We start from the raw sequence: 144,179 nt of genomic DNA, 5'->3' as shown, positions 1-144,179 counted from the left end.
TAAAGACACATGTTGGAATTGACATTCAAATTCAAGTTACATTATCATATCACTGATAAAAATAAAAAAACATTAATGGACCCAATATGGATCCCTGTGGGACGCCTCATCTATTTTTTACACTTTCAATGATGCAATTATTTACTACGACAAACTGTCTCCTGTCTGTTGAATATGCTTTAATCCAATAATATTCGTTACCCTTAATTCCATAATACTTCAGTTTTCCAAGAATGAAATTGTGTGGTATAACATAGAACGCTTTACGTAAATCGAGGAAAATACCTCCAAACATTCGCCCTGATCCATTTTATTTAAAAAAAAAGAGTCTGTAATTTCAGTTAGACATGTAGTATGCAAAGATCTAAAACTTGACTGAGAATTCGTTAGCAGATTGTTGTCATTCAAGTATACATAAAGTTCATTGTGGATTGCTCTTTCTTATATTTTAGAAAAGATCGGTAGAACAGATATCGGTCTAAAATTATAGATATCATTATGATCCTCCTTTATTGGAGTAATTCTTGCCGTCTTTAAATCTCTTGGATGTTCGCAATGTCCTATTATATAAATATACCAATGGTTCTACTAAAAAAGGAGCAGCCGAAAATAATTTCAAAGCTAATAGCAGTCTATATTTAATTTATATACCGGTCAACTCTATTCATGATTTAATCCACTGAATTATGGCATTAAAAATCAAAATCAGTATGAGGAATTTCAATTTAAAATGGCATTAATTAGTATAGGAACATGTGGTAGATTATACAAACAGGAGTGTGTCATGAAAATGCCCGAAACCCAACTATTGCCACCCATCTTTCAGGTCTTCGTAAATTGGTATTAAAACTTTAACTGGTAGCTCTTCTGTGCACATTGTTTTCATTCATTAACCAAGCTATCATTTGCAACGCATAGGTCATACCCGTATAATTTATGTTTGTAATGAATATAGCTGTATACATATCCGTGGCATAATTTATACGTGCACTTAATATACTTAACAAAGAGAGTATAACCGTTTTTGTGGGGGGCGGGGGTGTTCTCTCTCTCTTACAGATTTATAATTTCAGGGTTTATTCATACGTGGCTCCAATAATAATTCCGTTGTATTTGGCTGTCGCAATACTCATATTACCTTCTGCCCATATTACATTATTATAGACCTACATGTTCATGAACTAGAATATGGGCCTTCTGTATATTTTGGAATAATTTGATTTGATTTTAATTTTATTTTATTTCCACATTCCAATAACAAAAGTATAAACAAGTATGATATTTTTTGCAACATATCATAACAACAGGTGGAACGCCTTTGGCAGTCTCGCCTGCCTTACGCAATTCGATATAGCAGCAGTGCTGCCTTTGAAAACAGCTAATTATTCACAGAAGAAAATACTAATATGATAATAAAATATTATGTCCATTGACCATATGTGACCTTTGACCTTGGTCATGTGACCTGAAACTCGGGCAGGATATTCAGTAATACTTGATCACCCTTGTGTCCAAGTTTCATGAACTAGGTCCATGTACTATCTCAAATATGATGACATTTCAAGAACTTAACCTTGGTTAAGATTTCAATGTTGACGACGCCGCCGTCAGAAAAGCAGCACCTATAGTCTCGCTCTGCTATGCAGGCGAGACAATAAAAACATAATGATTAACATATACATACATTACTTTATTCAAATCTAAGATATTATCATATTTGAAATTTACTCTTATTATCAAATTATTAAAACATATATGAGCAGAAAATATATAACGACATAATACATTTTGAAACCTCAAGTTTTAATTTAAATGAGTTTACGTTTGGGCTCTACTGACATAATTTGTGAGAATGTCATTAATCAGAAGACAAAAAAATATCACTTGGTTCAAGCACATTTTATTTAAAATCATGCACCGTATACTATTAGCCGCTCAAAAACGCCATTGCTCTCATGCAATGTCCAGCTTTTCCCTGCATCCTTTTTTTTTGGGGGTGGGGCCTTTGCTTAATAGAAAATTCTCCCCTTAAAAATCGAACAAATTTCTGGAGCCCCATTAGTCTCGAAATCCTTGACCCACCCCTATTTATAACAAGTGAATATCTGCCACTCGATGCACATCACTACTAGGCGTTGTGTATTAAAGGGATAGTCCAGGCTGGAGATATTTATATCTCGATAAATATAGTAAAATTCACAGAGCTAAATGCTGAAAAGTTGATAAAAATCGGATAACAAATAACGAAGTTATTGAATTTTAAAGATGTGCATTATTCCGGTGAAACAGTTCTAGGCATGTCTTTATGAATATTCATTAGGTGGGCTGATGATGTCATATCCCACTTGTTCTTTTGTATTTTATTATATGAAATTAGGTTTATTCTAAATTGTTCTACCAGGAGCTAAAACAATTGGATTGATAACTGATTAAGTGCATTATTTTTTATTGCCGCAACTTATTTCATCATAATGGAGACACATCATTTAGTCATGTATGAAAAAAATGAAACATTTATGATTTCATGTATAACATAAAGAAAGGAAAGTGAGGATGTGACATCATCAGCCCACCTAATGAATATTCGATCATGACGATGTGCATATAACTGATTTCCCAACATATTGATAAACTTTAAAATTCAATAACTTCTTTTTTTTGTTATCCGATTTTGATGAAATTTTCAGCATTTTGCTGTGTGAATTAGATACAAATTTTTTCAGCCCGGACCATCCCTTTAACCCACCTGCACTGTATGTATGTTACATACTGATTGTATAAGACCAGCAGTTCTACAGCCTCTGGTCATGTCTTTCAGATGGTGACATTAAACTTTAGTTTAATAATATCATAATCATTCTGATTGATACAAGTCCATTTAAGAATAATCCGACGTTTAAAAAAGTATACCCTGTAGTCAGTCAATACTTTCATGGCTCTTACTAATATCTGAAGACAAATAAAATTGTTCATTGTTCATTAAGAGACTTTGACCTTCATTTGGTAAACAAGAGCTTTCTTTATCCTTTGTCAAAATCATAGTTGAGGGATCCCAAACAATCAACCTGACTTGTATTATAGGACGAACTTGTGAAGGTGAATTGTAGGACACAAATGTTCACTTTATTGTTGACTTTAAAATCAAATTCCACGTTTAATACACAACCCCTATCCTGTTGATTTCTGATTATTTCACAATTTGATGGAGGTATTGTTGGCGAGTACAGAGATTAGACTCCATTCTTGGATAATAAAAAAATAATAATTGTTTACCCAGGGTAAAAAAATAACCTTCAACTAAAAGCTGATTTTAAAGCAGGGCCTGTATAACATAATATATTGTTATTATCCTTTTCCATTCTCAAAAGTTAATTGAGCGCCTGGCAAGAAGGCAGAAGGTCCCATCACTTTGCCGGTCGAGGATTGAACCAACGACCTCCCGTTCTACAGTGCACAGAGCCACCATGCCACGTTATCAATTATTATAGTGCAATAAAGTAAAATAAAATGACGATCCTATTTTCTTTCTCATATTTTTGGGAAAATTCATCCATATAAGTCATAGTTTATTTTGTCTTGTACCGTCATGTACCATAATTCTCGAATTTTCTTCATATAGTTTTATGTGTTTCTCAACCATAACGATCAGTTAACAGTTCTGTGTGCCGTTTCATAAAGCTGTTCGTAAGTGAAGAGCGACTTTGAGAACAACTGGTGAACCTTTCTTACGCGCTAAACCATTGTCAATGAACATTCAACTTTATACAATTTTCAACAAGAAAGGATCACCAGTCGTTCTTAAAGTCGCTCTTAAAACCCCCGTCACACTAGAGGTGGAATGAGCCGGAATGCCGTCGGAATGAAAATTCTTGGTACATTCCTGGATATTCGAAGCGCATATTAAAAATTCTGACTGCATTCTGAGTGCATTCCAGACATTCGGGTCCATTCTTGTGACCGGCCCAAATGTTTTGCTCATGTTCAAAACTTTCGAAGTGCATTCGAAGTGGAGAAATATCGAACGACATTCGAAGTGCATTCTGACTGCTCTCTGACTGCATTCTAAATATTCTTGCTGCATTCTAACAGCATTCTTAATTATTCTTCCTGTGTTCCGACTGTATTCGAGCTGCATTCGACAGTCAATACACCCGGAATGTGCAAGAATGATTCGAGGCGGGATCAAAGGACGTTCTAAGTATTCGAACGACATTTTTGCAAAAGTAGTGAAAATTTCAAATTCCCTCCCGAAAGTGGCACGAATTTTGAAAGTTCTTCATTCCGGCTGGTTCTGCTCGATTCCTGCTGATTCCGAATAAGTGTGACGGGGGTATATAACAGCTTTATGAAACACCCACCAGGGCCTTCATTCATCCTCACATTTTCACAATCGTTTTCTTCCAACGTTTTAATAGTTTCCACTCGAGTATTTACGTTTTATCAACCTTTTTTTCTACATTGTCTTATATTATGTTGTTCTTTCCTTTTTCTTCTTGTCGTACTATTTCGTTTTCATTACATTTTTTCTACCCATTTTGCTTCATCTATCCTTTATACATGTATATCAGCTAATATTCAAAGGTCTCTCCATTTCTATCTAGTATCAAGAAAATAAAATTTTGTCTCCAAAGTGATATTATCTTGCAATAGAGTCATTCATTTTGTACAATAATCTTCTACTTTCTAAAAGATATTATAGAGTTTCCCTTTATTAATGTATACAGTATGTTCTGATCTTCACTTTCTTCATTTCAATCTTATCTTTATGGGTAGAATTACTAGAAACATAATTGGAGTCAATTGCAAAGTTGTAATTTAACAACATTCACAAATAGAAATTGATTGTAAGAGATATTATTAATTTCAAACCAAAGAATATTGCTTGCAATCGCCTCATTAGCCCTATCATCCTCTCCTTTCTTATTCATCTGTTATCATGTTTATTCAGTCACATAATTATTATCTTCCCTTTTCCTTATTTTTTCCTTCTTTTCCACCCATTAATATTTTAGCCCCCTGTCTCTTTCTCTCTGCATTACACACACACAAACACACACACACCCTCACACCTTCTATTCCTCCACTTACGTATCTCAACATGGTCTAACCAGACATGGAAGGTGGTTAAGGGAGGAGGAAGGCACCACTGGCGATAAATAAATTGAGCAGAGTGAGAGAAGCAGCACAATTATTTCTTGTTCTTTCTTCATTCTTCTACGTCAAACATAATTTATCTTGCATAAGGTCTGAATATGGCCTATAAGAAGAAGTACATCGAGATTCTCATAGCTCTCTTGAAAAAAAAAAATGAGTGAGACTGCACTTTTGTTAAATATGAGATTTGATAGAAAATGTGTATTTTCAAGCAGGCCCTGTAACATTGAATTGCATGTACAATCAATTTATTATTCTCTTAAAATTTAAATGGAAGTCCACCGCACCCGAACAAAAAAGTTGGTTGGAAGAAAAAGAGAAATGTCCAAGAAATTAACGCTGAAAAACTCATCAAAATCAAAATGCACATCCTGGAGAGTATGCAGGTGAGGGAAATTTGTTCCCTGAACATGATGAATTGCCATTACGCCATTACGTATGGTGAAATGTTTCCTCTGCAAAAAATATATTATTCATACTATGAAATACCAAAGAAATAGTAAGTGAATATCACTGAATTGTGCATATAACTGTTTTGTAAAAAATAAACGAAATAATTTTATTTCTTTTTCCACTTACATGCAATTTTGATCAACTCTTACTATTTTGATTTTCAAATTTTAGTCTAATTTTTCTAATATGAATTCATAACGTTTTCAATCTTGAGTTCCAACTGCAGTCCATAAATTTTGAGTGAAGAAGAATGGTAACTATAGCGATAGTGCAGTTCGTTCGTGTCGTTAGGTCTATTTACATCATTCCATCCAAGGGTTTCTCAAGAACATGAGTTACAAAAGACGGGATAATTATTTTCAATGTGTGGAATAAAACAAAATCACAAGTACCTCACTTGAAAGGGTAGTGATGGGGCTTCCTTGGTCAAACTCTCGTTTGTCAAGTGAAATATTCGTCTTCCGACATTTATTCTTCTCAAGAACTGTCAACATACATTCGATTCAATTAAATTCATTTATTTCCATATTTATATTAAACAATATAAAAATATAATAATAATAGTAATAATTATACAATATCAAATGTAATATCAAAGATATGGGTACATTTGCTTATCTTAATAGGGGTGTAACTTATTTGCTTCTTTTATCATATTCATTTAATAACCCATGACAGATATTCTCTCATCAAATCTGTACCAGAGCCGTTGACGTTTGGTCAACTGAGGAATCGATTTCGTGTGAGTATTATGATGATGGTTTCAAATCTTTCTTTGTCGTCGAGGTAACTGCAAAATTGAATAATTGATCAATGCTTCAAAAATAACAGTTGCCCCTTTTCAGCCATTTGCTAACTTTTTGGTTGAATCAGTATGCTTTCATACTGTGCACCTTCGCGAGAAAATTTCTCTCTGTGATATTGTGTGTAGGACCTCTTGCTCAAGTACAAGCAAGGTACAAGGGCGGAAGGGGCCACCGCCCTCACGATTAACAAAGTAGATACGTTATATAAAAAAGGAAAGAGAGTGAAAAAAAAAGACCCCAGGGAATGGAAGAAAACAGATTGACTGCTATAAAAAATACGAATCTGGATCGTGCAATCCTCTAAAACCCTAACTGTTTAATTGAAAAGAAATGACACAAACTTTAAGAACTGCCCCCCCCCCCTAACAAATTGCATTGGCGCCACCACTGTTCATTCGGCCCAATAACTCTGTCAAGCTAATACTAAGTTTGTATAATGGTTGTATCTTTCAGAGTAATGTTTCGTTGGGGCCGATATAAAAAAAAAATCCGGGAGCGAAGCGAGATAGCATTTCCTTGGCGATGCGAAGGTTGGCTGCGCGGACTCCAACAGCGTCGTCACCGAACGAGCGCCCCCCCCCCCCCCCACCCAACCAACCAGCCAGAGAGCAGAGTGAACGCCATCTCCTCTCCACAGGAAACATTCCTCCACAAATACTGCAGATTCAGATATAGCAAAGAGGTGTAGGCGTACATGTATGTTTATAAAATGCGGTTGAGAAGGTTTATGAAAGCCTATAAGACTATGCACCTGAAGAACGATGTATGTCCACAATCAGGCAAACCGCGCATTGGGTCTCCTTGTGTAATTTCACCTTCTAAGGTACACGCCTATATTATACGAGTTATCAAAAGAATTAATATTGAATTGAAATTAGTGAAAAGATGAAACATGGAGCTACTATATGAGGAGTTTAGCCTTGAAACATGACCTTGACTCGTTAAAGTCTGGAAGATGCAGGAATCTTTAAAGATTGGGATTTAGTTAAAGGGGAGGAGTCATAATTAAATTCTATTAAAAAAAAAATCAAATATGGGCGAGGGGGGAGAGGCGGAGCACGGCCTAGATTAGTATTTGTTCCTCGAATGTTCGGATAATGATAACAACTGTTACATTACAATGATGATGATGATGATGATGATGATGATGATGACGATATGATGATGATGATGGTGATGATAATGATGATGATGATTATAATGATAATAATAATAATAATAACAACAACAACAACAATAATAATAATAATTAATAATAATAATAATAATAATAATAATAACGATAATAGTAATAACAATAATAATAATAATAACGATAATAATAATAACAATAATAATAATAATAATAATTATTATTATTATCATTCTTATTATTATTATTATTATCATAATTATGATTATAATGATATTCATTTATCAAAATTTCAAAACAAACAGTCCTTATATACAAAATGCAAGATATGTAATGAAATAATAATTGATCATCTTTACACAATTGACAGCCTGTAATAAAATTTAAAAAAATTATACTTGATACTTGATGGAGTAATCCCTTTTGCATCTCATACAGGAAGCTATACTGGAATGAAATTTTAAAAAAAATACGTATTTCTATACTTAAATATTAAGAAGCATCACAGGAAGATGCACTTTGTAGAAGACAAATATAAAGAGAAAAGGTAGACGAAACAGAGAGAGGGGTGGACAGAGGGACTCGAGCGAGAGTGAACCAGATTAAGGAGGAACAAAAAGACAGTAGGAAGACATTATAGACGGAAGTATGTAATACAACATATAAGTGTAACTGCAATTTTTCTTAGGAAAAAAAATCTCATTAATGGGCGATGTGGTAATTATCAATGTTCGTCAAAGAAATAGTAGTGAGTATAAAAGACGATTTAAGAAAAATGTTCAAATGCATATTTTTTTTAAATACACAGTAGATCTATAATTAATATAGATTTGTGTATCCATAATGTTCTAGTATAATTATGTTGACCTGCTGTATCAATTCCCCGTTCCATCCATGGAACCATTCCCTGTCCTACCATTCATTATTTTCCCAAATATCAATGATTAAAAGAGCAACTGTAAAATAAATGAAGAAAAATAGAGAGAGAGAGAGAGATAGAGAAAGAGAGAGTTTATATTCACAAGGACAATAGGAGCAGATGACCAGTAGAACAAGACAAAATAATAAGACAAATAGACACAAGCAAAATTAAATGACTACGGAAATAAATCGGAATGGAAATAAAATATGGAGTTGATGGGGGGGGGGTCATGGAAAGAGAGGAGGGGGAAAGTAATGTTGTATATAAGCATTAATTTGCCTATTCAGTGATAGTGACATTAGAGTTGGCCACATTAGCTTACAGGGTGGGGCTCTGCCCCCTATAAATGATTACATGACTAGGGATAAAAGTGGAGAAGAGTAAAGAAAAAGGGGGGCAGAAAACGAAAGAAAAGGGAGGGAAGGGTTAAATTAATCATTTTCCTAATATTGTGTCAAAATCTATCACAAAATCAGATTTTGTTTTCGAAAGGGTAAGTAGGTAACATTTTTCGCTTGCTCGCGACTTCTTAACATTTTGCCACAAAGGGCTACGTCATATTGTTCCCCCTAAAAATCATTGGCTCATAGCACGTACCTGACTGGATTGTTCCGAGGTTATCATAATTAGATGCAACACCGTTTGCTATTCAAGTTCATTCATACAATAACATAAAGTCGTGTTGAAAAAAAATCAATTTTAGCCAACTGTTCAAAATTCACACATACAACATCGATCCCTCGAATCTCGCAACAATGATGAATTAAGCGCCGCTCTAACCCCCATGCAGGTTTCAACCCGTTTAAATGCTTCAACGTTGCGTTAAAGGACAAGTCCACCCCAACAAAAAGTTTATTTGAATCAGAAGAGAAAAATCCAACAAGCATGACACAGAAAATTTATTCAAAATCGGATGTAAAATAAGAAAGTTATGACATTTTTAATTTTCGCTTAATTTCACAAAACAGTTATATGCACATCCTGGTCGGTATGCAAATGAGCAGGCTGATGACGCCATCCACTCATTATTTCTTTTGTATTTTCTTATATGAAATATGAAATATTATCATTTTTCCTCATTGTCAAGTGAAACAACGATTAATTCCTTCTTGAACATGTGGAATTGGCATTGTGTAATACTATATGGTTCAGTCAAATTGGTCCTTGTTGTCAAATCTGTAAAAATTGAAGTATTGTATAATTCAAACAATAAAACACGCGTACAAAAAATTGTGAATGGGGGAAATCATTGACTGTCTCGTTTGCATAATAATGATGGCACTGCATGAGTTGTGCATTATATCACTGTCTTGTGAAAAATAAGCGAAACTTTAAAATGTCATAATTTTCTTATTTTACATCCGATTTTGATGAAATATTCAGCGTTATGCTGGTTTGCTTTTTTTTTCTTTTCATTAAAATCAACATTTTCTGGGGTGGACTTGACCTTTAAGTAGGCTAATGCTTCATTTGAGTAATGTTACTCTAATTCTTCCAAGATATAGGCCTACTGAAAGCTTAGATTGTCACTTAATTGTTTTAACAAATACATATACCTTCACATGTCACACTTGAAAAAAATTATAATAGTTCGATGCCCCATCACGCATGGCCATTAAGCCTTGATGGTAGTTGTGATTGTGATAAACGATTTGACCTAGCATGACACCGTCATATATCGGCCGATTATGATAACTAGTTTTGCTTCCAGTCTTCTCGTGTTTAATATCCACGGTGACAAGCAATCGTGTGATTAACTCAATGCAAGAAGTCTTTGAAAAGCCTACATAAAGTAGACTAAATCTGCAGAATTTCTACATCAACTTTGCCAGAGAAAATTCTATAATTTCAGAGAAACGCGACAAAAGAAAATAATGTTGCTATCGTTCGAGGAAAAATTATGGATAAAGTGTCATCAACACCAAGGTGAGAAAGCAAGGAAAATGAATGTAAAATTGTATTATTGTGTATGGCTTGCCATTCGAGTTCCAGAAACATGATTACATGGGGGAGGGGGCGGGCTTAATACGAAATATAATTTCAATTTCTTTCCAGGATCAGGATTAGTTGTCTACAAAATTTTGAATAAAAATATATTATGTTGGGTATAAAATTGAGATGGAATAAGAGAAATGTATGATTTATTTGAGTTACTGAATGAGAGAGGGGAGTGAGGGAATGAAGGAAAGATAGAGGAAGGGAGACTGAGAGGGGAGAAAATGAAAGAGGAAGAAGGGGAGAGATGAGAGGATGGTAGAAACAGAGAGAGAGGGAGAGAGGGGTGGCAATGGCAAAGAGAAAGGGAGATGAAGGGGGAGATAGACCAAAGAGAAAGAGTGGGGTTTTTTTTAATTGGCGTACAGATGGGGGCTTCAGGCTATGGACACTCCCTCAACAAAATTACGACCAAAGGAGAAAAAAGCAGGAAGGGAAAGGACAAAGTTTGAAGTGTTATATTATTTACTGAATATTATACCAGAGTCTATCAGAAAATTGGTTTTAGTACTAAGAGTAAGATGGCAAAGAAAAATCCTCGCTCGCTACGCTCACTCACAGATTAAAAAAAAATTGCTGCATACGCCATCATAGGCCCCTAAGATTTTTGGCTCACCATGCATTTTTTTCCTTTTTTGATAAAACAACAATAAATACATTGTATGTCAGTATCAGAAGTATAGCTATTTCCCTCATGAATTTCTGCTTTAGACCTTGAATATATTGTCATTGTCTATCACCAGCGCATTGTGTTAAATGGCGACATTACCGAATTGAAAACAACATGTAATCGACATAAAAAGCCATTCTGTTAATAGTTACCTTGTTAGCACGTACTTGCTGAAATACATATATTATGGAGTATGGTATATCATCAATCCTTAATACCTTCCAGGAAATTTTCTAGTACTATATAAGTATACCTACACAGCTTCGATAGTGTTTTCACGAAGTATGATTGCATTTCTTACAACCCTAATCAAATCTGTACAAATAATATTTTGTAAACAAGAATTTGAACTCTTTGAACGTTAGCTGGTATATCGAAATTAATCATCTGACATAGCATACAAGAGCATATCCTGTTGCCATGTGTTACTCGACGATAACCCAATAGATAAATGGCATCAAAATTAATCTCTAAACCACACAAATTCAGATTCATTCAACAAAGGGCCAAATCCTCTCAAGTAGAAGGTTGAAACGAATAACAAACAAAAAAAAAAGGAATTAAATTTCATTAAAATTCTATGTGAAATAAGATATTATGATTTTTCAAGGGATGACACTAATGATCTTTTGTATTCTTTCACCATGAAATATCAAATGCATATGTTTCAATTTCAATAAAATTATTTTAAATGATTAAGAATCCATTGATAAAATCATGATTTCACATTACATAATTATATCAATAGCCTATTATTTGTAGTAAAACTATGTTTTACATAATACGAGGGGAAATGAAATATCACTTTTATATGATGATAACATAGTGAGTGTGCTACGTCACATTTTCCACATTTTTAATATGCCCATTCTGCTTCTTGTGTTTTTTAAGGAAATTTTGATTTCATACTTATTTGACTTTTAATTTCAACTGTATCATGATTATGATCGTCACATTGCAATTTTTTTTCAATAAGACGCAAGTGGTATTAGGACAAATATTCGGTGCTTTATAAGGCATTGACAACATATTTCTTTGAACAAGTAGCTGCACTTAATAGATGGGACTATGATGGGACATCTTTGAATTATTATAACAAATTTTAATGTTTTATCATTAAATAATGAGCGTTTATACTGTCATAGTGTTGTTTTTTATTGATTGCTGAAATGTAATTTGAACAAGAACTGTGACTCTAACTATAACAAGTTCTTCAGGAAGCCAAAGTCAAACCAACATATATTCAAATATTCTTAGTTGTTACAGACTTGCAAAAACAGAAAAACAATGTAAATCCAGTTTCCCTTAACTTCCGGCTAGGTTATGACTTGGGCGGAAGTTGTCATGTGGCCGCGTGTGTAAGGTTTTGTCAAGAGCTAAAAGACGTCTTTTAGCTTCATGATTCAATTATCGATATCATTATTTGAATATAGGCCTATATATCTTATCCACTATCAATAGGCATGGCCATGAGCGGAAATCCCAGAGGGACAGGGGGGACGTGTCCCCTCTACTCAAAACAGTAGGGGGGGACACAATATCAAATGTCCCCCCTACTATTTGTGGTCTTTTATGATGGTAAGAAATACATTATTCAAAATCGAAATAAAACATGTATCTTAGGACGAGACAACCTTACTTTGGGGATGATAACCTTTTTTTTTCTTCTTTTTTTTTTTTTGCTTGTCAAATTTTCCATTTTCCAGCCCCTTGTCCCCCTACCTTTTGGGAGAGATTTCCGCCCCTGGGCATGGCTGTTATGATTATGAACATTATCCAAAGACATGGAATGAATAAATGCAGACTGTATTCTTGAAGTTCTGACAACTAGAATTAAGGCTCCCAGATCCATTATAGTTCAGGGGTGGTATTCTGAAAACGTTCTTATCTTTGTTCTTATCTTTTATCTTATCTCAATGAGATAAGAAGACGCTAAAATCATTGCAAATCGGTATTCTGAAAATCTTCTTAACGCGTTCTTATCTCTGTAAGGACTGCCTCCTTCTTATCTTCAACACGCCCATTTTTAAGATATTACCAATCAAAATGCGCTTTATATTGGCAGTTTAACCAATAGAAGCGTCCCTTATGTCAAGAAAATATCATGGGCGCTGCGCGTACACTGTTTCTGGCGCATTGCGCGAAATAGGTATTTTATACTCAATGACTGATTATTATTTTGAGACACGTGCACAAAATAAAGAAAGAAAGAAAGTAAAGAAAAAGAAGTAAAGAAAGCAGTTACGAATAAAGAATAAAACAGGAAGAAGGAAGAGGAAAGAAACTTAAATAAAAAAATGAAAAAGGACAAAATAAAAAGATTAAAAAGGATAAAATGAAGGACTAAAGAACCAAATAAAGTTAGAAGAACGAATGTAAGAAAGTAAAAAAGAAAAAAAAGAAAAGGAAGGAATAAAAAAAATGTAAAAAAGTGAAGGAAGAGAGAAAAAAGGAAAATGAAGCAAAGAAATAAAGAAAGAGAGAGACAAAGAAAGAGATAAGTGAGAGAAGATAAAAGATGAAAGGAAAATTAAAAACTAAAGAAAGATAAAAAGAAAAGTAAATTCAAAGAAGGAAAGAAAAAGAAAGGGAAAATAAAAAGGCAGGAAAAATGAAGAATGAATGAAAAATAGAAAACAAAGAAAGATTAATGGAAAGAATAAAGAAAAATATTTTTTTAATTAATAGAAGAAAGAGAAAATAAAAAACGAGCGGAATAAGAATGAGCGAGAAAAAAATAAAATAGAATAAAGAAAGAAAGAAAGAAAGAAGAAAATAGGCCTAAATAAGGCACACATTTAGTGTCATAAAGCAGAAATAAAAAAGAATCAAAGAAAGAGCAAACGAACGAGTGAAAAAAGAACCAAAAAATAAAATGAAAGACATTATAAAAGAAAGAAAAAAAAATGAGGGGAAAAAATAAAAAATTAAGGGAAGAAGAAAAGAAAGAAAAAAAGGAACAAATAAAATGAATAAATATAAAAGAAAAAGAATATATAAAGACGAAAGAGTGAGTGAAAGAAAGAAAAAGAAAGAAGAAATAAGAAGATTACAAAAAATAAAGTGAAGGAAGAAAAGAAAAGAAAAAAAGAAAGAAAGAGAGAAAAGGGGAAAGAAAAAAAAACTTAATAAAGAAAAAAAGGAAAAAAATCGAAAAGGGAAAATATGAAAGGAAGAAATATAAAAAATAAATAAAATAAGGCAAAAGAAAAATAAAGAAGAAGTTAAAAGATTCAAAAGAATAAAACAAAAGATAAATGAAGAATGAAAGAAAGGAAGACAGACAGACAGATAGAAAGGAAGAAAAAGATAAAATAAATAAATTAAATAAAGAAAGGCAGAACGAAAGAAAGAAAGAAAAAAGGGAAAGACAAAGGAGACGGGCAAAATAAAGGGTGAATGAAAGAAAGGGTGGGAGGAATACTTGTTACTACGAGTGGCCATCGATTTTTAGCAAGAAAGAACGCGGACATCGTAAGATGTGATAACCCTCTAGCTATCTTAAATATTATCATAAATATCGTAAAAAGATAAGAAAGATAAAAGATAAGAACGTTTTCAGAATACCACTTATCTTTATTTTGTTCTTATCTTTTAGCGCGCTTTTGTATCATATGCGCGAATTATAAATTTACGCGCTCGATCAGCATCGATGGAAAGCAAGATAAGAAAAAGATAAGAACAAAAGATAAGAAAAAGATAAGAACGTTTTCAGAATACCAATTTGAGAACGTGACGTAGATAAGAACAAAATTAAGATAAGAACGTTTTCAGAATACCGCCCCAGGTCATGTTTCAGTAATTTCTTTTTCAGATATAAAATATTGATTGTATATATAGGCCCAGCCTCTAGTGATACTTTTTTTCTGAATATGTATTTTCTAACTTTTATGGGTCATTAACGCATGCTATTCATTCACATGGGTACAATCATCTCCTTCTTCTTCTATCTTTTCTTCTTCTTCTTCTATCTTTTCTTCTTCTTCTTCTATCTTTTCTTCTTCTTCTTCTATCTTTTCTTCTTCTCCTTCTATCTTTTCTTCTTCTTCTTCTGTCTTTTCTTCTTCTTCTTCTTCTATCTTTTCTTCTTCTTCTTCTATCTTTTCTTCTTCTTCTTCTATCTTTTCTTCTTCTTCTTCGATCTTTTCTTCTTCTTCTTCTATCTTTTCTTCTTCTTCTTCTATCTTTTCTTCTTCTTCTTCTATTTTTTTCTTCTTCTTCTTCTATCTTTTCTTCTTCTTCTTCTTCTATCTTTTCTTCTTCTTCTTCTATCTTTCTTCTTCTTCTTCTATCTTTTCTTCTTCTTCTTCTATCTTTTCTTCTTCTTCTTCTATCTTTTCTTCTTCTTCTTCTATATTTTCTTCTTCTTCTTCTGTCTTTTCTTCTTCTTCTTCTTCTATCTTTTCTTCTTCTTCTTCTATCTTTTCTTCTTCTTCTTCTATCTTTTCTTCTTCTTCTTCTATCTTTTCTTCTTCTTCTTCGATCTTTTCTTCTTCTTCTTCTATCTTTCTTCTTCTTCTTCTATATTTTCTTCTTCTTCTTCTATCTTTTCTTCTTCTTCTTCTATCTTTTCTTCTTCTTCTTCGATCTTTTCTTCTTCTTCTTCTATCTTTTCTTCTTCTTCTTCTATCTTTTCTTCTTCTTCTTCTATTTTTTTCTTCTTCTTCTTCTATCTTTTCTTCTTCTTCTTCTTCTATCTTTTCTCCTTCTTCTTCTATCTTTTCTTCTTCTTCTTCTTCTATCTTTTCTTCTTCTTCTTCTCCTTCTTCTTCTTCATGTTAACCTTCTTCTTTTGCTCGAACTCCCATTATAATTGTATTCCTCTAAGGCTCTATTTCATTTTCATTGCACAAAATCGGACCTATTATGCTACCCACACACACACCTTGGGGACCTATAATATATCTACTTTTTACCTGTTGTTTTTCATTATTATTATTCACTTTATTCTTTGAAAAAAAGGAAATAATACTATTTTACACATTTTTTAAAATATATTTTATTATTATTAATACTACCAATACAGATGAACCAACAACATCCAGTTCACGCCGAGGTCACGGAGGCATAGGCCTAATTTTCTGACCAGGTACAATTCCCTTCTAACTTTATACTTCTGGCCCAGAGTGCCACAAACACTAGTTATGTAGTCACTAATAGTAATATGATATCATTTTTATATACCATCAAATGACTGGAGAATCATGATCCACCAATGAGTGAACCCCCCCCCCCCACCAGAGTCCAACGCCTGTAGTCCCTAGATCCCTGACCCCTCCGTCCACCCCCCCCCCCCCCATTCATATTCACAGTCACAACCAATCTACATAATTATGCAAGCAGTGATTTAATTGACTCACTTTTAATCCGCCCGTGCACTAAAATGAATGCCATTATGTCTTTACTTATGGCCCCTCCCCTCTGAAAAAAAAAGACCTGATATGCCTGGCTCTGGTTTGTTTTCCACAATCACAAGGTTAACTAGGGACTCTCTGGGTTAACTAAATATTTATATGTACTGTTCACTGTGTCAATGCAGAATGCGGGTATCTCAGCCATACACCATATACTGTACACCCAAAATCCAGGAGATATAGCAGGCATACATGGATCGTATACCCACGAATTTGTCGCCTCATCATACACCGGGTTCGTACTGCCCGCCGCATGCGACTGCGAGCAATCCATATGACATTCATGTAATGGTAGATTATAACACAGAGGGAAAGGGATTCAGGATTCTACCGAACACACACAAATCTCACCTCATTGACGTTCCACATGCTAGATACGGTGGGTACTTCTTCGAAAGGTATGACCAAAAAACGATGTAAAGTCCAGGCCAGACAACACATCCCGCCAAAAGAAGAGTCCATAAAGATGGATAATACAATGACTCGTCCATATTCACAACCGGTTCCTCCATCTTTACAACATGGATATGCTGGCGATAAATTGAAGTAAATTGGAGAGACTGAGGTAGTAGAGACGTGTAGGATCACGGCTTCCTGCTACTCGCTATAGGGTACACGATGGATGCCTCTATGTCACTCAGTTTTGGGCATAAGTGACCGTACGAGCTCAATTTGCTATAATCCCCCGACCGCAAACCTAATATATTCTCTGGACATGATAAACCAATGGATCAATGTCAATGAAAATAGATATTTCCTCACAAGATCCGATGTTCTTGGTCACGTTTTATCTAAATGAGATAAAGAAAAGTTTGATTGTGTGCATATAATCAATTGTACTTTGATTTCCCGCACACTCTAGCGAAGATTACAGAGAGTGGGGGAAAACGTATTTGTCTTGATAATGAGACATGTCCTTCCTTCTTTTCTTCCTTTATTCCTTTCCCGGTCTGTCCGTGGCAAATTAATTAGTTTGTATCTCTTCAAGATCGCTTTCACACCAACTCTCCGCGTCTCTATTCAAGGCTTCCGTATTTACCCTCCCATTATTTTAAGAATGATGGTCAAAGTTGACTCACCAGTCTATTCAGCTTCTAGGTGTATATCTACCTTTCCCAATCCTTTCATTGGCAGATTGGAGCCAAAGTTTTCCAGTCTCATGTGAGCTATATACTGTATACTAGACATGCTCGTCTATGGTCTCACATCGCAGACAATGTGACTTTATTTGTGTGTTTGATTGCTTGTCTATTTATTAGTATGGTATGATAACACGCATAAAATGGACCCGCATAAAACCTCGGAAGTCGTTTGTGTATGTGTTGCAATTTATTTACCTGTTATAATAAACAGAAACGAGATAAAAATAATTAACCCAAGTAAAAAAAAGAGGGGCAAAATCAAGGGGAGGAGGTAGGCAAATGAGGGAGATAAAGGAGAAGGGTTCGTTTACCCCCCCCCCTATTTCAACATGTGTGTCTGACATCTGACTCAAGCAATAACTTAAAGGTCAAGTCCACCCAAGCAAAATGTTTATTTGAATAAATAGAGAAAAATCAAACTAACATAACACTTAAAATTTCATCAAAATCGGATGTTAAATAAGAAAGTTATGGCATTTTAAAGTTTCGCTTATTTTTCACATAACAGTGATATGCACAACTAATTGACATGCAAATGACAGGCAAATCGATGATGTCCATCACTCACTTGTGGAGGTGCCGTGGCCGAGTGGTCTAAGGCGCCTGGCTATGCATGAAAAAGTCCGGGGTTCGATCCCCGGCCGCGGCAGCTATGCCCGTGAGCAAGGTATTAAATCTACAATGCTCTTTTTATCCTGCTTTCAAATAAATGGAAATGCTATATGCAATAATGGTAACTAGGTGTGAACTTGTAAAAAAAGTAATTAAAAAACTCACTATTTCTTTTGTCTTTTATTGTTTGAATTATACAATATTTCATTTTTTACAGATTTGACCATATGGACTGACTTGACTGAACCATATAGTATAAAACAATGCTCATTCCATAAGTTCAGGGTGAAATTAATCACCGTTTCACTTGACAATGAGGAGAAAATTAGAATATTTCATATAATAAAATACAAAATAAATAGTGAGTGGATGACGTCACCAGTCTCCTCATTTGCATACCAACCAGGATGTGCATATAACTGTTTTGTGAAATTAAGCGAAACTTTAAAATGTCATATAACTTTCTTATATTTTACAACCGATTTTGATGAAATTTTCAGTGTTACGCTTGATGGATTTTTCTCTTTTTATTCAAATCAATTTTTTGTTGGGGTGGACTTGTCCTTTAACAAATTCTCCAGATTTATGTAAAACATAGGGCCTAACAATCATTTTGTGTACTGAACAAATCGAGAAAACACTTCAGCGAATATATCAACACGGGCCTAACCAATATATTAATAATACTATTACCATTTTCATTCAGTCTAAAAGGGATTGCAACTTTGTAAAGGAAAAAAAATCTCATCTTTTGTCTTAAAGGGGTACCCGAGACTCAAAATTAAACATTATGACAAGCACAAGAACATGTGAAACATATATTTTATCAGAATCGGAAGAAAAATAATGAATAGCATTGATATTTTGGTTATACATGCACTGTCATTATATTAATAGGCAACGATCCGATGATTTTACCTCTTATTTTCATTTTCTATTCTACTACATGAAATATTACAATCATTCTTATTTTTTTGGTGCAAGGATTGATTTAAAAGATAACTCCGGATTCAAGATCTATGATTTCTATACTTTATCGACCCTTTTTACAGGTATATGCATTCTTTTTTTACGCATTAGTAGAATTACCAAAATATATAAAATAATAAATTTATAACAACTTTACAAAACTGCAGAAAACTGATAATATGATATGGCCATTTATGTCTATTGCGGCGACCCGGGGGCGGAAGGGTGTGTCCCTCTCAAATTATCGAAATTTGTTCTGCAGCCTATGCGAGTTGTTTGTCTCGTCCCCCATATCACAGCCCATGTTTATCGCTTCAAGCAAGCTAAAGGCCGCAATAATGCGAACCTTTAAATCCTTCATTATTTTCATCAAATCTTCTGTGCATATTCTCCGTTTAATTTACATGTATTTATTTCTTTAGCCGGACAACCCGTTCTACAAACGTTATCGAACCTTTTCTCTGAATATACGTTTATCATTTTGATCTTTATGAATAAACATGTATGAAGGAAAATGAATTGAAATTAAACGAAACCATGGAAACGAAGAGTTAAATACTAAAGCTTCAGAAAATAACCACCATTCTCCGTATTTTATCTTTCCATGAAATAATTGCATGTATGTCAAGAAATTAAATGAATTCAAATTCACATATCAATTCAGTTTTTCACATATCATACAGTAAATAAGCACTTAACGAAATAAGTAAAATTAATCAGGAATTCAATTTTAATATTTGGAAACAGGCCTATTATAATGTCCCTTCATTATTATTTTATGCTTATATATTAATATTATTATTTCAATGATTCTCAATCAAATCTACAATAAGCTAAAATTCCTTGCATCTAATTTCAATGGTCGAGAACAAATCTCTCGGTGAAATTTGCTGTCTTAAGGCTTCTTGGGGGCATTGGGGTTTTACCGAACACGCGACCCCTCCCCAAAGTTTTGGAAATTTAATTATACATGTGGTTCCGATTATTTCCATGTTATTGAGTATGATGACTAGACTACCCGTATGATGCAAGCAATAATGAGTTTACGGGATATATTACTGGTATAAATGACCTGAAGAGTATGTTTTATAGGTTTATGCGATGCAGATCATTTATGACGTCAGCAAGAAGCAATCTTTGTCAACATGTAAGTCTATATACGCTTATTCTCATGATGCTTTTTAATTTTCACTTTGCCTTTTCTCCTTCATCCTTTTCTGTTTAAATGTTCTTATTCTTCTCCACGTCCCCCTTCTTCATGATTATTATTCTGCTTTCTATTATTTCTTCTTCTACTAATATAAACTTCTTCTCATTTTTCTTGCTCGTCAACATCGTTTTTTTTTTTGGCCTTTTTTCTTCCTCCCTTCGTTCTTTCTTTCTTTCTTTTTTCTTGTTCTTTTTCTCTTTCCTCCTCCTCCTTATTCTTCTTCTTCTCCTCCTCCTTCTTTTATTCTTCTTATTATCATTATTATTATCATTATTATTTTTATTATTATCATTATTATCCTTACTATATCATTCTTCTTCTTCTTCTTTCTCTTCGTCTATTTCTTCAACCTGTTCTTATTTTATTTTGTTTTATTTCTGAAATATTGTTTGCTCTTCTTAATATTGCTTATTATTGTTCTTCCTTCTCCTTCTCTTCTTTCTTTTCCTTTCCATATACCAATAATATTATGTTTCTTTTTCTGCCAGAACTCACCATCTCTGTTTCTTTTTTTATAATGACTACACCCAATGCACTATTCATCACTCTAATGCGTTTCATTGAATTAGCATAAAGTACCCTCTGCTCTTTATAAGGGCAACAAGGTTGTCATGGAAACAAAAGGACCCTCGAGTAAAACTGAAGACATGTAAAGGTCTGATATCAAAAGCAAAAATCGAAAATTATGTCATTAATTACGTATGGATGGTTTCTTTGCAAGCGTCTAGTATAGCATTTATGTTTAGTATGTTGCTTGCATATTGTGTATTTTTCGGCCAATCATTTTATATTTTATATATATATATATATATATATTATTTGTCTATGTCAAACAAACATGTCATTGTATTAAAAACAAATCTTAGTTCCAAGCAGAATTGCTGTAGCACGACATAAAATAAATACCTTGGAATATCTCAATGCAAATGTTTAGTTACAATACGCAGGTATGATGATTGAAAGGAGGGATACGGCAAATGGATTGTCTATCGTAATAAGATATGAAATGCTCCAGTCTGGCAGTTTTGCCCATGTATTAATTGTTGATAATCATTGCCGACTTGTGCAACAAAACACGCATTAAAGTCGCTGGCGCCCTCTTGAGAGTGAACACTTTATAAAGGGATGGTCCGGGCTGAAAATATTTATATCTGAATAAATAGAGTAAATTCACACAGCAAAATGCTGAAAATTTCATCAAAATCAGATAACAAATAAAGTTAATATTGAATTTTAAAGTTTATCAATATTTTGTGAAAAAAGTTATATCCACATTGTCATGAATATTCATTAAGTGGGCTGATGATGTCACATCTCCACTTTCCTTTTTCTTATGTTATTACATGAAATCATAAATGTTTCATTTTTTCATACATGTGTAAATGATGTGTCTCCATTATGATGAAATAAGATGCGGAAATAGATAACTAATGCACTTAATCAGTTATCAATCCAATTGTTTTAGTTCTTGGTAGAAAAAATTTGAATAAACCTAATTCCCCATAATAAAGTACAAAAGAAAAAGTGGGGATAAAATTATGACATCATCAGCCCACCTAATGAATATTCATAAAGACATGCCTAGAACTTTTTCACCGGAATAATGCCAATCTTTAAAATTCAATAACTTTGTTATTGGTTATCCGATTTTGATCAAATTTTCAGCATTTTGCTCTGTGAATTTTACTCTATTTATTGAGATATAAATATTTCCAGCCTGGACCATCCCTTTAAGGCAAGCATGAAAGTTGACAGCAGCTGCATAAAATTGATAAAAACTTTTTTTCTTGCAGAATTTAATTTTGCAAGTAGGCACAAAATCAGATTTTGCAGGACCAAATTGAAAAGTGTCAATTGAATCTCAGTTTACAAGACATTTAAGCAGATTAATTTCCATTTTACTTACTGTTTTTCTTACCTGTTCATTTTCCCTTGTTGTGCTCTCTTTCTTTTGCTTTTTCTCCTCATTTTTTTTACCTTTCTTTTTTGGCGTCCGTCCGGGACACATGCCCATTCTACACCCCTGAGATACGCTACTGATCCCGTTTTTATTTCCCCCAGTCATCCACTTGAAGATGCAAATGTAAGAACCCGTATGGAAACCTGTATATATCAGATACACATGATTCCACAAATTAAAACTTGGATAATTTGTAACAATTACAGTTGAATGATGATAATTGATCATTGCGTCACGTAATCAAATGTCCAAAATTCAGTGTCGATCTTTGTTTGTTGTTAATTCTCTTATTGATGTACGGAACCTTGGTGTTCAATTTAAATCTGAAATGTCAATGGCTTCCCATGTGAATTTGACATGTAGAATTTTGTATTTCCAAATTCGTTATATTAATAGTGTTAGAAAATCCATGTCCACAAATGTAACTTCATCTGTTATACATTCATACATTATTTCTCGTTTAGACTATTGCAATGTGTTGTTGTTCACAGCGGCGTAACAGGGGTCGGTGGCCAGGGGGGGCAAGAGCCAAAAATTTCCCGGTCATATCATGGTATGAACAGGCGTAATGGTGTAATGAGGCGACTATTTTGAGAAGGCCAGATATTGCGTATCGGGCAGAATTTATCTTTAAAAAAAGTTGCGAGCGAGCGAGCAAAAATTTTGACCTTTTTAATACAAAAATCAAATTTTGTGATAGATTTTGACATGATATCCAAAAAATAATATATTTCACTCTTCTCTCTTTAGCTTCCTTTTTGTGGTCTGTACGCCACTGTGAACAGGATTCTTTGTGGCAGTAGCGTGAAGAGTACAAAAAAAAAACAGGGGCGCAGTATAGCACATGTGCTAAAAAGCTGCTTTATATAAGTGCCGAGTGAGCGAAGCGAGCGATAAAAAAATCACCTTTTCATGAGAATCTAACTTTGAGCTATTTTTTGACATAATATTCAGTAAATAAAATCATATCCTACACTTTTCCTTTGCTTTTCTTTCCTCCTTTTTTGTTCTTGTTTGTAGAACTTTTTGGGGCCATGGCCAAACCCTTCCATACGCAGTGCTGTGCGGTTGGGGTCCGGAGCGGAGCCCCCGGAACTTCTTGATATCAAAGCCATTTAAACCTCGCAGATTGCCGCTATTTTAATCAAATCGCGGGCATATACAGAATATAGCGTTTTAATACACAACACATTTATTCAACCCAGTTGCGTTATGAACCAAATAATTTGAGGGGGCAAAACATAGCAATGTGGGAAAAATTTGTAATTCTAATTATGTGATAGATTTTTCCATTATATTCAGCAAATAACACATTTCATTGTTTCCATTCATTTCATTATAAGTTGTCTCCTATAAAAGTTCTTTTATTTTCTCTCGGGTGTGGAACCAAGACCCCCCGCCTGTATGCCAGTGATTGAACGTGATTGAACGGGGGGCGTTATAGAGTCATTTGAAGGTAAATGAAGAGCCCCTACTGCGTGGGGTCTGGGGCAAAGCCCCGGTAGCTTATTTGCATAAAATCTAGCAAGCTTATAGCACAATGTTGTATGCAGTCCTTCTTTCTTCCCGCTCTTTAATTTCAATCATCGGCAGCCCGGTCGTGTTATTATTTTTTTTCTTGTCCCTTTTCTTTGTTTTCCAATTTAGCTTTTGACTAATTACTCTCTACCTTCGTTTCCCGCTATTGTTTGCCATTTTGTCATCTTTTAATTTATTTCCCACCGTGCTATTGCATTACATAGGCCTATTTCGGAATGATTTGTTCTTTCTCAAATGTTCTTCTTTCGTACATTTGTTTTTTCTTCGTTTTCTTTTCACTTTCCCTTTCCCTTTCCTTTTCCTCCTTTCCTTTTCCCCTTTCCTTCCCCTTTCCCTTTCTTTCTCCCTCCTTTTTTTTCTTTTTCCCGTTTTTCTTTTCTTTTCTCGGTGAAATCCGCCAGGGGGGGCAACTTGCCCCCCCCTGCCACCCCGCCTGTTACGCCACTGGTTGTTCAGTGCTAACAATGATCAGATCCTCAAGCTTGAGAGAGTGCAAAATGCCCCCGCCCGAATTCTGAGTAAAACTTCTAAATATACGCATATAACGCCTGTCCTAAAATAACTTCACTGTTTGTCTTTGGTGAAGAGAATAAAATTCAAGATTTTGTTGCTAACATCATGAACATGGAAAATTGTTAATGTTTGTGCTCCTCAACGATCTTATATAGTAGACCGGCCAAAAGCCAAAAAGTGCTCTAGATAAGGATTCGACGGCAAAATTTGTTAATGCTTGGCATCCCAGCTAAAAGTCTTGCAAAAATACCAAGGAATAGCGTACGGCCGGATGCCAAGCGCAATTTTGCGTGAAAGTGTCATTTTTAGCGTAAAAACTGAAAGAATGTCGAAAATCACGCATTTTGATATTTTGACGGATTATCATCATATTTTTAATTATCTTTGATATGAAATTATTTTTATTCAGAGTTTCAAATTATAAGTCTCATAAATATGCATTTTAAATTTGAATATTACACACACACATATAGCACAGGGAAACATAAAACCGCGATTTCCTCAAAATAAAAGTTTGTGAAAACTATCAATAGTTTGAAGTTTATTTACGCAGCTTAAATTCTTCGATTTAACTGCGTTTATCCATCAAATGTATAGTAAATGTCCTAATGTCACAAATATTAAAAGAATTTTCAAGTAAGATGGAAGATATCTCACTTTATGTTATCCGAAAGGAGACAATGTGCATTTTACCAGGTGCGCATTTTGAAAGAAAAATTGAAAATACCGTACATAATGTACATAATTACATGTATAAGTACATACTAAAGCGAGTTTTTAATTACATGTATAAGTGCATTCTAAAGCGAGTTTTTAATTGGATAGCACAATTTGTCAATTCTTTGCATCCCAGCTAAAAGTCTTGCGGAAGTCCTGATGAATAACGTACGGGCGGATGCCAAGCGCAATTTTGCGTGAAACTGTCATTTTTAGCGTAAAATCTGAAAGAATGTCGAAAATCACGCATTTTGATATTTTGACGGATTATTTTAATATTTTTGATTATCTTTGATATGCAATTATTTTTATTCAGAGTTTCAAATTATAAGTCTCATGAATATGCATTTCAAATTTGAATATTACACACACACATATGGCACAGGGAAACATAAAACCGCGATTTCCTCCAAATAAAAGTTTGTGAAAACTATCAATAGTTTAAAGTTTCTTACGCAACTTAAATTCTTCGATTTAAAAGCGTTTCTCAATCGAATGTATAGTAAATGTCCTAATGTCACAAAAATTAAAAGAGTTTTCAAGTAAGATGGAATATATCTCATTTTATGTTATCCGAAAGGAGACAATGTGCATTTTACCAGGCGCGCATTTTGAAAGAAAAATTGAAAATACCGTACATTATGTACATAATTACATGTATAAGTAGGCCTACATACTAAAGCGAGTTTTCAATTACATGTATAAGTACATACTAAAGCGAGTTTTTAATTGAATAGCACAATTTGTCAATTCTTTGCATCCCAGCTCAAATTCTTGCGGAAATACTGAGGAATAACGTACGGGCGGATGCCAAGTGCACTTTTGCGTGAAAGTATCATTTTTTGCGTGAAATCTGAAAGAATGTCGAAAATCACGCATTTTGATATTTTGACGGATTATCATCATATTTTTATTATCTTTGATATGGGATTATTATTATTCATAATTTCAAATTGTAAATCTACTAAATATGCATTTCAATTTGGAATATTACACACACATATATGGCAATATGACATAAAAAATCGTGATTTACTCAAAATAGAAGTTTGTGAACATTATCAATAGTTCTAAGTTTTTTTACAAGTTATTTTCTTCGATTTAAATTGGTTCATCTATTGAATATCGATCGTTTCTAATGTCACAAATATTAAAAGAATTTTCAAGTAAGATGGAAGAAATATTTTACGAAAGGGGGCATGCAAAATTTAGCGGGGAGGGGGGGGGGGCATTTTGAATGTAAAATTGAAGATACTGTAAATTATCAACATAATTACATGAATAAGTACATACTTAAAACGAGTTACAAAATTTCTGGCCGCAACTGCCTCTCCCCCCCCCCCCTCCCCCCGCTGCCTAAGGTCATGTATAGTGTCCGAAAGGATTACATGGAGCTGAAAGTGTCCCGTTTTCAAGATAATATACCACTAGCGTAAAGGGGGGGGCAGACTGCCCCCCGACGAGTCACAACTCATGCAGGAGATGTACCCCTGCCCCCCCCCTGGCTCCTTTAGTCCTGCTCTGCTATGCATGCAGGCGAGACATAAAATAGGTATTGCCGTGGCAACGGCCATATTTTTTTAGACTTTGATAATCCAATAATTGAAGTAAAATGTAGATTGACAGAGTAGTTTAAAAATGCTAATTCGATCGTTTTATTCATACATGTTTATTTTCTATGCACTAGCGTACCTACGGGGGGGGGCAGAGGGGGCGGTCTGCCCCCCCCCCTGACGAGTCCCAACCCATGCAAAAGACGTATCCATGCCCCCCCCCCCCCCCCCCGACGAGCTTGAAGACCTTTTTTGCCCCCCCCCCCCCCTGACGAGCTTGAAGACTTTTTTTTGCTCGTCAAATTTTTTGGCCAACGGTTTTGCCCCCCCCCCCCTGTGGAAAATCCTAGGTATGCTACTGTTTCTATGATTTTGGATATAGATATTCCTACAAAATTAATATTACCACGGTAACGGCAAATTAAATATCAGACCTATTTATGAATATCGCCACAGGTAGATTTTACGTTCAGCACCAATTAATTCGCGGAAATAGCAAGAAGATCGAACTCTACAAAAGTAAACATAATCCTATATACTATCATGACGAGTATCGCACTGATTAATATTAGTATGTGCAATATAGATGTAATATTGTGCGCTGTTTGTATTTTATCAGAAATGCGCATCCGATAAATGTACATTGTTATCTTTCGCATATAACATAAAATGATATATCTTGCATCTTATTTCAACATTTTTTTTCACTGTATGTGCCATGACAACAATTATTATGTATTTATTCGGTTAGCGCTAAAATTGACGAAATTGAGATGCGGAACACAAACATTACTATTGATAGTTTTCACAAACTATTATTTTTAGTAAATCACGATTTTATATTTCATATTGCCATATATATGTGTGTGTAATATTCCAAATTGAAATGCATACTCTGAATAAAAATAATTACATATCAAAGATAATCAAAAATATGATGATAATCCGTCAAAATATCAAAATGCGTGATTTTCGACATTCTTTTAGATTTCACGCAAAAAATGATACTTTCACGCAAAAGTGCACTTGGCATCCGCCCGTACGTTATTCCTCAGTATTTCCGCAAGAATTTGAGCTGGGATGCAAAGAATTGACAAATTGTGCTATTCAATTAAAAACTCGCTTTAGTATGTACTTATACATGTAATTAAAAACCCGCTTTAGTATGTACTGATACATGTAATTATGTACATAATGTACGGTATTTTCAATTTTTCTTTCAAAATGCGCGCCTGGTAAAATGCACATTGTCTCCTTTCGGATAACATAAAATGAGATATATTCCATCTTACTTGAAAATTCTTTTATTTTTTGTGGCATTAGGACATTTACTATACATTCGATTGAGAAACGCTTTTAAATCGAAGAATTTAAGTTGCGTAAAAAACTTTAAACTATTGATAGTTTTCACAAACTTTTATTTTGAGGAAATCGCGGTTTTATGTTTCCCTGTGCTATATGTGTGTGTGTAATATTCAAATTTGAAATGCATATTCATGAGACTTATAATTTGAAACTCTGAATAAAAATAATTGCATATCAAAGATAATCAAAAATATTAAAATAATCCGTCAAAATATCAAAATGCGTGATTTTCGACATTCTTTCAGATTTTACGCTAAAAAAGACAGTTTCACGCAAAATTGCGCTTGGCATCCGGCCGTACGCTATTCCTGGGTATTTTTGCAAGACTATTAGCTGGGATGCCAAGCATTAGCAAGCATTAACAAATTTTGCCGTCCAAAGTATAAAAAATCGTTTTGGCCGGTCTACTATTATCTCGGAATATGTACCCTCTAGAAATCTAAGATCTTCATGCTTATTTGGTGAAAAGGCTTTTGCTCGTAGTGCTCCAACTTTGTGGAATGCACTCTTTTCAACAAAACGCAATGTCAAGTCTATACAGTGCGTATAAAAAACAGGACAGATTTGAAAAGTTTATAAAAATTTTGTTTCAAACTATGATGACTATATTTTAATGTGAATGTGTGCTCAGTAGTCTTATCTTTCAAATGCCATTAAAAAAATTACTTTCGTTCATGCTTGAGCAAACACGGAATATTTTAGTCTGGGGTTAAAAATTAGGCTTGCGCCAAAATGGCATAAAATGATAAATATGATGATCGGACTTCTTGCTAATCAGCATACTTCCTCTTAACCTCCATTATCTTTGCCATAATTATTGAATTATGCGGTCAAAATTCATTTTCAAATCTGTTTAGTTGCTTAAATTGTTCTGTTGTTGTTTCTTTTTAATATGTCCTCTTTTAGCTTTCAATATTCCTTCTTTAAGCAAAAACAATTTTTTTTTCAACCGGATTATGGGAGAGCGTGTATTTTTTTTCATATCCTTTCATTGTGTGCTACAAAGGTTATGGTGCCTTTAAACAGTGGCATACAGGTGGTCGGGGGCTCGAGGTGTTCCCTGCAATAAAACAAAAAGTGGAAAGGAAATAAAAGGAATGATAGAAAGTGAAATATGATTTATTTCCTGAATATTATGTCAAAATCTATCACAAAATTAGATATTTCAATAAAAAAGTGGGAATTTTTGCTTGCTCGCTTCGCTCGCTCACAACTTTTTAAATACATTTTATCCGATCTGCCATATCTATATATATATAGCTCCTTCAAAATTGACTCAATACACCATTTTCATTAAAAGACATGAATCCTTTCCTAATTGTTTGTCCAGTCAAGCATAATTAAACTTGGTCAAGAAATCAATAACACCTTGAAAATAGGATTCATGTTTTTTTTAATTTGTTTCACATAATAAAATACGATTTGAATAATTGCAAGTTCTCCCAATTAATAATGCAAATCTTCTTGCTTGGTAAACAGAAAGTCTTCTTTTCTTACTTATGAAGCAAAATTTAAAGGTTAAAGTAGTTTTAAAGAGAAAACAAAATAATTCAAGTAAATAAATAAATTTGTGAATGAAATCTGACAGCATAATTCGAAAATCATGGCAAAGATAATGAAAAGGTTAAGAGGAAGTCTGCTGATTAGCAAGAAGTCTGATCATCAAATTTCTAATTTCTTCCATTTTGGCGCAAGCCACTTTTTGAACCCCCGACAAAAACTTCCCGTGTTCGCTCAAGCATGAACAAAATTTATTTCTTAATGGCATTTCAAAGATAAGATTTCAGAGCATCTATTAACATCAAAATATAGATATCATAATTTGAAACAAATTTTTATAGACTTTTTAAAACTGTCGCGTTTTTTTATACGCACTGCAGTATAGAGTCATTAAAAGCCAGCTTCAAGACATCTCATTCTATTCTCATCATATTTCAAATAACAGCCCCCCCCTCCTGTGAAATAATTCCCTCTGCGCCTCTGAATAGGACACTGTATAGAAGGCGCACTCTATATGCTATAAATTATTATTATTAATATTATATTATTATAAATATTATTATTATTATAATTATTATTATTGCTATTATTATCATCATTTTTATTATTTATTTATTTTTTATTATTAATATTATCATTATTATTATTATTATTATTATCTCAATAAATATATTTTGCCCCACCCTTCCTGTCTCTCTCTTAATTTTCTCTGAAAAAATCTGTAAAAATTCACTCTTAAACAACTTTATTGTTTTGGTATCATGTGAAATAGTTTTATTCATATGGCAACATACATAGGCTTACGGGGCAAAATGAGCAAAAATCATTGGCAAACAAGTTTTACAGTACTCCAAATAGACAAGAAAAAATCAGTTCAGAATGAATGAGAAGACGGGTAATGATTCAAGAAGTTATGTCGACACCTCCAAGACACAGACAAGCTAATAATCCATACCGGTGTCGATAACCTCTGAAATAAGAGGTATGTTGACTTGACGACAGAGCGGACTGTATTCGTGTTAACCTTAATGTCGACAAAACTATAAACATCTCGTATTTGCATTGTATTACGTTGCCTATTCCATCTTTTCATATCTTTGTAATCTAACATTCATTGGTGGATACATTAAAATCATTTCATTTAAAACAAGGACTGCCCCCCCCCCCCCTTAATGACGTGATGATAATGGAGCCAAAGATAGACGCTTATTCATTTTCCAGCATTCTTAGAATCAAAATAATGTTCTTGTTCTTTCCCCCCTCACTATGATCAGGCTACAGTCCTTCCTGATCGAGGATGTAGGTTCCCATGGCGTACACTCCGAGTACAGTTTCCTTGCCCGAGTCCTCAATCTGATCTTCTGGAAGGAGAAAACCGTATGTACCGGTGTCTCGAAGTTCCATCACGTATGAATAAGGAGCCCCCAGGCCGCCTTGGTCCTTTTCAGAATTGTATGGTGCATAGCCCCAATCATTGCTTAAACCAGCAGCAGGATCTACAAGGGACGAATCAGTAAACAAATAAAAGCCGTTAATTTCACGCCGCCCAACTTTAGTCTATCCATGTACCCTACACATTGTCAGTATTACCAAGAACTTTTATTGGTTTTCATTGGCTGAAAAGCAGTTCTGACTGTTACTATGGTTACTGTCTAATAAAACTGGCTAAAAGACTAAAATCAACGAAATGGGAATAAATACCGCTTCACGAACTAGCTCAGTTCAGTGCCAGTGATTGCCCATCCCATTTCAACATTATTTTCATCATCATGAACAGAATAAACTACAAACCAAGTACTTTTTTTCGAGTGTATATTTGGAAAGTTCCGAGAAGTGACCTATATATTAATCTCCCAGCCAAATATTTAAATGTAAGCTTTTTCTTATTTTCTTTTATGCGTTTAATAAAAAAAATCACTTAATCTAAATTATTTGTTATCAATAAATACAAACACCCCCTCCCCCTCTGTTTTCACGCCCCCCTTCTCTTTCTATATAATTCTCCTTTTATCCTTTAATTTGATGCTTGCATTATTGTTTGTTTATAATAAATCATTGTATAATCATATATTTTCCCCTTTTCTTACTTGGACATCGTTTTCAACCTAGTACAGCTTCCCGTGATCCTCTCATGTATATATTATCTGACTGATTAAACCAATGAAAATGTTGTATAATTATAAATAAACCTCAGTCAAATCTATTTATTAGATATATTAGACCGTTCTCTTTTTCAGTTTAGTTCAAAATCACAACAGTCTCAAACATGAAATTAGGGAGTATAGACACCTATACGTCTCTGAATTTGAAATTTGTATCAACCCCCCCCCCCACCCTATTCACAACCGATGATAATACTCACCAAATAACTTTGCTGTTGGTCCTACTGTATATTCAGTTCCACTGTAGCTGCGTATACCATCAGCCATCGCTTCTCCTGCAGCTTGCAACTGATAAAGAGAGATTTATTGAATAAAGAATGAATGTATTACATATAACAAACTGTGGGAAGAATTCAAAATTCAATATTTTGGTAAATTTATCATTCTAATTAACCATTCACGATGCTTTGAAATTTATTCGTTTTTCTGTTCACATAATAAAAACTTATTCAATTCAACTCTACTCGAATAAAGATTGATTTTCTCCCATTTTTCACGTATCTTTTTCTATACAAAATCATTTGTCATAAAAAATAAATATGTAACATTTGCCAAAGAAAATGCGTGTGACGGGAAACGCCTCTAACACAATGAACAATAGGAACAAGGAAGAGGGGTGAGAAAAGGACAAAGAGAAAAAAGAGCAGGAAAGGGCTATAAAAATTCTATAATTTCAAAAATGAAAAAAAAAATCTATTTTTGTGATAGAACAAAATAAAATTCAAATATTACACCTTTAAATGAATTGTTCTTGTCTTGTTGTTTTACCTGATCGATATTATATGGATCTGGCTCTTCGGCAGAGAAAGACCATGGAGACATGACAAGCTGGGAATAACTGTGCCAGTCAATAAACCACAAGAAATCTTGACCATTGTCCTTCTTGTCTCGAAGAAAATCAACCACGGCTTCGACCTCACTCTCACTTAAAGCATTAGATCCGTGATAGAGAATGGAACAAGGGTATGCACTGGTTCCTTGGCCTACAGTATAGTATTATAACTATCATTATTATCATTCTTATTATTAACATTATTTTAATTTTTAGTAGTAGTACCATTATTATTATTATTATTGTTACACACCTTAAAATGTTGGGCGGCATACTGTCCACTGTGTTGGGTAACGCCTGTTGGTAAATATATATATATAAACACATATATGTATATATATGTATAAACTGGGCAATTATTATCCAATTGAGCACATTTATTACCCACTAATTAGTTGTTATTACCAAATTTGGACAGATTTTGACCAAAAGTTGTGTGGACAGTATGTTGCCCAACTATAATTATTTAGCGTGTACTATAATTACTATATTATTACTATTATTATTATCATCATATTAAAATTATAATTGATATTAATAATATCATCATTATTATTTCAGATATGGAGCTAACTTGCAGGGTTCACTCACAGGAGAATTCCAGGACTAATTACTAGTAATCGCTAGAAAAAGAGCTTTGAACTTCTTGAATTTTGAATGATTATGAAATAGCATGGTGCTGGATATCTAGGAAATGTAGTCTTTTTTGCCATTTGGAGTAGTTTTTGGATATAGAAATTCAGGCAAGTGTGGAGATTATTTTGCTTTTTTACTCTAGTCCCATCTATACATTTTGTTGGTGTTGAACTCTTCATATTTCTGTAACTATACCATCATGTCAGGATCTAATGCTTCGTTGAACACAAGACAGACAGCAGCTATCACTAGCCAAGTTATGAAAGACCTGCTGAAGAAATAGGAATTTATTAGACTACTTGATTCAATTGTTAGCAATGCTATTGAAAAGAAACTTGATGAAAAACTTCAACAGTTAGCAACCCTGCAATCTGATGTATTTGACCTGCAAAACAAACTAACAAAGAAGGATGAGGAAATCAGCAAGCTGCAAACAAAGGTTTCGACATGTAGTGAGAAAATATCTTCTCTGGTGAATGCAGCAAATAACATGGAACAGTACTCCCGAAGATCATGCATCAGGATCTTTGGCAAGGAAGAAAAGAAAGGAGAAAGCACAGATGACATTGTTACAGATATCATCACAAAGGAACTCGGTGTTTCGTTGGACCCAGCGAAGGACATCGACAGATCACACCGCACAGGGAAACATCAGAAAGAGTCTGAAGGAGCTTCGTCGGCAAGGAAATCAAGACCTCGTTCCATTATTGTGAAACTTACTTCCTACAAGAAAAAGAAAGAAATTCTTTAGAACAGGAGAAAGTTGAAAAGATCTGGGATCTCCATAACAGAAGATCTTACTGTCAGGAATCAGATTCTTCTTGCTCAAGCTCGAAAATGTGAAGCTGTTCAGTCAGCGTGGTCTTCTGATGGCCACATCTTTGTTCTATTGCCTGCATCTGGAGGAAAATCTGTTACAAAAATAATCGCAAATGAAGAAGATCTCAAGAAACTAACATAATGAAATGAAGAACATTGACTATGAACAAAATATGAAAGACTGAACAGAATGTACTATGATGTAAAATAATTTGTTTTAACATGTACTGAACATTGTATATATTTTTTTTCTTTTCTTTTGTTGGTCTCTATTTGGAAGTAAATGAAGTCATCAATTAAAGATGCAGTAAAGCCTTATCAGGGCATCAATTTTTTTTTCCTTATTGAATATGATATATTAAAGAACTCTAACTGACAGATTGAATAGAAAGTAAAATAATTATTTTGTTCTGATTTGGGTTTTATTTCTTTTTTTGAATGAGAAAATTAATAAATTTTATTTTCACAGATTGAACTGAATTAAACATTACATTACTATGTAACAAAAAAAATGCATTGAAACCAGCAAGATAATAGACTTTTATTTACTGGCAGTAAGGAACAAGTAATGGAGACTGAATTTTTAACACATGCAAATTAGTGTTTTGAGACTTGAGTAATTTTTAATTTCCTATCTTATAACTATAATTAAGCTATAATTATTTTGTCTGCCCTCATTTTTTTTGCTACTCATGAACATAAATATTGTCCAAGCTACTCCATCTACCTTAGTTTGAATTCTACCTTTGATCTTGATTTTTTTTTAATAATAAATATATAATCACCTCTTTTGTATTGGAAAGGCCTCTAGTGTGAATGAGTGTGTGTATGAATTGCAATACTAATTCTTCTACTCAGTCATGGATTTGTATTGATTGTATCTCAGATATTCTGCCATTTAATCACATTTGCGATGACAGTGAATTTCATTTCACACTTTATCATTACTTTCACATATCTCAAAATATTAACGTTGACAAAATACAAAGCTTGAAAATTAATCCATTTTTTATTGATTCTTCAATTGATCAATCGTTTTATGTAGAAGGCAACTCGGATGATAGTGATAATAGTTTCCCTGAAACTGGTTTTACTGAAAAGTGTAATTATATGTTTTGCGAAGATTTCTATACTAAACATGCAAAAGATTACTTAAACTTCTCACTTTTTCATGTTAATGCCAGAAGTCTTCAGAGATATTTCGATCATTTTAACGCACTATTATCATCGCTCGATTTTAATTTTAGTGTTATAGCAGTATCTGAAACTTGGTTTAATCTCAATACAAATATAAATTTATATAATATCACAAACTATAATCTTGTTCACTTGTGTAGACAGAACAAAGTTGGCGGTGGAGTCGCATTGTATATAAAAAATGACTTTGATTATTCGCTACGTAGCGATCTTTTATGTATAACAAATAATTACGAAATGTTTTTTATTGAAATTACTCATGGTAACAAATCAATTGTTGTAGCATGCATATATCGACCACCGAATAGTGACATGTCTGATTTTATTGTATCAATGAATAATGTACTGGAAATATTGGGAAGTGAAAAGAAAGAAATATACATAATGGGTGACTTCAATATAAATTTAATTAATTATAGTTCACATAGTAAGACAAATGAATTTTTAGATATGATGCATACTTTCAACATGTATCCTTTGATATCAAAACCAACTCGTATATCAGCAAATAGGGCTTCTTTAATTGATAATATTTATACTAACTCACTTGACAAAAAGATCCACAGTGGAATCATATATGATGATATTTCCGATCACTTCCCAATATTTTCTATTTTGAAAAATGAAACAATAAAACATAACTACCACCAAAGGAAAAAAATCATTTCAAAAGAGATTAATTAATGATGCAAATATACTGTCATTTAAAGAAAAATTGAAAAATATTGATTGGTCTTGTACTGAAAACTGTGCTAATGTTAATGAAATGTACATTAATTTTTTTGAAAAATTTTCTTATGCATATGATTCATGTTTTCCACTTCAGACAGTTTGTAATAAACAAAATTTGTCTAAATTTAAGAAACCATGGATTACTAAGGGCATACTTAAATCCATAAGTCGTAAGAATAAATTGTATAAAATAAGTCTAAAAAATACAAATTCTCATCATGTTATGAAATATAAGAACTACAAAAATAAGCTTATAAGTATTATTCGTTATTCCAAATATAAATATTACAATGATATCTTTTCATCAATCCAAGGTGATATGAAGAAAACTTGGAGACATATTAATGATATATTAGGTAATAAAAAAACATCATGCATTACCAAAGCAAATGTATCTTGAAAATGTGAAATTTTCATCCAAGTTCGATATAGCAAACCAATTCAATTCCTATTTTGTTAATATTGGTAAAAAATTATCAAAGTCAATATCAAATCCTTCGCACTCTTTTCAAGATTATTTTTCATTCCGAACTCCTGAATCATTCTTTATTAAACCTGCAACTGTTCATGAATTAATTCAAATTTCTTCCTTCATTAAATCTTCAAAGGCTAACGGATCTGATGGAATATCACCAAAAATTATCAAAGAATATATACATTATATTGCTCTGCCGTTATGTAATATTTTAATATGTCTCTGAGTACTGGTTCAGTGCCTGAAAAACTAAAAATAGCAAAGGTTGTGCCATTGTTTAAAAAGGAAAATCCAGATTAAATTGAAAATTATAGACCTGTTGCACTCCTTCCAATTTTTCCAAATTACTTGAAAGAATAATGTTTAACAGACTAACTGATTTTCTTACTAAAAAGGACATTTTAATACAGGAACAGTTTGGTTTTCGGAAGAATTATTCCACTTCTTTAAGTGTGATATGTTTTTCTGATTATATTTTAAATGAAATAGAGAAAGGCAACTTTTGTTGTGGAGTTTTTATGGACCTGTCGAAAGCATTTGACACCATCGATCATCACATTCTTTAAAAAAAAATAAGTTTATATGGAATCAGAGGTTTATCTTTACAATGGTTTGAAAGTTACTTATTAAATAGAAAACAATTTGTGGTGGTCGATGGTGTCGAATCTGTTAAATTAGATGTTAATTTAGGTATACCACAAGGTTCCGTGCTCGGGCCCCTCCTATTTTAATATATGTTAATGATATCATGAAATCTTCTAATTTATTGAAATTTTCACTCTTTGCTGATGATACTGTTGTTTTTGGTTCACATAAAAATATTTTTACTCTTACAGCTACAATGAACAAAGAATTAAACATGTTGAATGACTGGTTTGCATGTAACAAACTTGTCTTAAATTTTAAGAAAACAAAGTATATTATTTTCCATTCTAAACTTTAAAAAATTCCATTGAATACCGAGCCAATAACAATTGACAATACTGTTATTTCTAGAAATGAATCATTAAGTTTTTTAGGTGTATTGGTACATGAGTCACTTGACTGGAAGTATCATATTCTTAATATTTGTTCTAAGCTTTCAAGAAGTATTGGTGTTTTATCAGGTACTGTCTACCTGGTAAAATATTAATTAACATTTATAATGCTATAATCTTGCCACACCTTAACTATTGTATTGAGACATGGGGTAAAACGTATAAGACTAATATAGAGAAACTCTTTATTTTACAGAAAAGAGCACTAAGATTAATAACAAAGAGTGACTTTTGTAGTCCCAGTCGACCATTATTTCTTAATCTAAAAATTATTCCTATATATGATCTTGTAAAACTAAATATATCTGTATTTATGTTTAAGTACCACAGAGGAATTCTACCCAATATATTTGATAATATGTTTAAAACCAATTGTTTCTTCCATAGTTACCACACACGTATGCGAAATAATCTTTGTGTTCCTTTTACTCATTTAACAATGCAAACTCATTCTATCCGGTACACAGGTGTTCATGAATGGAACTCACTGTGCAACAATCTAAGTCATGTTCAACACTCACTCGTTTCAGACTATTACTGAAACGATCAATTTTCGAAAAACTATCATCCTTGGCTGAGTATAATAGACTCCTTTTTTTCCCTTCATTTTATCCTCTTTTCTCGCTCTCACTCTTACTATGATTCTATTATTCCTCTCTTATCTAATTATTCTTTCTCACTTTCCTTATTCTTATGTTGCAATGTGTGTTTGCGGGTGTATGTGCTTTTTTATAGGTAAATAGTGTGCAGGCCTTTAGCTAATACTTTCGTTTTTAAACAAAGTTATTTTAATGTTATTTTTTGTATTTTATTGTTTTTCTCAATTGTCATTTAGGGCCTCAAATATAAGCACAGGATGCTTTTTCAGAGGTCCTGGCTCATTCTTTTGTATTTGTTTACTTTGTAACTTCTTGATTGTTTTAATTTGCCAAATAAAATTGAATTGAATTGAATTAAAATGTTATCATTATTAATAATATCATCATTATTATATTATTATTATCATTATGATAGTCTTACCTCCCCATTCATATGGCCAGTTTCTATTAGGATCTGTTCCCATGCAACCAGAACCTGTGCCCTCGTTATTTGAGCGGGTCTTGCGCCATAACCGATCCTAAAGGTAAAAATGATAGACAAAATGATGTAATATATATTATTATCGGTACTGATGCTGCTGTTACCAAGATTGTACCTCAATGATTCAATTTCTTTTTTTTTTGCATTTTTTATTAAATCATGAAGTCATAATCAAGGTCAAATTACAATATTTACAACTAATTACAACTAATATATATATATATATATATATATATATATGTGATATATACATATATATATACATATATATATGTATATATTTTTATATATGTATACATGTTTATATGTATGTATGTATATATGTATGTATAGATATGTTTTTATATATTAAAATAGAGAATATAATTCTGCCAAGTCCCCATTTATTACGTAACATATGATACGGGCTAATTTCTGGCAAAAGGAAATTAATTCCGCCAAGGTAGGATTCGAACAAATGACCTTCTGGTTTTAGGACCGCTGTCCCATCTGTAGGCTTCAATTGTAGTAGTACATACTGTATGTCGAATATATCATTAGAGTGATTAATGTTAATGATGATTAATTGTTGTGAAAGGAAATCTTACATCTGTTCTGGTATATGTGTATCCATCAGCGTTGAGAGAAGGTACAATGTACCAGTCTAACGTGTCAAAGAACCTTAGGGCTGTAGCATCACCTGCCATATAGTCTTCAAGAAGCTACAGGAAACAAAAGAACAGTATTGATTAAGATCATATCTACAGTGTTCGTTACTCTTCAAACCTTTAATGTCATATATTGGTTTATCAGCATTGTTTAGTCAATAACCATAAAACACTATTTTCTAATATCATTTTTTATTCATACATTATTCAAAATTTTACGATCTGAAATATGATTTTTTTTTAATGATATTAAATAGCAATCCATGCTCTTCCACGTCGAAATTGATCACAATCACTACCTCGAAATGATTAATATTGTCATTTCTCTCCATCGGGATTAAACAAAAAATCTGATCACGTTTATTTGATTGTTCATGTGACATTTTATCATGGATTTTAATGTTATACCTATCATCATGATTATGTATAGGTTTCTTTAAATATAAATTGTGTGCAATGAAACCACTGGCTGCGAAAAACAATTGAAATAAACCATGAATAGTGAAATTTCGTATACAAGTAATTTTTCACATTCCCTCCTCTCCCTTTCTGTTTCATTAATCCACTAAATCCTTCCTCATCTTTCTTCCTCTATTTTCTTCCATCTTGGTCTATCATTCTATCATATTTGTTTTCTCTCACCTCATCTTTCTATCCATCATCATTCCTTTCCCTTGAGCATTGTAACCCCGTCTCTTTCCGTCTCTTTAAGGATTAAATTTTAAATATCAAAATATTTAAATTCAAATCTTTTAGATTTATATTTAAATAAACAAGGTTTAAATCTAAATCTAATATTCGGCTGGTCACTATTCACAGCCGAATCTGGATTTATTTAAAATTCTTGGAATTAGAGTGATTTCTCTTCCCGGCTTTACCGTTTTCTCTCTTTCCACTTCTACGACATCGCGAGATGGTTTTCCAAACTGGTTTTCAAGACCGCTTCGAACGACCCCATTACCAGATTACAGTTAAATTGGTTTCCACTAAACTATAGTTTAAGAACGTAGGTGAGAAAGGGGTCCTATTATTAACCAAATGTAATTAGCCTACCGGCTGTTAAGATCAGTAAATAAAATATATCACAATAATTTCAATCTTACTAATTTTGTGATGTACATGAGTGTAGCCGGTGAAATCCATTCTCTGGCATGGATACCTCCTTCAAAGTACACCCCTTTACGAGTGCCTGAATCCCCACCTGTTCCTCGGATCTATAAGAGAAATTGAAGTTTTTTTCATGCAAGCTATTGATAGATGGGGTATAAATTTAGCGAGCGAACATCAATTTGACCCTTTATATAAAAAATCTTATTTTGCGATTTTTTTATTTTACTTATTGCACCCTTACCGTTTCATTTTCTTTTTTTTTCTTCCTTTTAGGGTGACACCCCCCCCCTTAGTACGCGAGTGCTTAGGGTAGACTATAGCCTACTTTATTAAATGGCTACTGCGATCTGCATTATTTGAAGATTTACAAATTCAAAATGAATTCGTTAATCATCCATTCGAAGGAATTAACAGAAATACTTTAAAGAATATACCAAAGTTATCCTGATTGCAGATAATAATCTGTCATTCTCAAATAATAACAAACGAACTGTATCAAGCATGCACTTAAAACACAGAGAAAACTGTTGGATTGGGAAGGGGGGGTCGAGACGGGGACATTTCTTTTTACACTGCGTTTTTTTAATATGAAATAAATATTTTTTCTGTTTGAATTAACGCCACAATCTTATAAGAGTCTATTTAACTTGTCTTTATGCGCAAGAGAGCAATGAACACATCACCTTATCTACATTAACATTCCAGTGACATGACAAAAGGATATAATTATGCCTATTCTAAACATGCCTATTTAAGTTCAGTATATTTTTAATAGATCATACATGTGCAATAGTTATTATTCCCTACAAAGAATATTAACTTCCAAGTATTTACATTGCAACACAAGTCGAATCATCTATCTCATTATTTCTTATCATCATATAATTTTTTTTAATTATGAGTGACCATGCACAATAGTTACATCAAATCTGTTTCTTACCTTAATGCCAGAGATAGTTCTACCTTCGTACGATGTTTTAGGGAGTTCGAAGTGGGTTGCGATTGTTGAATATTCGTTAACAATATCTACAACCCATTGTTGGATCTGTGAAGAAAGATTCATTAGTTAAGTAAAGCCATCATTGCATTTAAAACATTATGCAATCAAAAGATGAAGAAAAAAAGATGGAAACCAATAAAGGATAAACTCGAAAGTTGGGGTTTATTAATAATTTCTCCAAAAATATATTATTCTATCTAATATTATACTTTTTTTTTAAAGGTAGCCGCTCTAAATAAAAGTGGAAGTGATTAGGGTGAAACGGTGATGGGTGTTTAAAAAGAGGGGTATATTTGAAACAAGTCCTGAATCATTTAAATAATCCCGTTTCCTAGAACGGACTCGCGAGTCCTACCTACTTAAGTATTGTATCGTGAATACAAAGCTTGTTAAAGATATGTAACGTCGACCTGGTAAATAATCTACTTACATGTATGTATTGGCAAAAATTGTAATTTCTTGACTGTTGCCAGCGAAACCAAACAAAGAAAGGGAAGAAGAAGAAAGCCAACCTGGGGTAGCACTAGTATATTTCGATAGGGGGAACTAAAGATGCCGTCATTTTCTTCATTTGAATAATAGGGGTATTAACGAGTTTTGCGATTGAAATGGAAGGGATTCTACAACAAAGTAACAGCTGAGAGGTCTTTGTCGAAAATTGGTGAACCGGGACAGCTGGTCGTCTTAAAATTCTGAGCTGAGAAAAAACTGCAAATATGTCATTTGTCCAGAGTCAAGGACGTTTTTGATTCACCGATTTTCGACAAAGACTTCTTTGTCGTGAAGATCTTTTGACAATAGATTCTCTACGTTCCAGAAAGTCTGCTTAGTGTTGTGAAAACTCCCTAAAGTAGAGTTGAACGACGAAATCCTCTCTTTTTCATATTCTTCTTGCTTCATATTCCTTTTCTCCTTTTACTTTAACTTCTTGGAGAGTCATAGGGGCGTGCCCCCCCCCTGTATCAACCATCTCTTATTTCTTCTCTTTAATATAGAAGATAACAGAATGGATGATTATGCAATGCTTACCTCATCGTAATCGTGGTATATTGTATAGTCAAATGTGCTCAGATCTTGAGTATAAACCTGTCGTTCTATCCTCTCCTTTTCTTGATCACGGATAAGTTGACCGACATCCTCGATCATAGTGCTAACTTGCATCCTTTTAACATTGAAGAGATCTAGCAAGTTGGATCGAAGTCGATTTGGTACCATGATATCCACTGTACTGCCCGGGATATTCTTGATGTCAGACCAGAAGTCGAGCTGTCAGAACCACAATATTTTTTTAACAGTTTTCTTTGTTATTCCTTCTTTTAATTGACTCTTATATATTCTACTCCTTTTTACTTCTCCTTCATAATTTCTCCTCCTCCTCCTCTTTATTTTCTTCTTCGTGTTATTATTGTTATCATTATTATTATTATAATTATTATTATAATTATTATCATCATCATCATTGTTCTCATTTATATCTTCAAACTCAATTCAAATAAATTCAAATAAACATTTATTTTGTTCCATTTTTACAAATTTCTACATTTTTCGTAAACAAAAAATCAGTTTGACATGAAAAATATAAATGTTTATATTTACATGTTAGATTTATAAAAGAAGGCGTATACCCTTATTAACCTTTCCTATTCTTTTTTTTTCTTCTCATCCTCCTCCTCCTAATTTGTTGGCTGGATGACAATGATTATGTTACTCAATCATATTTTTATTTATAAAATGCACCGAGAAAACAGATTGATAATGAAACCTAATTCAAAATTAATTTATTCACCATCCTTTATGAGACAAATGCGTATTCAATTGCATTTTGACATAATATTATACATCTCCTTTCCTGTTATTCTTGTTGTTATTGTCGTTATTTGTGTATTTGATTTTGTGTTTCATTTGTCCATCTAATCAATATCAGTTATTTTTGGACGTCCGACGTTATTAAAAACATTCATATTCGTCTTTCGAAATGACAAAATGATTCGCCACTTTCTATGCCAATGTTGTCTTTTAACCAGTCATGCGTTTAACAACTAACAAGTATATATTTTTGTGATCAATGACTTACAAACCGAATGAATTTCAAGCTTTTAACTTCGACTCGACGTCATCTTTATGGAAAGCCAAGCTGGACAATAATCTTCCGTGATTAAACCTGTAAATTCCATGCGTCTGCATTTTGTCAAATTAGCCTAATGGTCCAGCTTGGCTTTCCATACATATGGTGTCGAGCTGGAGTTATGATAACGCTATCGAATCATTTCAAGGACTAAGTGAATTTTTTTTTAAGTGATTATATTTTTTAATATAAAAAGCAAGCATGCAGAAAATTATAACAACTATATAGAACAACATTGATATTAACCGATATATAACCCAGGGATATACCTTAGCCTATAAACTGCGATGTAATGTAACAAAACACATAAAAAAGTATTGGGACTGTATCGTTGAAACAAAGAGATTTACGTAAAAAATACAAATCAAAACATAATTATGATGCAAGTTAGTCGTCAAAAAATATTTTAAAAAGCAAGTTACCTAGCCTTTCTTGTTGTCTTGTTCCGTATTTTTTTTTAGCCGCACACCTAATCAGACAATTCCCATGAACTACGTTCGCATGGTTTGTTTGCTTTAGAAGCATGCAACAAATGCCAATCTCAATAGATCTCTGTCTTTCATAATTCATTTTTTTCATATTGGGTCATGAAAAGTTTATCTTGAAATCATTGAATTGTTATAATTCCCTGCTATATTCATTGATGAAGATGATTGGAAAATGAACATACAAACCTCATCGGCCATACTGGTCTCCATATCCCTCAGCCATTGTCTGTGTTCATCCGTACGAGGAGTAACACGAAGAACTTGGTATCTATCAGCGGGATGAAAGAGACAAAAATGTTGTGGGAGATACAGCTATAGGCCTAAGCATAATAGAGCTTTGATTGTATATACATTTACCGGTCATTTCACAGATCTACAAAAGAATGTCAGATCTGTGAAAAATTATCGAGACACATAAACCTCTTCCACTGGCGCGCAAGAACACTTTTGTTTATTTATTATTATTTTTTTTAGGGGGGTGGCAAAATCTTCAAGAGGCACAATTTTTTTGACAGTGTGAGATCATCGGCGAGAGAGCTATATAAGCGAGCGAGCGGGGGCGGGGCGTAGGAGCCCACCCTTGGTAGGGACCCTTTGTAAAAAAAATTGATTTAAGCATCCAAAAACAAATTTCAGTTGGAATTAATTATAGCTAGGAATCTAGGATTCACTGCGATGGACTATAATCATAGCTTATGAAAACTATTAATTTTACTAATTACGAACAGAGCGAGCGAGCGCTTCTGAATACATTTAGATTTTCACGACTAATATATTATATTTTGTATTAGGCCTAAGCTTTTGTTGGCTCAAAGTATAAGAAGTCACTTGGGTCATGCAATATCCTTTCAGATACATTTATTTACACACATTCTAGAGGAGGATCAAACTTTCGTCAATAGGATATTTTTATCCACATTAATTTTTTTTCCGATCGGCCGCTAAAAGCTAATTTTTGTTGGTTCGTTGAGGGACTACTCTTACAAACAAGATAAGCCCTATAGTACGCGAGCTTGATGTGCTTGCTCATAATTTGGAAAACTTACTTATTTTTTTCCTGTAAATTTATCGTTCTAAGCAATGTTTGTATCATGAATTAGATGATCTGACTAAACAATCAATGCGAGCGCGAAGAGGGAGCTCATTTTTTTATATTTCGGCTTGAAAAACTGAGCTTATCTGTTTCACGGAGGCATGGGGTATACTCGTTGAAGACTATCATCTATAAAATGTTTCCATTAAGTGTAGTGCCGAATAACCTCAACTCACCATAATTCATCACATCTCTCATGATTTCGAATGATCATCAGCATCTTGTTTGGACACCTCCAAACTCCCCGATGGCCCTTTTCCAAACATTTAAAGGGGCTAGAATTCTGCGATTTTCTTTCAAATTTCCCAGACATTTTATGCTTCTTGTAGTGATATACATTTGGTCCTAATACCTTTCCGGGATTACTACAGGCTGACAATAATATGATGTGGACAAATAAAGTACAAGGCAAACACAACACTGAAAATTTGATCTAAATCGGACAAGGAATAATAAAGTTTTGCATTATTTCGGTGAAACAATTCTTTGAATGTCTTCATAAATATTCAGTGAGAAAGCTGATGATATTACATCCCCACTCATTTTTTCTGTTATTATACAAAATTATATTTATTCGAATAATTACCTCCAATAATTAACAAAAAAAAAAAAAAAATTAGTAGAAAATAAAGACAATAAAAGAAAAGCGAATGGTGCTCATCATGTATAGACCTGAATTCAAGGCAGGGTTCTAGAATAGCATGACCGACAAAATCGATCCAGAATGTACAAATGACAGGCTAAATATAAAAAATATTAATATAAAAAGAAAACATTTACATAATGAATTGTTAAGTCTACGATAGAAATCAATAACCTAAAGTTTGTCCATTTATATGTAACAGTCTACTTCTCTGATTATTTTACATATCTTTGATAATTTGCTCTAAGCCAATTTACAGACATACCTCTTCTCGTACTAACGGTTGTTGATCAAGTCTTTTCTCTCAGAAGATACAAATAATTTGAACTTACCCACTATAGTCCTTGGCCGCAAAGGCCGAGACGGTTAGAGCTAGAACCACTAAGATGCTCCTCATCTTTCCGATGCAACGATTCAAATAAATTTGAAATCAAATTCTTCGTAAGAAAAAAAAAACATGTTTTCTCGGTTCATGAGAAACTTAACGGCTCCTGCAACAATTGAGCTAAAATCGGATCTTTATCAAGATTAGACGATAGAATAATCGCCGATGTATGATAATTTTTTTGGGGGGGTGGGGAGCAAACGCTTTTCATGCATTTTTAACAATTAAGAACTAGTTGTCGTGTGGAACTAGCCACAACGCGTGCCACTAATTACCTAAAAACAAACAAGATAATCATTATTACACAAACTAAAGGTTGCCATTATGGTGATTTCCATTCAGCATGGAGACGATTATTTATTTTATATCATGATTAATTACAGAATCAGTTATCGCATTATTTAATTTTATTTATAAAAAATACGTCAGACCTACTTATATTTTAGTTAACAGAAATTTATCTATAATTCAATTTATAATTTGCTGCTTAGATACTGGTTGAAACCAATTAGTCATTCACGATATTGGCATTGCCTACTTATTTTCCATCCCAATGAATGAGGAATCCAAATATTTTATACAGGTTTTTCTTGTAAAATCTAAATTGTTGTGTCCTCTATTGTGCAAGTTTTATCAAAGAAATAGTTTTCAAAAACTTATTTAAACTAAACATATTTATAAGCATTTCAAAACAAAAGAAAAATGAATATATTACTGATAATTTATTCTAATCAAAATATCGTTGGACTTTCATGGAAATAATGTTAGCTGACACTGCAACTTGTAGGTCTCTCATTAGTTACTAGGACCATGCACCGCTGAAGTTTTCATGTTATGCAATATTCCTTAAAATCGTAATCACTAACAAATACCAATGGCCAGTATAATCAGACAATGTAAAAAAAAAACACTTATGCATGCAAATGTTCCAAAATCTGAAGAGTAACTAAAAAGAATTGTATTTATCGCAATAATTTGTGGATGGGCCTACATAGTTTAACAAACTGAAAGCTGTGAGAACCTGTCCATTATATTACACTGCCTATTTTCATTTACATTGGAAGTAGATAAAGGAAGGGCGCTGGGGGCATCTACGACATGTATAATGTTCTTATTAGAGAGTTAAGTAAACTATTTTCCTTTTCTCTCCCTCTCTTAAATAAAAATAATTGAATTATTGTTCTACATTGTTCCTCCACAAATTATTTTACAAACCTTACACCCCCCCTCTGCTTTCTCTCCCCTCTCGCTGTCCGTCTGTCTGTCTCTCGCTTTGTCTACTCTTCTACATTGTTGAGAATGGTGCATTATGGGTGGTAGACCTGGCCAGATATGAGTAGTTGAGGACCTTGAGGTGGGTAGGGTAGAAAGGTAGTCCAATTGAAATTTCAATAAGAATAACAACTTATTCTGCAATAGTCTACTCATTGTACCCAATCGCCAAATTCAAAGACTCCAAACTATCCAAAATTCTGCAGCACGACTCGTTACTCGTAAAAAGAAACGTTATCACCTATCTCTTGTCTTACAGCATTTGCATTGGTTACTAGCCCGTTGCAGAAAGAGTTGCGTTTAAACGCAAGTCAAAAAATCAATCGCAAGTCCCAAATGCGCGCTGTTGATTGGTTGAAAATCAAGTTGCGCATGATTTTTAGAGTATTTCTGTATTATTGATATTTGCATATCCATGACATCTGTAAAAATTTCACCTCTAAAAGTGACAGTTCTAGTTGTTTTATTTATAGAGGGTAAGACGACCTATGAAGAAGAAATAGTTTTTCCTGAAATTATTGAATAACAGGGATAATAGAATGACACGATACATACCTTCAAGTTCAAGTTTTTCTTTTCTTTTTCATCATTAACATTATAAACAAATACAAATCAAACATACATCATAATATATAAACAAATACAAATGAAATATGATTACAATTATTACAAATCAACTACAAATTCCAAAAAATTTGTAAAATTGTTGTAACAAAATCTTGTTTGGAAAGGAGGGATCAACTAAAAAACATAGCTTTTAGAGAGTGGATCCCCTAAAAAGATACCTTGCTTTATTCTTCTTTTTTCATTCGTTTTCTTCCTCTTTTTCTTCTCTACCTCCCTTTTTCACTTCTTGAAAACTCATAGGGGGCAGACGCCGCTTTCTTTTTTCTTTCATGTTCTCTTCAAGTCACTTGTCTTCATGGTCACAGTCCACCCCTTTCTCCCTCTGTCTTCCCACATTTCTCTTTTCATCAACTTAACTGTTTCATTTCTGATTTTTTTTGTCTGCACTAATTGTAATTTTTAGCATCCGTTACATTTTGTCTTCATCGTAAATTTGGATCGCGCCTTTTGAAACGAATTAAAATTCAAATCGATATGGTTTAAATTCATATCAATATGGTTTCAGAAAAAAAAAATTCAACTGACCTCGCTTCAGTTCAGTAGCCAATAAAGAACATGTAATAAGAGTATTTACTGATCTTTTAAAGCCCTTTGATACGCTAGACCACCAAAGATTTTGTTACAAACATTTTAATTTTTTTTTGGAATTTGTAGTTGATTTGTAATAATTGTAATCATATTTCATTTGTATTTGTTTATATTATTATGATGTATGTTTGATTTGTATTTGTTTATAATGTTAATGATGGAAAAGAAAATAAAAACTTGAACTTGAAGGTATGTATCGTGCCATTCTATTATCCCTGTTATTCAATGATTTTAGGAAAAACGATTTCTTCTTCATAGGTCGTCTTACCCTCTATAAATAAAACAACTAGAACTGTCACTTTTAGAGATGAAGAGAGAGGGGAAGTCTAATTTGAAATTTTTTACAGATGTCATGGATATGCAAATATTGTCTTTGTCTTATTTGTCAGAAAATCATGAAAAATATGCTTATCTACTTTCTGTATTCTTTCATTAAAGGAATACTGGATTCAGTCTTATAGTGACTTACGATTGATTAGATCAACCTCAGCTATATGGAAACCCATCAACGTCATAATTTTTCTTCACAAAATTTGCACAATGTCCTTCGTAAACAAAAAGAAGCACACTGAATTTTTAAGAAAACTACAAATGTGTGAATATACATCATATCTAGAAAATAGTTTGAACAAGCGGAAGGGTGTGTCCCTCTCAAATTATCGAATTTTTTTCTGCAGCCTATGCGAGTTGTTTGTCTCGTCCACCATATGGACCCAAAAACCTCACAAAATCGCAGCCCTTGTTTTATCGCTTCAAGCGAACTAAAGACCGCAATAATGCAAACCTTTAAGTCCTTCGTTATTTTCATCAAATCTTCTGTGCATATTCTCCGTTTAATTTAAATGTATTTATTTCTTTAGCCGGACAACCCGTTCTACAAACGTTATCGAACCTTTTCTCTGAATATATGTTTATCATTTTGATCTTTATGAATAAACATGAATGAAAGAAAATGAATTGAAATTAAACGAAACCATGGAAACGAAGAGTTAAATACTAAAGCATCAGAAGATAACCACCATTCTCCGTATTTTATCTTTCCATGAAATAATTGTATGTCAAGAAATTAATAAATGAATTAAAATAAAAGAAAATCGATCTGAAGCCATGTAGAGCTTTATTTCTTTGATTGAATAAGGCAAACTTATCCTGAATGGGTACTTTTATACAGTAAATAAACACTTAACTAAATAGTGAAATTAATCAGGAATTCAATTTTAAAAGACAAGTCCACCCCAACAAAAAGATGATTTGAATAGAAAGAGAAAAAACAAACAAGGATAACACTGAAAATTTCATCAAAATCGGATCTGAAATAAGAAAGTTATGACATTTTAAAGTTTTTCTAAATTTAATAAAACAGTTATATGCACATCCTGGTCAGTATACAAATGAGGGGACCGATGACATCACCCACTCACTATTTCTTTTGCACTTTATTATATGAAATATTTGAGTTTTCTCCTCATTGTCATGCGGAAAATTTTTCATTCCTCACAGAACATGTGGAATTCTATTGTTTTAACATTTTTGTGGTTCAAACAAGATGGTCATAATTTTCAAATCCTTAAAAAATGAAATATTGTATAATTCAAACAATAAAAAACTAAAGAAATAGTGAGTGGGTGACATCATCGACTCTTTCATTTGCATATCACTGAGTTGAGCATAGAACTGTTTTGTGAAAAATAAGCGACACTTTAAAATGTCATAACTTTCTTATTTTCCATCCGATTTTGATGAAGATTTCAGCATTATTTGTGTTTGATTTTTCTCTATTTATTCCAATCAACTTTTTTTCTGGGATGGACTTGACCTTTATTTGAAAACGGGCCTATTTATAATGTAACAATCCCTTCATTATTCGTTTTATACTTATATAGTAATATTATGATAATCAGAACGAAACTTTTGACATTCCTCTTATATCATACGATTTTGTTTCAAAAGAAATCAATGGTTCTTCTGTAAAAAAGGCCACAGGACCTGATGAAATCTCGGTTAAAATTTTGAAAATGATGAAATGTTCCACATCTGTAATAGATAGTCTTATTTATGTCTTTAATCTTTCATTATCTAAAGGGTACTACCCGGAAGCCTGGTGTCTTGCCAAAATTCGTCCAATCCATAAGACTGGAGACCGATTATGTGTAGAAAACTATCGTTCAATATCCTTGTTATCAATTGTTTCCAAGATTTTGGAGAAGTGGGTACAAAAGCATTTGCATGCACATTTATTAGATATACATTTTTGTAGTGATAAACAATTTGGCTTTAGACCAATGCATTCCTGTGAAAGTGCTTTATTGTGTATGGTCGACGACTGGGCAACTGAAGTTGACAAGAGTAAGTTTTGTGGAATTGCTTTTATTGATATGCGCAAGGCTTTTGATTCTGTAAGTTATGATGTTTTACTAAAAAAAACTGGTTGCAATAGGATGTTCTGATGATGCTATTGCATGGTTTAAATCTTATTTTTAAATAGGGATTAAAGAGGGATCAAATCGAGTATAAAATCAACGTCTTCTGGGGTCCCACAAGGCTCAGTTTTAGGGCCCCTACTATTTACAATTTATATTAATGATCTGGCTTCTTGTATCAAATCAGGGAAGATTGTTATGTTTGCTGATGATGCAACGCTGTATGTTAGTGGTAGTACCATAGAATCTGTAGAAAATCAGCTTAACTCTGCAATGAAAGAAGTATATGAGTGGACATGTCAAAACAGATTGATATTAAATGATAAAAAAAGCAAAGTAATGCTTCTTGGTTCTCGACAGCGGTTATCAACCTTGCGGGCCAAAACACTATCTGTAATAATCAATAACACTATTTTACAGCGTGTATCACAGCTAGCACAAATGTTTGGGCGTGATAATTGATGATACTTTGACATTCAAAAACCATGTTGATTCAATTGTAAAAGTAATGAAACAAAAGCTTGGGTTAATTAGAAGAAACAAACATATATTTAATGTGGAACAACTTAAACGATTATACATAGGGTTTTTTTCTCCCTCATGCAATGTATTGTTCAAATGTGTGGTCGTATAGATCTGAATCTAATTATAATACGGTGCAAAAACTCCATAAACGTGCAGCTTACATCGTGAGCGGTTATACATGGGAAACCCTATCAGAGCGTGTTTTTCAAATTCTCTCCTGGTCTTCTTTAAAAAAATTGTACAGGAAATCTACATTATGTATGGTATACAAGTGTGTAAATGGATTAGCTCCACATTTAATAAGTACCAAATTTATTTTAATGATGATGTATCAGTGCGTATAACACGAAGAACTCATAGATTAATGCTACGAGCCCCGAAATTCAAAACGCAGTATTACAAAAACACATTTATACCGGTAGGCATAAGTGAATGGAACTGTTTATCTCAAGACACTCGATCTGCTCAATCATTCGTAATATTCAAACGACTTCTGAATTCTTAAAAATATTCCCATACCAATTGTATCTTAATTGTATCTTATTTGTATAATTTGTTTTCGCTCATGTCAATATGTAATCATAATGTTAAATTAATTATTATATGTTACAAGTAGGTAATGAGTCTGCAGAATGTGCCATAGTAACTATGTGATGAGGTGTGTGTGTGGGTTGGGTGCTTCCGTGTGTTTGTGTGTTTCTGATGACGGCACAGAGGGTTGGGATTTTTAAAGATTTATTTCTTGTCTATTTTGCAATTATGTATTTTATAATTTGTATGTATTTTGATTAACAGGGCCCGATTGCAAACCAGCTTTTTATCTTTGTTAATGTTTTTATCGTGTTTATAGCTGAATTGGTTACCCTGTATAAATATGTGAAATAAATAAATAAATAAATTACTATTTCAATGATTCTCAATTAAATCTACAATAAGCTAAAATTCCTTGCTTCTAATTTCAGTGGTCGAGAACAAATCTCTCGGTGAAATTCGCTGTCTTGAAGGCTTCTTTGGGGCATTGATGGTTCTACCGACCCCTCCCCAAACCTTTGGAACTTTAATTATATATGTGGTTCCGATTATTTCTATGGTATTGAGTATGATAACTAGACTACCCGTATGATGCCAGCAATAATGAGTTTATGGGATATATTACTGGTATAAATAACCTGAAGAGTATGTTTTATAGGTATATGCGGTGCAGATCAATTTATGACGTCAGCAAGAAGCAATATTTGGTCCTGTAACTTTATATACGCTTATTCTCACGATGCTTTTTAATTTTCTCTTTGCCTTTTCCCTCCTTTCATCCTTTTCTGTTTAAATTTTCTTCTCCACCTCCCCCTTCTTCATATTATTCTGCTTTCTATTCTTTCTTCTTCTACTAACATAAACTTCTCATTTTTCTTGCTCGTCAACATCTTTTTTCTTCTTTTTTCTTTCCTCCCTTCTTTCTTTCTTTCTTTCTTTCTTTTTTCCTTCTCCTTCTCCTTCTTCTTCTTTTTGGGGGCACTTTTGGGGTGGGGTTAGGAAATCGGTTTTTACTGTAGGGTACGTGGGGTGGGATTGCTGTTCTTTCTTCCTTCAACTGATGTTGCTTTTATTTTACACAAATTTGTTAATGAATTTATTTTTTGTAATATGAATTTCATATTGTTTATTTGATACAGCTGAACCCCTCGGCAGAACAATTGTGCTGTAATGGCTCAGCTGAGTAGGGTGATCCATCCAATTTTATTTTATCATGTATTATATTATGTTGTAATTTTACATGTATGGTTTTTATATAAAAATAAAATAAAATAAAATAAATTCACTTCTTCTTCTTCTTCTTATTATTATTATCATCATCATCATTATTAGTTTTATAATTTTTATCAATATTATTGCTCTTTCTTTTCTTCTTCTTCTTCCTCCTCCTCTTCTATTTCTTCAACCGGTTTTTATTCTATTTTGTTTTATTTCTGAAATATTGTTTGCTCTTCTTAATATTGCTTTTTACTGTTCTTCCTCTTCCTTCGCTTCTTTCTTTTTCTTTCAATATACCAATAATTATGTTCCTTTTCTGCGAGAACTCTCCATCTCTGTTTCTTTTTTTATAATGACTACACCCAATGCACTATTCATCACTCTAATGCGTTTCATTGAATTAGCATAAAGTACCCTCTGCTCTTTATAAGTGTAACAAGGTTGTCATGGAAACAAAAGGACCCTCGAGTAAAGCTGAGGACATGTAAAGGTCTGATATCAAAAGCAAAAATCGAAAATTGTGCCATTGATTACGTATGGATGGTTTCTTTTCATGCCTTTGGTATAGCATTTGTTTAGTATGTTGCTTGCATATTGTGTATTTTTAGGCCAATCATTTTATATTGAAACAATATATATATATTTCGGGCACACATCAGCCCGAAAGACCACAAAGACCCAGAACCCATGAAGAAGGCCTAAGGCCTAAAGATCGGATTAAATTGTGGTCTATCAGCAACGTCCAATCGTCTTGTCATTTTTTTCGCCTAAGTATTTGGTGCAAGACACAGTAGTCATGTTAAGGAGTAGATGCCTGGTTACATTTATAATATATATATATATATATCATTATATATATATATATATATATATATATATATATATATATATATATACATATTACCTCATAGACTTATTAAAGAAGTGGATATACGGCTTTAGACGGTGACTGGATTGTTGGCGTTTCCAAGAGTTATCTTTATTTATTTATGCCATTTTTTGCGGAAGAATGAATAAATAGATGATTATTGCGTTGGAACAAAGTGCATTATCTTACGACATAAAATAAATACCTGGGAATATCTCAATGCAAATGTTTGGAAGTGATGATTGAAAGGAAGGTTACGGCAAATAGATTGTCTATCGTAATTAGATGTGAAATACTCCAGTCTGGCAGTTTCAGTTTTACCCATGTATTAAAGGACAAGTCCACCCAAACAGAAAGTTGATTTGAATAAAAAAAGAAAAATCCAACAAGCATAACAATGAAAATTTCATCAAAATCGGATGTAAAATAAGAAAGTTATGACATTTTAAAGTTTCGTTTAATTTCACAAAACAGTTATATGCACATCCTGGTCAGTATGCAAATGAGGAGACTGACATCATCCACTCACTATTTTTTTTGTATTTTATTATATGAAATATTATAATTTTCTCCCCATTGTCAAGTCTATATAGAGTCATTCAAAGCCTGAAGACATATCTATTCTCATCATATACACCCTCACCTTCTGTGTAATAATTCCCATTGCGCCTCTGAATAGTACACTAGAAAGAAGGCGCACTGTGAATGCTACAAATTACTATTATTGATATTATATTAATTATTATTATCATTGTTGTTATTATCATCCCAATAAATATCTTTTGCCCAACCTTCCTGTCCCTCTCTTAATTTTGTCTGAAAATCTGTAAAAATTCACTCTTAAACAACTTTATTAGAGGCAATTCCAAGAACGGAATTACAACGGTTTTGGTATCATGTGAAATAGTTTTATTCATTATGGGCAAAATGAGCAAAAATCATTGGCAACCAAGTTTTACAGTACTCCAAATAGACAATATCAGTTCAGAATGAGTGAGAAGACGGGTGATGAGTCAAGAATTCATGTCGACCACTCCAAGACACAAACAACGCTAATAATCCATACCAGAGTCGATAACCTCTGAAATAAGAGGTATGTTGACTTGACGACAGAGCTGACTGTATTCGTGTAAACCTTAATGTCGACAAAACTATATACCTCTCGTATTTGCATTGTATTACGTTGCCTATTCCATCTTTTCATATCTTTGTAATCTAACATTCGTTGGTGGATAGATTAAACTCATTTCATTTAAAACAAAGACTGCCCCCCCCCCCTTAATGACATGATGATAATGGAGCCAAAGATAGACGCTTATTCATTTTCCAGCATTCTTAGAATCAAAACAATGTTCTTGTTCTTTCCCCCCTCACTATGATCAGGCTACAGTCCTTCCTGATCGAGGATGTAGGTTCCCATGGCGTACACTCCGAGTACAGTTTCCTTGCCCGAGTCCTCAATCTGATCTTCTGGAAGGAGAAAACCGTATGTACCGGTGTCTCGAAGTTCCATCACGTATGAATAAGGAGCCCCCAGGCCGCCTTGGTTCTTATCAGAATTGTATGGTGCATAGCCCCAATCATTGCTTGCACCAGCGGCAGCATCTACAAGGAGACAAATCATTAAAAAAACGTTAAGTTCACACCGCCAAACTTTAGTCCATCCATGGACCCTATACATTGCTAGTATTACCAAGAGCTTTTATTGGTTTTCATCCGCTGAAAAGCACATCTGACTGTTACCAAGGTTTACTGTCTAATAAAACTGACTAAAAGACTAAAATCAACGAAATGGGAATAAATACCGCTTCACGAATTCGATCAATTCAGTGCCAGTGATAGCCCATCCCATTTCAACATTATAATGACGTTAACTGGCAGCTGCTGGTATTTGTCTTCATCCGCCGCTGATTTTATTGTATTACTCTATTTTTAAGTATTTCTATTTATTTATGCTGGTGTTATTTGTTGTTATTTTCTGGTTTTATAATTGCTTTCTCTGTATGTTGTATGTAATGTTTTACTCTTTTTACATTGTATATTATTGTAATATGTTTGTATTTTAACAGGGCTCTCTTGTAAAGAAGTTTTGTACTGAAGAGACTACCCTGGGTAAATAAAACACAAATAAAAATAATAAACCAAATATTTTTTTCGAGTATATTTGGAGTGTATATTTGGAATGTTCCGAGAAGTGACCTATATTAATCTCCCTGCCAAATATTGATATGTAAGCCATTTCTTATTTTCTTTTATGCTATAAATAACAAAAATCACTTAATTAAAATTGATTATTATTAATAATTGTTATTGTTATATAAACACACTATCCATATTCTTATAGCAACAACTTGACAAGCACAAGGTACGATAATACGCCAGTGGCGGACTGTACCAGACTGAAAGAAGTCTTAGTTTTCATGCAGGATAATATGTTTTGTATTTTGCCATAATCTATAGTGTTCTTAGTCCTCTCTTCACGTTTCTCTTTCTACCGAGTTCTCCCCCACCCCCTCCGTTTTAACCCCCCCCCCCTCTCTTTCTCTCTCTCTCTCTCTCTCTCTTTCTTTCTATCTAATTCTCCTTCTATCCTTTAATTTGATGATGTATTATTGTTTGTTTTCAATAAATCATTGTATAATCATATATTTTCCCCTTTTTTCCTTGGACATCGTTTTCAATCTAGTACAGTTTCTCATGATCCTCTCATGTATTCTGACTGATTAAACCAATATAAAATTAAATCAAATAAACCTCAATCAAATCTATTTATTAGATATAAGACCGTTCTCCTTTTCAGTATAGCTCATAATCACAACACTCTAAAACATGAAATAAGGGAGTTTAGACACCTCTGAATTTGAAATTTGTATCACCCCCACCCTATTCACAACCGATGATAATACTCACATAATAACTTAGCTGTTGGTCCTGCTGTATATTCAGTTTCACTGCTGTAGCTGCGTATACCTTCAGCCATCGCTTCTCCTGCAGCTTGCAACTGATAAATAGAGATTTATTGAATAAAGAATGAATGTATTACATTTAACATACTGTGGGAAGAATTCAAAATTCAATAATTTGGTAAATTTCATTCTAAATTATCATTCTAATTAACTATTCACGATGCCTTGAAATTTATTTGTTTTTCTGTTCACATAATAAAAACTTATTCAATTCAAGTCTACTCGAATAAAGATTGATTTTCGTCCATTTTCACTTATTATTTTTCTATACAAAATCATTTTTCCTAAAAGAAATATAAATATGTAACATTTGCTAAAGAAAATGCTTATGACGGGATATGCCTCTAACACAATGCACGATAGGTACAAGGAAGAGGGGTGAGAAAAGGGCAAAGAGAAGGGAAATGCTATATAAAGTTTATAATTAAACAAATGAAAAAATCTGTTTTTGTGATAGAACAAAATAAAATTCAAATATTACACCTTTAAATGAATTGTTCTTGTCTTGTTGTTTTACCTGATCGATGTTATATGGATCCGGCTCTTCGGCAGAGAAAGACCACGGAGAAATGACAAGCTGGGAATAACTATGCCAGTCAATAAACCACAAGAAATCTTGACCATTGTCCTTCTTGTCTCGAAGAAAATCAACCACGGCTTCGACCTCACTCTCACTTAAAGCATTAGATCCGTGATAGACATTGGAACAAGGGTATGCACTGGTTCCTTGACCTACAGTATAGTATTATAATTATCATTATTATCATTCTTATTATTAACATTATTTTAATTTTTATGGTTATTATTATTATTATTGTTATTACTGTTACACGCCTAAAGTGTGGGGTGGCATACTGTCCACTGTGTTGGGTAACGCCTGTTGGTAAATATATATATATATATATATATATATATATATATATAATGTGGGCAATTATTACCCAATTTAGCAAATTTATTACCCAATTATTAGTTTTTATTACCAAAGTCGGACAATTTTAACCAAAAGTTGTGTGGACAGTATGTTGCCCAGGGTTGGTTAAAAGTTGGGAATTTTTTGCCCAACTATATTAAGCGTGTACTATAATTATTGTATTACTATTATTATCATATCAAAATTATTATTGATATTAATAATATCATCATTATTATGATATCATTTTTATTATCATTATAATTATTATCATTATGATAGTCTTACCTCCCCATTCAAATGGCCAGTTTCTATTAGGATCTGTTCCCATGCAACCAGAACCTGTGACGTCGTTATTTGAGCGGGTCTTGCGCCATAACCGATCCTAAAGTAAGAATGATAAACAAGAGGAAGTTATACTACTTTCGGTACTGATGCTACTGTTACCAAGATTAAACCTCAATGATTCAATTTCTTCACTTCTTCTCTACCATGTCTATAGAAAATATAAAGGCTTTTGATACATTTTGGGAACGACTAAATCAAATACTTTGTTGAAGGTGGCATATCCAGCTTTTGCCAAAAGGGGGGGGGTGTAGGCGGGAAAAAACTTCATCCGCACTATCCCAAATCGGCCACTCGAAGAGCTAAGGCTTTTATTTTTACTTTAAAAAAAAAATTTCGGGGGGAGGCAGCCCTAAAGACAGAAAATCACGTACATTTTTAAAAGCTTTATTTTTGTAATCAAATTAAGGCCTAGATAAGTATAGTGCGAGCGCGAAGCATTAATTGTTTAGGTATGCGTATTCTTCATGATAACCAAATTCTTTTATAGTGTTAATTATTTTGAGACCGGAGTAACCCTTTTGATAATTAAGGGGTACATATTATTAAATATCATTTTTACCACAAAAATTTTATTTCACACGCTGTGCTTACTCATGATATCGCGATTCATTCCGGTTAATTAGAACTTTCATATTATCATCATTATTATCACTAGACATTTGCCTTATTGAAACGTTTAGATTGAGTGAAATTCAATTCAAGTATTTATTTCCAAATTCGTTAAAAAGAACGTGAGAATGATAAATTTTCAGTAACGTATATTAATTATGAGAATGGCTATTTGTGATACCAGGCATATATGACAATGATACCAATTATACTTTCGTCTATAGCACTTAAAACGTATATATATATATATATATTCCTTGAACGCTTTAGCGCCTATTAATATGGCGGCTAAGCTACAGCCGGGGTAATAATTATGATACCAAGTATCAAAGCGCAGTTGAGTATATGCACATAGTAACTGCGCTATATAAATGGACATATTATTATTATTTATATATATATATATACACTATAATAGAGAATAGAATTCTGCCAAGTCCTCATCTACAGGCTCATTTTTTGCGAAAGGAAATTAATGCCGCCAAGGTAGGATTCGAACTAATGACCTTCTGGTTTTGGGACCGCTGTCCCAGCTGTAGGCTTTAATTGTTACAAATATTGTATAAAGTAGTACATACTGTATGCCGAATATATTATTATGGTGATTAATGATAATGATGATTAATTGTTGTGAAAGGAAATCTTACATCTGTTCTGGTATATGTGTATCCATCAGCGTTGAGAGAAGGTACAATGTACCAGTCTAACGTGTCAAAGAACCTTAGGGCTGTAGCATCACCTGCCATATAGTCTTCAAGGAGCTACAGGAAACAAAAGAACAGTATTGATTAAGATCAGATCAAACCTTTAACCTCATCATGATATTGGTTTATCAGCATGCACGTTGTAATTTGATTGTTTAATCAACAACCATGAAACATTAAAACACAATTTTATAATTTTGTTATTATATCATTTTTTATTCCTACATTATTCAAAATTTGAGATCTAAAATAAGATTTTCTAATTTTCTTTTATATTCAATAGCGATCCATGCTCTTACGGGTTTTCCACGTTGAAATTGTTCACAATCAAAACTTTGAAATGTTAATATTGTCATTTCTCTTAATCAGGATTAAACAAGATAAGTAAATAAACTATATCACAATAATTTCAATCTTACTAATTTTGTGATGTACATGAGTGTAGCCGGTGAAATCCATTCTCTGGCATGGATACCTCCTTCAAAGTACACCCCTTTACGAGTGCCTGAATCCCCACCTGTTCCTCGGATCTATAAGAGACATTGAGGTTTGTTTCATGCAAGCAATTGATAGAGGAACTCAGTGGCGTAATGAGTTGAGGGGGTATAAAATTAGCGAGCGAATAATTTGACAATTTTTATTGAAAATCTTATTTTGCGATTTGTTTTCATATAGCATCCTTACCATTTCATTTTCTTTCTTTTTCTTCGTATTAGGGTTACAACCCCCCCCCCCCCCTTAGCACGCGAGTGCTTAGGATTGACTAAAGCCTACTTTATTAACCGGTTGATGCGATCTATATTTTTTGAAGATTTACATGATCAAAATAAACTCGTTAAACAATCATTCGAAGAAATTAACTGAAATACTTTAAAGAATATACCAAAGTTATTCTGATTGCAGATAATAATCTGTCATTCTCAAATAATAACAAAACGAACTGTATCAAGCATGCACTTAAAGCACGGAGAAAAACTGTTGGATTTTTTTTTTTGGGGGGGGGTCGAGACGGGGACATTTTTTTACACTGCGTTTTTTTTTAATATACGAGTCTACCTGTCTTTATGCGCAAGAGAGCAATAAACACATCACATTATCTATATTTACAATCCAGTGACATGACAAAATGATATAATTATGTCTATTCTAAAAATGCCTATTAAAATTCAGTTATACATACAGTGTTTTTCAATAGTTATTATTCTCTACAAAGAATATCAACTTCCAAATATTTACATTGCAACACAATGTCGAATCAGCTATCTCATTATTACTTATCATCAAAATAGTTTTTTTTTATTATGAGTGACCATAATAGTTACATAAAATTTGTTTCTTACCTTAATGCCAGAGATAGTTCTACCTTCGTACGATGTTTTAGGGAGTTCGAAGCTGGTTGCGATTGTTGAATATTCGTTAACAATATCCTCAACCCATTGTTGGATCTGTGAAGAAAGATTCATTAGTTAAGTAAAGCCATCATTGCATTTTAAACATTATGCAATCAAAAGATGAAGAAAAAAAGATGGAAACCAATAAAGGATAAACTCGAAAGTTGGGGTTTATTAATAATTTCTCCAAAAATATATTATTCTATCTAATATTATACTTTTTTTTTAAAGGTAGCCGCTCTAAATAAAAGTGGAAGTGATTAGGGTGAAACGGTGATGGGTGTTTAAAAAGAGGGGTATATTTGAAACAAGTCCTGAATCATTTAAATAATCCCGTTTCCTAGAACGGACTCGCGAGTCCTACCTACTTAAGTATTGTATCGTGAATACAAAGCTTGTTAAAGATATGTAACGTCGACCTGGTAAATAATCTACTTACATGTATGTATTGGCAAAAATAGTAATTTCTTGACTGTTGCCAGCGAAACCAAACAAAGAAAACGAAGAATAAGAAAGCCAACCTGGGGTAGCACTAGTATATTTCGATAGGGGGAACTAAAGATGCCGTCATTTTCTTCATTTGAATAATAGGGGTATTAACGAGTTTTGCGATTGAAATGGAAGGGATTCTACAACAAAGTAACAGCTGAGAGGTCTTTGTCGAAAATTGGTGAACCGGGACAGCTGATCGCCGAAAACTTCTGAGCTGAAGAAAAACTGCAAATATGTCATTTGTCCAGAGTCAAGGACGTTTTTGATTCACCGATTTTCGACAAAGACTTCTGACAAAGACTTCTTTGTCGTGAAGATCTTTTGACAATATATTCTCTACGTTCCAGAAAGTCTGCTTAGTGTTGTGAAAACTCCCTAAAGTAGAGTTGAACGACGAAAACCTCTCTTTTCCATATTCTTCTTGCTTCATATTCCTTTCCTCCTTTTACTTTAACTTCTTGGAGAGTCATAGGGGCGTGTCCCCCACCCCCCCCCCCTCTATCAACCATCTCTTATTTCTTCTCTTTAATATAGAAGATAACAGAGTGAATGATTATGCAATGCTTACCTCATCGTAATCGTGGTATATTGTATAGTCAAATGTGCTCAGATCTTGAGTATAAACCTGTCGTTCTATCCTCTCCTTTTCTTGATCACGGATAAGTTGACCGACATCCTCGATCATAGTGCTAACTTGCATCCTTTTAACATTGAAGAGATCTAGCAAGTTGGATCGAAGTCGATTTGGTACCATGATATCCACTGTACTACCCGGGATATTCTTGATGTCAGACCAGAAGTCGAGCTGTCAGAACCACAATATTTTTTTAGCAGTTTTCTTTGTTATTCCTTCTTTTAATTGACTCTTATATATTCTACTCCTTTCTACTTCTCCTTCATTATTTCTCCTCCTCCTTCTCCTCTTTATTTTCTTCTTCGTGTTATTATTATCATTATTATTATTATAATTATTATTATAATTATTATCATCATCATCATTGTTAATATTATTATTATTATAAATCATCATCATTGTTCTCATTTATATCCTTAAACTCAATTCAAATAAATTCAAATGAACATTTATTTTCTTCCACTTTAAAAATTTATACACTTTTCCGAAACATAAATTCATACAAAAATCATTTTGTCATGAAGAATATAAATATGTACATGTTAGGTATATAAAAGAAGGCGTATACCCTTAAAACCTTTCCTGTTTTTCTACTCAGCATCCTCCTCTTCCTCCTCATTTGTTGACTGGATGACAATGATTATGTTATTCAATCACATTTTTCTAATCAAATAATATGAACTGAGAAAACAGATTGATAATGAAACCTAATTAAACATTAATTTATTCAACATCCTTTATGAGACCGATGCGAATGTATTTTGACATTTACATCTCCTTTCCTGTTGTTGTTATTGTTGTTGTTGTTTGTGCATTTGATTTTGTTTGTCATTTTGCCCATATCAGTTATTATTTTTGGACATCCGACATTATCAAAAACCTTCGTATTCGTCTTTCGAAATGACAAAATGAATCGCAACTTACTATATGGCAATATTGTCTTTTAACCAGCCATGCGTTTAACAAGTATTAAGTTTTGTGATCAATAACTTATAAACTGTTCAAGCTTTTAACTTCGACTCGACGTCATCTTTATGGAAAGCCAAGCTGTACAATAATCTTCCGTGATTAGACCTGTAAATTCCACACGTCTGCATTTTGTCAAATTAGCCTAAATGTCTAGCTTGGCATGATAGATACGGTGTCGAGCTGGAGTTATGATAACGCTTTCAGGAAATCTGTGAAGTATGGCTATTGAATCATTTCAAGTAGTAAGTTAATCTTTTTGAAGTGATTTTTTTTTAAAGATAATTATTTGAAAGATAATTATTATTGATATTTCAATGCGTAAAAAGCAAGCATGCAGAAAATTATAACTAGAAAAACATTAATATCAACCGATATATATAATATATATATACCCAGGGAAGTACTTCCATGATATGCCCTATACAGAAAAAAACGGGACAGTTCTGAAAAGTCTATACAAAAATTGTTTCAAACTATGACATCTTTACTTTGATGTTAATAGATGCTCTGAAATCTTGTCTTTGAAATGCAATTAAAAAATGTAAGAAGTCCGATTATCATATTTATCATTTTATGCCATTTTGGCGCAAGCCTCCTTTTTAACCCCAGACAAAAACATTCCGTGTTCACTCAAGCATGAACGAAACTAAAATTTTTTAATGGCATTTGAAAGATAAGACCTCAGAGCACATATTAACACCAAAATATAGACATCATAATTTGAAACAAAAATTTTATAGACTTTTCAAATCTGTCCCGTTTTTTTCATACGCACTGTATAAACTGCGATGTAATGTAACAAAACAAACATTGGGACTGTATCGATGAAACAAAGAGATCTACGTAAAAGCATACAAATCAAAACATAATTATGATGCAAGTTCAAGTAGTCAAAAATTCTAAAAAGCAAGTTACCTAGCCTTTCTTGTTTTCTTGCCCTATATTTTTTTAGCCGCACACCTAATCAGACAATTCCCATGAACTACGTTCACATGGTTTGCTTTAGAAGCATGCAACAAATGCCAATCTCAATAGACCTCTTTCTTGATTTAGAATGGGTAATCAAATGTTTATCTTGAAAGTTAGGAATTGTTATAATTCCCTGCTATAATCATTGATGAAGATGATTGGAAAATGAATATACAAACCTCATCGGCCATACTGGTCTCCATATCCCTCAGCCATTGTCTGTGTTCATCCGTACCAGGAGTAACACGAAGAACTTGGTATCTATCAGCGGGATGAAAGAGACAAAAATGTTGTGGGAGATACAGCTAGGCCTAAGCATAATAGAGCTTTGATTGTATATACATTTACCGGTCATTTCACAGATCTACAAAAGAATGTCAGATCTGTGAAAAATTCTCGAGACACATAAACCTCTTCCACTGGCGCGCAAGAACACTTTTGTTTATTATTTTTTTTTTTTTTAGGGGGGTGGCAAAATCTTCAAGAGGCACAATTTTTTTGACAGTGTGAGATCATCGGCGAGAGAGCTATATAAGCGAGCGAGCGGGGGCGGGGCGTAGGAGCCCACCCTCGGTAGGGACCTTTGTAAAAAAAAATGGATTTAAGCATCCAAAAACAAATTTCAGTGGGAATTAATTATAGCTAGGAATCTAGGATTCACTGCGATGGACTATAATCAAAGCTTATGAAAACTATTAATTTTACTAATTACGAACAGAGCGAGCGAGCGCTTCTGAATACATTTAGATTTATCATTATTTATTATTATTATTATTATTTATTATTATTATTATTATTTATTATTATCATGATTTTGGGGGTGGCAAAGTCTTGAAGGGGCACAATTTCTTGACAGTGTGAGATTCTCGGCGAGAGAGCTATATACAAGCGACCGACGCTTATAGGGACCTTTTGAAAATTCAGATTTAAAAGTCGCGTTTATAGAGCATCCAAAAACAGATTTCATCGGAATTAAACATAGTTAAAATTAAATGCGAAGAAAAATAATCATAACTAATAAAAAACTATTCATATTACTAACTGAAGAACAGAGCGAGCGAGCGAGCACTTCTGAACACAATTAGGTCTTCACGTCTAATCTATTAGATTTTGTATTACGATTTTGTTGACTAAAAATATAAGAAGTCACATTTGTCATGCAATATCCTTTCTTATTCATTTATTCATACATATCTTTGATGATATTTGAATTAATTTAGTAAACTTCAACGACAAAACGCAGAAAGATACATCAAAATCAGATGAAAATAATGAAGTTATAGTTAATGAAGTAATGGCAATAACTTTGTTATTCTTCGTCCGATTTTGTGAAATTTTTAGTATTGTGTTGTCTGATTTTTATCTATTCAAATAACATAATTCTCATCCTATATAGCACCCCTTTAAGAATGCCTCGAGAATATCGACATCAGCACAGTGAAAATCAAAAGAACGAGTATAAAATAAACATGACAAAGAGAAGATTATAAATGCGAGTGGTGCTTATAAAGAATTAGATTGCAAGAATTCAAGGCAGTAGTATGACCTTCAAAATCGATCAAGATCGTACAAATGACAAGCTAAATATTAAAAAAAGGGCCTGGGTAAATATAAAATTAAAGTATTTAAATAATTATGAATTGAATAACTACAGAATCCATTACGTTTGTCCAATTAAAATTATGTAACAGTCTGCTTGTCTGATTATCTTACCTTTTTTATAATTTGCTCTGATTATTGACAATAGATCCATTTCCAGAGATACGTCTTCTCGTCATCACGGTTTTTTGATCAATTCTTTAATTTTTCTCAAAATATGCAAATAATTTGAACTTACCCACTGTAGTCCTTGGCCGCAAAGGCCGAGACGGTTAGAGCTAGAACCACTAAGATGCTCCTCATCTTTCCGATGTAACGATTCAAATAAATTAGAAATCAAATTCTTCGTAAGAAAAAAACCCATGTTTTCCCGGTTCGTGAGAAACTTAACGGCTGCTGCAACAATTACGCTAAAATCGGATCTTTATCCAGATTAGAAGATAAGATAATCGCTGATGTATGATAAGTTTGGGGAGAATCAACGCTTTCGTGCATTATCAACAATTAAGAACTAGTTGCCGTGTGGGACAAGCCACAACGCGTGCCACTAATTACATAAAACAAACAAGATAATCATCATTACACAAACTAAGGGTTGCCATTATGGTGATTTACATTCAGCATGGAGGCGATTATTTATTTTATATCATGATTAATTACAGAATCAGTTATCGCATTATTCAATTATATTCATATAAATTACTTCAGACCTATTTACATTTTAGTTCAAAGAAAAATAAAGTTTCTTATTTTTTGCGACCTCTAAAATCTCTGCTTCAATTCATAGTTTGCTGCTTTGATATACTGGTTGAAAATAATTAATCATTCACGATATTGGCATGGCCTACTTATTTTCCATCCCAATGAATGAGGAATCCAAATACCTTATTTAGATTTTTCCTGTAAAATCTAAATTGTTGTGTCCTCTATTGTGCAAGTTTTATTAAAGAATTAGTTTTAAAAAACTTTTTTTAACTTAACAGATTTTAACTTCATATATATAAGCATTTCAAAATGAATACATTTCTGATCCTATATTCTGATCAAAATATCGTTGGACTTTCATGAAAATATTGTTAGCAGTTTTAGCCGACACTGCAACTTGTATGTCTCTCATTAAAACATAAAAATTAGGTTATTAGGACCATGCATCGCTGAAGTTTTGATTTTATATGCAATATTCCATGAAACATTCCGTATTTATATTGTAATCAATAACAAATACCAATGGCCAGTATAATCAGATAATGTAACAAATAACACTTATGCATGCAAAATGTTCCAAAATCTGAACAGTAACTTAAAAGAATTGTATTTATCGCAATAATTTGTGGATGGGCCTACATAGTTTAACAAAATGAAAGCTGTGAGAACCTGTCCATATACAATAAGATATATATTAACCTCTACCGCATACATTCGTAATTCCGAAGCTTCGTTATTCCGAAGGTTCGGATATTCCGAAGGTTCGTTATTCCGAAGGTTCGTATTTCCGAAGGTTCGCAATTCCAAAGGTTCGTTAGTCCGAAAACGAAATGAGGTTCGTATTTCCGACGGTTCGTTAGTCCGAAAACGAAGTGAGGTTCGTAATTCCGAAGGTTCGTTAGTCCGAAAACGAAATGATTGACGAACCTTCTTTCGTTTTCGGGCTAACGAACCTTCGGAACAACGAACCTTATTTCGTTTTCGGATTAACGAACCTTCGGAACATCGAACCTTATTTCGTTTTCGGATTATCGAACCTTCGGAATAACGAACCTTCGGAATAACGCCACAAATGTTCGGATTAACGAACCCTTTTGAAGTTTTCGGATTAACGAACATCGGGGTATAGGCAATTTATGCGTTTCGGAATTACGAAGTGTAACCGGCATCTACAGCATGTATAATATTCTTATTAGAGAGTTAAGTAACTATTTTCCTTTTCTCTCCCTCTTTAAAAATAATAATTGAATTGTTCTACATTGTTCCTCCAAAAATTATTTTACAAACCTTACACCCCCCCCCTCTGCTTTCTCTCCCCTCTCTCTGTCCGTCTGTCTCTCTCCCTCTCTTTGTCTACCCTTCTCCCCATGTCTATCCACCTCTCCCTCCCCCTCTCTCTCTCCATAAAACACACAAAACCAACCCCGCACTCACACCGTTACACGCGCACCCACACCCTCACGAACACACACAACACTGTAAAAACTATTGTGTTAAAACTGACACTAGTTGGTGTTTTAGAGGAACACACCCTGATGAGGTGTTAAAATTACACCCTAGAGATTGAACATAACATCAAAGAGGGTATAATCAGGGCCGTAGCTAGAGGGGGGGTATGGGGGGGTGTGACACCCCCCCAACATTCATGGCAGTCGGCAAAATCATGTACCAGTTGGCAAAATGGAGGATAGGGTAGAAAAAGAGGGAAAGAAAGGAAGAGAAAAAAGAAAGAAGGAGAGAGAGAGAGAGAGAGGGGGAGAAAGAAAGAAAGAAAGAAAGAAAGAAAGAAAGAAAGAAAGAAAGAAAGAAAGAAAGAAAGAAAGAAAGAAAGAAAGAAAGAAAGAAAGAAAGAAAGAAAGAAAGAAAGAAAGAAAGAAAGAAAGAAAGAAAGAAAGAAAGAAAGAAAGAAAGAAAGAAAGAAAGAAAGAAAGAAAGAAAGAAAGAAAAAAGGAAAGAAAAATAGGGGTACTAACTTCGAAGAAGGTTACGTCTTATAGAGTAAAGACAACCAGTTGGCAAATCCAAGTCCATGTAGCCAGGCTTAGAGCCCTACTAGTCAGCAAAATACAAAGGACAAAGCAGATGGAGCTATAATAACACACTAAGTAAGCCCCCGGTCCTCCCCTAATATAAACAAGCTTGTGAGTTTGCAAATTATACCACGATTATTGATGATTTAACAAACACATTAGTTTTGTAAAATTAGAGGTAAGACTAGGTAAATTAATATGGGGTGGGATGAATTTCCAAGGTTTAAGTTGAATAATCAAAGCCAAAGATAGTTGGTAAATTATAAAGTGGGCCTTTTAAAGTGGCAGAACACTATACGCTCTACCGGTCAGCAAAGTGATGTACAAGTACTGCCCCGTTTCAGATCTGAAAAGAACAGAACACAAGACTTGTAAAAACTGGTAACTCTGCAGTTGGCAAATTCATGAAGACAAGTCTGCAACTTGTAGACTTGTCTACAAGTTTGCAGTTGGCAAAAAACACAAAAATGTTCTTAATTATTTTTACTAAATTCTGTCGCCAAAGATTTTTTTTTAATTTATGGTGTCAGAATGTGCTTGGGGTGGGGATGGGTGGGAGTGGGGGCAGGTTGGGGTTGCATCAATCCTGGTGCTCGCATTGTCTGACTAGTGAGATATATAGTCCTGTTATATTTTAAGTCCATAAAAATTATGCACCAAATTATCTCCTCGCACTTCAAGTTATTATTGTTTTATGTAGTGACATGCTTTTTTCATGACTATATACTTAAGGTGATTGCCCCCTTTTAAGGCCTTCATAAAACATTTCCAGTCTGTGCTTACGTTCGCATTAGTGTGGACCGATATAGATACAGCTAGGCTGGTGTTACATCAACACCGGCGTTTTTGCAGTGCACGAATTCCTAAAGACAGTCCTTAAAAGGTCCCCTTTTCTGATCTAATTATAACAAATTTTCAGCTCGCGCTTCGCGCTCGCATCACTTAATTAGTGAAATAATAAATTCCTACAAACAAGCCATAGAATGCCCCTCTTCAGGTCTGAATTTCAAAAATTGTCAGCTCGCGCTTCTCGCCCGCAATATTTCATTAGTGAAATACGTATCATGTTCATGATTACAATGACCACAAAAAGTGCTTCATGTGCCAGTGTAATTCTAACAAAATCAGCAAGCGCTTGGCGCTCGCATTAGATGACTATGATGAGATACGTACGCACTTCATAAATTCCAAAAGATAGTCCTTAAAATGTCCTTTTTTAGGGTTAAGTTATACAAAAAATTTCAGCTCGCGCTTCGCTCTCGCATTGTTTGTTTTGTGAGACAGGTACGTATCATGATTACAAAACTTTGCTTATAATGTCCCTTACGACTAAATATCAAACATTTTCAGCTCGCGCTTCACGCTCGCATTATTTGATCACTAAGATACATATCCGTTTAATGGCACAGTCCTTAAAATGTCTCTATTAGGTCAGTATACCTGGCAATTGAGCGCGCTTCGCGCGCCCACTTAATGACTCAAAATGTTTGCTGGTGCCCCCCATGCCGTGACCCACGGTACGCCACTGTTAGCAGTAGCACTAAAATTTTAGTTGAGACATCTTGCACAGGTCCATTAAAAAATAACAAATTCAATTCTAATAATTCAAAATCTTTTAGCATGTGATTATTGTAGGGGGGCACATCCCCACCAGACTCCCCCTGTGCTCACGTTGGCGCTGTCACTCCAAATTTAGTTGGCAAATTTAGCTGGTACACCCCCCCCCCCCCCAACAAAATGCTTCTGGCTACGGCCCTGGGTATAATGTAACAGCCAAAGGTGTTGTAATAACATCTATAGCTGACTCAGGTGCGGATCCAAGGGGGGGGGCGAGCCGGCCCCGGCCCCCCTATATTTTGGCAACCAAAAAAATGTCCTTTTAACTTGAGAGAAACGCTGAAAAACAGAAAGAAAAGTACGAAGGAGGTATTACCCATGTTTAATTTACGGCCTCATAACGGCCGGCCCGATCCCCACAGGCCTATTCGCAGTGGCACCGCATTTTGTTGGTTCACACGTACCGCAACTGCGCGCACTTAGACATTCTCCTGCACATGGGTCTCCTGCACTCCATTAACGGCCGACTAGCTCTGCATAGGAGGATTACCATAATTATGTGCACAAGTAGACCGTTATACAATATTTTAAAAATAGTTAAAATGTCCGGTTTTCATGCCTTATTTTCAACAGTTTTCGAGCTCTCATTAATGTTAGATTGATAATAAGGCAATAGCTCTATGAATAAGGTAACAATTTCATGAATTCCTTTATAATTAAATTGTCCCTTTTTAGAATGGAATGTCAATATTGACAAGTTTTATATCTCGCGCTTAGGAAGGAGAATAGTCATTTTCATATGATGACAAAATGTCCTTACAATTTCCCCGGGTGCTGAATTGGTTTGAATAATAATTTTAAAAATTGGCTCGCGCTTCGCGCTCGCATCATTTGTGAAGTACGATCCATATCCACTTTTCCTACGATGCTTTAAACAGTGCATAAATTGACCTTTTTCAAATCACCATCAATTGTTTTTTCAGCTCGCGCTTGCGCATTATTGATTTTCATTATAAAAAAAATGTATTTAGAATGCCCAGATTCTAGATCTAAATCTCAAAAACACGCGCACACAATAAATACAGTTTGTTCTTTATTCAAAACGTGCTTGAATTATCCAGTTTCATATCAGAATATCAAAAAATGTATTTTCGCACTTCGCGCTTGAATTATTAATGTAGGAAGATACTCAATTATATAATCATCCTTTTCGTGATTTACTAAACATGAATACAGTGCGTATAAAAAACGGGACAGATTTGAAAAGTCTATAAAATTTTTGTTTCAAATTATAATGTCTATATTTTGGTGTTAATAGGTGCTCTAAGGTCTTATCTTTCAAATGCTATTTAAAAAAATTGTTTCGTTCATGCTTGAGCGAACACGGAATGTTTTTGTCGGGGGTTAAAAAGGAGGCTTGCGCCAAAATGGCATAAAATTATAAATATGATGATCGGACTTCTTGCTAATTAGCAGACTTCCTCTTAACCTTTTCATTATCTTTGCCATAATTTTCAAATCATGCGGTCAAAATTCATTTTCAGATCTATTTTTTTGCTTGAATTGTTCTGTTGTTGTTTCTTTTGAATATGCTCTCTGTTAGCTTTGAATATTCCTTCTTCAAGCTAAAACAATTTTGTTTCAACCGAAGTATGGGAGAGCGTGGATTTTTTTTCGAATCCTTTCTTTGTGTGCTACAAAGATTATGGTGCCTTTTGAACAGTGCCACACAGATGTGCGGGAGCTTGGGATGCTTCCCCCCCCCCCTCAATTTAAAAAAATCATGACCAAGAAAAAAAGTGAACAGGAAATAAAAGGAAAGATAGAAAGTAAAATATGATATTATTTTCTGAATTTTATGTCAAAATCTATCACAAAACTTGATATTGTAATAAAAAAGTGGGAATATTTGCGTGCTCACTTCGCTCGCTCACAACTTTTTAATAAATTTTATGAAAGACATGAATCCCTTCCTGTGTTTCTTGTCAAGCATATAATTGAACTTGGTCAAGGAATCAATGACCCCTTGAAAAATAGATTCATGTCTTTTAAAGGTAAATAATATAATTTGTTTCACATAATGAAATGATTTGAATAATCACAAGTTTTCCCAATTAATGCAAATCTTCTTGCTTGGGTTGACAAAAAAATCTTCTTTTCTCAGTTACTTATGAAGGAAAATTAAAAGGTAAGAGAAGTTTAAATAAAAAACAAAATAATTCAAGTAAATAAATAAATTTGTAAATAAAATTTGACAGCATAATTCGAAAATTGTGGCACAGATAATGAAAAGGTCAAGAGGAAGTCTCCTAATTAGCAAGAAGTCTGATCATCATATTACTCGTATTCTGCAATTCTGGCGCAAGCCTCTTTTTGAACCCCAACAAAAACGTCCCGTGTTCGCTCAAGCATGAACAATTTTTTTTTAATTGCATTTCAAAGATAAGACCTTAGAGCACCTATTTACACCAAAATATAGACATCATAATTTAAAACAAAAATTTTATAGACTTTTCAAATCTGTCCCGTTTTTTTTATACGCACTGTAGTGTGTCCTGTTTTAATGTCTAAATCTCATTTTTCAGCTCGCGCTTCGCGCTTGCATGAAATGTTTAGTTATATACCTATCCTGTTAATTACAAAAAGTGCTTAAAATGTAAAATTCTTAGGTAAAAAATGTTCAGCTCGCGCTTCGCGCTCGCATTATTTGATTGTTGAAATACGTATCTTTTTCATGGGTAACTGCAAATAGTCTTTAAGGTCTGTTTTCTATATTTAAAAAAATATATAAAAAATTTCGCGCTCGCAGTAATTATTTAGTTACATACACATCTTGTTCAAAATCACAATTGTTGCTCAGAATTTTCAATTTTCAGGACAAAATACATAAAATTTCCTTTAAAAAAAATAGCTAGCGCTCGCACTATTCAATTAGGGCTTATAAGAGACTATTTATTTATGTTTTGTGAGAATAAAGCTAAGAAGTGACTGTTAGGACTACCCCTTCAAGAAACAAATAAAAATCAGGTGGATAGACATGGGGAGAAGGGTAGACAAAGAGAGGGAGAGAGACAGACGGACAGAGAGAGGGGAGAGAAAGAAGGGGGTGTAAGGTTTGTAAAATAATTTTTGGAGGAACAATGTAGAACAATATGGGTAATTTTTTTTGGCCCCCCCCCCCTATTGGCGAAAGCTGGATCCGCCCCTGGGTGTTAAACCATGGACCTATAACGAATAGGTCCATGGTTAAACTAACACTTGGGACCTTTCGCAATCCTCACGGACGCTAATATTAGAGTCTTCTTACACAAAAGTTGACGCTTAATCATACACTTGATTTTTAAGATTGATTGTACATTATTGTCAATAGAATCAAACGTAGAAAACTGCTCTACAATCAATGCTAAGCTTTGTGTTACAGGGGGGTTACAGGCCCTACAGATCTGCTTTTCGTGTGCAAAATTCTTTCCCGCGACACGTACACCCGCACCATACATCCATGTACATTACGACTGATAGTCATCATCGTATAGATTATGACATATGGATAAGAAAGTGGTTTTTCAAACAAATCGAGTACATATTGAGTGAGGCAAAAGTTACTGAATTAAGGCTTAGATATAGATCATTACAGTCCATCGAATCGATATTGCATTTAATGTGGATTATTGGTGGATCACTGGCAATTGATTCCATGGGTCAGATCACCTCTCCAGCCGAAACCATTTCGCATGCGTTGATATGTACACAGCATGCAGTAGGCCAAATTCGTCTGAACTTCAGTCGAATTTGCGGGTTTTTTCTTTTGTTTACTCCTTCTACACAAACGATATGCCTCTAGCACACCATGTAATGGGCATTACGTTTTACTTTCCCCAGAAATGGGGGATTAGATTCAAATTCCCGGGGGACCACTTCCATTGATAAGTGGATACCAGGCGCGACCATGGGGTTTCGAAAATCACCCTAAACGAGGGAAGCAAGTCTTTTCCAGATTATGAAAATGCATCCCTTAACAAGTATTTAGCTTGTAAAACCCTACAAGTATTGGAAATATATATCCCCCTTTTCAGTATTTTAAACATCGTTTTTGACACCCTTATAACGTTACATAGGCCTATACGTAACGTACTTGCCCACTCTTTCACTTTTTACGCGTGGTCGCGCCTGGTATCCACTCTTCAATGGAAGTGGCCCCCCTGGCGGCCTCTCGAGCTCTGGGCGGAATCAAATGTGGCTCTGGAAAGTCGTCCTAAATCGGATATAACCAGAATTTTGCACACGGAACGCAGATTGTTTTCCTTCCAGATGCGAAACGAACAAAAATCTCATGTCACACAAATTGCATTGCAGGACAGAGTTTTACGACCATGACGACGGGCCCAAAAGTCTCTTCCAAAATCTACCGTTGTAAATAAGCCTTCGCGTTCTCGAACGAAAGGTCGGGACTGTCAATTCAACACCGCTGTAAAATAACTGGTGTGGTCCTCTATGGTTAACGCCATAGTTTTTGCTGTGAACGTACACACGTAGTAGAATAGGGCAATATTAAGCTATTTCAGTTCCTTCTTCTTTGTTCTTTCCTCGGGTCTTAACTTCTTGTCTTATATATACCATAATATAATTCGGTTGGAGAAGCATAGAGACCACAAATCACAAAATATAATTACAGAGAATACCATGACAATAAATCTATTTTACAGTTGTATTTAAGTTTTCCTTTTAAAAACGACTTTTTATTTGGGTGGGATTCCCTATCATCAAGAACATATTTTTAATTTACAACCACTCATTGTACTTTTCAATGTAAAATCAATCATTTTTAATTACAGTTTCAATAATATGGCAATTTTTGTCCATATACTGTGCACCACCCCCGAAGATGATCAATTCATATCTTGTCTATATTTATGTAACGTTCATGAGAGCAGACGCAGATCCAGGGGGGGGGGCGTGCCTTACCCCCCCCCCCTTACCCCAAAACAAAAACTGAAAGGAGAATGAAAAGAAAAGGTAAGAGAGAAAGAGAAAGAGAATTAGATAAAGTAATCGGAGGATAAGGAGAGTGAAAGGGGGAAGCAGCAAATGGATTGAAAGGGAGAGGGGACATAAGAAAATAAAATTTTAAGACATATACCACTTGCCAGATCTAGCCGATGTGTGATACAGCTCAACAGAACACACTGTAATAAGCAACATGCCCAAAATAATACATTGATTTGTCGGCAGAGCAATTAAAACATAGCAGCTACTACACCGCTTTATATAAAAAAAATTATAGTCTCACTATACTCGTGATCCACGTCATGACAGTGTATCCTTTTTCTTAGTTATTACAATTTGAAACTATAGTTTTGCAAAAGCTACATTTTGTTTTCACCACAGTTAAAACGAGAAGCAAACTGACCAGCGCTGTCTTGTGTTGTCTCTCATTGATTGTATGTTATACATAACACCATGTTGTAATAAGCCAGTCTTAAGTATATCATTTGAGATAACGATCAGTAATACAGAGAATGAATTAACCTGTAATTTTATTTCCGTGGAGGAAAAAACGATGATTTTTTTTAAAGGAAAATCAATTGTTTTGCTACTCGGTAACATGAATGAGTGGTGAATTAGTAGTTACCATTCAAGTTGGCATATATTATTACAAGACTACATTGTTCAGAATGTTGTATTATGGGTGGTAGACCTGGCCAGATATGAGTAGTTGAGGACTCGAGGTGGGTAGGGTAGTAAGGTAGTCCAATTGAAAATTTAATATGAATAACAACATATTTGTTATATGCCACTTTGATTTCTGCAATGGTTTACTTACCACTTACCCAATCGCCAAATTCAAAAAACTTCTGCAGCACGACTCGTTACTCGTACAAAAGAAAGTGATAACATATCCCTGTCTTACAGCATTTATATTGGATACCAGTCCAGTTTCGAATCCAATTTAAGATTTTGTTATTTTCTATGGACATGCTTCTTCATACTTAAATGATTTAGTCGACGTCACTGTCTATAAGCCAACACGTCATCAACATTCACAAAGTAAGAAATCGTTCCTTCAATATGAACGCATCAACACATCTCTTCTTCTCCTTTATTTCTGAAGCGCATATAGAGACGTTAAGTGTTATGCGCTATACAAAACTGACTAATATTTTTTCCCCATTATTATTATTGTTATTGTTTATTATTATTATTATCATCATTTTTAATGTTATTTTCGGCATCCTAACTTACACGTTAGTAATTCAATAGCATCCTATATTATTTATTTCCAACAGCAGAACCTAAATGTTACAAGGAACAGAGTCTAGTTCTCTTCGGATACCAGTGTCTGGATCGATGAAAGCAAATTTATTTTCAAAGTTAGATTTGCACTTAACATGATTGTGATCATTATGATCATTTACAGATCCTCCCGATGCCATTCCAGTTGTCTCAGGATTAAATGAACAATCGATGCGTCTACATCTTAATGCGACCAAAAAGAACTTTTTGTAACCTTTCCGGAAGTTCTCGTTGGTCATCCCGTAAATGACGCTATTAACGCTACTATTGAAATGCGCGAGAAACGCCACGGACATGTATACGCTGTCAGGAACCACGTGATCACTGTCAACCAATGTTAGCAAAGATGCTGGAAACCAGAAGATGGTGTATGCGAGCAATAAGATTGAAATCGATCGTAAGAGCTTTACATCGGTTTGCCGAAGCTTCTTCTTCATCCGCGGTTTCATTGACGAGGAGCCAGCAAACTTCTTAAGCTCGTGGCTGGATGAGTACGCGTAAATATAGATGCAAATATAGCTGAAGGATATGACTACGATCGGAAGTCCGACCGCCATGATCGTAAGAAATAGAACGTAGCTCAATCTACCTTTGATATCATAAGTACACATCATATATTCTTCGATAAACTTGTGGCTGTTCCATCCCGCAAAGTTGGGGATATCCAGAAGAACTCCTCCAAGCCATGGGAACATTAGATGAATCCAGAGGTTACCTTTGTTGTAGATCCTCCGATAGGTTAACCGATGACAAATTGCTATGTACCTGTTGACGGCTATAGCGGCGATACTCCAGAGAGAACATACGCAACTGTGGAGATGAAAGAAAGAGAGAGAGAGAAATATCATTTACCTGCGTTGTTTGTTTCGTTAATGTTCGTAAACTTTGCAGGAATGCTTAGTCAATGGGGTTCGAAGCCTCCGTGGAATGTAATTAAAAGTGCATTGGTGCATTGGAGCGCGGTAAGAAAGGATAACGTGCGGTAAGCGCTATCATTCTAGGGCTGCGTTTATCCGACCTCAAGCCAGAATCGTGATTTGAATCATGATTGGAATCATGATTCAAATCACAAACATGAATCACAATTACTACAGAATCAGGGTTTAGACGACCTTCGTTCCAACGCTGTTTCTCCTCGGATTCGGACCGATCCAGTGCGCATCACAGTGCGCAGTTTGACCCAGGAAGTATAGGTCAACGTTGGACACTTAATTGGAGGTCGGCGACGTACATGTGATGTGACAACGTGGGGCGCGCGCCTTGGCAAGAACCGGAAATAGCTCGACACAATGACGTCATATAATCATGATTCAAATCACGATATCGTTTATCCGAACATTTTCGTACGTGATTCTGCAGAAACGTCTTTCCAAACGCCCTTTTTTTCGTAGTTCATGTTTGTGATTCTAATCATGATTATATTCAATTTCGACTAAACGCAATCGTGATTCTGCAGAATCGTGATTTGAATCATGATTGGAATCATGATTATAGGGTAAAAAAGTGGCGGATAAACGCACCCTAGGTTGTTCTCTTCGTCACGACAAATTTACAGAATTTAAAATTTGCAAAATGAAAGTGTTCAAATTCTTACAATTTATGGTAATCTGATAAACAAATTTAAAGGGGGGTTTTGCAAAAGTCTCTCACAGTTTTTCCAGAGTTGTTGCTCATCGAGTTTTATCTCTGTTTTTTTCAACTGTTCTGACCTGCCGCGTAATCTAGAGTAAGAGGTCGGTTCATGTGTCACTGTTACTCTATGTATGTGTATGTGATTTCTAATACATATCAAGAACGGTGTTCCGCAAGTTTGATATTTGTTTTATCATTTATAATAAAAACGGTCGGTCGGTTCCTAGTCGTCGGGCAAGCTATATCCATATTATGATATTTGTGGTTAGAGTCTCCTTTATGTATTACTAAATGAATGAATGAATGTAGGTGTGAGGATTTTACAGAAATTATAGAACAGACAGAAAAGTGAACCCTAGTTTGCCTTCATTGTACAGAATACACCTCATCCATGGCCGGCGGCGATCCTCGGGACCCCGCCTCCCTTTCGAATTTTATCCAGTAGCCTACAAGGGAGAAAGGGTCATCTCGCCCCCTCCCCCATTGAGGGACAAAATATCTCAAAATATTAACGTACATGATGTCATCATACGCATGGGATCAATCTATGTTCGAAGTGTTCAACAACAATCATAAACTGGGTGACAAGATAAAAAGCAAGGAGTAGAGGAAAAAAAGATGCATTGTCTTTCCAAGTCAATGTTGAATTAAGTAAGACATTTTTCATCCTCGTCTATTGAGGACATACATTATATCATCTTCTTGTATGATTTATGATTCATCCTCATCAAATCATTGAATATCAAAACAAAGGTACACACCACATGTTCTGATACGACGCCAATTTTTCGCATTGAATGTCAAAATTCCAAGAAGTAAAATGATTTCACTTGAAGTTTGGTATAATGATGACTTGCCTCTTGTCATTAGACAGTCTTCATCACTATGAATTTTCAGAAAAGCATTAAAACCCCACCTTTTTCGTAATTTGTAGATTTTAAGATTATTATAAGTAGGTAGGCTAAGTATTAAGTGAAGGATTGTAGGTAATATACTAAATCGAGACTCAAGACTAAAAAATACCACTTTATCATAGTAATCATTACTTACATACTTACTCCTTCTCTTACTTAGTTTGACTATCGATCAAGAAGTTTCAAGTTTGTAAGTTCAACTGGGCAATTAAACGACGTTAATTAAATTAATTTTGCTGATATTGAGAGACAAGTTATTACATTTATACCATAAAGATAATTTTAGTAACTCATTATCAAGTGTATTAACTAGGGTGTATAAGGTAATGATGTGAGTAAAATATGTTAGTGTCATCTGTAAATAATATAAACGAGAAAAAGGAAGTTTTATTGGTTAAGTCATTGATATATAACAAAAAAAGTAATGAACCTAATATCGATCCTTGTGGGACACCGCATCGGATTGGTAAAAAAGTTGAAGAAACATCATTATACACCACATATTGTTTTCTGTTGGTTGAATAGCTTTTAAACCAGGACAGAGCAACAACACGAATTACATAAGTTTTTGAAGTAAAATTTGGTGGTCTAGCGTATCAAAGGCCTTTGATAGGTCCATAAATACTCCTATTACATGTTCTTTGTTGGCTATTTTATTATGTAATTGAAGCGAGGTCAGTTAAATGACTTTTTCTGAAACCATATTGATTTAAGTTTTCATTCGTTTCAAAAGGTGCGATCCAAATTTACGATGAAGACAAAATGTAACGGATGCTAAAAGTTACAACTAGTGCAGATAGAAGTTAGAAATGAAACAGTTAAGTTGATGAAAAGAGAAATGTGGGAAGACAGAGGGAGAAAGGGGTGGACTGTGACCATGAAGACAAGTGACTTGAAGAGATCATGAAAGAAAAAAGAAAGGGGCGACTGCCTTTATGAGTTTTCAAGAAGTGAAAAGGGAGGTAGAGAAGAAAAAGAGGAAGAAAATTGAAAAAAAAAAAACGAATGAAAAAGAAGAATAAAACAAGATATATTCTTAAGGGATCCACGCTAAGCAATGTTTTTTTTTAGTTGATCCCCTCATTTCCAAACAAGATTTTGTTAAAAATGTTTTACAAATGTTTTGGAATTTGTAGTTGATTTGTAATAATTGTGATCATATTTCATTTGTATTTGTATATGATGTATATTTTATTTGTATTTGTTTATAATTTTAATGATGGAAATGAAAATAAAAACTTGAACTTGAAGGTATGTGTCGTGCCATTATATTATCCCTGTTATTCAATAATTTCTGGAAAAACAACTTCATCTTTATAGGTCGTCTATACCCTCTATAAATAAACAACTAGCACTGTCACCTTTAGAGAGAAAGAGAGAGGGGAAATCGTATATGAACATTCTTACAGATGTCTTGGATGTGCAAATATCAATAATACAAACATACATATTCATAAATAATTACACTATTTAAACCCTGAGACAAGGTCACGGATCCAATGGGACAGAGGCGCGTATTCATCCCCCCCCCCCTATGTCATGCTTTTCGTAGATTTCTAGCGAGAACTTTTCCTTTTTTTTGTCAGAAAATCCTGAAACTTTCCACTTTCTGTATTCCTTCATTAATGTAATACTGGATTCACACCTGGGCCCTGTCTTACAAAGATTTACGATTGATCTGATCAACCTCAACTATATCCATCAACGTCATAATATTTTCTTCAGAAAATTTGCACAATGTCCTTTGTAAACAAAGAGAAGCACACTGAATTTTTAAGAAAACTGTGAATGCATATATCATATCTAGAAAATAATATGAGCAAGCATGTGTTTTATATAGATGTTGTTGGCTTTCCGTAATTATGGTTGATTGGATCAATCGTAACTCTTTGTAAGACGGGGTCCTGGGGAGTGTTTCATCAACATTTTCATCCGACAAGTTGTCAGATCTGACATCTTTCTCTGATGTTGATTGGCTGAGAGGTACTGTTACTATGGTAACTGTCGGATAAAATGGGACTTGTCGGATAAAACGTCCGACAAGTCCTTTCATGAAACGCTCCCCTGATGATGCATTCCGCTCTGCTTAAAGACTTTCAGTGAATGATGTTAATAGGTCACAAAACCTAATTTATAATGGCGATTTGACGATGGTTACAACCTCCGTTCAAGTTTTTACAAGCTTTTTTTATTATCCCACCATTTGCGAGGGTTGTAAATACTAGTTTTCACCTTTGAAATTACGACAATGAATTATGACTCCAAAATGTTGGGAATGCCATCGTTGTGTGAATACAAGAATCTAAGTGACTACTATGAACGGGGATGGTCATGGTGGTAGAGAAGATACAAGGTATCCATTGTAAAGATTTGTGATAAAAAAGTAGTAAAACCATGTTTTAAAAATTAATTAAAGGGTATGAAGTTTATGGCATTGCAAATCCGTTTGGTTATGTAGGAGTCGAAATATCCAGACAGCAATACAATGCGGAAAACAGTATGTGTGTAATGGCATAATATAAATCTTCAAGAAAATGATAGGAGGCCTGTGAACTTCGTTTCCACCAGTCACTACAAAACCTAGGTCATGTGTTCTGCATACATCTCCATGTCGATAACCTTTTTTGTAATTCTTTTCTTGATGTTTGTTCTTCAAAAGAAATAGTCAAAAACTCCTTGAAAGAGGAGCCACAGTAGTGCAACGTGGAGGACAGACCTGAAAACAAGGTGATATTTGGAGGGGAATAACACATGGCCGTTTACGCAGAATTCTTGAGAGAATATTGCGCGGGGAACAAAGCGCCCAAGCTTACTTCGATGTATTTTTTTTATTCTTGAATTTAAAAAAAAATGATCTAGTGTAGACTATACTTGATTTTTCTTGTTGTTGAAATTTTAAATAAAGATTTTTGTTTTTGATGGAGTAGACTGTCCCCTGTCTCAACCCAAGCCCCGCTGTGTACAGTCATGCATTATGACCCTATAGACATGATAGGCATGACTGGTGTCCTCAAGTTCATGACGTTACGCACGACTGGCAATATGGGGAGCGTGTCATCTACATTTGTGTCTAACAAGTTGCCAGATCTCACAATTTTCCTTGATTCTGATTGGCCAACAGACCTAGTTGCTATGGTAACTGTCGGAAAAATAGGACTTGTCGGATAAAACGTCTGGCAAATCCTTTCATGAAACGCTTCCATGCTCTTGTGCTCAGTTACAAACGTTTGTAGGTAAAACAAGTGCACTTACTATGGCATCTGAATGCAAAGTTTAATTTGTCGAAATATGATTAGCATTAGAGGAAATGCACTCCCGCTACAAAATAATTGGGGCACCTTAGATCTTCAAATACGAACATAAATTTGACATAATGACGATCTTAAATTGCCATTTATCACATTTTTGAATTATTCATTGTATATATTTTGTGTGTGTCAGGACCATGATGTAAAACAGCCTCGGTTGATCATGTTTTATCTTTATCCTGAATAAATATGTTACAATAAAATAAATAAATAAATAAAATAAATAAAAATTATCAAAAATTACAAAATACCAAACTTTCGAATGATTAAACATATGAATTATTTTTAAAGCTTTAGAAATATTTTTTTTATTTAATGTAAAGTATCTTTATGAGTAGAATTACCGTCCAAAGTTATTACAAAGTTATTATTAGGTCCAAAGTAATTCTTAACTGCTGGCACCAAAGAAATCTTTCACTTCTGGGGAAAATCGATATAATTTAAACACCGCTTCTACTCCAAATCACTCTATTTATGCTCATTATAGACATTGTGTATTGATGTTCCTTACTTTTCTAAGCATCTGAAAAGTATTTTCTTTAAAATTTTCAGAAAAGGGTGTAATGATTATGATTCATGAAGCTTACGTTTGATTGATCCCGTGATACTGAAGCTCAGAAAATACATAGGGTATCAACGTTTTTAGGTTTCTCAATTGAAATATAGGTCTTGTTGAGATGTCATCCTGATGTTTGTGGAGGGCTAATGCTCCTAAATGGGTTTTGTATAAGTCGGAGAACTCTCGACTGGCTGAAGATTTACAAATATATTGGTATGCATTTAGGGACATTGTTGAAGACGGACAGTCAACCTGCCCGAAACGTCGAGTAACCTCTCTTCACTTCATCCTGCTACTACTCAAACCATCGCTACTCAAGCCAAATTCAGCTCACCTCATCTGGTTTACAGTCCTTTCCAGGACTTCACTCACTTTCAAGAAAAAGAATACTTCTAATTTCCTCATTGCACCCTTTCTCGTCTTTCCATTTCAATTTTCTGCCTGTATTTCCTTCCCTTCTTCATATTACACATGGTGAACCGTAAACCTTCTCCACGTGACAAAACTTCTTCTCCCTTAATAGTCTGATATTATAGGAATACGCTTTTTTATACTTAAGGGATGAAAATTTCTATGAAGACTTAGTCACAGAATTTAATACTATCAGAGATGGAAGAAATACAAACTTATTTGATAAAAATATGATTAGTGAGATGATGATGAAGCAAAATATCATAGTATGCTTACGTCATCATAAGGCAAAGTCATGAAGTCTCTTGTGAAAAAATAATAACTTGGTGGAATGGTTTTTATCAATGGATACTGACATTACGTGGTCAACTGTTCACTTAAGAAATTATAAATGTACAATAGAAACTCAAGTAGGTTCGCTTTAATTTTAGAATTTTCATAAAACTATTGGATTAAATTCCTTTATATTCAAAATAAAAAAGGACATCCCTAATACTGCATGTTGTAATACTCTATAGAAACTACATTTCACTTGTTAAGTAACTGCCCCAAAAATATCCTTAAGACAGAAATTATTCCAACTCATTAATCAGAAGTAAAAAAAAAAAAGGTGCTCACATTTTCCAATTTGGACATGTTATTTGGAGCAAATACATATCAAGTGAACCAGTGTATTCATTTCTTATTCATATTCGTAAAATTAAAAAGAAAAAAAGTATATAAATGTAGATTCCGTGGATTTAAGTTAAGACGTTCAACAATTATAGCTCTTGTTAAGTGCAAACAAAATCTGATGTGATACTTCAGAAAAGAAGAAAATAATCAAGCCACCTGAAGAAATTGTCATAGTTTTCTGGAGGATAGGAACTCACCAGCAATATTATTGGAAAATATATATAACAAAGTGAAGGTATTTTATCAGGTATGCATTGGTAAACAAAGTACTGAAGTGGTATTGCATTGACCCCCCCCCCCCCCCTTGAGTATGATATGGCAATGTAAACATTAATGTATTTGTAATTTTATAACTTTGTAAACAGGATGTATATTGTTGGTACTGTTGATGTTGATTCGTTTTTGTTTATTGATAAAAACTAATGAGAGATAACAAAATTTAAGAAAATTTTCAGCAAATCTAAGCGCTTTTAATTGAGTATATATTTAAGTGAAATTAAGAAATCATATTTTTTAATTAATGCGGAAGTCTGGTTTATACAGTCATGTAAAGTTTATTAAGAGTGTGCAAGTAACTGTTTTGATAACTTTCATATCTTTGTGTCTGAAGATTTTTTTTATTACGGTGTGCAAAATCGTTTTAACATTTCGACACAGAGAGAAAGCGACATTGAACAGTCACTTTCACGAACTTTTTCCCAGCGCATTATTTGTTTATAGGATGCATTGATGAAATATGATATTAGTACTTTATCAAGTACACTTAATAAAGTAAGTAAATAAATGAAGTCTATTATTTGGTTTAAACACAATTAAGTTAAAGTGATGTCAGTGATTGTCTATCGAGAAGTTGATTTTTTCACTTAGAAAAAAATCCTCATCCTCTTCCTATTTCTCTTTAATGAAACAAAATATATTGATTTTATTACTGAATTGAATGAAGTTGATATGTATGTGCTGCGAAGAATACAAATAAATTTAATAATTACAGCCAGGGTAACGAATGTTTAAAAAAATGAGGCCATTTCTACAAACTTGGATTTACTGTGGGACTATGCTATCATTATATCGCTTATATTAATATAGAAACTTCATTACGTAAGAACATAATATCAATGAATGTTATCTTAACTGATATTCCTTTTTTTCGTCAGTGATTTAGTAACATATTTTACTCACCAAATAATGCAAGTCGCTCCAATGAAATTACATAGTGGGTGATGACTTGTAAAGTAAGTTTCTCCCTTGAAAAGTCCAACCAATGCGAAAGCGTTGATGAACGTCGATACATAGAGGTCTGCAATGGCGAGGTTAACGATAAAAGCATTGCTGAGAACACGTAGCCTTCTCTCAGCGAACACGGCCCCGATGATGAGTACGTTACCGACCAGGCCCATGATCAAGGAAAAGATTGTAACGAACAGGAATACCCACATTTTGATGTCATCATCGTCCGGGCCATTATCGCCATCATTTGAATGATTCAAGTTGTTTTTCTTCGTGCACGAGGTCAATCCACCATCGGCTGTGAATAGAGAGACGTTGCGAGAAACTGTTGTGGCCATCGTTTCATTGCCAATTTCATTAAAAAATATCCCCAAAATGAGAATCTTTTGTATGCTTTCTCCTAGAGATAAACTGTTGTAATTCGAATATGATCCAATCATCAATGAATCTCTGAGTATAGGACCTACTTTTACAGAATATTGACCATCAACGTCATATGACATCTCAAATACGTTCAATCATATTCACAAAATTTCTTAGATAAACAGAAGCTTATAAACAAACCATTATGCATGTTGGTGAGAGTAATAGCCACTCCAAATGACCAACCAATAAGGAAGAATGATATACTGATAAACCACCACTTGACTTCAGTTTCAAGAGCTCAATATTTACAGATTCTGTTTTGGCGTTTCTAGTTCTGACTATGTCAAGTTGCAGAGATACATGAAATCGTTTACGAAATCCTTGAAATCAATTGTAGAAAATGACATTCCTTAAGATCCTAAAATGGTAGGCAAATTTCTTTTAAAATGAAATCTCTTAACTGAAAGGTGTACAGTAGCATGAAATTGAAAATCATTTTGCCAAATTCTTTTAATTAAGAGCAATCCTTTCTTGAAAACTGGCGTGATCAGTTTGGAAAAATGTGCGATAGTGAAACAGTCGCCAACTTAAAGAATTGTGAGATGCAGATGACAATGCAGATAATGGAATGAGAGACTCCTTGTGAAGTAGATTTCTAATCTACTTAATACCCTTGACGCACTTGAAACATGTTTGATGAAAAATGAAAGTTATCAACATGCAGAGTTCGAGAAAGCAAGCATAATAATGATCAAATTCCAGTTTTGTGCGGATCATGGCAAGGCGCGAAACCCCAAAGACCAAATTCGTAAATTTTGAGTCAGTCCCTGTTGTCTACGATGTGTGAAAGCGTTAAATTGAAAACTGTCGAGGAACAGCACGCGAAGATCGCATCTCCTTATAGTTTGTTTACAAAGACGTATTGAACTGATAAGTCTGGAGAAATTGGGAATGTAGGAGAAAAAGGAGGAGCGTTGACTGATGTTCGTCAGACATTGTTGCTGTCATTAACTCATTCGTAGAAATCAAGTTGAAACTGGAAACATTACAATTTCCAGTTATTTCACCTCTTTTTCTTTTCATTTATGTATCTTGTTGATTTGAAAATTAAAAAAAGAAAATATAATCGATCAATCATTTAATTAACCATTGTAAACAGCTAATCAATTTTGATTTCTCAGTTTGCTGTAACGTAGAATGTGTTTGTTGGAAATGCAGAAACTAGTAAGAAAAGTGGTAGATAATTATGAGACATACGTCACACACTATAGTAGAATCGTTTCTATTATGAATGATCATTCTCCTATCATTCGTTACATTGAATTAAAGTTAGTTTTCAAAAGTCATTAGATTGTTTTCACAATTCCTATATAGATACGTTTGTATTACGAATTCCCCATCCTAAAAAATGAAACCACACGTTTTTTTTTGTTTTTTTTGTTTGGGGGTTATTGCAAACTTTCTTTCTTTTTCAGCCGATCCGATATTTGCGCCTGTATTGTGTGTTTAACCTGTCTGATGCTTACATGTTATTTAATTATTTGGAAAATATTTTTTGTTAATATAAGATTTAATTGGACACGGTTCCCCCATCGTACAGTACTTTATTTATAGTTTTGACCAAATCCCGCCCCCCTCAACGATTTGGAAAGAACATGGGGGTCCCTTTTCCCCTTCACCTTTCTTTTTATAGACACGTTTAATGAGACATTCTCGAGCCTGTCTTATATCATAGATGGAATGATGACCGAAGTAAACACATCGTAAATCTAATTTCGTAAACACGTTGTACTTGATATAAATTACAGACACTCATACACGCGTGAGCACCAAATATTAAGTTTTTTCATACAACGAACTTTTTACAGAGGTATCGCGAAGAGAGATTTATTAATTTTTTTAATTCCTTTAAACTGTGAGAAAAGTGACGTAAGACTGTTAGCTCTAACAAGATAATGCACAAAACACTTGAATTTTGCTTAATTTATTTTATTTCCCCGCACTTCTTTACTTTCCCAGTGAAACCTGATACGTTGTACCAAACTCGATGAATTGAAGATAGTTCTTAACAGTTTTTAAAATGGATGCAAAAATACTACAAAAGAAATCAATGACATCACTATCGAAGACACCCCAAACATCAGTTATATATTATAGGACCTATAGAATTTCGATTGTCTGTATAGGGAAGTTCAAATTGGTGAAGTTAAAAAGTGATTTGTTGATATATTATTTCACATAAGTTGTTTTATACTATTCCAGGGTAGTCGCAACAAATTTTGCCAAGTAATTGTATGATTGTTTATAGTTGTGGGTGTGTGTGTGTGGGTGCGTGCGTTGGTGAGATAGAAGGAGGAAGAATGGAGTGGATGAAACAGTGTATGTTAAAGAGAGGTATATAGGTGGGATGGAAACATTAGAAGGAGAGTAGGTATGATCGAGATGAGAGAGGTAGAGAGAGAGAGGGAGGGGGGAGAGAGAGGCAGAGTAGGTACACATCTAATGAAGATGTACTAGAGTAGCTTTGGCAAACAAGATCAGTCCATTTAAAATCACTTGTATTTATCGCACTTGACCTTCATCCTAATGTATTGTGCTGTGTTTTCTTCACTCACTCCAAAAATAAAAATCAATCATTATTAATATAGATGATCGGTGAGGATTGAAAGGGAAATGAATGAAATGAAACCAATGAAATTTATATAGTTTGACACTCTACTAATTGAGCCAACTCACCGTTTTTGAAAGGAGAATATATAGGTGAAAGAAATTTAACATGGGGGGTGAGGTAGGAAACAAAAAGGGGCAACAGAACACTGAGGAGAACATATGTGAGGTAGAAAGTTTATTTTATAAAAAAAAAAAACAGGTTCGAGAAAGAGAAGGATAAGGCAATTGATGTACCGCTATGTGTTTCAATCAATGATGATGATTATTGAATTAAATAATGAAGAAGTACGATTGAATAGGGGAGAGACTGAAGACACCGCCCCAAAAATAACGACTCTTTTGTACGCTCGTTTACAGAAATGTTGCTACATAAGAGAGCCTCCTCAAAAAGTTTGCTTAATGGTACTAAACCAAAGAAGGAAGAGAAAGCGAAATATATTTCATTAATTTTTTTTTCTACAGTAGCTGGTAAAAAATATAGAGCCTTAAATATAACATGGAAAGGGGTCACATATTTCAGTTCTCGAGCCTTTTCACGGACTAGCATAAAATTATGTATGTGTCGACAAGTACTGAAGAAAAAGAAGAGGATTCCACCTTTACGAGAAATGGACGGGGAGAGAGGTAGGAAAATGAAAGAGAATGGGGGAATTGACAGATACCAACGAAAGGAAAAGATTATGTATGAGGTGTGTGGGCGATGACTGCGTATGTAAAATATTGGGAGCGGGAGATGGAAAGGGAGAGAGAGAGAAGCGGGATAAAGACAAAATTTGGAGAAGTTAATATAATGGAAAATATTTTAATCTAAATTAAATATTTACTACAAGTTAGGCATGTTAATGAATTGTAAAATTTATAGATAAGGAGATTTAATTCACTAGGGAGGGGCATAATGTATATCAAGATTAATGTCCAATTGTAGATTTAATTTGCCGCATCAAAATAAACAGTGCTTTACATAGTATTCATTGGAAGGCGAAGTGACACTTGTAAGGTTAATAATTACCTCTCTATTACCTCCAAGTATCTTCAACTTGACGCCACTTTATCAAATAAAAGACATTTCGCATTGTATTGATGCGTCACAGTGACGAACTTTTAAATGACAACATTCCAATGACGAAGAGTTGACACTATGGAGGGTATTTTTAAATCATGAGAGTGGCTTGATAGCGAAAATGCTCGATGATATTTAGACTAGCAAATTAACCCTAGGCCTATAAATGTTGAAATTGGGCAGCCATCGCGGGGGGGGGGGGGGGGGGATGGGCTCCAGTCGATGAAAGAGGGTCGCACCCGAACCCGATGGATCAAATACCTTCAGCAGATTACATGGTTTAGGATGACGGAGTATTCCCACGAAGAAATGGGGTCTTTTATCATGTTTATGGATCTGCTCACACTGGCGAAATTCAATCATAAAAAAATGAAAGATATGTATATCCTAGCTGGGATCAGAGGTAATTTGGAACAGAATGTAGCTTAGGCGAACATTTGTGATGGCTACACGCACTGGGCGTACCTAGGATTTTCCAGAAGGGGGGCAAATTTTGTGGAGGATATTTCTTACCACAAAAAAAATTGACAAGCAAAATTGCATTTTTACATTACAGATTATTAATTTGGACTCTCAAATGGGGGGGGGGGGGAGGGGGACGTCCCCTGTATCAGTTGTGACTCGTCAGGGGGGCAGGTATACGTCCCCTGCATGAGTTGTGACTCGTCAGAGGGGGGGGGGGGGCAGTCTGCCCCCTGCCCCCCTTAGGTACGCTAGTGGCTACACGTTTACCGAGGGTGCTAGTAGATTGTAAAAGCAGAAAGATCTATCAGTTCTCTGTATAACGACCCAAATCAACTGAATGAGGGTCTGCCAATGGTAAACAAATGGTACGCCTTTGGATACTGACAGCATCATTATTACTTTTACTTGTCAATGTACATTAATGAGTAGGGGTAAAGATCAAACACTACATTTCTTATTAACAAATGACATGTTTTTTAAATAGAGCTCAAGAACCCAAGACCATAATAGATTTGATTAATATTATCAAATTAAAAAGATGAGAGCGAGACAATATTATTGTGAACACCGGTTTTATCATTATTCATGTGAAGAGAATTTTGAAGTTAAAGTTTAATTAAATAAAATACATGTTACTTCTCAATTTTCACCGGCATTGCCACGCACGTTTGGAATTCAGATTATTTTCAAATGAAATTTAATTTTCCTGTTTTCGACTGATTTCACGGTGGGATTTGAACCCTTAATGAGAAGAAATTGAACCACTATACCACACCCTTATCTCCCTCCACCCTCTAACTTACCCTCTCTTCCCTTCACCTTCACTTATAATGTCCTCTTTCCATCTTCTCTACTTTCTCATCATCCCCCCCCCCCTCTCTCTCTCCTCCTCCTTTATCTCCGCTCCATCTCTCATTCTCCTCCTCCTCTCCTTTCCCATCCTCCATGTATACAATTCCTTCATTATCTCTCCTTCAAATATTTCTTAATCTCTCTTGCTCTCTCATCTCATCTTCACCATCTTTCTCATTTCCCCTGACACTTTCCCTCCTTTATCTCCCCACCATTGTATTTCTTACTTATCTTGCTCTCTCCTTCTATGTATTCCTCCCCCCCTTTCTCATTTGCCAATTCCCCTCCCCCTCTTTCCTTTATCTCCTCTCGCTATACATTCATTGATCTATTCTCTTCTCTCACCGCCTCACTCTGTCTCATCTTTTCAAAGATCAATATCAGTATGGAAAAGCAGGAAATTCAATATCTCAAGACACAAAACAAAGTTTTTTTTTTCATATTTCATCACGACTACAAACCATGTGATAGCGTTTTTAATGATCAGATTGGTCACTGTGCCGCACATTCAAGTTTCAGATTTGTCAAAAAGTCATTTTTTTTTCAACAAAAAGGTCTCCACACAATATGCATAATCTAGAGGCTCGTTGTGTAGTACAGAACAACAAATACAGACATTCAAATATGACAATTAAATGATAAATCTAATACATAAAATGTTTCATAAAACATATATACTATCAGTATATCATCATTCCACACGTAATGCACATCCAATGATAGGAAACATACATTACCTCCCAACGGGCGTGATTCTTAAATTCTACATAGCACTGCGTTTTTAGTATAAAAATAGATTATGAGTGTCGTGCTCCTGTGATTAACAAATAAATAGTACAAAATCACATTAATGATGTTCACATCACCTTGGCCTTATATATTGACAGAAAACAAGTTTTCTACAATAGTCTGTAGAGTGAAAATTACATTAAACAATCATGTTTTTATCAATACAAATTAATTTTGAGAACTATGTTGAGTCCATTACCTAAATGTATTGATACATATTGTAATGTTTTACTAACACCAATATATTTAAGTTACCTCAATTTAACTGTCTGTATTTTAAGTCTGCTTTATATTTGTTTATTTACATCAAAATTATAGCATTTAAGACAGTGTGTTTGCGATGACTTTGTATGGAAAATTATCTATATTTTTGCTATATAAATATACAATAATATATTAGATTTAAGATTCTAATTGAAGATTCTTTGCATATTATTGTATATGTTATCTTGAATTGCACTACTGCCCTCTAACTTTATTTTAAAATATGTATAAATAATTCTTTAAATATTTCATCAATAAAGGCAAACTCTACCAGAATCATGATAAACTTATTTTGTCTAACTTTCACTTGGAAATCCCAAAGGGAAAAATACTATTGTATCTGGTAAATAAAACTTGATAAAAAACACAGACTGAAAAGTATGTCTTAAAACTACTGTGATTCATCAAGTATTAATGTTTGTCTCAGAAGTCCAAAGGAAAGAATATATTAAAACAAAATTATGAATTCAGTATTCAACAACAATAAAATACAAAACCTGGCATGATAGCAGCATATGAAATTCTGAGATCATCAACTTCATAAATAAAATCCTTCTGTGTTATATGCACAAAATTATGATCTCTTTTGACAATTAACTTGACATAATAAACACACATTTTTCCTTCAGTAGTGTCTTTTACTTAGAATGACCAGAAATGATGGTCGGGAATGAGCATGATATGACAGAAAAGTACTTTGTGATTACATGACCAGGGGGGTGTTTCACAAAGATTTAAGTATGACTTAAGTCACACTGCAATGTTGATGCATACATGATATGTAACGCGCAATCTTATTGATCAATATGCAGTAGTGCTCATCCTCTTGGCATGATTTGACCAATGTGGTTATGCCTTACATTTGAAACTAGTCATAGTGGGACTGTAAGTCATACTCAAATCTTTGTGAAACACCCCCAGTGCACATATGGCCCCCAACTTTCCTTCTTAAAATTGTTAGAGGTAGAATTACAGCTAACAAGAAGTAAAAAAATTGCAGGTTTTTAACTTTACTTTAATTATAATAGATTACATAATCTCCATATCAAAATCATATGTGGGCAATATATTATAATTTTCAACTAGCCCCCGAACATTGGTTCCCTGCTTTCTACATTAAATACTTCCTAAATACTTACCTTATCCAAGAAATGTATCAAAACCTAACTATTCTAAATTTTACTATTTCCATATGTTTGTAGATTTATGATTTTGAATTTTTAGCCCCCATATGTATTCTTTCTTTGTTAAATGCACTTTTTATCTTATGAAAAGATGCCTGATAAATGGAATGTATTATCATTATCATTTGGTTCTGACATGTTGTTATATGAAAATAGATAAAGATGTCCTGTTTTTAGATCAAATCTTAGTATCTTACGATTACAATGTATCTCTTGTTACCCCAGATTCCAATAAGATATTTAATCCAAGTTTGACTTAAATCCTGCACATGTTGATACTTCTAGCTAATTTGTAAGAAGTAAATTATTTCCTCTTCAATATTCATTATGTTGAAAAAGAAAAACAAGTAATTAAATCAATGTCATATGCAACGAAATCTGTTCTGTTGGCAACATTACAATCATATAGATGAGTTAGTTTTTAAAGAATATATTCCACAAGAAACAACCAACAAGTACGCAAAATTCTCTCATATTTCAAACCTTGCAAACACAACTAAGCTATCCCCGGGATTGTAGTTAACAGAAATAGTACTGATTTTGCCACAGGTTTCAATATCATCAATCACATCTTTTAACAAACATGAAATATTAACAATGAGAAATGACAGTCTCTATTACGTTGAAAATTAGCATTATGCATACTAATATTCACATACTGAGAAAATAGATTTTATCATATCATGATTACAATGACCTACATCGCGCAATAGTGTTTTACTATTGCAATGCAAAAAAACTCAATCTTTATATCAAAATATAAAACAAATCATTGCTGGTTTTACAACCTGTCATTAACTTTTTTTTTTTAATTTTCAAAATTGAGTTTTATGTACATTCTGAAAACCTGTCTTCAACTCCATCTACCCTCCAAATTTCAAATCAAATTTTGTATCAGAGAATAAGAGAAGATTGAAAATTTCTTTGAAATATCACAGGTCTATCCCTTTCCTTGATTTTACAAACAGCCCTAAACTATTATTTCTGCACTCTCCTGAAAGGTGCGTAGGGGCCATAAACCCAACCTAGATGTTGCGCACATGAATTGAGTGATTTTACTTTTGCCATAGACAAAGTTCATATCAAACATCCTGAAATATCTACTTGCATTTCATGTCAAATCTTGAAATAACAAACTTTAATTTCAAACAAAACTTTGTATATCATAAAATGATAGAACATATACTTGAAATTGGTATGAATAATTGTTCTGGCTTTCTTTAAAGTGCAGTGATGACAATTGGAAATATATTTAACTTTTGAACATGATTATCTAATAACTAATGTATTAAAAAGACCAGTAAAGGTTCAGAAAGGTTTGCAAAATCAATAACAAAATAATGATTGCCTTAGCATGTGCAAGAATAAAAATATAATATACGATCAAGTTTGGACAATACCATTTCACTTTGCGAAAAAAAGTCAAACTTTGGCCTTGTTATATATATTATAACATCACTCTCTAATGCATTTAATATTTGTAAATGAAGTGTTCAATTATGGCTCCTACATTGATTGTGTCATTTGATTGGTTGTTTAATATCCATCATCTAACCCATTTTAAGCGCTTAGAGACACGTTTTGTGATAAGCACTTAGAGAAATGATTTGTGATAAGCGCATTACAAATAATGTTAATTATTACTATCATTTTTACAATTTCCTCATAATTTTTGCAATTTTGGATCCATACGATTTTGTCCATTGCACGCTTGCCGAGACAACTAACACTCCATGCAAAAACACTTGTTTACACGTATGTATGCGTCAACCAAAGTACCACGCTTATTGCATGCACTGACACATCCAAATTCATAAAAGTCAAATGACAAGGATCTATTTTTAGGTGTCATATACAACAAATAATTAATGTTTTTTCATTCATGCAATGGACAGAATAGTTCATTTGGTGAAAGATGTAATGTTCTGTCCATTGCACTAATAAACATTCATTTTTTGTATCACATATCTGTAATTGGAAGAATATAATTAATTGCAAAAATTGTTGTTTTACATTTAATTTTACACCAGGACTTTGCTTCATGATTTTTTTTCAGTTTAAAATTCAAAGATGAAGTGACTATAAATCTGATAACGGGGGTGATAAATTGATGTCATGGCTCCTAGTAATTTTATTTTCATCAATGTGGGGAGTCATTGCTTCTTTCAAATATTCATCATATTAGGGGGAAATATGATTCAATGTGATGATGAAATATTAGGATCAATGTTTTCAAATTCTAATACCATCTTGTTGCAGTTTATGACTCAAATATTCCACAGAGAGACTCAGTTATACAGAGGAGAGAGATACCAACATGAATTGACACATAAAGAGAAATTACAAGACACACTACATAAAACACATTAACAATATTGATCTGCTTACAAACAGACAAGCTTCTCCAATGCTATTATGCTCAATCAAAAATATCTAATAAATACTTTTGATTTCACAGGTAAACCATTGTTGTTTTCTTTCAGAATTTACATACATATCAATGATTGCACCTCAGAGATTTATAGAATTCATAAAAGGCTACTTCTAATGTGTTTTGTTGATTTACCTCTTTATAATCTAAATTTGAATTAACATTCAACATGATCAACAAAGCAATAGTACATGCGTCATATAATTTCAAGTAGTTCAATAGCTGTGCAGATAGATTCAATTTTAAGATGTGTACAATATTTACATAATATCAACAATTATACAATAACATTTGTTATGTACATCATACTCTTCCAATATCTTTTGCTCTCTTTCTCCCCTCACAAACACACACACACTTTTTTTTCAAAATCTTCACTCAAATATATGTGATGCGTCTTTGTTTACATTGTGTACAGCATTCTTTTCGTAAAATTATATCAATAAAAAAAACACAAGCAATACATACTTTTATTATCATTTCAATGAACTGTGCAATATAAAATATCAAGAAACAAGAAAAAAAAGTTGTGTATAGATTGATTCTTGTCTATACAAGTGAAAAAGTTTCAATCTATCGTGACCAATCAAAGCACAATTGCATAAATGATATTTTTATGCACTCATAGAATTATTCCATAATTTCTGAGAAGCATGGTTAGCTATCATATTTTTAAAGACCCTGTAAGATATGAGAAATCATATTGATAAACACCTACAACTAGATAAATTCTTGCCTGCGTGCATTTGACATTCATGCCTATCCCAATCACTGATTTGAAATATAATACATTCAACCTCAGGGGCATTTCCATATCCCTAATCATACCATCATTCTTCTGTCGATTGTTATTTGAATCTAGAAAGTTCTTGCATGAACAATACTTTTTAACATCCATGGTCTATCATCTATGACCACTGTGTTATATTTGAAATTGATATTTCAAACAGCTTCTTATTTATCACGAATTGGACAGACAGGTAGAGAGATGAAAGGGAAACAAGATATGGAAGGTGGAGACATGAAAGAGCTACAAGTCATATATCAAAATGATATATTACGCATGGCTCTTTATCATTATAATTTATTCATTTGGTTTAACAAGGCATTTAAAGATGCCATAGTCTATATTCTATTTGAATTTTCAAGAACTTTTTGGAAACAAAGCCATTTTGGTGACATTTTTAATGTGTATTGGGGAGCTGTCTGTAAATGTCTGATTAATGTCAAATTTTATCTATAAATATGTTCTTCCCTCTCTGTCTCTGCATAGTAAATATGGCTATAGCTGAACATTAATCATACAAAAACATTAATACCGGTAAACAATCAGCCATGCTTTTAATAATCATTCATCAAACAAACATAATTAGCCCATATTCTGAAGAGCTTTCAACTGTACCATGGTACAAAATCATGGTTTTATGCAGATTTCAAGCGCTGTCGCGCTTCAATTAAGAGCCCTCTGTCGAAAGTGGGCATTTATAATTGGACTTTTCTTGGTGTACGCGATGAAATAAGCATAATTATGTACACGTATCTGCATAGTCCATGGTTTTGTGCCATGGTACGATCGAAACCTCTTTTTGAGAATAAGGGCCCGTATGTTACATACGCTAAGCAACAGAAGGGCATCAGTCATTAAATTACAATTAGAATAATACAATTTCCCAGACTTTCATGAAATTAAGTCATTTCCAGAAAATTTCCTGGCATTTTCCAAACTCTGAAAAAAGTGGAAACACTAAGCTATCAGCATGGATGTAATGGTAACCCCTTAAATAACTCTCTAAAGAACTCCAAAAACACAAAAAAATAATTGATACTAATGAAAGAATATAATGTTATAACAGGGTACATATGAAGAGTTAATATTAACTGATATCTTTAGAAAAGTGGAAAAGAATCAATACATGCAAATAAATAGTAGTTACAAATTGAAAATGGTAACATTCAGAACTCTTCATGAAAAAGTAAGAAAATGGCAAATACTTGGCTTGAATAAAAACAATCAAGAAAGAGAGAAGGTACAGGTACAAAAATGCATGATAAATAATGTTTTGGTTTTTATCAGAGATGATATGCATATGAGATTCACAGGTTAAGAAAGATATTTGATATGACATATCTCTTTAAAAAAAAAATTAACATTTCACACTAAGATTCGAAATAAACTGTAAACTTAATAAAATGAGGTATTATGCAGATCAATGTTAAAGAATCATGCATCTTTCGCACAGGGAAAACAGCTCTTGTAATATTTTTCAGTAATGAAATCACATTTTACATCCATGTGATATTAAAATCAGGATGTATTTGAAGCAGCGCAGGTGTCCAGGATGCAAACAGCACTGTAGTATTATGATGGGATAAAAATAAAATTCATATGGAAATTTTTTTTTTTTTTCTAGAATAGACCACAAGCAATATAATAGACCATTTTGTAGTTACTTCATGGGCAGTTTTGGTCAAATGACCTTTCATTTCTTTCATTATGATAGGCAAATTTCAAAGCAAGATTATATGTAGGTATGCCTAACATAGCAGGATGAAAAAATTGAATAGACCGGGTAACTAGAGTAGCACACCAATGAACACTCTATTAAGGTATTTGTTGCATTTCTACTTTGAATGCATTAGTATGTTGTTATTATTATTATTATTTTATTATTTTGTTTATTATTATTTTGTTTTGGCGTCACCTGTGCCTGGGAGGCGAAAAGCGAACTGAATCACTATGACCCGCAGGTCTCTCCTCCCGATATAACTGATTGGGGGAATGCAGGTGGACCACTACACCACTATAACAATGTACTTGGCCAAATACCAGTTACTAGTGGACTTATTGTTGTTTTTTGTGGATCTAATGAGAAACAAAATTAAAAAGAATAAATTAATAATCAAGACATCAAAGTTGGTGTTTATCTCATTAAATATTAAACCACCACGTCACTTTAGAACTAATGACCTTCTTCTAATCATGCGCAGAATGGGACTGCCAAATGGCTTATTCATTTTTCAGGAGGCATTTCAATAAAACATGGAGTATTTGGGGATGCTCAAGTACACAGTGATGTCAAAACAGAAATATATTTTTATATAAATTGAGGCAAACATTAAAAAATAATCAAACGATGTTATCAGCTTTTGCTTTAGTGGAAGGAAAATTAAAAATGTTTTGTTCAAATCACAGACAAACTATGATACTTTCTAGTAGCATAATGACATTTTTTTCCCTTTTCTACATTGGAATGCATTTGAGTCAGTAAGACTTAGAATATAACTTACAAATGTTTGGTTCATCAAACAATGACTTCTTGAAGATAAACATGTATGTAAGAACAATGTTTCAGTTGACAGTTTGTTCTTCAAGTAAAGTGAAGAGGAAATTGGTCTGCTTTGATTTCTGAATGACTGTAGCCGAATGATAGCCCCTAAACAATAGGAGGTTGACAGACTATGCTGGTTCCGACCCGTAAAACCCTCTTCATGTTGGTTTATCAGACATGCTGCATCAGCTGGCCAGTCAATATAGAGAGAAACAAGAGAACTGCAGTCTTGAAGTATGCTTTTGTTGCTGCTGCAGAAAACTGTGCATCAGCGAGACACATCTAGCTTCATCATTGCACATTCTTTACTTCTTTTGTAAGTTTATCAACCTTCAAACCAATGAGCCGATCTAAGTCAGCATCAAGCTTCCTCCACTAACACACTGCTTTATCACTTCCTTACAGCTGGAGCCATAATATCAACAAAAGTTCCATAATTAGAAGCCCCACATCAAAAACTCATCTCAATGAAGCATCAAATTACTCACACCTCAAACTTGACTGAACCCTGTGTTGCTCTACTCAATGTACGCGTTGTCCCACTCCCTCCGGACCCAATACCCGTTGGTCCAGATGGGCTAATGCCGTGGTAGGATGCAGTTCTAGTTGCAGGTTGTTTGGCTGGTCTAACTGGCTTTGATTGACCTGGCAGGCTAAAGCAACCTTTTCTGAGAGCCAGACGGGCGTTTCCTACAGCAGGACGGGAGCATCGACTAACCCCATCAAGGTGAGCGGCATACCCGTCACTTAGGACCTGAAGTAAATAAAAAAAAACAGAAATTAAATCACATCATCTAATGTGCATGCATCAAGGCTTTCTACAAAGCTTATCAATTCATACATTACACAAGTGCAATAAGATAAATATCTTATATCAAGAAAATATCAAGAAAACTGCCTAAAAATGAATATTACCTGTAACAATGTCAGGATACAACAGGCATTGGGAAATATTTATATCACATATCTACCAGCTATAACATTCCAATTGAGAGGGAATCTGCTTACTCTCACAAAAACATAACACTGTACAAGGAAACAAGTACATGGGACCACACACAAATCTGTCAAGAACACTGGGACAAAACACTTCTCGTCATGCTTGGCATGAAATGACATTACCTTAACATTCTTTAAACAAGTCATAACAAGTACTTACAATCTCATAAATTGCTTTCAAAGTTTTCCAGAACCTAACTTTCCAACTGACGACCATGGGATTGCACAGTAAAATTGCTAACTTTTATTTCTTTGTGAGGGATGATCCTGAGACAGAATATTTAATGATGCTTTTAGTCTGTGATTTTACCAGAACTGTTATAATCTACTAAAATCTTCACATCTGATTGGTTGATATCAAAATTGTCAGTGAAAATCACTTGACAAGATGCATCATGAATGGCTAGCCCATGATCCTATTTCATAAAGACTTCTGATTACAGTAACTTTGCTATTAGAGCCGCCACTACTATGGAAACATTGTGGTTGGTTACTGAGCCATGTTACCATGGTAATTAGTTCTACATGAAAGCTGAAGCTGACTTACGACTGCCTGTGATTGGTATTTCTTTGAGACCTTTCCCACGATGTAGATCTGAGTTGGTTTGAGACCAATGCTACAGTAAATAGGAATGTCCTTGCTTGAACCATATGCAGCATGTATAACCAGTTTGCTCTGTATATGAAGAAAAATAAACACGCATGTAGAGATACATTTAAATAACTACAAGAATTTGTAACTTGTTACATTTGGTATTCCATACACAGACTTACATTTATGCTTAATCTTACATTTGATTGTATTGTTGATGTATTGTAGCTTGATATGTATTCATGTGCGTACACGGTACAATATATGTAGAAATACCCATATATATTCAACACGCATATATATGTGCTGTAAGAGAAGTTTTGATTCAATATATTGTGTATCAGAAATTTGGAGAATAATGCGGACAGATCAGCTGCTCTGATTCATATCAAGAGTTCATTAAGTTCCAGATGAAGATGTGTCATTTTACATTCATTAACACAGAGTACACTTTGTAGACCTTATATCATCTTGAGGTTTGACATAATGAAAGTACAGGAGAACTTCCATTAGTAAAACATTCTCCAGGTCCAATCAATATTTTATACCAGGGTCCTGTAGCACAAAGGTTACCAATTAATCGTACGCTTGATTTTCACGATTGATTGTACATCGTAGTCAATGGAATCAATCAAAGAAAAATGTTCTATGATCATTGCTAAGCTTTGCGTTACGGGCCCCTGATCATACAAAACAATGTGCTACAGGTCAAACATATTTATAAGGTCCCCACGGATTTGACTTGATAACATATCTATTTCCTTACTGACATTCATGTAGATGTAATGATAGCTTGATTTATACCATACTATGAAAACAATTTGCTACTATCAAGTCAATTTTGGATCTACGCTTGACTCACTAAGAACAGAATGTAAAAATTATGAAATATTTTACTGATGGAAATTTCTATATTTTACAATTCAGCATCTAGGCCGTGAAAAATGTCCCTTTTTATAAATAAATCATTCTAATTTAAAAATTACAACCTACCTGATCGACAAGCCCCTTGAGATAGTTTGCTTTCTGTCGTAACGGATCGGTGGTGATGCCATCACAGAATGAGACCACCCCATGAGGGAAGTTGTGTTGCGCTAACCATGAGACTACTTTTTGTTTCTGCATACTTGGTCTAGCTGTGACGTAGATGATTAGGTAGTTGAGCTCCTGCCAGTGTCTGTATGTACAACCAATATTATTGCTTCATTAACACAGTAATTTACACATACTTGGGAACCTGATAACATCTGTGGGGCTGGCATGATATTGCATCAAATTACGTATACAGACTCAGTTACAGGTTAAAGATTATACAGGGTAGATTTTCTGATAGGCAAGAAAAGAGAAGTCTGTAAAAACGGAAGCATGTGTCTCTTTTGCCCCTTCCCAGTATCTGTGCTTGCACAGACTGCATCATAAACTAAGATAAACATGTGGTATCGACTCCTGTAAACAACTGTATGAATAGATACAAGAGGGTAGAGGGTATTTCACCGTTTTTAATGACAGAGAAATTAGTTTCCTACAAACATCACAACAGAATATATAACCTTATGTAAGTGAATAAAAGATTAAGAATGTAGATAAGAGACAAGGAATGAAAGGTATGTAGTTATAAACATGCTCTTGGCATTTAACAAAACAGGTTCATTTTAACATTGAATTCTTGAAGCATTACAGTGTGATCAAATTACACAGTTTTTTAATGTCAATATTTAGCAAGTGAACATTATCATTTTGAAGATTAAACTACATAATTACATTGAAACAATTCAATTGCAATGAACAAAATAATACAAGGAAAACAAGATTTCAAAAAGATTCTTACCTCACAACATCGACTGCCCCAGCCCTGACCTTGGGGTCACGACCCATGATAGAGACGCTAGCTGTAAATGACCCGTCTATGCTAAACACTACACACTCAGTCTTAGGTGGTACAACAGTCAAATAAGAGTCTGCTGATGTATGGTCACCCCTGGTTAAAATGATAAATGAATATTATTTTCTATTGGAATCTAAAACAAAATCTTTGGAAATGTCATTCCAGTGTAGATAAATAACTGATTTCTTTGTATTTGCTCTTAAAATTATTGCTCCCATGATAAATCTACTTATATATGAGCCTACCACAAAATATTACCTTTAAGATATCACTAGCCCTAATCTTTGCTTATCATACCTGCTAACATTGAATCCCAAGGGTGTGGGACTACATCAGCAGTCAGAAGCTGAAAATAAGAACATTGCAGAGTTTCCCTATATATTAGTGTCTAATGCCTCACAAAGAAAATTCATATTCTCTCAATCATTTATGATTTTCCTTCAATGTTCACCTATGCCTAATTGATTCTGTAGTACGAGTACATTCACCTGCATCATTATAATTCATGTTTATAACTCATATTTCTTCATTTTTTTATTCTCTTAACATGTTTCATATGTGATTCCAGAACAAAACCTATGGAAATTACAAAAGTCAGTAGGCAATCGGTTAACAGACTTTGGTTTAACTCAAATACAGGCAACATTTTAGTTTATTGTTTTATAATCCACAAAATAATGGCTTGACTGAGATATAAGGCTTTCCGCTACAATAAAAAAGAAATACTGGGTTTTCACATTTTGAATAGTAAACAAAAATGAAACATTTTGCTTTGGGATTCAAATGAAAATATGTGGATCTTCATAGTTAAATGCCTAATAACTAAATCAATAAGTAAATTGAAAATGTTTAAAAAAAAAAGTTTGCTGACCTGACAACCATCTTGACTGGATAAATACCCTGACCCAATCTTCTTGCTTCTGGAATGGTATATGAAACCCTGCCGTTACTACTGGTTACTTCAGTTGCAAAATGAACCCATTCTCCAGAGGGAGGTTGTGTCATTATGTGAATGTCCACCTACAACCAATCAAAGGAAAGTATTTTCATACATCACATTCTCTCAATACTCATTTAACATAACACCAAGTTCCAAGTATCTTTTATGTATCCTCTTGAATTATCAAGTTTAATTCTATTTTTCAATTCAGGTCAATTCATTTATTCTTTTCCATTAAGAACATCAAAATATGTAGAGTTGAAATATACATGTATACAAAAAAAGAATAAATCAAATACATAAGCATAGTAAATAAAGATTATAAGAGAAATAAATGGAAAATGGAACACCTGTTAAATGGCAGGAGTCAAAAAGTTAACAAAAACAAATATAGCCTAATATATGATAATGATAATAACAGTATGTTTGATTTTCAATAATCTCAAGTGAAATGTTGTCAAAATCCAGATTTCCACCCAAATAGTAATTTGCATTTTCCCAAAATATGATGAACTAAATTTCTCTTATTTCATGATCAACATGAATATTTGTGTGTACTATTTGCCCACAATTCAATATTCTTAACCTATCTTGGGGTCTTTCATCATTTTTCTCCCGTTTCATGCACTTAAAAAAAAATGGTATATAGGCCATTGCAAATATTATATATGATTATCCTCATTATTACTATATTTATCATTTTCATATGAGAATGATGAAAGCTTAATTTCATTGAACTGCAAGTTAAGAATGAAAACCGAGTTGGATCCAAAATGTTATTAATCTCAAGATTTATTTGATGCAAATACAATTAAAATTCATTTTACTTAATCCTTACAAGGAACTCACAATAGCATTATTATTCAACTCCAATATTCATACAATATTACTGTGGGAATATATGATTTTGATGACACAATATAACATAACTAGATTTTTTTTTTTTTTTTTTTTGGGGGGGGGTCAAAATCAGATTGCAGAAAAATAAAACAATGTGCAACATGTTAACATCACATTCGTTATCTATACTCACAGAAACAAGTATATAAACATGAAGAGGAGTATTCCTGATGATTAATTCTACAAACCTTTTCTCCAGTTAATGTAACCATGTCCAATGTACTGTACATAAATCTTCCTACTAACATCTGAGGAGAACCCTCTACTACTACAACATCCTTAGCTCTGTGATTAGGATTTACACTTTGCTGTTTGGAAAAAAGGATATATAGCGATTACATCAAAGTCAGGCTGGTTTGATATCGTATTCTTGGAAAGAAATATAAATATACAAAACAATATAAAGGTTATTAAAGATAAGCCCAGGTCACATAAAATCATTATTGTCAATGCATAGTTTCATTGCTATAATAGTTACGTACACTCTGAACGGGTAACTCTTCTACTTTTGTTTCTATTAGGTTTGAAGAAGGCCTTCATATAAACGCTTGTTTCTGTTCATCTATCCTTCCAGCAAAATTAAGTGTAATGTAAAAACACAAAATATATCCAATAACACTCAATCTCATTCTTTATATGTCTTTACATCATAACCAGTGTAGGGCTTACATATTCATATAAATGAGGAAAGAATTCGATAGAGACATGCACCTTTGAATGGATAAAACAAAACTTTAATCAGATCTTAACAAGAAGTTTCATCTTTATTCCACAAGAAAACTGAAGTCATGAGATCCGCAAAGTTTGTGGGGCCTCATTTATGTGAACAAAACAGCACTTACACACCAATGTCAACAACATAAGATTTTTTTTTTAATGAAAAGGTTTCTAATAAAATACTTCTCCAAGCACTGAAATGATTTCCTATCTCACCTTCATTTTCACTGAGGTTCTTTTGCGCTGCCATTTTTCTCTTGGCTGGGCAGGAATGAAGTTAGCAACAGCCGTCCCATCACCAGCGTGTACACTCACACTGTCATTGTGAAACACCTGAAACATTAAAGACACCATCAGGGTCAAAAGGTATCAAGTCAATTCTACCAATTCACATCACACTGTCATTGTGAAACACCTGAAACATTAACTCTTTGTGCGCTGGACCATGAACCCATCTGTACTGAATTATTTTCAGGGAGGGAAACAATGCATTATTTGTTGAGTGTGAAATGCAGAGTTCGCACGGCACCGAGTGTGCATTGGTGCGAAGTACGCGTGGAAAGGGTTAAAGACAATATCAGGGTCAAAAGGTATCAAGTCAATTCTACCAATTCACATCACACTGTCATTGTGAAACACCTGAAACATTAAAGACAATATCAGGGTCAAAAGGTATCAAGTCAATTCTACCAATTCACATCACACTGTCATTGTGAAACACCTGAAACATTTAAGACAATATCAGGGTCAAAAGGTATCAAGTCAATTCTACCAATTCACATCACACTGTCATTGTGAAACACCTGAAACATTAAAGACAATATCAGGGTCAAAAGGTATCAAGTCAATTCTACCAATTCACATCACACTGTCATTGTGAAACACCTGAAACATTAAAGACAATATCAGGGTCAAAAGGTATCAAGTCAATTCTACCAATTCACATCACACTGTCATTGTGAAACACCTGAAACATTAAAGACAACATCAGGGTCAAAAGGTATCAAGTCAATTCTACCAAATCACATCACACTGTCATTGTGAAACACCTGAAACATTAAAGACAATATCAGGGTCAAAAGGTATCAAGTCAATTCTACCAATTCACATCACACTGTCATTGTGAAACACCTGAAACATTAAAGACAATATCAGGGTCAAAAGGTATCAAGTCAATTCTACCAATTCACATCACACTGTCATTGTGAAACACCTGAAACATTAAAGACAATATCAGGGTCAAAAGGTATCAAGTCAATTCTACCAATTCACATCACACTGTCATTGTGAAACACCTGAAACATTAAAGACAACATCAGGGTCAAAAGGTATCAAGTCAATTCTACCAAATCACATCACACTGTCATTGTGATACACCTGAAACATTAAAGACAATATCAGGGTCAAAAGGTATCAAGTCAATTCTACCAATTCACATCACACTGTCATTGTGAAACACCTGAAACATTAAAGACAATATCAGGGTCAAAAGGTATCAAGTCAATTCTACCAATTCACATCACACTGTCATTGTGAAACACCTGAAACATTAAAGACAATATCAGGGTCAAAAGGTATCAAGTCAATTCTACCAAATCACATCACACTGTCATTGTGAAACACCTGAAACATTAAAGACAACATCAGGGTCAAAAGGTATCAAGTCAATTCTACCAAATCACATCACACTGTCATTGTGAAACACCTGAAACATTAAAGACAACATCAGGGTCAAAAGGTATCAAGTCAATTCTACCAATTCACATCACACTGTCATTGTGAAACACCTGAAACATTAAAGACAATATCAGGGTCAAAAGGTATCAAGTCAATTCTACCAATTCACATCACACTGTCATTGTGAAACACCTGAAACATTAAAGACAACATCAGGGTCAAAAGGTATCAAGTCAATTCTACCAATTCACATCCCACTGTCATTGTGAAACACCTGAAACATTAAAGACAATATCAGGGTCAAAAGGTATCAAGTCAATTCTACCAAATCACATCCCACTGTCATTGTGAAACACCTGAAACATTAAAGACAACATCAGGGTCAAAAGGTATCAAGTCAATTCTACCAAATCACATCCCACTGTCATTGTGAAACACCTGAAACATTAAAGACAATATCAGGGTCAAAAGGTATCAAGTCAATTCTACCAAATCACATCACACTGTCATTGTGAAACACCTGAAACATTAAAGACAATATCAGGGTCAAAAGGTATCAAGTCAATTCTACCAATTCACATCACACTGTCATTGTGAAACACCTGAAACATTAAAGACAACATCAGGGTCAAAAGGTATCAAGTCAATTCTACCAAATCACATCCCACTGTCATTGTGAAACACCTGAAACATTAAAGACAACATCAGGGTCAAAAGGTATCAAGTCAATTCTACCAAATCACATCCCACTGTCATTGTGAAACACCTGAAACATTAAAGACAATATCAGGGTCAAAAGGTATCAAGTCAATTCTACCAAATCACATCACACTGTCATTGTGAAACACCTGAAACATTAAAGACAATATCAGAGTCAAAAGGTGGTTCCATGACATTTGATCTGGTAACAATTGCTCCGATGGAAAATCTGCACATTAAAGTCAACATATAACCTAATATCGTAATAAACTAAATAAACCCTATTCCCTCTGAGATACTACACCAGGAGCAAATGTCGCATGAGTATATGTGGTGTCATCCAAGAGGTATCTAACAATACCTGTATCTGCCTCTTTTTTTAGCAGGGATCCCATTAAACATCTTTCACAGCAGCTTTACTAAATACCCTATTGATTTGTGTATGATAAAATATGATGAGTAGAGATAAAAAGATGCTTGCAAGCATCCTACATGATTTGTTCATTGCGATTTGATTTTCAAAGAAATCATAGCAGCATTTGATATGAACATTCCAAGCTATAAATTCTTAACAATTTGTTCCAAATAGTGGTGTTAATAATAGAACCAAACTTTCAGTCTATTTTGAGCCTCCCTTAAGGAATAGAAGCAAATTATTTTTTTTCTCCAAATTGTAATGATGTAATTATCGTCTGCGGCTTGAAGGTGATTTTAGTCAGACCATCAGTCTTTCAGCAAAGCAGAATTTTGAATTTATCATTCCTAGCATTATGCAAAACTTGAAATACAATAATTTACTTCTTTGATCTTTCATATTTAATGTAAAAAATGTCATTTTAGTAGGATCGGGTAGTGCGGAGGGGTTGAAAGGCCTAAGTTTAACATTCACAAATACATTGCAAGACCAATATACATGTTAGCCTAAAATAATAATAATAATAGGCATTTATATAGCGCCATCTATCTAGAAATATTCTATTCCGAGGCGCGTTGTTATTATTATCATTACCCCAGCTTTAGCTCGAGCTGCCTTTCAGCGCTCATGCATTCAAGGAATTAATCCTGCCGGGTACCCATTCACCTCACCTGGGTTGAGTGCAGCACAATGTGGATAAATTTCTTGCTGAAGGAAATTACGCCATAGCTGGGATTCGAACCCACATCCCTCTGTTTCAAAGTCATAAGACTAATTCATTAGGCCACAACACTCCACGCTCCAAATCAAAGTAGTTAATATATAGAACAACTTCCAACTTAACTTATATTTAAGTTTATTCTCTCACCCCCCCCCCTCTCTCTCTCTCTCTCTCTCTCTTACCTGTCTTAGAATGAAAGCTATGGTATCTGTTGACTCCCAGTAACTGGCATGGAATAGATGAGGGAGGGCGCCAGTCGGGAATGCCTGCAGTGCCTCGGGACAATAGAGGGCGAAGTCCAGCCTCTTACTGCCCCACCATTTTGATGTGATAGCATTAACAGCTGAAAATGATTCATAAAATATCCAGTTATACAATATGAACACGAATTTTCATTCCATAAAAGGGTTGAGTCTATTAATATTACATTGTGTCAATATCACAAAAAATTTTATCAATCAATCTGTGGACTTTTCCAAACTTCATTGAAATGTGCCTTATCAGGTGACCTGTGATGAACCAATGGGAAAATCCTTGCTAGCAGATGATGATAATCTGTGTACTATTCAGTGCATAAATTTGTGATTTGTCATTTGGTAACTTTGGATAAGAGTACATGTCTCTAATAAATGCTAAGGGAATGTGGTGTTGCTAGGTGCAGCAAAGGTACAAACGATGGTGTAAGTAGATACCTTCTCAAAGTTCAAGCTAGAAAATTTGGCTATCAAGGAACAAGCTACACGAGCTTAGCTCTCCAATGATATTGAAATATGATATAGTCATCATAGAGCCATAAGTTTAATTACTTGTTTTTACCACAATGCCGTAAATGACTTCCAGCCAGTTGGGTCGGAGATTCCGCCACTGCCCTAGGGCAGAATAGCATGCTTCATTTATTTAATACATATTACAGGGGAAATTATGAATTACCTGTTAATCATATTCATTTTTTTCAAAAGTTGTCATAACCTCAGTAAAAAAATGGATACTATAATTTTCATCACTAAACTTCCATTTTGGTCAGTTGAAACTTACGTCTCTGATACAGAGACATTTCTGTAGTGTTTAGATGCTAGGTTCCTCAGTTCACTGCATGTATGTATTCAGGGATCGATATCACAAAGCATAGTATTTGATCATACAACTGATTTTTATGATTGATAATACTGATCATTGAGTGTAATCAAGCATATAGATCAACTTTATGATCAATTGCTAAAACTTTGTATTACAGGCTCCAGATTAGATGAGGGCTTGGGGGAAAGGGATAAACTCACTGTGTAAAGCAGGTCCAGATAACACCCCTTCAGTCTCCCCTGCCTCGCTGGCTGAGCTAGCTACGCTTGGGTGTCTTCTACCGTACCCTTCAGCTCTCCCCTCAGAAAATAGTAACATGTTGGTGGTTATAGCATCAACTGTGAACAACAAAGGTCAATATCATTAGATAAAAACAAAATATAATACAACGAAACAACAAACTTTTGTAAGAATTGAATAATAATGTTACAACTAATACACATGCTTACATGTACGTGTGTTGGCAAATTTAAGCATAGGCAGACCTACCAACCTCTGGGAATGAAAAAGTGTATTCTGTGATAAAAAAAAGTGTATTATTCCCCAAAAAAGTGTATTTCATAATAAAATGTGTGGCGCACTTGCTCATCGCGGCGCTCAAGCTGCATGCAAGCTGAAATGCACACTGCTCTTGCAGATGAAAAAAAAACAAAACATTTAAACATGTGTATATTTCACCCTGGTTTTAACAAAATGATTGAAAAAAAAACAAGTTACCTGAAATTACATTGATCATATAACCATATTTGTGTAAGTTTTATGAAATATAGACATATAGAGATGATTTTTTTCAATAAATTACGATTTTGTAAAAACAATAAAAAATTTTATACAAAAACATAGTTTTAAAAGAAAAAACGTACTGCCGTATTTTGGTTGCAAAAACGTACTAAATACACCAAAAACGTACTGGTTGGCAAGTCTGCATAGGCCTACTCAATGTTCAACATCTTTCAATAATTTCATAACATTTCTCTTGCACTGAATTATGTCAGAAATTTACATGGACCAAGCTGATCATTCTGAGATGTTGAAATATTGTTTAGGTGGCCCAAACGTTGAGTAGTGTGTGTGCAGCGCTTTGGATTGGAAAGGATTACAATTCATGTTGATTTTTATCTATTTTCCCCTCCAAATAATTGATATCTGCAACAAACCAAGGCCTTTAATTGGAGAATCCTGTACTTACTGAGTCCACTAGACCTTCCATCACCCATGGGATACTTCTGATACCTCTCTACAGAGAATGGGGTCACTACGGAAAACTTGCTGTGTAGGAGAGGTTCTAGTCGGGCTGCTGAGGGATCGGTCCGATGGAACAGGTTGTAAAGCTGACTGCAGGCTGGTTTTAAAGGCAGGGCTGGTGGTAGAAGAATGTATCAAAAGGGGAACAAATGATCATTAGTTCATGACTTTTAAAATGTTACTACTGCATTCCCTCTGTTCTTGACACATCATGGTCTGGGGTAAAACTAATTGGCTCATATTCTCTCAAGAGGTTTCAATAGCACAATGGTACGAACTATGATTAACGCAGATTTATAATTTTATCACACTTTTCTTTTAGCACACTTTGCCAAAAGCGCAGATTTAATTTGATTTTCCTTAGTGTATGCAATGAAATAAGCGTAATATATGAACGGAAATCTGCATAGTCTATGGTTTAATACCATGGTACAACTGAAACCACTTTCAAGAATACGGTCCTTCACACATAAACATTAAGTGGAATCCCCATGTATCATGTTCAAGGTACACACATTATAGACATTACCTCTTACAAAGACTATACCTGTACTCAGCAATTGATATCGTTTCATAAAACATATGACAAGAAACTTTTATGTCTAGCAAGTAGGCAAAATACATCTAACTAGTCACATCCCAATCATCTTGATTACGTCTTATTTCTCTTTGTAGAGAATGAAACAGATTTTCTCAAATCTTACTGTGGTTTGGAAATTTATGAGAAAGAGGGAACCAAAGATTGGCTATCTTGTTCAAACTTGACCTTGCTTAGAAAAGAGAGGACTTACTTGGTCTGAAGTCCTGCAGTGATCTCCTGTATGCAAGCACCAGGCCGAGTGGTGAACCAAACATGAAGAAATGTGTGACCTCAAATTCAACCTTTGGTAGCATCATGTCAGAGGTCATACTGACCTGTGAACAGAGGCTGATTCTCCTGCCGTCAGGGCCGATATCAGAGCTGTAGCTCTGCACTGAGTCACGGTTAGAGAAAGCTATCGGATTGGAAAAACGCTTCAATCTCTCATGGGATGGTGCTGTATACCTGTAATAGATTTACATTGGTTAGAAAAATAGCTTGAAAATTAATCTAAGTATGTTTATTCACAGAAACAGTCTGACACTGACACTGAAGATGCTAATAAACAAAATGATACTCAAGACAAAAGGTTTGAAAAAAATATACATGGTTGCCTTCTCTATTACTTTAGCAGAGGCAACTAACACTATCATAGTGTGGCAGTTTCACAAAGACCTATTTAAAAGGACAGTGCTTCAGAATACAAGAGTCCAAATTGAGCAGTTCATTATTGACATTAACTTTTCATTTTTAGCTACTACAATACACACTAAAACTTCATATTACCCAATGTCAATTATTGAGTGAAGTGGTGAAAAGAGGAAACAAGTGGAGCACCTCTGGCAATCTCGCCTGCATTACATGATTCAATATAGCAGCAGTGCTGACTTTGAAAACGAATATAGATTAATCATTTACAAAACAAGGCAAAAGTGATTTTGTGTCTCGCCCACTTACGAAAATAACCAGAAGTATCGTGATTTGCGAGGGCACGCAACAGAATTGTATTGAAACTTCATTGTGACATGACTGGGATGGAATAACACTTGTCATAAGAGACTTGCACGTAAACTTTAATGTTGACCTGAAAATGACCTTTGACCTTACCATGTGACCTCCGACTGCAACATAACATGCAGGTCACCTAAGCACATCTACTAACAAAGTTTGGTTGAAAAGTGACTTACGGTTGCGGTGTTAGGTGTCATAAGAGAGTCTTGCATGTAAAGTTTAACGTTGACCTGAAAATGACCTTTGACCTTACCATGTGACCCCCGACTGCAGCATAACATGCAGGTCCCCCAAGTCCATCTACCATTCAAGTTTGGTTGAAAAGCGACTTACGGTTGTGGAGTTATGTGTCATAAGGTTTGTGACGGATGACATTTGGATCCCTAAGTCTTCACCTCTGGTGGGCGAGACAAAAACACCATTCATATGATGATAAAATACAATGTTCATTGACCCTGTGCAAGACGATCATTGAATCTGTGCAAGACAATCAGTGATACTTGATTACCCTTAAGTCCTTATTTCATGAACTAAATCCATAAACTTTCAAAGTAATGATGGCAATTCAACAAATAACCCCAACATGGCCAAAGTTCATTGGCCTTGGTCATGTGACCTGAAACTCACTGATGCTTAATTACTCTTATGTCTAAATTTCATGAACTAGATCTACATACTTTCAGAGTTATAACATTTAAAACATTTTCGTTTTAATCGAAGTTCACTGACCCTAAATGACCTTTGACCTTGGTCATGTGACCTGGAACTCACACAGGATGTCCCGTGATAATTGATAACTCTTATGTCCAAGTTTCATGAACAAGATCACTAAACTTCTAAAGTTATGATGGAAATCAACAAATACCCCCATGGCCAAAGTTCATTGACCCTAAATGACCTTTGACCTTGATCATGTGACCTCAAACTCTGGCAAGATGTTCAGTAATACTTGATAACCATTATCTCCAAGTGTCATGAACTTGGCCCATATACTTTAAGTTATGATGACATTTCAAAAACTTAACCTTTGGCTAATATTTGATGTTGACGACGCTGCCGCTGTCGGAAAAGCAGCGCCTATAGTCTCGCTCTGCTATGCAGGCAAGACAAAAAAAGGAGAGAGGTTTGATACACAAGAGATGTATCAGAATGAGAAGGTATGCAGTGAAAGAAAGGCAGGAGGGATATAACACACACTTCTGCTGGAAAAAGATTTCTTGCTATCCTTATATTTTATTCCATATCAACCTACTAGTAAATTGATTTACCATCGGAAAAAATGTGAACTTTTTACAAGTAGATGCTTCATGTAGATGCTTATCTATCAGATATCAATTACAGGATGAATATACAGGTAAAAAAATAGAGAAAAGTTTACCTTGCGGCAGTATCATGCATTGCTTGGAGGTTGTTTGAACTAGTAGCAGTGGGCTTCCTTGGCCCCCCATCAAATGCATCAGTGGACCTCAGCATCTCAATTGTACTGTTACTGGGACACTTGTGGGTAAGGATAGAAGACTGTACAGGAGTGGGTGAGAGCTGGTTGATGTTCCCAGGGGGCGTGGCAGGGGATATACTATTAGGGGTGGGGGAGCCAGAAGGGGGCGTGGATGAGCCTGGAGGGGAGATGGGTGCATCATAGAAGGTACAGTTACTCATGGTGCTGATTGATGGTGAGAGATACTGCTGTGGGGTGATAAATGTACCCCTAGCTAATGCATCATATCCTAGGATGGCACCCATGCAGTCTCCTACAACACACACCTGGGAACAACAAAAATAGAAGATACATCTTATTAATGAACAAATTCACCATTGCATCATGAATGAGTTTTATGTGATCTCTTCCAAAAACAAATTCTCGTAGGCCAAGTACACATGTACTTATTACCAAGGCTACACTGAGAAAGTGTGTCCTGGGATTATTACCATGCTGTATGAGAATCATGTGATACTGAAATCTTGACTTGAATATTAATCATTTCTCCAGCTATCTCTAGGTAAAATAACACATTGAATGGTTAAGACTCGCTGACACCAGCATTGTAAAAAACACTGCGAATACATGTAATAAAATTATGTTGTCCCAGCAACAAATATTCTTAGCCTGCGTTGAATATTGTAAGACCAGTGAAGATAAAATATTAATTTTACTATAAATACAACAAATCTCAGAGAAGGTTTAGGTTTAAGATACCTGTCCTTGGAATCCATGGCCTTCCTGTGACTTAACAAACTCATGGTAAGCAGCATTCATCTTGCCAACAGTAGCAGTAACAGACTCTAGGTAGTCAGGGTTGGAGGTGGCCATGATAGAGAGAGCTCCGATGGGAACAAAATCTGTGTTTGTCTGCAGCTTGTTGTCAAAGGCTGATGATGTGGCATCAACACCACATGGCCCAAGGCTATATCAAAAACAAAATTAGCAACCCAGATTAAACAGTAGGCCTACATACAAAAGGAATAAGCTATAATTGATGCAGTATCTATTGCAGCATTATACAGTGCGTCCCAGAAAAAACGAAACCGAGATTTAGCGATGATTTATCATAACTTAATCACAAATACAATAGACAAATGACCTACCAATGTAAAGCATAGAATCTCCTCTTTCATCTGATATTCCTTAGATTAATCCTCATTCACGCATGAGTGAGCAAAAACAATTTGAAGAAAGGATACCAAAAACTCATTTGGCGGGGGGTATCTGAATTTTAAAAAGAAAATAACGTGCCTAAAAAGTTCAATATCTGCTCTTTAATTTGATACCTTAATCACAAAAAATGGTCAAGAAGTAAAAAAGTTACGTTCCCTCGAAACAATGCTTGTATTTCCATAATTTCATTAAATAAACGTGTTTTCACCAGTTTCCCACAGAAGCTATCGCGTAGTTAACAAAAGACTTCATGCATGGCTGATCGTCAACAAAACGGAGTGTCGAGTGAGTTTGAACGCAAGCCTGTAAAACCTCTTCATTTTATGAAATTATTGAAATTCAAGCCTTATTTCAAATAACCAGAACTTTCTTATTTCTTGACCATTTTCTGTAATTGAGGTATCAAATTAAAGAGCAGACATTGAACCTTTTAGAAATGTGGTTTTCTTTTTGAAACCCAGATACAGCCCGCCAAATGACTTTTTGGTATACCCTCTTCAAATTGTTTTTGCTCACTCATGCGTGAATGAGAAATAATCTTAGTAAATCATCGATAAATCTCGGTTTCGTTTTTTGTGGGACGCACTGTACAATAAAAGAGTGAAGTTTGGGTGTTCTAACACACATCATGAATTCAAAGAAAATGAGAGTATTATCAAGAGATAAATTCAAGCATCATTTCATCATGAAATTCATCACTATATACACACCAATTTCCACAATTATTATTATTATTATTAAAAAAAAAAAACAAGTGCACACCTAGTTATCAATAATGCGTATAGCATTTACATTTGTCTGAATGCAAGATAAAAGAGCCTTGTTGATTAAATGCCTTGCTCACAGGCATAGGTGCCTTGGCTGGGGATCGAACCCCGGACTTTCCATGTATAGCCAGGCGCCTTAGACCACTTGGCCACGGCACCTCCATAGTTTCCACAATTATGGTTGTTTGAGTGCATTGTGGGATAACCTTTCCCAATCAAACAAATATTATATGATTAACCATTCTACATTGTTTCAAGAGGACTATCCAAATTTGCTGCATCAATAAAATTTGTTTCCACCATAATTTTATTTTGACCGTGATATTGACTGAAGGAGACAACATGAACAGCTTTCTTACAAAAAATCAGTAACTAACGTTCAATCCTACCTTGTTATCAAATTTACAGCTTCATGGCATGTTGGTGGACATGACACCAGCTTGACCGCTATGTGACCCTGTGCTACGGGGAAATGCGCCCTCACCACTGCATCAAAGGCAGTCTTGAAGGTGTTGATATCACTGCTCTTTGCCCCTGTCTCCTGCATACCATCCAGGACATTACCACCATGAAGCACCAAGAAGAGTACTGTGATGTCTGACTGCAGGTTACCAGCAAATTGAGAGCCTCCTGCTTCATCTGATGGTGGAAAGCAATATCAGTTTATTATGGATGTACAATTATTCCATGAGAGGTTAAAAATGATTGGAGGATGACTGAATTTGAGATTATCAAGGATTTGTTTCACTGCAAGTGTTTTGATCAAAGCAAAGACCAAATCAGCTCACAATCATATCAACCTGTATGGCCTCCAGATGATGGATTGATACATGCTCACAAAAGTCATTTTATTAATATCGTATAATTGGGTGCCCACTCTCCCCATATCTTTTTCTAATAGGGGCTGAAATTTTAGGGGCATTGATAAGACAATCTACAGAGATACAAGGGATTCAGGTTGGAAATAAAGAAATAAGATTAAGCCAATACGCAGATGATACAATCATATACTTATCAGCTACGGAGAAAAATCTTGAAAATTGTTGTTCCATCCTAAATTACTTTGGAAATATATCAGGTTTGAATTTAAACATTGAGAAGAGTAACGTAATATGAATAGATGAATTGTTAAAAATAATAATTTCAAAGAAAGTAAAGTTAAATGGGTAAAAGATGCATATCTTATCTAGGAATAAAAATACCTGTTTCTGATGAATTGGACATATATCATTTAAATTTTGATGATAAAATACAACAGGCTGACATATACTGCAAGTATGGAATATGAGAACGTTATCATTAGCTGGGAAGATAACTGTCATCAAATCTCTAATAATTCAAAAATTGTGTATTTATTTAGTATTATTCAGAATCCACCAAAACAGTCTTTGATTCTCTCCAAAGTAAACTTTTTTATTCATTTGGAGTAATAAGAAAGATCGTATAAAAAGAAAAATATTGTACAACGATATAGGTGATGGTGGTTTGAAAATGATTCATACAGAAACTTTTTGTCAGACACTGAAAATAGCTTGGGTCAAAAGAATCTTAGACAAAGAAAACGAAGGTAACTGGAAGACGTTATTTTATATAAATATGAATAAGATAGGCAGTGATTATATTTTACAATGTAACTTTACAGATAAAGACTTGGATAAACGCATGAATAGTTTTAGGAAAGATGTCTTAACTTCATGGTCTCATTACAGATACTTCAACCGAGTTAAATATAAAGATATTTTAAATCAATCATTGTGGAATAACTCTTATATGAAAATAGACGGTAAAACAATATTTTTTTAACAATGGTTTGAAGTAGGTATTTTATATATAAAATATATCATAAAGAATAATGGACTATTCAAAACTTTTCATGAACTTCAAGATGACTTTAATCTGCCTAAAAAGTGTTATTTAGAATATTTTTCTTTGATTTTTTGTTTAAAAATAAGAATGGAAATATACTTTAAGATCAAGTGTTACAAATGATGAATCTGCCGATGTAAATAGTTTAAAGAGATTTATAAGTTATAAGAAGGTAACTTAATCCTGCTATTAAAAACTTATAAAAAAACATTGTTTAGATATATCAGAAACCAAGCAGTGTGAAAAATGGTCTGATGATTTAAATGTAGATCTAAGTCTTTTGATCCAATGGCAAAATAGATTTTTGACTATTTATTGGGTTACTTTGGATTAGAAAATGTTCCAGTATAAGTTTATTCACCGGCGTATATCAACTAATGAGTATCTATTTAAGATAGGTGTGAAGAATTCACCATTGTGTAATTTTTGTAAAACTGAACCACAAACTTTGATACATTTATTCTGTTTATGCCCTATTGCTTCTAAATACTTGGTTTTCACAATAATATAGGGTATTTATATTGCGCACATATCCACCTTGTTAGGTGCTCAAGGCGCTCCTATATTACACGGCTAAGCTAGGCGTTCATAGCGCACACAGCTTTTTAAGGAATTACTTCCTACCGGTACCCATTAACCTCACCTGGGTTGAGTGCAGCACACTGTGGATCAGTTTCTTGCTGAAGGAAATTACGCAATGGCTGGGATTCAAACCCACGACCCTCTGTTTCAAAGTCTGAAGACTAATCCACTGGGCCACAACGCTCCACTCCACAATATAAGTTGTCACAAATTTTCAAATATTGATATATGTTTTGGTTTTCCAAGTAAGTTTCAACATCTCTCAAACACAATAATTTTATTTGCAAAATACTTCATTTTCAGAACAAAATGTCAAGAAGGACAACTTTCATTAGCTTTATTCATAAATGAGTTGAAATTTGTTGAAAATATTGAAAAGTTTATTGCTTTTAAAAAGGGCAAGGAGATGCTACATTATAAACTAGCATATCAATGATGTGGAGCTCATCCGGCATCTCGCAACGAAATTTAACACAATTTTAATTTCAGCCCAGTTGACAATGTAGTGAATTATAATGGTGACATAAATTGAGGATATAGAATTGAAATTGAAGAACAAATGACATAGAAGCATTTTTTGTGATCTATGAATAAATTTCATATACATTAAGCATAAATAATTTTCTCGTCAAAAATTCTAAACTCTGTGTAGAACCTTGGTGAACCTCATGTAGATCTCAGATGGAACAAAAATAAGCAAAATCAATCAACAGATAAATAAGTATTTTTTTGTGAGTTTTGAAAATATATGAATAAATTAGCATATTTAATGAGTTACAAAATTCTGTGTTGAAATCTTGTATCACCACCTCGAATTATCACACAAAGCAAACAAAATTGAAATTGATCAACAAATGAAGAAGAAAAAACATTTTTTGTGATTTATGAATAAATTTTGTATAAATTAGCATAAATAATTTTTTAGAGAAAATTTTTAAAAATTTGTGTATAAGTTTGGTGAACCTCATGCAGCTCTACCAGATGGGAGAAAAAAAAATCAAAATTGGTCAACAAATAAAGAAGAGCCATTTTCTGTGATTTATGAATAAATCTCGCATAAATTACTATAAATAATTTTCTACTGAAAATTTCAAAATTCTGTGTAGAAGTTTGGTGAACCTCATGAAGTTCTACCAGATGGAAGAAAAAATCAAAATCTGTCAACAATTAAAGAAGAAGGAGCATTTTAAGTGAATCTTTTAAAAAACGCATAAATTAGCATATTTAATGAGTTTCAAAATTCTGTGTAGAAGTTTTGAATCCCCCACCTAATGCTATCATATAAAGCAAACAGAATTGAAATCAGACTTGAAATGACGGTGAAGTCTGAAGCATTTTGAAATTCAGTCAACAATAAAAGAAGAGGCATTTTCTGTGATTTATGAATAAATCTTGCGTAAATTAGCATAAATAATTTTCTACTCCAAATTAAACAATTCTGTGTAGAAGTTTGGTGAACCTCATGAAGCTCTACCAGATGGAAGAAAAAAAATCAAAATCAGTCAACAAATAAAGAAGAAGAAGCGTTTTATGCGAATTTTTAAAAATATGCATAAATTAATTTTGCATAAATTAGCATAAAAATTGTTCTAGTCAAAATTTCAAAATTCTGTGTAGAAGTTTGGTGAACCTCATCAAGCTCTACCAGATGGAAGCAAAAAATTCAAAATAGGTCAACAAATAAAGAAGAAGCATTTTTTGTGAATTTTGAAAAATGCACATAAATTAGCATATTTAATGAGTTTCAAAATTCTGTGGAGAAGTTTTGAATCCCCCACCTAGTGCTATCATATTAAGCAAACAGAATTGAAATCGGACTTGAAATGGCGAAAAAGAAGCATTTTGAAATTGTGGACGGACGACACACCACGGCATAAGCTCATCAGGCCCTTCGGGCCGGATGAGCTAAAAATGGAGACCTTTTACTAATTTTGATTTAAGTTGAGACTTGCTTTTATTTGTTATGTATTTAATGATGTACTTTATCTTCATTACGATGAATATTGATGTATCTTGTTGTACACGATGAATATTGTACATATATTTTATTTTATTGAAGCAATAAAGATTCAAAAAAGAAAAGAAAACAAAATCTTATAATTTCTGGCAATTTGCTGACAGACAATCACTGTAGAACTTAAACTGGAATGAAGTCCAAAAGATTTCTTGAACTGCATATCTACTAGTGTATTATGAATCATTGTATTATTCATAATAACTTTATTATTACATACCTTCTAATGAACCTGGACTAAGGACATCTTCAGAGCTCCAATGAGATAGCAGAGGTCCATCATCCTCTTGATCATCCTGCCAATCTATATCATACAAAAACAAAGAATGACCAAATAAGATTGGATAAGATGGAATCATCAAACAAAGAAAAAAGGTGATGGAAGAAGATATTAGGCTGCAGCAGGAGAAATATAGCAGGGCAGCAAGAAGAAGAAGGAGGAGGAGGAGGAGGAAAAGGTGGGGACAAAATGGATAAAATCAGAGACACACAATGGAGGAATGTTTTCACTAGTGCAATTCTGGATGGGTTTAATCATGTTAGTCTGATATGCCTGCAGTGAATTGTATGACAGATGTCAACAGGCAATGAAGAAGGTTTTTGAATGCTTTATAAAGAGGAAAGCCAATCGACAAAATGAAAAAGAAAAGATTGGAAACAGCAATATTACTTAAATTACGAGCAGCAAATACTTCATAATTTCAGGACAATAACAAATATATATTTTTGGGAGTCTGACAGAGAGACTTTTAGAAAGTACTAGAAAGCATATATGCTGAAATAAGGCCTAAAAATTGCTGCCCTCATCCAACTGACAGACCGTAAAATGCGACAGGGTTGCTTCTTTTTTAAATTTTCTTTAGCAGACACAAAATATACAAATGCAATGTTTTTGTAAGAAAATGCCAGATTTGGGCAAAAAAAATACCCTAATTTGTATTTAATGGCTTAAAAAACACTTAAATATGAAGTTTTAATGCATAAATAAATCATCCCAAGCATTATCATTTTTTTGTGCAGCACAGCTGCAATTATATATTTAAAACAAAATAAGATTTTTAAAACTGCAATCGACCAGCCGGCAAAACTTTATGATTTTAAGCATGAGAGGGCAACATATCAATATCTTTTTAGGCCTTTGGATGTCCCACTTTGCGAGCTTATTTTTTTCTGTTATTCTCCCTCCTTTAATTACCAAATTAATTTGATGATCTTTGTTGGGAAATCCTTATCCCAATACCCCTTCCTCAATATTTTTCCCTTATTCTCACATTTAAAACTTCACAGTAGTTAGTTTATAGTCTACTTATCCAGGATTGCTGAACATTCTCCCTTATCAATCTTCTCTATCCCTTTCTGCCTCCCCTCGCTGTCAGTCACTTAATTCATTTTAACAAATGCCATCATTTTTCAGTCTTCAACTTCCTTTCCTCCCTCCCTCCAACTAACTCTCCCACTCACTTTCTTTCTTTCTTTCCCTCCCCCGTCTCCTCCACCCCTCCATCTATACTCTCTCCTCTCTGTATGTTTCATCCAGCTGCAAAACATAGCGAAGGAGAAAAAGTACAGGAGATAGAAAGGTCATGATAGTTCATTATTGATCTACACACCTACTCAATGTTTGGACAGTTGTACAATGCAGGCTTCTGAGGTTCCCAGACTGACAAACCTATCAAAACAACTTTTTTGGGACAAATCTTTAATGCTACAATTTGCTCAGGTTTTAAGTCACATGCCACATTAAATGAATAGAAGCAATATTTTGAGGTAAAAATTATGCTTAACCTACACTTTATAATTATGTAGGGCCTATGCAATGGTCAAAGGGATAACAAGACAATAGCAAGTAGATTTAAGGTCCCGAATTTAATGACATCTTTGCAAATACCTTGTAATCCATCGAAAATTTGCGATTGATAACTTGTCTGTTCCTTGAAACAGAAAGTACATATAAACACAGATCCCCTATACCAGGGTAGTTATAAATCAAAAATCAATCACAAATTTGCGACTGATAGATTACAAAAAAGTCTCTTGAAGCATCTATAAGATTGACTGATGTCACATGATCTTTGACTGTTGACAAGCCAATCATGCAACTGGTAAATGGTAATGTAGTTGCAAGTCATGGTCATAAATATAAAAAGAAATTTTAGAATACACTTTCTTTTAAAGAAAAATCCCATAATGAAGGAAACAAAATGATCTAAATCATATATTTTAAAGACAGTGACTGCAAAGTGAGTGACCAGTGGTAACTAAATGACAGTTATAGTTGTTTGTAACTATTTTAACTTTGCACAGGAAATGTTTTGCAGGAGACTGAGAAAACAACATTGAAACAAAGTATTTATGTTTTAACATGTAACCCTTCACACAATTTTAAATGAAATAAACTAACTTTCAAGATAAACACACTGCACCTTGTACCCTCTACCCCTTCCCAACTCTTTCACCTCTTATTCCAATCCATCCTGGTCCCAACACCTCTGTAGCCCACTGCTAAATTCCCTGGAGGCAGCAACACCCAATTAACTCACTCTCACATGAAGCCATGATACCAAGAGTAGGAATTACTCTCTCATTTTAATACAATTATCAGCATCCTTTCACGACTCATTACTCCTTGCGGTTGCACATCCTCTAAATGTCATGTCTACCAGTATGCACAGAGCGAAAGCATCAAGTCAATATACCATGCCCCTCGCAATAATCTAAAACACCAGATACATGTTTTTATGGTGTCTTTTAATATTTGTCCTTATTTATTTCTTGTACTTAAAAATTCTTTATTATTATTATTAAGTGGACATGAATACCACCAAGCTATTTAGTATCACACCTGTTTATATTTCATCAGTGGTATGCCTTATGTAACATACAACATGCCAATCTAATATAACCCAATTCAAAAGGCACTTGTTTACAAAATAATTTACTCTTTTGAGATATTAATTTTTGAAGTTGCAAATGAGTGCAGAGATGCATAAGTCTGAAAAGTTTTTAATGATATATATTTTTTTCATATGAAAATCCAACTTTATTAATGTATTGTCTACTAAAAGCTCATGACAGGCTCTTACTATTCAGTGAAGTGATATTGATAAGTGCCCCCATTTGACATGATCCAGGCACAAACAGTATGCACTCCTCTAGCATTATGACCCACTTTTTGGCTCAAGTTCAATGATATAGCAAATATCTTAATTAAACTGTATTATCTGAAAAAGCCTGGAAAAATCATTTTACAATTAAAGCGGCATTTTGATGATTGAATTCATTTGTCAAGTGATATGTGACAAAGGCAGAAGGTCACATTAATTCTTGTCAGAGGGAAATCCAAATTGAAGGGCAGAAAATTGGTGCAACAGGGGTGAATTGCAGTATGTTTTTATACTATGATTTATTTTCAAAATGATGCAAACACAACATGAATGCCCTATTCATAAAATGCATACAAATCTACACTCATTTTCAGAGTCACTAGCTACATAATATATCAACAGTTAAAATAAGAAATTTTAACATTACAATAAGGTATAATTTGGTCATTGGTGATTTCCAAATAATACAGGAATAAGGACTGCGTTATAATATGCTAGGTCATAATGTAACCTGACATTATCCATAAAATATATCCATTTGTCTCTCCATTTTTCTATGTATCATCTTTCCATTTATCTTAGACAGCATACTTATATTATGTTGACCTATATATGTCTTTCTCTCCGTCCATCCATCCATCTATCTATCTATCTATATATTATCCCACTACCTCACAGTACATAGCAAATATATGCAATATACCCATTCGCACTCAACAATTAAGGGATACAAGAGCATAATGCATTAGCTTGATTATATTACAATGAAATTAATTTATTAATTTACTACAATGACTGAAAATTATCACACAGGCAGTGAGTCCTATCCTTGAAATTTTATTGCAGCATTTATTACCCTTTGAATTAACTGAAATGTTTAAAATTGGTTTCATTTAAAAAGAAAATGTTGACATTTTCACCTCACTGTCAATATGAGGCTGTGATTCTTTTCCTTTATAAAATTTCAAATGGAAGAAGGAATACTGATGCAACAGAAACAGATACAACCTTGATAAATAATAATACAATCTGTTCTAAGTGGAAAGTGATATAAATGTTTAATTTCACAATATCTCAGATGCTTTAATTTAGATATAAATATAATTGAAAATTACATTTTGAGAGGTTTGACTGTGAAGTCATCAGAAATACTGTTGTCATATGAGTTTTGAAATAGTATGTAGAAATATAGTTATAAAGCTTTACAGTAATTTTTCAGTTTCATTAATGAATACAAATTATAAAGCTTTCATGAACCGTTCTATGTAATAATATAAACCCAGTAACATCTATAATTTTTTGTTATATTTCAATACAGAAGCTTACTTCTTTGTAATCATTCAGAAATAATTGTCATTTTTATAACTTAAATGAATAATAGTTAACATAATTCTTCATACTTTGAATATGATTCCAGGGCTCATATTACCCGGCTGGCAATAGACAATTTGGGGCAATGCCCACCGAACTTGCCGCAATGCCCCTCTCAAAATTATGATGCATTCGGCAGCTTGCTCCGTCCCTTCTTTTCAGTTTGCTGTGATGCCCTTTCACTTGAAACTTATACAAATAACAAATATCCATTGATTGGTAATGAGCTTTGCTGCGTGAGTGAAAAATTTTCAAGTCTTGCACAATGTTTTACACCTCTGCACAATAACACTAGAAATGCGCCTCCCCAACCCCCGCAGCTCGCACATGAAGCAAGGTGGGCGCACACACACGTGAGATAGCCCTCGATTGCGCAATCAATATATCACATGACTTTGCATAATACAGGGCCCAGATCTCGTGCAAGTTGATTGCATTGTGCATGGCGCAGATAGACAGATCTACCCGCTAGCATGAGACAGACTCATGACATGTTCACGGATCAGTCATTGCCATGAAAACAAATATTATCATGGTGAATATTTTGAAAAGATTCTGTGAGAAGTGAAACTATATTGTTTAAAAATCATTTTCACTCCTTGTTGTGGTCTTTTTTCCAAAACCAAGATCGTGGAAGTCATTGTTTTGAAACTAACTTGAAAAAGGTAAAGCAATAGAAAATGAAAGATCGGCCACTGGTGCCCCTCTGTGACTTGTAAACAATCATCTCTGAAATAGAGATGGTATTAGTTAGTGTAATGGTATTGAATGTAATATTAATACCGGTATTGAAAAATCCAATACTGAAAAAGCTTTAGTGCCCTTTCATATTTCTTTGGTTTTGCCTTGGTGCCCCTCTAACTTGCCTTGCTGCCCTTAAAAATTATTGTGAGAAAGTGCCTCCCGAACCCAATATTGCCTGTCCCTAAAACTGGTGACATTTGAGCCTGTGATTCCATATATACAACTACTACAGCTAATGGACATTTCTTGTGCACCAATGCATGAATGAAATCAATCATGTGTAATAAATATTAGAATGCAAGAGAAAATCACCGTCGTCATCTGTCCCTACTTATTGAATTAATTTTGACCTCAAAAGTAGATAAAGTTTGATCTACAAGTTCAGATCTACTATAGATAGCTAATGACCATGTATCTGTATGAACAAAGGGGACAGATGATTTTAAATAAAAAATATTGGAGAATGATGTGCCCCCCTCAGATTTTGTATTGCAGCCTATGGGAGGCCCTGTTACACCCACAAATGTAATAATCGCCCACAAATGTAATAACGCCCACAAATGTAATAACACTTTACCCACAAATGTAATAACGCCCACAAATGTAATAACACTTTACCCACAAATGTAATAATTTCGCCCACAAATGTAATAATGCACTTTACCCACAAATGTAATAATTTTGATCGCCCACAAATGTAATAATGACTTTACCCACAAATGTAATAAATTTGAAGGGATTTTTGGCGAATCCGTTCTAAACTAAAATCCTGTAGTAATGCGTTCATATAGCGATTGACCTATCGTAATAGGTCCATGATATAGCACAAAAGTGCAAAGTCTTTTTTCCAGACCCGGTTAATTAAAAAATTATAATGTAAGTCCAAAGTCTTTTTTCCAGACCCGGTTGTTTAAAAAATTATGATAAAAGTCCAGTCTTTTTTTCCAGACCCGGTTGTTAAAAAAATTATGATAAAAGTCCAAAGTCTTTTTTCCAGACCCAGTTGTTTCCAAAATTATGATATAAGTCCAAAGTCTTTTTTCCAGACCCGGTTGATTAAAAAATTATAATATAAGTCCAAAGTCTTTTTTCCAGACCCGGTTGTTTCAAAAATTATGATATAAGTCCAAAGTCTTTTTTCCAGACCCGGTTGTTAAAAAAATTATAATATAAGTCCAAAGTCTTTGTTCCAGCCCCGGTTATTTCACAATTGCATATCATAAAGAACACTATTAACAAAGACTCCACTATCTCATTGATGTTGAATAACTTGAAAATATAAAGTAGTCTTTTTTCAAGACCCAGTTATTTTAAAATAACAAATCATAGAAAAGATATATAATAATAATAAAACAAAGGCCCCACAGTCTTACTGATGTTGAATAACATGGAAATATAGCGTAGTCTTTCCTCCAGACCCACTTATTTCAAAATTACAAATCATTTTTTAAAGAGTCAACAAGAAACAAAGACCCCCACTATCTTATTAATGTTAAATAACATAGGAATATAGCGCAGTCTTTCATCCAGACCCAGATATTTCAAATAACAAATGAATAATAATAATAATAAAAAACAACGACCCACGATCCAATTCATGTTGAATAATATTGAAATATAGCGTGGTCTTTTCTCAAGACCCAGTAATAAAAATCATTAAAAAACACAACAACAACAACAAAACAAAGACCCTGCAATCTTATCAACATTGGATAGCATGGAAATATGGTGTAGTCTTTGCTCCAGACCCAGTTATTTCAAAATAGGAAATTATAAGAAACAATGAAAACAAACAAACAGTATCAGTAAAGACCCCACAATATCATTGATGTAGAAAAACATTGTTGTTGTTATCTTGGATTTTAAGGCGCGTATCATATGAATATTTACGCCTATGATTAATTTGTCGTCTTTGTGGTTTGCGTTATCACATGATTTTTACAGTTTGGCTTAATTTGTATTTTTAAGAGAACTAGGTGTGGGGTAAAGACAACACTCTAAACCCAAGCATTTTAACTGGGTTTAATTTTGAAGATTGGTCTTAGCCTAGATTTTTTTTCAATGATTGTTTATCTTTTAAATAACCGGGTCTAGAAGAAAGACTAATCATAATACTCGGGTTATAATAATGACTTATTGCCAAATAAAAACAAGGAATGGAATGGATTATTCCACAGGAATAAGAATATGACAAAGTTTTATGTTTTTTAAGATTGTTTAAATCATTTTTAAATGACTGGGTCTAGAATAAAGACAACGCTCTAAACATGTGCTTTTTTACATGGTCTTAATTTGGAGGATTGATGGATCTTAGATTCGTTGTTGGGGGTTGGGTTTTTTATTGCTTTTTTATTCTTGAAATAACTGTGTCTGGAGGAAATTCTACAATCGATCTTCATGTTATTCCACAGTAATTAGATTATTGGGTATTCGTTTTAGAATATTTGTATTTTTTTTTATTTTTTCAAATAATAACCAAATCTTGAGAAAAGATGATTGCTTTACCCATGCATTATTACAATGTTTTGTAGGGGTCTTAGTATTATTTATAAAAAAAAAATGGGTGTGGGGTAAAGACATTTTTTTATGGGTGTAATTTTTGAAAATTGGTCTTAGATTTGAAGTATTTTTAAATTTCATTTTTTTAATAACTGGGTCTGGAGGAAAGAATACGTTTTGAATCTCGTCTTATTCCACAAGAATATGAATATGATAGGGTCTTACGTTAGAAGATTATTTTGGGTAATATTTTCAATGATTAGGTCTGGAATAAAGACAACGTTCTTAACCTCTTTTTAAAACAGGTTCTTAGGTTGAAGGATTGCTTGGTCTTAGATTTGTAGTTTTTTATTATTACTATTTGCGATATTTTGGAAAAAAAAAACTGGGTCTGGCTGAAAGACTACTCTATATGTCCATGTTATCCATCATTAAAAAGATTATGAAGTCTTTATACTGTTTTTGTTGTTGAATTGTTATTTATAATTTTGGAATAACAGGGTTTAGAGAAAAGACTAAGCTCAATTTTCATTTTTATTCCACTGGAATATCATTATGGTATCTTAGTTTGGACTTATATTATGATTTTTGAAATAACCGGGTCTGGAAAAAAGACTTTAGACTTATAGTATAATTTTTTAACAACCGGGTCTGGAAAAAAGGCTTTGGACTTATATCATATTTTTTTACTCAAACAGGTCTCGAAAAAAGACTTTGACTTTTATTATCATTTTTGAATTAACCGGGTCTGGAAAAAAGACTTTGCACTTTTGTGCTATATGAAGGCATTACTATAGGGTTTTAGTTTTTAGTTTTAAATAACCGGGTCTGGAGAAAAGACTACGCTTGGTTCTGAAATTACTCTAAGCGCATATATGCACAATACGCGCCGTATAATTTCTAAAAACAACAAAGACATTTATTCCACCAGCTTTAATTAACTGGGTCTGGAGAAAAGACTAAGCTCGATTCTCATTTTTATTCCACTGGAATAGCATTATCGTATCTTAGTTTGGACTTATAATATTTGAAACAACCGGGTCTGGAAAAAAGACTTTGGACTTATTTTATAATTTTTGAATTAACCGGGTCTGGAAAAAAGACTTTACACTTTTGTGCTATATGAACGCATTACTATAGGGTTTTAGTTTTTGATTTTAAGTAACTGGGTCCGGAGAAAAGACTACACTTGATTCTCAATTTACTCTTTGCGCATATATTCACGATACGCGCCGTATAAGTTAGAACCACAACAAGACATTTATTCCACAAGTTATATTATAATTTTTGAAACAACCGGGTCTGGAAAAAAGACTTTGGACTAAAATTATAATTTTTGAAACAACTGGGTCTGGAAAAAAGACTTTGGACTTATATTATAATTTTTGAAACAACCGGGTCTGGAAAAAAGACTTTGGACTAAAATTATAATTTTTGAAACAACTGGGTCTGGAAAAAAGACTTTGGACTTATATTATAATTTTTTTAACAACCGGGTCTGGAAAAAAAGACTTTGGACTTATATTATAATTTTTGAAACAACCGGGTCTGGAAAAAAGACTTTGGACTTATATTATAATTTTTGAAACAACCGGGTCTGGAAAAAAGACTTTGAACTTATATTATAATTTTTGAAACAACCGGGTCTGGAAAAAAGACTTTGGACTTATATTATAATTTTTGAAATAACCAGGTCTGGAAAAAAAGACTTTGAACTTATATTATAATTTTTGAAACAACCGGGTCTGGAAAAAAGACTTTGGACTTATATTTTAATTTTTGAAATAACCGGGTCTGGAAAAAAGACTTTGGACTTATATTATAATTTTTGAAATTACCGGGTCTGGAAAAAAGACTTTGGAAATATATCATAATTTTGGAAACAACCGGGTCTGGAAAAAAAGACTTTGGACTTATATTATAATTTTTGAAACAACCGGGTCTGGAAAAAAGACTTTGGACTTATATTATAATTTTTGAAATAACCAGGTCTGGAAAAAAAGACTTTGGACTTACATTATAATTGTTTTATTAACCGGGTCTGGAAAAAAGACTGCACTTTTGTGCTATATCATGGACCTATTACAATAGGTCCATCGCTATATGAATGCATTACTACAGGATTTTATTTTAGAACGGATTCGCCAAAAATCCCTTCAAATTTATTACATTTGTGGGTAAAGTCATTATTACATTTGTGGGCGATCAAAAATTATTACATTTGTGGGTAAAGAGCATTATTACATTTGTGGGTGAAATTATTACTTTTGTGGGTAAAGTGTTATTACATTTGTGGGCATTATTACATTTGTGGGTAAAGTGTTATTACATTTGTGGGCGTTATTACATTTGTGGGCGTTATTACATTTGTGGGTGCAACAGGCCCCCCCCCCCCCCCCCCCGGCCAAATATCTCACGAAATTGCCACATATGGCTTACAACAAGAGATATAGAATTCTAAACTCTATTGTCTGTGCAAATTATTTGAATTATGATTCTTTTCTTTTCTTAATGCTATGCTCCTTTCCCCTCTCTATCTCTTTGATGTCTATATAAATACAAATTTTTGATGGTTTTTAGTTAGCAAACCATTTATTATTACCTACCAAGTAGGTAATAGAGAATATGAAAATAGCGCAATTAGAAAACAGACAAAATTGCATAATTGTAAAAATGAGTTTTAGCGATGATTATCTTACACAGCAAATCAGTAGTCAATCTCATTTTTACATTACTGGAGGAAAAACTTTATATCATTTTACAAAATACAAAAAGTACAAGTAGGAATAACATCATCAGCTTGGTCATTGCATATTCATGAGAACATGAAGTCACAGAACTGTTTTTGAAACAAAATTTATAAGACCAAGTATAAGTCCCCTTACCTTTTGCATCAAAGAACTCCTCATCTGAGCTGTCCGAATCCTGCTGTATGCTATCCATATGCCAGTGAGCTAATGTGTGGCTATTGGATTCTCTAGAACCTGAAACAGAATAGGATAAGGTAACATAATAATAATATTAATAATAATATGATGATAATAAAATAATAATAACAATAATAATAATAAAAATGATAATAATAATAATAAAAAATAACTATGAGAATAAGAATAATGATAAGAAGAAGAAGAAGAAGAGACTTCATCCAGGGTAGCCTCAAAAACGTTCTACCAGCCGGGCCTGCTTAACATGACAAGATAATGAAGATGGTGACGTTGACAATGATGATTATGATCATTACGATAATGATGACAATGATGACTATTATAACGATGAAAATAATGATGGTGAAGGATAAATCATAATCATCATTAGTAATGACCATCTGAAGTTGTTGAAACAAAACAAAACTATCACTGAAGTCATACAGACAAAATGAATGACTACATACAAAATTATGTGTATTCACCAGATGCATTACACACACAATGAAGGGTCGCCTGGATGCATTTTTCTGAATCAACACCAATCATCAATCTCCATTTAATATGACTTATAAGTTCACATTGCACTTGAATATGTTGCAGGACATGAAGAATATCTGCTGATATATCAACCAAGCTCACTGCTGAAGGTTCTGCATCATTCAGTATTCTGCAATAAACAAGGCATAATTGCCTTCAGGAGGATAACTGTAAACTACAACACTCTCTTCTGAGAGTATTCCTCTTCTCCTCACTTCAAAGAAAGATGGTCAAATCTGGGCCACTTTTCTGCAACCAACCTCAAGTTTCAGCCATGTTAATGCTCCATGCCACTGCTTGATTCCAATGCAACTGGATATGTCGAACACAGTCTGCACCTGCCACTAGCTTGCATCTGGTGAGCAAAATACATCAGTCGTTCATACCAGGCATGCGTTCATACGGGGATGGGGTGGCGCTGAAATGTGGTGTTTAAAACGTAACTGGCTGATATATACGGCACAAACAAGGAGGGTAAGGAGTACACTAACCTTATCAATATTCATACCCAAATCAAGTGTGCATAATGAATTTTTCATTTCGTGAGGGCTGCATTAGAATGTAACATAATGCATTGTCAATATTGTATAATTTAGACCATGATAGAGGTTCTCTAACCATATTGGTCATAATACGAGAGATGTGATCAGACATAAGAAACTCTTTCACGTCTTTTAACTCCAGGGCCAAGTTGATTGATGAATATTACCGCGATAAAAACAGGATCTAGTCAATCAACAATATCAATTAGGTTCAAAATCTTGTTTGCCAAACATACCACATTCTAAATGAAAGACGTAACTAATGTAGAATATGAATGACGTGGCCAATATGGGATTACGAACATGCCCCTAGGCTAACAATGGTAACGCATAATGACATAATGAAATCACAAATGCAGCCCGGTCCCTTGACTCTGGTAATTCTAGCATCAATGTGAATTCATTTCTGCACGTAGTACACTACAAGCCTCCTAGAAGATTTATTTCTCATATAAATGCAAATCACATACATGTATCATGAGGTAAAATGTGCATCTCAACGTGATAAACTTCAGAGTTTTTTAAGGGGACTCTCCCTGTTTTCCCCATCTCTAATTCAACACAGCAATTTTGATAATTTATTGAAATTGAAATTGACACTGATGGGCCCTTTCAGACTTGAGAAAATAAACCTGATGAAACTTAAATGGAAATGCTTCAACAAGGATTGAAGTTTGTTGGAATTTAAGGACGTTCCACAGTTAAAATTAAGTCAATGTCATTTTCACCAAATTTGGCAGAGAGTTACTTTGGTATCTATGCATTATGAAAATGCAAAAAATAATATAGGTTCATGTGCTTTTTTTTTTTTTGCGAGTCTTCAAAGTCGCCGTATTTGAATGATATGCAATCTTGCGCAATCAAGAGAATTATGCCTCTCTTAGACCTCACGTATTCACCAAATGAGTTTAAATCATCTTTACTCAGTGGATACCGCATCAAATTTTCAAGATATATAACAAAGTGTATACCAAAGAAAGAGAAAGTCTTTTATTTGGTAAAACTATATCTATTTGGACATATGAATTTGTTTCGCCCAATTTGTCCAGCTAAAATCACCTTACAATACGTGGTTTCCAACTGTGCGCACAGTTGATATGCGCGCATAGGGCGGGTGAACACGCAGAGCGAGCAAAGGCGAAGAGTTGGGCAGACGCTTCCATTATAACAAAAAGGGGATGTTTTGCCCTGTGTAAACAATACTAATTATGTACGGGACAATCCAGTGCATGGAGTGTCACTGTCACAGTACAGACACATTCTTTCACATTCCTCACATTCTTTCACACGCACCGTAACTTCGTAAGTGCTCCCGGCCCAGACTAGACGGGTACTCAACACCCCTATTTGCCGTTGGTACAGTCTACTGACCGTTCAGCTGCACAGGCCACGGCACAAAAACAAAACTAATACGTGTGAAGGGGTGTGAATACTTCCAAATAAACGAAGTGCACGTTATTTAAATGCGATATTAATTCATACTGTTCGCTCTACAGATGTTATTTTTCATGTCTGTAATATTCAAATTAAAAAATGAAGAGAAAAAGTGGAGTTTGCTAACCATTAAAATGACAGTTGTTTCCAGGCCACTGCACTAGTTGCCCACACGCTATAGGTTTTGTGTGTAGTAATCGCGACTGCGGTTTCTTCCCGTTTTGGCTAATCTTCTAAGGGAACATCTGATTAGACGTGAAAAATGACGGGATGAACTTTTATCCAATCCAAATGACCCTTATATCAGAAAAAAGCTGAAGTAAGACTCTTTATTTTGGCGGTTCTACCAAAGGTTCGTCTGCTACCGTTTTCAAGTAACACTGAGATGAAAACCCCCTAAGTGAGAAAAACAAGCGAATTTCACACATATCGCGCTCAAAAAGGGGGAAATAGAGCAAAATGTTACTTTAGAAATGTGAAAATTGACGAAAATAAGTTATTTCAAAATTAAGTAAAAAATATATTGTGGGGATGAGAAAATTTTGGGGATTTTAGATCTGGTTCTGCCAAAGCGATTTTCATACATGATATTATGTTATTGCAATAGTAAGCGACTAATTCACGATTTTTCCCATAGGCGTAACGTTATGATAATTGTGAGTTTGGGCGGCGCTGACGGGTGATCGCTTAACTGAACCATGAAATTCATATGTCAGCAGCACCCTTATTTGGCAAGAATGGTGCAAAAACTCGGAAAAAACAAATCTTCAAATATGTGAATCTACTCAAAAATTAAAAAAAGTATTTTGTAAGCTGCACTTTTTTCAAAATCCATGTCATTTTCATCAAATTCGGCTAAATTGTAGAGGAATGCATATCGAAGGTGTAGGGAAGTTAAAAATATTGGGATCATGTGCTCGTTTTTTAACTATGAGTGTCCAAAGTGATATGAATTGGCATGAAAATCACCCAAAATGCACCCGAAACGTGCAAAAGTCTAATAATGCCGTCTAAAATGCGAATGGTTCCATAGTTTTGCCCCCAAACATTCAAAATCCATGTAATTTTCATCATACTCTCCAGATTTTTAGAAGAATATATTCTGAAGACATTAAAATAACAAAAATATGGGGTCCATGTTCTTGTTTTTAAACTATCAGTGTCTAAACTGTTGCGAGTTGGCTTGAAACAGCCCAAAAATGCGCAGAAAACGGGCAAAAGTCTAATACCGTCCATAATGTCTAAGACACGAATGGTTCCTTAGTCCTGCTCCCAAACAATCAAAATCCATGTCATTTTCATCATACTCTCTAGATTTGTAGAGGAATATATTCTGAAGAAGTTCAGACATTTAAACTATGGGGTCCATGTGCTCGTTTTCAAATTATCAGTGTCCAAAGTATTGCGAGTTGGCTTGAAACAACCTAAAATGCACCAAAAACAAGCAAAAATCTGTTAATACCTGTCTAAAATGCAAATGGTTCCGTAGTCTTGCTCCCAAACATTGAAAATCCATGTCATTTTCATCATACTTTGCACATAGATACTTTAGCACCTGAATATTCCAAATATGCAAAAATGAACATGGGTCTATGTGCTTGATTTTTTGCTAGAGAGCTTCAAAATTACCCCAAAATGAATGATGTTCTTAAGAATTGCACATCCAAAAGAATTTGTCATTTTTAGACCTCAAGAGATCACAACAATTAGTTTAAAGCCCTATTACTCGGTCAAAATCCATGAAAATTTCATCAGATTTTGCAATATGATTAATAATTGTATCTGTAAGATGGATAATCTATATTGCTGTCAATTGTTTGCTCATTTAAGTCTAACAACACTCTCAGTTCTTAGAAATTGTGGGGAAAGGTACTCAACCTCAAAAATTTCAAATTTCAATAACAAACTTGAGAAGTAAAAGAAATGCTGCACTTTATTCAAAACATGTAATTTTCACCAAACTTTGCAAAGTTGTAGAGGAAGGTATACCTAAGAGGTGCAAACATTAAAAGATATGGGTTCATGTGCTTGTTTTCAAACTATCAGCACTCTTATTAGAGCAAATTTGCTTCTTAAAACACCCGAAAACGCACCAAAAGCAGTATCTTTGTGAGGAAAAATTCTGAACCACTTTTCCATTTATTCAAACTCAGGGTCATATTCATCATACTTTGCAGCACTACAGAGAAACTATTTTGAAATTGTAGAGGAATAAAAAAAATGGTCCATGGAATAATTCCAGTTTATTAGCTTCATAAAATAACACATTATCTGCAGTTAGTGCAGATATAAGGAGAAAAATCAGCTCACATTACCTACAGCTGATTAAATCGCCAGTTCATCCATTGTGACGTCAGCGCGCACAGTGTAAAATATGCGTAGATCATGATGCGCACAAACATAACTGTGGAACGTCCTTAATTGCTCCAACGTCCTCTCCAACTGTGTTGTTAAATATTACATCTATAGTTTATGTAGATTCTAATCAGCTGTCAGACAATGCCCCATCAGGTAATCAAAGCTGCAAGGATAGCATTTGTTATATTCTAAGTTTTGACATCACCTTAGTACATGTAACTGTGTTGAATTATGAATGGCCATGGTATATTCAATGAGATGTCATTATAAGCTGGAAAATAAGGTAGTTTGCTGGATGTACACGCTTGTATCTACGCTTAGATTGCATCAATATTTATTACCATCTCATTCTTAAAACCAAAGTCTGATTTTTGAAGGGCCTAAATATGTTAAAATTTCTTGTTTATACTAGCAAGACAAATGAAAAACTAAGATACTGTAAAAACTTACAGATTAAACTCGTCCTTGGCAATTAATGTCATTATGTCTTACATGAAGTGAATGAGGGTGTCTCCTTTGCCTGCAAATCTTTAGCCAAATGCTGAGAGAGCACACACACAAACTGAATGCATGACATTTAATTAAAAAAATTAACCACTGGACTTTAATACTGCAAATATTTCAGAAATACACTAAATTCATCCAAAATAATGAGTGTAATTTCAAATTATATTTCTCATATATATCTATATCCATGATTGATAATTTGATGCTATTCAGATCATATTCTTTTTTGCTGCAAATAACGAAAGTAATTTTCATAACAGTTCAAATAGAGAGTTTATTGTTTTTTAAGGAGTTAAACAAAAAAATATTTGAAGTTCCAAATCATTGATTCCATACAAGTATTCAAATAACACTTCAATCAAATTTTCTTTGTTTTTTCATTCTACAACAAACATCAAAATCAGAATTTTAATCTGTATGAATCAATTGTCTTTGTGATTATGAAATGTATTGGTTGAATGACAATATGCAAACAGAAGTTCATTCATTACTTCATTTTCTTATGTTACACCCATACCCAAATATAACAAGTGAGTTATGAAGAAGTCCCGGAAAGCGAGATGTTATTTGCAATAAAGGTCAGCCACGCCCTTCTCATTAAAACATATAAGCATGAAGAAACTTTCAACGGTCTACGTACATTTAAAAATATACCCCCCCAAAAAAAAATCTAGTCTTAGCACTCAATAGGGAATTATATATATGGTGGCGGAATAGCAAGTTACTTACTTATTACAATGAAAATTAATGAGTAGCTGAAATAAATAAAGTTACTGAAACCATCTGGAATAATTCTCCACTTAAATCTGTTGAAGCACTTGATAGTTTTATAAGAGAGCATTTGTCATTTTGCTACCTAAATTCTTTTCTCTGATTCTGAGGTGAATAAAATGAAGGGAAAAAATATGCATAAATGAGAAAATACATAATCTTATAACGATAATACAGAGAAGGTACTATGAACATATCATCATCTTTGCCTGTATGTACATCTGCATTTTTTGAAGTTTTGCCTGTAAAGAAGAGTTTAGTTTGCAGCTGTACATCACACTATATACAGTGTATACTATGACAGCATTTGAAGTTGTTGCAATATGTGTATAGTGTGGTTTTCATACAACACAGAACTGTATGAGAGGAGAGTGTGTTGACCGGAGGGGGTGAGAGAGATGGATTCTCAATAATATGAACCGGAAAAAAAAGAGTCGTTTAGCTGAATGTCAGGTTTCCATGGCAATCACAAAGCCAGTGACGTCAAGCACAATTATCCCAGGGTTACAGGGAAAAAATATGGCAGGAAAATAGGGTAAGAGAAATGACTTAAACATAAAGATGAGGCATAGAGATTGAAAAAAGACAGACACATAGGAACAGAGTGAGAAAGAGATGCAAAGAAAAAGAAAGAAAGAAAGAAGGAAGGAAGGAAGGAAGGAAGGAAGGAAGGAAGGAAGGAAGGAAGGAAGGAAGGAAGGAAGGAAGGAAGGAAGGAAGGAAGGAAGGAAGGAAGGAAGGAAGGAAGGAAGGAAGGAAGGAAGGAAGGAAGGAAGGAAGGAAGGAAGGAAGGAAGGAAGGAAGGAAGGAAGGAAGGAAGGAAGGAAGGAAGGAAGGAAGGAAGGAAGGAAGGAAGGAAGGAAGGAAGGAAGGAAGGAAGGAAGGAAGGAAGGAAGGAAGGAAAGAAAGAAAGATAGAAATAAATAAAGAAAGAAAGAAAGAAAGAAAGAAAGAAAGAAAGAAAGAAAGAAAGAAAGAAAGAAAGAAAGAAAGAAAGAAAGAAAGAAAGAAAGAAAGAAAGAAAGAAAGAAAGAAAGAAAGAAAGAAAGAAAGAAAGAAAGAAAGAAAGAAAGAAAGAAAGAGAAACAAACAAACAAACAAAAGAGAAAGAAACAAAAAAGAAAGAAAGAAAATCAAAGAAAGAAAGAAAATCAAAGAAACAAACAAAGAAAAAAGACAAGAATGCCATACAAAAATGTATGAATGAATGAAAAAAAAGATTTACACCAAAATAGAAACAGAAGCTCAATACCAAAATAAATGTATCACATGTGACTCTCTCTATAATGAATGAAAGTAATCAAAACACAAGCAGGATTGGTAAACATGAAAATTGTTGAATGTGCCATTAAATGAAAGACAAAAAACCTTATGTGAATGTGATAGGTAAATGGGATCCCCCTTGTCAGTTTGGCCAGTAGCTTGGACCAACGACCTTGTCTGTTCTTAAAAATATTTGTACATGTAAAGAGAATGAGGAAAAGGAGATGGCTGAACAGACAGGTTAGCTTTGTCATTATGGATCTCATCAAGGAACCTGGCATTGATGCAATTAATCCTGTAAGATTATCTAGAAGATTACATCCAGTTGCTTCCTAACCTTACGTTACATGAAAATGGGGGGGGGGGGGGGGGGGGTACTCACATCATCAAGTGTACAGGAATGTGTCAATGGCTGAATAAAAATCCTATGCTCGGAATACTACATGGGGGAAATAATTCCTTCAATATGGAATACAATTTGGAACTCTTACTATTAATTCTCAATATTATTTACCCTTTTATTCTTATCATATAAGTGCTCACATCTCTTGTAAGAAACTATTCCCAAGTACCCATTTTTTATTCCTGCATATTTCACATACATACAAAGGACAAGTTGGGGGAGCTTGCAGACAGGACAGCATTCCCACCACCACTACCACCCAAGTGAGCATGGAAGAACCTGGACATCACTAGCTGTTGTCAGGTGGTGAGATGGATGTGCCTTCCTCTGAATATTTCATCATTGTCACATGTCTCAATTACTTGCATGGTTACTCAAGTATATACTGAGCAATATTAGGACCATCCATTATCCCTTTATCAAGGTGTCTAGCTCATGGGGGTAATAGGATGTGAGTGAGAAGAGCTCAGCTGAGACCAATGACTTGTTATATTACATGATGCTGTACAAACCCTTTCACTGGGGGGAGAAAACTCATTTCTGATGACCATCAAACCAACTGAATGCTTTTCGGACCATGTTTGATGAAGACCTCTGATCTTAATCTGTTTCTATACTCAATTAAGGTCCACATTTAGTCACGTCCAAATCTAACAATGAACACCATCTGCACGACTGTTCAAACCCCTCCACAGCATTTGTTTTCTTTGGCAAGGCATCGATTTTCATTTTGCCTCTCTCCATCCAGGTGCTCAACATGTGTTGGGTATCTTGAGGCATGTCTCAGTCTCAAGATATATATTTAGAAGATATAACTTCCTGATTTTTGTCTCTAGTAAATGGATGTGTCTCAGAGGCAGAGAAGAAAGCTTTGACTGTTAAATCATTCACAACCACAACCACAAATTGCCTGGGTGTAAGCTCCATAAATGAAGGAATGTTCACTAGAAATCCACACTGCGAACAGGTGTTTCTACGGCTGAATAAATCTATGAAACTATAGTGCAATGTAACAACATGAATGGGTATTTAGTTGAATTCTTGATATACGGACAATATCCAGGAAGATAAGTGTCTAAATCGACTGTTGTGCTAGATGATTGTAGAACACAGGATTTACAGGTATCATTTTGGTGCCAATGACAGTTTCAAGGTAAGAGTAAACCGAAAGGAATATATAAAAAGAAAGACACAGGTACTAAGAGAAATATATATATGCTCACTAAACTACAGCATAAAAAAATATAAGATGTAAAAGTTGTAAAGTCAAACTGACTCATTAAATATGCATACAACATTCTGTGCACACCTTTCGCTTTTGCGTGGCTTGTTAATTTGTTTTCAAATGCTGATCAGTGAAAAAAAATCTCCGAACGATGTTCAAAATGACTACTCCTCAAAAAACAGGTTCCGCATGATCCCACTTACAATGCTTGTTAAACAGCTATACTTACACTTATTGCTACTGACAAGTTAGGCAACCAGAACTTAAAATGACTTTAAAATCCTGTTCATAGCATTATCAGGGTAATTTTATTTGACTCCCTCAAGCAATTATGTGTCCACAGAACTTACATTTATCAGGCACACTTCAATCATAAGTAGAACAACTTCCAAGGAATACATTCTAATCAATTATTCTTTTAAAAAAATACTAAAATGAATCTCACCTCTACTTTCTGATGATAATCTACTGGATAATCTCCTCTTTGCCTTAGCAGCGGCACTCTTAGCTGAACTCTCTTTTGATGAAAATACTGCCTCCTCTAGTCCAAAATCACTACCAACAGAATCTAATCTACCATCATCTAGTCTGCTTTCTGATTCAGATTCCGATGCAGTGGTCGCGGAACCATTACTGTGCTCAAAACGCTTTCTTGATGCCATACTATCAATTCTGGAGGAGTAAGAGAAATAGTAAAAGAGATGGTAGTAAAATAGTTTATATATTTCAAAAGACAAATAAGATATTATGATAATAGGTGTGTCTGTGATCTCCATAGTGTTGAAGACAGTTTTTAATAACGGAACATGATAGTGAAGAAAAAATAATTTGCATCATGGATTGTTTATGAATTTAACAGCATGTTGCAAGAACATAAAAGCTAAAATAGCACCCACGCTAATCAGAGCAAATTAAAACAAAACCAATCAACCTTCAGTGTTATCAGATTGTTAAAATCAACCAATTCAACAAAATCTACAAATACTCGATATCAGAATGGTAAGAAGTACATAACACTAAGAGAATATACAGATCCAGACAAGCGAAACATGGCTTTATATATTTTGCTTCTGGTTTGCTAGAGTACATATCAGGGCATGAATAATGCAGTTTGGAACTTCATGATACCACGTTAACATGACGTCAGCAAAAAGAATTCAAACATCATCCTCTTCACTTGTGGAATTTAAAGGGTAGTCAAAGCACAATTGTATAGATCCAATAACTAGTTACAAGTATTTAAAGATGATTCTGACCTTCATAATATTATCATTTTCAATACATCTCCATAACTATAATCAATGCTTAAAAATAAATAGTGAGTGAGTGATGTTATCAGTCCCCTCATTTGCATACCAACCAGGATGTGAATATAACTGTTATGTGAAATTAAGCGAAAGTTAAAAATCTCATAACTTTTTTATTTTATATCCGATTTTGATGAAATTTCAGTGTCATGCTTGTTGGATTTTTCTCTTTTTATTTAAATTATCTTTTTGTTAAGGTGGACTTTTCGTCAAATTTTTTTAAAATTCACTTATTACCTTTCCAAATTTACTCTACCATGGTCAATAATTCTGATCAGTTTCCTTTAGTTTATCATATTTTTTTTCTTCTGCATCAAACTAACCGTGTTAAACAAATATTACGATTTATACCTACTGTTTTTAACAAAAGTTGTTCTTCCAACCTGAAAGCCTGCCACAGGCTTGTCACACATAACAACTTACGCAAATCGAATTCAAAGTTTTGAGTTGATATAATTACTAACAGTTGATAGGAATACCTTTTTCACAAGGTTCCTTCGAAAGAAACATACATAAATTTGAATCAGTGAACAGGCCTTTTTAAATCGAAAGAAAAAAGTATTAAAAGTTGATACCTGTTTAAAACGTTCTGTACAGGAATCTCTTCATCCATGTGAGCTTCTGCCATACGCTCCTGAAGCTCCTGGGCTGCTTCTCTCTCAAGCTCTCTAATATCATCTATACACAAACCATACCACTCATCCTGCCAACACCAAGCCTGACGATGAGCTAAGAACATTGTCTTCTTCAGAGCTGTGAGGGTCCGAGAGAGGGAAAGAGGTGGGAGAAGGTAAATGAGAAATGAGAGGTAGACAAGAATAAGAAACAGGGAAAGGGAGAAGAGGATGGGGAATAGGAGATAGAGGGAAGGATTGGCATCAAGAGATAGAAGAAAAAAAGATTTAGGATGAGAGGAAAACAGAAGATAGAGAAAATAAGGCACAAGAGAGTGAGAGAAAGGAGAAGAAAAGATACAGGGGATGGTAGGAAAGGGAAGGTAAGAGAAAGTGAGGAGAAAAGGGCAAACAGCAGGAGAGAGAGAGCAAGATACAAGTGAGACACAGAGAGAAAGGAAAGAAAACAAAAGAGTGAATAAGACAGAGCAGATGGAGGGAAACAGCAAGACTTGTTTACATTACTGTAATTAAAGTTCGATAATCAAGTTTCAGGCCACATTCTCTGAGGGCAGTTAGTTTGAAGGGACAAATGACTATTTAGACCCCGTTCTCATATGTCCTTAAAACTAGTTTAGTGGAAACTAGTTATTATGTGTTATGGGAACACTCAAATCCGTCTTGGAAGTGATCTTAAAAGTGGTTTACCAAACCACCTCGCATATGGTTTTCAAGACCACTTTGACTTGTAAAACTGGTTTAAGCATAGGTGGGAACACAACTGTTCTTCAGGAAGCCACCTTCACAAGAAGTACGAGAGAGTGTGCATGTTGGGTATACTACTCAGTACGCACTGTGTGTAGAATGCCTACACTACAGTTTCAAATTTTGCACAAAACATGTGACTCCACTGATAGCAATAATAATAATAGTCAGTTCTTGTATAGCGCATAATACATTATGAATAACGTCTCTATGCGCTTCCAAAGGACGTGGATATTCAACAAGATCACTATTCATGTAGTCCCAGAAACCAGTTCAGGAGATGCTGATGACGCTAGCAAAAGCAATTGTCTAAACTGGTTTTCTAAGCTGGTTTAAGGGAAACTAGTTCAAGAATATATACTGAGAATGGGATCTTAGCCAGCACAAAATGCCTATTCACACACAGGGATTTCAAAAACCTTTCTTTTTTTAGCAAAACCTTTATTGAAACCCTCAACATTAAAAGCTTGTTTTAATACCTTCAAATTCAAGCCTCTTCTTCTTCCTTACATCCTCTTCCTCTTCCTTACATCTTGATAAAAACATACAGGTACTTTCAATTCAAATGGAAGGTACAATAGAAATACATGGAAGGAATAATCAGAATATTACAGAACAGCAAGCACATCATCCAATAATAAATGACAAATAACAACTTACAATATAAACGGCGGCCAACAGTACGATTTTTACTTTTTAAATTTGATTAGCAGTTTTAGTCATAAGAGAAAACATTCAACAAGGAAATGCAGAGTCCTATGTTAAACTTGCTATACAAGAATATAATATAATGAATTACTACGGACTAGGGTATTGGGCTGTTCGGAAACATATTCATAAAATCTCATTTCATTTTGTTTCATCTTTTTTACTAAGTGTTTCAATCTGTTTTATTCCCACATCTGAGTTCCTTTTCTCCAATGTTCATATCCAGAAAAAGCCAATTTCCAAATATTGGATCACACCTGATATAAAATTGACTTTCAATAACTAATTGTATATTATAGTCTTCTTGGTTATTAGTCTTGTAATGTGCAAGGGATTTCCCATACACATTTTCATATGATATTAATGATGAAGAAAAAAAAAATATATAAAAACAGAGATACACAGAGGAAGAATGTTTTCACTAGTTCAATTCTGGATAGTTTTAATCATATTAGTCTGATATGCCTGCAGTGAATTGTATGACAGATGTCAACAGGCAATGAAGAAGGTTTTTTGAAAGCTTCATCAGTCCCTTACAGATAGATTGGAAAGAAGGGTAAGGATGGTATGATAGAAATAAAATGTGGTAAAGGGAAATTATGATCATGACAGGAGATGTAAGCATGTGCCAATTTAAAAAGGCTCCCCCCCAACTATATTTGTCAATATTTTTAAGTGTCCCCTGTTAATCCTGGATCCAGCCCGGATAGCAAGAGTCACTGCGTGTTAATCATGGAAATAAAGAAGACAGAGTGATAAACTGAAAGGTTTCAGGAAGGAGAAATAAATTGAAAAAAATTGCAGGGAATCATAATGACAATTTGTGGAAATGATGGTCAATATGAATAGGTGGAGGGGGCATTATAAGAAAGGTAAAGTGAGTGTAGGGAGCGAACAGGAGTGTGAAAAGGGAATAATTCCCATTTTAACCTGACCTACATTCCTGCGGTAGTACTTGAACTTGAAGAGCTGATCATGGCAACAAAACAAGATTCCAAAGAGAAGATGGGTAAAGTAGGTCAGGAAGAAGGAGGGGGTGTAACGTTGGTGTAGAGGTATAAAGGCGTTGAAACGTCCTTTTTTACAAGGAATTTTACCACCCCCCCCCACCCCCTCTGAGGTTTTCTTGTGAATGTACAATAAATCAAACTGAATCTGAACAGTACAAGTATGAGATTTGATGCCATTTCTCTACTTTACCCACTGTCTTTAATAATATCAAGGACAATGTGATACATTAATACTGACAGGCAGGTGATAGGGTTAGATTATATTTCATTAGATTGAAGAACTGGGAAGTTTAAG

The 144,179-nt window shown here is 34.1% G+C and overlaps 5 protein-coding genes across 5 annotated transcripts in view; all 5 read right to left on the bottom strand.

Annotated features, from left to right (window-relative positions):
• Window positions 1-30,381: 30,381 nt before the first annotated feature.
• On the bottom strand, window positions 30,382-46,329 carry LOC129254988 (carboxypeptidase B-like). Its single transcript, XM_054893535.2, has 10 exons — window positions 46,035-46,329; window positions 44,153-44,234; window positions 42,383-42,619; window positions 41,294-41,398; window positions 40,347-40,457; window positions 39,184-39,297; window positions 38,537-38,633; window positions 32,557-32,771; window positions 31,989-32,076; window positions 30,382-31,122 (listed from the first exon to the last, which is right to left on the bottom strand). The coding sequence occupies exons 1-10, from the start codon at window positions 46,097-46,099 to the stop codon at window positions 30,902-30,904; spliced, it is 1,335 nt and encodes a 444-aa protein (XP_054749510.2). The 5' UTR covers window positions 46,100-46,329; the 3' UTR covers window positions 30,382-30,901.
• Window positions 46,330-54,218: 7,889 nt separating this feature from the next.
• LOC129276403 (carboxypeptidase B-like) lies at window positions 54,219-66,252 on the bottom strand. Its single transcript, XM_064107525.1, has 10 exons — window positions 65,969-66,252; window positions 64,311-64,392; window positions 62,128-62,364; window positions 61,017-61,121; window positions 60,096-60,206; window positions 59,620-59,733; window positions 58,304-58,400; window positions 57,620-57,834; window positions 57,047-57,137; window positions 54,219-55,741 (listed from the first exon to the last, which is right to left on the bottom strand). The coding sequence occupies exons 1-10, from the start codon at window positions 66,031-66,033 to the stop codon at window positions 55,521-55,523; spliced, it is 1,338 nt and encodes a 445-aa protein (XP_063963595.1). The 5' UTR covers window positions 66,034-66,252; the 3' UTR covers window positions 54,219-55,520.
• A 10,060-nt stretch (window positions 66,253-76,312) lies between these two features.
• Window positions 76,313-85,377, bottom strand: LOC129253664 (melatonin receptor type 1C-like). The gene is made up of 2 exons (XM_054892085.2): window positions 84,992-85,377; window positions 76,313-77,123 (listed from the first exon to the last, which is right to left on the bottom strand). The coding sequence occupies exons 1-2, from the start codon at window positions 85,375-85,377 to the stop codon at window positions 76,313-76,315; spliced, it is 1,197 nt and encodes a 398-aa protein (XP_054748060.2).
• Window positions 85,378-97,385: 12,008 nt separating this feature from the next.
• Window positions 97,386-122,348, bottom strand: LOC129253665 (protein retinal degeneration B-like). The gene is made up of 16 exons (XM_064095900.1): window positions 122,333-122,348; window positions 120,013-120,096; window positions 115,720-115,969; window positions 114,105-114,312; window positions 113,286-113,671; window positions 111,108-111,361; window positions 110,261-110,431; window positions 109,272-109,409; window positions 108,177-108,337; window positions 104,699-104,815; window positions 103,954-104,073; window positions 102,797-102,945; window positions 101,869-102,018; window positions 101,034-101,217; window positions 99,996-100,124; window positions 97,386-99,203 (listed from the first exon to the last, which is right to left on the bottom strand). The coding sequence occupies exons 1-16, from the start codon at window positions 122,346-122,348 to the stop codon at window positions 98,934-98,936; spliced, it is 2,787 nt and encodes a 928-aa protein (XP_063951970.1). The 3' UTR covers window positions 97,386-98,933.
• A 7,651-nt stretch (window positions 122,349-129,999) lies between these two features.
• The window catches only part of LOC129253666 (membrane-associated phosphatidylinositol transfer protein 1-like), a 20,397-nt gene continuing 6,217 nt past the window's right edge, over window positions 130,000-144,179 (bottom strand). The window contains exons 5-8 of the mRNA XM_064095899.1: window positions 141,363-141,540; window positions 139,926-140,152; window positions 130,396-130,494; window positions 130,000-130,058 (exon numbers count right to left, since the gene is read on the bottom strand). Coding sequence (XP_063951969.1) covers window positions 130,000-130,058; window positions 130,396-130,494; window positions 139,926-140,152; window positions 141,363-141,540 — 563 coding nt within the window. The remainder of the gene's footprint in view (window positions 130,059-130,395; window positions 130,495-139,925; window positions 140,153-141,362; window positions 141,541-144,179) is intronic.

This window comes from Lytechinus pictus, chromosome 2 (assembly GCF_037042905.1).
Source record: "Lytechinus pictus isolate F3 Inbred chromosome 2, Lp3.0, whole genome shotgun sequence".
In the NCBI taxonomy this organism is placed as follows: Eukaryota; Metazoa; Echinodermata; class Echinoidea; order Temnopleuroida; family Toxopneustidae; genus Lytechinus; species Lytechinus pictus.
The sequence above is the reverse complement of the archived record's forward strand: the minus strand, read 5'-3'. Positions and strand labels throughout refer to the sequence as shown.

Coding starts and splice junctions, on each gene's coding strand:
- LOC129254988 (XM_054893535.2), bottom strand. CDS start 46,099: ATGAGGAGCATCTTAGTGGTTCTAGCTCTAACCGTCTCGGCCTTTGCG. Junction 39,298..40,346: donor TCATGTACATCACAAAATTA/GTAAGATTGAAA, acceptor TGTTTCCTGTAG/CTTCTTGAAGACTATATGGC. Junction 38,634..39,183: donor ACACATATACCAGAACAGAT/GTAAGATTTCCT, acceptor TTTTACCTTTAG/GATCGGTTATGGCGCAAGAC.
- LOC129276403 (XM_064107525.1), bottom strand. CDS start 66,033: ATGAGGAGCATCTTAGTGGTTCTAGCTCTAACCGTCTCGGCCTTTGCG. Junction 64,393..65,968: donor GCGGCCAAGGACTACAGTGG/GTAAGTTCAAAT, acceptor TCCCGCTGATAG/ATACCAAGTTCTTCGTGTTA. Junction 57,138..57,619: donor ATCCATATAACATCGATCAG/GTAAAACAACAA, acceptor TCTATTTATCAG/TTGCAAGCTGCAGGAGAAGC.
- LOC129253664 (XM_054892085.2), bottom strand. CDS start 85,377: ATGGCCACAACAGTTTCTCGCAACGTCTCTCTATTCACAGCCGATGGT. Junction 77,124..84,991: donor GGAGCGACTTGCATTATTTG/GTGAGTAAAATA, acceptor TCATCTCCACAG/TTGCGTATGTTCTCTCTGGA.
- LOC129253665 (XM_064095900.1), bottom strand. Junction 113,672..114,104: donor GCCATGGATTCCAAGGACAG/GTATCTTAAACC, acceptor TGTTGTTCCCAG/GTGTGTGTTGTAGGAGACTG. Junction 108,338..109,271: donor ATCTGGACCTGCTTTACACA/GTGAGTTTATCC, acceptor AATCATTTTCAG/CTGTTAATGCTATCACATCA.